The following is a 141,584-nucleotide window of genomic DNA, read 5'->3' as shown; positions in this document are numbered from 1 at the left end:
AAGTATCTGTGTCCAAAACACGAAGAGGCTCCCTCATCATCATCATGGGCAGTCCCTCGGAATCGAGGAAGACTTGCTTCCACTCTTAACATGAGCCCTTAGGTGGCTGAACAGTCCAATACGAGAACCACAGTCCCTGTCACAGGTGGGGCAGATAGTCGTTGAGGGTAAGGGAGGGTGGGACTGGTTTGCCGCACGCTCTTTCCGCTGCCTGCGCTTGATTTCTGCATGCTCTCGGCGATGAGACCCAAAATGACAACTTGTCTGTTCTGTCCACAGTTGCTGCCTGACCTCAGCAACTGGTTCCGGCACTTTCTGCTTTTGCTTCACATTTCCAGCTTTATAATTTTCTTTTATAATCATATTTCTGTAATCAGAGCTCTAGTGTATCTTTGTGCAGAATTTAAAGCAAACAACAATAGTCAGTAAATTCACTGCTGAAATTGCAGCATGAAATATGTAGCAGCTACGAAAAGAGCAGTTTGTCAGGTTAGGGTGAGATTGTGGTTTGTCGAACAAAGCCTTTAATTCAAACTGCTCAACGGTACAGAGATAAATATCTGTCGGACACGGAACATTCTACATTTGATTCCTGGTCTATCTCAGATCTCAGTCAGTGTGGCCAGCACTCGTGGTTTGAGAAAGGGAAAGTTATCCAGGGTTGTTGCTAGATGTGCCAGCAAGTATAAATAACTGGGGTGTGCATCAACAACAATTTGAGGAGACTTTTTTTTTACACAGAAACTTCTGGAATGCACTGCCTGAAAGGATGGTGGACACGGATTCCATTATAACTTTCAAAGAGGAATTGGATAAATACTCGAAGGGGAAAATCTACAGGAGTATGGGGAAAGGTCAGGGGACACTAATTGGATAACTCATTCAAAATGGCAGCATCGGCTGACGGCCTCCTTCTGTGTTGTATGATTCTATGACACCAAGCAAAAGGAATAAAAATAGTGATTGATAGGCTGGGGGACCAAATGTACTGTTAAAGGGAAGGGTTTGAGGAGATTTTTGATTTTGGAGGAATGGCAAAGGAGGCAAGGCACAGAATGCCAACATGATTCCTGCTCCTGATCACCATACACAGACCACTGCTGCAAGCATGCACAGGATTGGGCTTGGCCAGTACTTGCTATCAAGGCTTAAATGAAAACAATGGGTGTGATGCCTCAGGGTGGTCATTATCCTTGGACATGTACCCCAGTGAGGATGTCAACACATTCATATCACACTGCCCACACTGCGATATGTGTGCGCACTAGGCCCGTGCAGCAGAACTGGTCTCCAGTCATCTTGGTTAATCCTTGCCACTGGACCAAGACCGAGCTCTGTCAAGCCCCGTGTGGTGGTTGGTGTGCAACGGCCACCCCACGTTAAAAAAATCCACGCACAGGCATCTTCCACCCTTCAGGATGTAGTTCGGGATCTAGAATATTAAGTCCTTCATTGAAACACCTGTGAACTCATCCCTTTTTGGCGTGGAAGCAAGTCATCCTCGTTTTGAGGGACTGCCTATGATGATATGATGACAACATATTCAAGACAGGAGGGAAGGGGAAACAACTGGAGAGAAAAATAAAGGGAAAAGAACTGGAGAAAAATAGAAAGGAAAAAATCGCAAATCTCTGAATTTAATTTTTGAAAGTTAATTTAATAACCTTTCTGGATGAAAATCATGATGATTCATTAAGACAAAGCATGAGACATTTGATTCCCCATGTTAAAGAAGCAGTGTTCCAGGAGACACCCACTGTCTGGGAGAGACTTCTCGGGCAGATTAAGCATTGTAGAACAGTTTCTTGTTGACATTCGGTGCAATTTTTGGATTCATCCAGAATGTTGCGGTGCATCGCTTCTGTACATGGAGGTTGGGTTTAAGCATTAGCAACTTTTGTGATGCTGCTTTAGTCAGAATCTTAGAGAATACTGACAGCCTGCCCATATCTCTTTGTTAGTGAAGATGGCAGACACTGTCATGGAGAAGGACATCCTTGTCAAATCCATTGGTGGGCATGGCTCTACCCTTTGAGTCTCGGATCAGCAATTGGGTTTCTCTGCAACCTGTTAAACACCTAACCATTACTTCTTGATTTACCTCACCATTTCAACTTAGGTGATATCCTGCACTTTGGGCTTTGTCCCTTCATCCAGGTTCTTGGTTTCTCCAAACAAAATAAGATACCACCTCAGTTGCAAGATGAACTTGGTAGAGCTTACTTGATACATCCCTGGTGTGGCTACATTGTCCTTTATCCAGTCAAACTTCCAAAAGACCAGAACACAGATCCAACACCAAACACAGTCTACACCAAGAATGATGTTATTTGGTTCATACATACAAGTGCTTTGAAAATGCTTCTGTAATTTATGTTGGATCGTCAATGTTCACTGGGGTTGCAAACATCAGCATCAAAGACCAAAGTGAACTTGAACAATTAACATAATCTTCTTTACAAAACCTTACATTGAAGAAAGCCCAGCAACAGATATTCTTTATTTTCTTTTGCTCTCCAACTTTCTTTACCAATTTGTTTTCTCTCCTCTCCAACCCTCCCTTCTTCTCCCCTCCTCAAGATTTTTGGGGTACATAGAAACATAGAAAATAGGTGCAGGAGCAGGCCTTTCGGCCCTTCGAGCCTGCACCACCATTCAATATGATCATGGCTGATCATGCAATCTCAGTACCCCACCCCTGCCTTCTCTCCATACCCCTTGATCCCTTTAGCCGTAAGGGCCACATCTAATTCCCTTTTGACTATGTCCAACAAATTGGCCTCAACAACTTTCTGTGGTAGAGAATTCCACAGGTTCACAATTCTCTGAGTGAAGAAGTTTCTCCTCATCTCAGTCCTAAATGGCTTACCCCTTATCCTTAGACTGTGACCCCTGGTTCTGGACTTCCCCAACATCGGGAACACTCTTCCTGCGTCTAACCTGTCCAGTCCCGTCAGAAAGTTATGTTTCTATGAGATCCCCTCTCATTCTTCTAAATTCCAGTGAGTATAAGCCTATGTACGGTTGCATTCGCACCAGTTTTCCTCTGATAATTCATCCCAGTCTTCATTTTTGAGCCTTGATAATTAATGTTGCTGAGTTATTTGAGTGGATCAGTCATGATCTTATTGAATGGCGGAGCAGGCTTGTGGGGCTAGATGGCCTACTCCTGTTCCTAATTCTTATGTACTTATGATATCACAACCTAGTCTGATTATGTCCTCGCCCAAAATCCACTCACATGCAGTTTCAGTAAACATCTAGAGGGGGAATCCCTGGTCAATTTTCCTTCCATAACACAATGATAAGGCTAATTTTAGCACATCAACAGCTGCCCTGGGCTGCGATCAGATAACTCTGCACATCAAGGATCAAACCTGGCACCTTCCTGGTCTATAAAGGTCGCCTACTCACTGGATAAATTTGCTGAACCATCAGCGGGGGCTCTGTGATAACATTGAATCATAGAATGATACAGAAGGAGGCCATTCCATCCATCACAAGAACATAAGAAATAGGAGCAGGAGTAGGCCATACAACCCCTTGAGCCTGCTCCGCCATTCAATAAGATCATGCCTGATCTGATCATGGACTCAGGTCCATTCCCCTGCCTGCTCCTCCTAACTCGTTATTCCCTTATCAGTTAAGAAACTGTCTATCTCTGTCTTAAATCCATTCAATGTCCCAGCTTCCACAGCTGAGGCAGTGAATTCCACAGATTTACAACCCTCTGAGAGAAGAAATTCCTCCTCATCTCTGTTTTAAATGGGCGTCCCCTTATTCTAAGATCATGCCCTCTAGTTCTAGTCTCCCCCATCAGTGGAAACATCCTCTCTGCATCCACCTTGTCAAGCCCCCTCATAATCTTATACGTTTCAATAAGATCACCTCTCATTCTTCTGAATTCCAATGAGTAGAGGCCCAACCTACTCAACCTTTCCTCATAAGTCAACCCCCTCATCCCCGGAATCAACCTCATGAACCTTCTCTGAACTGCCTCCAATGTCTGTGCCGTAAAGTTCAACATGTTTGCGTTACTGATGCTTTGGAGTTCTGTCATGGATTCGTCCTTATTTAAAAGAATATTGAACTTTCACCCCTTTTCATCCTTCCTCTCCACAAGGTGACAACTTGTGATTGGGTATTCATCCACAACTGCAGCAGTCTTCAAGTACATCATCTGAATGACCGTTCTTTATATATGACATAAGAACATAAGAAATAGGAGCAGGAGTAGGCCATACGGCCCCTCGAGCCTGCCCCGCCATTTAATATGATCATGGCTGATCTGATCATGGACTCAGCTCCACTTCCCCGCCTGCTCCCCATAACCCCTTATCCCCTTATCGCTGAAGAAACTGTCTATTTCTGTCTTAAGTTTATTCAATGTCCCAGCTTCCACAGCTCTCGGAGGCAGCAAATTCCACAGATTTACAACCCTCTGAGAGAAGAAATTCCTCCTCATCTCTGTTTTAAATGGGCGGCGTCTTATTCTAAGATCATGCCCTCTAGTTCTAGTCTCCCCCATCAGTGACTTGGCTGCTGTTCGTGCCTTGTGGTCATTGTAGTTTATTACATCAACTAAAGCATGCTACATCTTTGTAGCACTTTCTCAGGTATCACTGATGGCCCAGATTTTGATATCAAAATATGGGTGAGGCTAATGGTACTGGCCGTTTTTAAGCATCAATGGTACAGCAAAGTCAGGGGAGGGGCAGATGCGCGGTTAAATGCTCATGCCCAAAAGTTGATGTCTGAGTTGCACATCTCCGCTGTTAGCTTTGCAAAAACGGCATCTCGCTGCCTGCCTCACCATTGAACTGCATTGAATGGCGTGAAGTTGCTCGATTTACAAAGTTTTGTCATTACAAGCGCAAGTACCTTTTTAGCTATATGATAACTGTTAATTACTGGCTACCAACCTCGTAGGTACTGAAAATTAACTATTCAAAGTGTGGACTCTCATTCCTTCAGGTTTTAATTGTTGCTGGGGATTTAAAAAATGAAAAATGTAAAATGTAACCATTTTTGTTTACTTTTCCTTTCTTGCTCTTTTCTTCTCTCTCTTAATCCAAGCTTTTCTTCCCTCTCTTTATTTATCTTTCTGAACCTGATTTCACATTGAATTTGCGCACTCTACATTACACTTGCTTCTCCGTTGTTCATCTGTTTATTTCTCAATCCTTCAAACTGATTGTCTAAGGGCTGTTTACTCAGGTCCCTGATGCCCTGTTTCCCCTGTCACAATGTTATCAGCTTGCACTTTCAATAATTTGCCACACAAAAAATTAATAAACCTAAACATGCATGTGCAAGTCTAACCACCACCAGATTCCGTTAAATGCCACCTTACAGCAAAATCTGGGCCATTATCTACGTAACATGGTTGGAAGTTGCAACAGATTTTTAAGATTTCAATACGATGGCTATAATGTGGCTGCTTCAGTCTTCAAACCCACATAGAGCACCATGTACTGAAAAATACCTGCGTTGTGCCATGTATAATGAAAGTCTCTGCACTGTTTAGTAACTTGTAAAGAAATGTAAATATATTCTCATCCATTCCGTGGACTGCTTTCATCTGCATAGTGCTAAATGTAACGTGAATCGTGATCGGTATTGAAATGTATCCTGGAATGTAATATAAACCTGTTCTTACCTGTTCCATGTAATACCCTTATTTACATAGTACTACATGTAACTTGATTTACAGATTGTATTAAACTGTACCTTGAAATGAAATGCATGTTAGTGCATTGTATGGAACTGCTGTCAGCATCCAAATGAATTGTCTGGAATTGCTGACTGCAATGTACTGAGCTATTTCCAATGTATTGTGAAAATTTTACATGAATAAAGTATATTTTTGAAAAAAAACACAGGTCTTTAAAATGTACACTCAGTCTCTTCTGTGCTTTGAGGGGAAGCAGTCCGGATTCTAGCACCTAGCAGAAGAAACACAAAGAACTGAATTATTTACGTATTAAGTGTTCAGCCACAGAGCTGGGTCATGGCATCATATGACTGACTGAGTCAGTGAACAACTCAGCAAATGTCAAAAAAATCCAGAGGGTTGTAAGTTGTTTTGCCGCATTCTGCTTTTTAGTTGTGTTTCAAACTCCTTTCCCCCCAAAAAAATATTGTCATTTCAATGAAACTGGGGCCTTTGTAGTCCTCCACCTCAGTTATTATTTTTCACCACTTCTAATTCAGACCTGCCTGCATTGCACACCATTCTTCTCCAAGCAGCCTGCTCAAGGCCTCTGCCAATGTTATCCTGCAACACGTTTAGTGGAGATACATGTGGCATTGCCACTCGCCTGTTGTTAAACCAACTCATCCAAGATTTCAATAGGCTGCTCGGAAATTTCTAAATTGTAAACTGGACACCAAAGCAGAGAAATTCCAGTTCCAGGGATTGGGGGAATGATGCAACTGTGGCATGATTCTAGCAGGGGCATTGTAATTTGAGGCAGAAACTGGTTCCACCATATTTTCCGTCCCATTGCTGTCCTTCCAAGAAATTGCACTCTGGAGAGATGTGGTTGCTCCTTATGCCTGCCCTTTACCTCACCGTTCCCAGCCTGCCCAATGCACCCTTCTTCGCCAAGTGACACCTACACTTGATGAATGCAGGGCCTTGTGAATGCCCCAACAGTTGAAGGACCGATGTCATGGATCCCAGGGAGATCTATTGCCTTATCTAAAAGGGCCTGCTGTTCACTTTGGGCCTTAATTTACTGCAGACTTAAAGAAGACTGCATGATTTGCAGGCTCAAAAATCCATTAACAACAGAACCTCAATAATCTATTATGATGGAGCCACCCTCAAGGTATGGAAATTGGTAGCTAATCAATTGTTCTTCTATCCTTTATCTAACACAATGAGTTTTTACACTTCTGATACGTCTATCTGGATTATCTGATAAAGTTTCCATAAGATACACATAATAACTACATCTTTCCATTTTAAAACTGACACACATTCCTCTCATCATCGTAGGTGGTCCCTCGAAACGAGGATGACTTGCTTCCACGCCAAAAAAGGATGAGTTCACAGGTGTTTCAATGAAGGACCTAATATTCCAGGTCCTGAACTACATCCTGAAGGGTGGAAGATGCCTGTGCGTGGATTTTTTTAACGTGTGGTGACCGTTGCACACCAGCCACCACACGGGGCTTGACAGAGCTAGGTCTTGGTCCAAGGATTAACCAAGACGACTGGAGACCTGCTCTGCTGCACGGACCTAGTGCACCCACATATCACAGTGTGGGCTGGTCCGTGCTGCCCCTGGGCCCACACCTCTTCTGGCTCCGAACTGGCGCCTCTCCCGGGCTCCGATCACGTCCCTCTATAATCTCTCGCCGCTCCTTCGCCCCGACCTCGCCGCTCCTGCTGTACCTGCCCACGCTCCAATCACTGACCTGGACCTTGATGACGTCCCTCTTCACTGCCCTCACCCTCCTGCACCAGCTCGCGCTGTACCTTGCCGTGGTATGCCGCCACGCTGCCCATGGCCGGCGCTCGCCGCTCCTTTCATGGCCCCGGCCTGCCGCTGATGGTCTCTCGCAGGTTGGAGCCGCCACACTGCACATTTCTCTATAGAAGCACTGGCTGCCTGACTCCTGATGGTCTCCCAGACTCAAAGCTAACCATCAAAATTAGAGAGATAGCATATTCTATCAGGTTCCTGATAGCCAGAGTCTGTGAAAGATCAACTAACAATGCTTAATTACATTTTTGCTGGTGTTTGTAAACTAAGAACTTTCATCAAAAGGAAAATATTAAACCCTGATCCCTGCCCTGCCTCTCTGCCTCGCTACGTACTTGACAAAAGATGATATCCATAGTTACATGAGAGGGGTTCAGCTGTGCCTCACCCAATACCCTCTATATGGAGAAACAGTTTGGTCTTTACTTTACAGCCAAGGCTGAGGTTAGGAACATGACATATGGGTAATTGGAAGCAATAATTTGACTAACTGTTTCATGGTGGGGCACTAATCCGATATAATGTTGTGAATTAAAATACCTTGAATATTAAGTTGGTCCCCAATGGTTTCCTGAGTAATGGCGCCAACCACTGTGGTGCTCAGCCATACAGATCAGAAAGTTAGTTCCCAATTTGCGCTGAGCTAACTAATCGCAACTTGGGCAGCAGTTGATTCACTGCTGCACCCTTGGGTGAGAGAAGAGAAAACAACATAGCTAAAGGTTCTGATTGTTGTGACTGTTGCCCGAAAGTTCGCATGTATGGAAAGAGTGTTTGAAGACCAGGCCCTCAAATCTGCCACCAAGCTCATGGTCTACAGGGCTGTAGTAATACCCGCACTCTTGTATGGCTCAGAGACATGGACCATGTAGAGTAGACAACTCAAGTTGCTGGAGAAATACCACCAACGATGTCTCCGCAAGATCCTACAAATCCCCTGGGAGGACAGACGTACCAACGTTAGCGTCCTCGACCAGGCCAACATCCCCAGCATTGAAGCACTGACCACACTCGATCAGCTCCGCTGGGCAGGCCACATCGTTCAGATGCCAGACACAAGACTCCCAAAGCAAGCGTTCTATTCGGAACTCCTTCACGGCAAACGAGCCAAAGGTGGGCAGAGGAAACGTTACAAGGACACCCTCAAAGCCTCCCTGATAAAGTACAACATCTGGGAGTCCCTGGCCAAAGACCGCCCTAAGTGGAGGAAGTGTATCCGGGAGGGCGCTGAGCACCTCGAGTTTCATCGCCAGGAACATGCAGAAAATAAACGCAGGCAGTGGAAGGAGCGTGCAGCAAACCTGTCCCACCCACCCCTTCCTTCAATGACTATCTGTCGCACCTGTGACAGGGATTGCGGTTCTCATTTTGGACTGTTCAGCCACCTAAGGACTGGAAGAGTGGAAGCAAGTCTTCCTCGATTCCGAGGGACTGACTATGATGACAACTATCCAGACTCATAAATGACTACTTGAATAAGAGATCAGGGGACTGCAGGCACCCATGCAGCCATACTCCAAGAAGGAGTTAGCATTTTCATGAGAGACGGGGAGAATATTAGAAAGAAAAATGAAGAATCTTACCAGAACCAGAATACAAAGTGTAGGCTAGAAAAAAAGCACAGCTTGAGTGGAGCAAAGAGCTACTTCCAGCCTGTTAACAGGATTAAGTATCTGGGCTGTAGTTTAGAATAATTCAGATGACCCATGATGAAGGGATTTGTCTAATCTATTGCACAACTTAGTCGTCATCAGCAAAATACGATCCAAAATAAAAAAGCCCTGAGATTTGGCAAACAACAGTACTGGGGAGGGAGCATGTTTTAGGATCATTTGACCATTTTTCCTCAGAAAGGAGCTGAAAAAAGAGTTTATTTTAAATATTGTTTTATAGCTTAGCATATTTACACAAGTTAAAAAAAGGGCACTGAGACAATGGGAAATATCTTGAAGTCAGTGGAAACAAAATTTGGGTGAGATGTAAAACGGCCTCGTTTTCATCTGTTTTACACAATCGCACAAAGGCAAGATCCACCCCAATAAGTGGTTAAGATGCTAATGAGTTCATTGTTGATATCGTTTCTCCGTAGACTGTAAGCAACAAGCAATTCATTAGTCTATCTTGGAAATCGCGAAACAGCTTGTACCCATTGTGGTAAGAAGTCTTCGGTTCCTTTCTGGCTGTTTACAGAGGGAGATAATTTTAAATAATCACAGACAGAAACAAAGGTTGTCCATCAGGTCCAGCAAAAGATATAAAATCAGTCAAATACTAAGCAGAACGTTTGGGCCGGGCTCAAGAATGCAGGATGTTAGTTAGAAGTAAAACTACCCACTGATGTGGGGAAGTGTAGTGTATTCATTATTTTGTAATATAAAACAAAGACAAGCTGTACTGTTTAAACTAACTGATTCTGATCATACCTGTTTCTCATGTTCACTCAGTGAGAAACAAAACAGCTTAATGATTCGTATCTGGCCTTTGTTCAACAAATGTTTTCTCAGTTTGTCTTCAAAAAGATTGAAAAAGCACATTTGTGAAAGACATGAATATCTGGTTCAGATCACAAGGGGATAGTATTGTGTAATCCCCACAAGGTTATGCTATTGTGCAAAATTAAAGCACATGGTGTTGGGGTAATGTATTGACGTGGATAGAGAACTGGTTGGCAGACAGGAAGCAAAGAGTAGGAATAAATGAGTACTTTTCAGAATGGTAGGCAGTGACTAGTGGGGTACCGCAGGGTTCAGTGCTGGGACCCCAGCAATTTACAATATACATTAATGATTTAGACGAAGAAATTGAATGTAATATCTCCAAGTTTGCAGATGACACTAAGCTGGGTGGCAGTGTGAGCTGTGAGGAGGATGCTAAGAGGCTGCAGGATGACTTGCACAGGTTAGGTGAGTGGGCAAATGCATGGCAGATGCGGTATAATGTAGATAAATGTGAGGTTATCCATTTTGGTGGCAAAAACAGGAAGGTAGAATATTATCTGAATGGTGACAGATTAGGAAAAGGGGAGGTACAACGAGACCTGGGTGTCATGGTACATCAGTCATTAAAAGTTGGCATGCAGGTACAGCAGGCGGTGAAGAAGGCAAATGGCATGTTGGTCTTCATAGTGAGAGGATTTGAGTATAGGAGCAGAGAGGTCTTACTGCAGTTGTACAGGGCCTTGGTGAGGCCACACCTTGAATATTGTGTACAGTTTTGGTCTCCTAATCTGAGGGAGGACATTCTTGCTATTGAGGGAGTGCAGCGAAGGTTCACCAGACTGATTCCCGGGATGGCAGGACTGACATATGAAGAAAGACTAAATCGACTAGGCTTATATTCACTGGAATTTAGAAGAATGAGAGGGGATCTCATAGAAACATATAACATTCTGACAGGATTGGACAGGTCAGATGCAGGAAGAATGTTCCCGATGTTGGGGAAGTCCAGAACCAGGGGTCACAGTCTAAGGATAAGGGCTAAGCCATTTAGGACCGACTTGAGGAGAAACTTCTTCACTCAGAGAATTGTGAACCTGTGGAATTCTCTGCCACAGAAAGTTGTTGAGGCCAGTCCGTTAGATATATTAAAAAGTGAGTTAGATGTGGCCTTTATGGCTAAAGGGATCAAGGGGTATGGAGAGAAAGCAGGAATGGGGTACTGAAGTTGCATGATCAGCCATGATCTTATTGAATGGTGGTGCAGGCTCGAAGGGCTGAATGGCCTACTCCTGCACCTTTTTTCTATATTTCTCTGTTTCTATGTTTCTATTGCATAGTTAGATATTGGGTAGTTCAAAATCACAAGAAGTAAATAAGTAGAAACTGTTCCCAGTGGCGGGAGGGTCGGTAACCACGGGACACAGGTTTCGGGTAATTGGCAGCTGAACCAGAGGGGGAGATGAGGAGAATGTTTTTTTACGCAGCGAGTTGTTGTGATTGGGAACATGCCGACTGAAAGGGCGGTGGGAGCAGATTCAACACTGACTTTCAAACGGGGAATTAGATGAATACTTGAAAGGGAAAACTTTTGCAGGGCTGTGGGGAAAAGAGCAGGGGGGGCAGTGGGACTGATTGGATTGCTCTTTCAAAGAGCAGGCACAGGCACGATGAGCCGAATGGCCTCCTACATCTATGCTGTATCATTCTATGAAGGAGAGAGGAATTGAGGGGTATGGGGAGGGGTGGGGGGAGCGGGGGACAGGATGAGAACAGGTCATCAGAGTGGCAGGAGGCTCGTGTTGGGTATAAGCACTGGTTTGGCCTATAGCATAGCATAGCAACAAGAGGAAGCCATTCAGCCCCTCGAGCCTGTTCTGCCACTCAATTAGATCGTGGCTGATCCTGTATCTTAATTCCATCTACCCGCCTTGGTTCCATAACCCCGAATCCCTTTTCCTAATCAATATCTAATCAATCTCAGTTTTAAAATGACAGCATTTTTGGAGGAGAGTGTTCCTTGTTAAAATCGAAGTCAGTGCAAAGAAGTGTTTCCCATAAATCAGTTCGAGGGGTGTTTCTTTGATGCTTCCAGTGGCATACCACTGCAGGGAGCAGCGCGTGCTGCTGCAGGAGGGCGACAGCGGTGAAGCCAGGTCGCTGATTGCAGTGCGGGCAGGCACAACAGGGGGGGTGAAGGAGCGGCAAGAGTTTGTAGAGGGAAGTGACCGGGGCCCAGGAGAGACGAGGGCCCAGGAGCAGCACGGGCCAGCCCACAGTGTGCGCACTAGGTCCGTGCAGCAGAGCTGGTCTCCAGTCTTCTTGCATAACCCTTGCCACTGGACCAAGACCTAGCTCTGTCAAGCCCGTGTGGTGGCTGGTGTGCAACAGCCACCAAACGTTAAAAAAATCCACGCACAGGCACCTTCAGGATGTAGTTCGGGATCCAGAGTATTAGGTCCTTCATTGAAGCACTTGTGAACTCATCCCTTTTTGGCCTGGAAGCAAGTCATCCTCATTTCGAGGGACTGCCTATGATGATTGGGTAGTACATCATCATCATAGGCAGTCCCTCGGATTTGAGGAAGACTTGCTTCCATTCCTGAAGTGAGTTCTTTGGTGGCTGAACAGTCCAATACGAGAGCCACAGACTCTGTCACAGGTGGGACAGATAGTCGTTGAGGGAAGGGGTGGGTGAGACTGGTTTGCCGCATGCTCTTTCCACTGCCTGCACTTGATTTCTGCATGCTCTCGGCGTTGAGACTCGAGGTGCTCAGCGCCCTCCCAGATGCACTTCCTTCAGTAAGGGTGGTCTTGGGCCAGGGACTCCCAGGTGTCAGTGGGGATGTCGCACTTTATCAGGGAGGCTTTGAGGGTGTCCTCATAGCGCTTCCGCTGCCCACCTTTGGCTCATTTGCCGTGAGGGAGCTACGAGTAGAGCACTTGCTTTGGGAGTCTCTTGTCTGGCATGCAGACTATGTGGCCTGCCCAGCGAGCTGATCGAGTGTAGTCAGTGCTTCAATGCTGGGGATGTTAGCCTGAATGAGGACACTAACGTTGGTGTGCCTGTCCTCCTAGGGGATTTGTAGGATCTTGTGGAGACATCGTTTGTCATGTATGTAACCACAATGTAACACCACTGTATTACTGTATACACTCAACCTAGCTGCACACCTTGACCACAAGGGGTGAACTTGTGGGAGACACTCCTTACCTGATCACACAGATATAAAAAGGGAGGTCCCATGCAGGGTCATCATCTTTGGAGTCCTGTGAATGAAGAGTTAAGGTCACAGAGTGACCTTGTCCCCAGTGTGTGCCTCGTGTGGTTTTATACTGTAGAGTAAGGACTTTACATTGGCGACGAGAAACGGGAATTCACGACCCATGAGAATGGCCACCGATAGCACAGAGGAACGGTACTGTGTTGGGGAAGACTGGGACGATTTTGTCGAGAGGCTTCAGCAAAGCTCTGTTACGAAAGAATGGCTGGGGGATACAACGGCCGACAAGCGAAGGGCTCATTTTTTGACCAGCTGCGGACCAAAGACTTACGGGCTCATGAAGGACTTACTAGCAACCGAAATGCCGGCAGACAAAACCTTTGAAGAACTTAGCAAATTGATCGGGGAGCACCTCAAACCGGCGAGTAGCATACATATAGCCCAACACAGATTCTACACCCACCGACGTCGTGAAGGACAGAGCATACCGGACTTCGGAGCGGACCTCCAGCATTTGGCCAGCCTCTGTAAGTTCACAGATGCCTGCAAGGGGGAGATGCTAAGGGACTTCTTTATCGAGGGCATCGGTCATGCGGAAATTTTCTGCAAATTAATTGAGACCAAGGATTTGACCTTGGAAGCGGTGGCGTTGATAGCTCAAACTTTCATGGCGGGGGAGGAAGAGCCGAAAATAATATACACATGCAATTCTGCTTCTAAACCGGTGATGGATCAGGGAGTCAACATCATCAGTGCGACTCAGAGCCCCGCAGGCAGGCAGGGGCAGTCCGACATTCCCCAGGCAGCAATAGACCCCAGAGTAGGACTTCAACAGAGGCAATGGCAGGCTGAACGGACATTCACGCGATCACAGTGGACAATGCGGCCCGGGATGGGGCCATTGACACCCATTAATAGGGTACTTAAGAGCAGTCAAAGGGACAGTCAGCGCAGAATGCCTGGCCATAGTCCCTTTGTTCCCAACAATGGAATCTTTAACTTATACGAGAGATGTGGGGGAAAACACTCAGCTGGATCTTGCATATTTCAACAGTTTGTCTGAAGGAACTGCAATCTCAGTGGCCACTTAGCTCGAATGTGCAGGAAGTCTGCAACCAGACTAATATATGAGCCGGATGGACCAGAATAGGGTTCTTTGAGGCAGGATGACTTTTGGGGCAAATCGATGGACGCCGAGGTTCAGCGAGTCCTTGCGGCGAATATTCACAGTTCATACACCAAAACGCCACCAATGATGATGAGGGTTTTATTAAACGGTATCTCTGTACGCATAGAGCTTGACACTGAGGCCAGCCAGTCACTCATGGGCGTTCAGCAATTTGAGAAGCTATGGCCACTTTAAGCCAGTAGACCTAAATTAGCACGTATTGAGACACAATTACGACTTACACTAAAGAAATCATTCCGGTGCTAGGCAGTGCAATGTCACACACAATGGGTTAGTGAATCGGCTGCCGCTCTGGATTGTCCCGGGCAATGGTCCCGCACTGTTGGGGAGGAGCTGGTTAGCCGAGATGAACTGGAAATGGGGAATGTTCACGCAATGTCATCCGTGGAGCGAAGTTCGTGCTCACAAGTCCTACAACAATTCGATTCACTATTCCAACCTGGCGTCGGGACTTTCAAAGGCACTAAAGTAGTGATACACATCACCCTGAACGCCAAGCCAGTGCACCACAAAGCCAGAGCGGTACCATATGTGATGCGGGAAAAGATCGAGAGTGAATTGGACCGGCTGTTGAGAGAGGGCATCATCTCGCCTGTTGAATTCAGCGACTGGGCGAGCCCCATTGTTCCCGTCCTAAAGCGGATGGCTGTGTCAGGATCTGTGGCGACTACAAGGCCACCATCAATCAGGTGTCCCTACAAGATCAATACCCACTCCCGAGAGCGAGGACCTCTTCGTCACTTTGGCAGGCGGCAAGCTGTTCACCAAGTTGGATCTCACTTCAGCCTATATGATCCAGGAACTGGCCGACGAATCTAAACTACTGACCACCATCACCACGCACAAGGGACTGTTCGTTTATAACAGGTGCCCATTTGGCATTCGATCAGCGGCCGCGATTTTTCAACGAAACATGGAAAGCCTGCTTAAATCCATTCCTGGAAAGATCGTATTCCAGGACGACATCCTCATCACGGGGCGAGACACCGAGGAACACCTCCACAACCTGGAGGAGGTGCTACGCCAACTGGACTGGGTAGGCCTGCGACTCAGGGTGAAGTCTAAATGTGTGTTCTTAGCTCCTGAGGTTGAGTTTCTTGGCAGGATGGTTGCTGCAGATGGGATTCGGCCCAGCGAATCCAAAACAGAGGCGATTCGACGAGCACCCAGGCCCTGCAACACATCGGAGTTGCGTTCATTGCTGGGACTGTTGAACTATTTCGGGAACTTTCTGCCGAACTTGAGCATGTTGTTCGAGCTGCTACACGTGCTCCTGCGTAAGGGTTGTGATTGGTTTTGGGGGGACTGTCAGGAATGGGCTTTTGATCAGGCGCGTAACCTACTTTGTTCAAACAAATTGTTGACCCTGTACGACTCCTGTAAAAAATTGGTTCTGACATGTGATGCATCGTCCTATGGGGTTGGATGCGTGCTGCAGCAGGGCAATGCTGAGGGTCAACTACAACCTGTGGCTTATGCCTCCAGGTCGCTCTCTCAAGCAGAACGGGGATATGGGATGGTCACGAAGGAAGCGCTTGCATGTGTCTATGGTGTAAAAAAAATGCATCAGTACCTCTTTGGTAGGAAGTTTGAATTAGAGACGGACCACAAGCCATTAACATCCCTGTTGTCAGACAGCAAGGCTATCAATGCCAACGCATCAGCTCGCATACAGCGATGGGCTCTCACGCTGGCTGCCTATGACTACGCCATCCGGCACCGGCCCGGCACTGAAAATTGCGCTGATGCGCTCAGCAGGCTTCCACTGGCCACCACTGAGGGGGCAGCAGAGCAAAGCACCGAGATGGTCTTGGCTGTCGATGCCTTTGACAGCACAGGCTCCCCCATCACAGCCCGCCAGATCAAAATCTGGACAGAGATCCCCTCCTATCCCTGACTGGGAATTAGGCACCCGCACATGGAGCATGCCCTGAGGAGGTCAGACCGTTCCACAGACAGATGGATGAGCTTTCCATCCAAGCCGACTGCCTAATATTGGGCAGCCGGGTAGTTATGCCCCAGAAGGGCAGGGAGGCATTCATCGGGGAACTCCACAGCGAGCACCCAGGCATTGTGCTGATGAAGGCCATTGCCCGGTCACACGTTTGGTGGCCTGGAATTGATTCAGACCTGGAACACTGTGTTCGCAGGTGCACGATGTGTGCCCAGCTGGGTAATGCCCCCAGGGAAACCCCGCTCAGCCCGTGGCCCTGGCCCACGGGGCCATGGTCACACATTCATGTTGAGTACGCGGGCCCGTTCATGGATAAGATGTTCCTTATTGTGGTAGATGCGTACTCGAAATGGATCGAGCGCATCATTTTGAATTCATGCACGTCATCCACCACCGTGGAAAGCTTACATGCGATCTTTGCAACCCATGGCTTGCCGGACATCCTGGTTAGTGATAATGGCCCATGTTTCACAAGCTATGAATTCTGAGAGTTTATGTCGGGCAATCAACCACATCAGCACTGTGCCGTTCAAGCCGGCCTCCAATGGCCAGGTGGAACATACGGTCTAAATCATTAAGCAAGGTATGCTCAGGATTCAAGGACCCTCCCTACAATCCCGCCTATCGCGTCTCCTGCTGGCCTATAGATGTCGACCGCACTCATTCACGGGGGTCCTGCTAATGAAACGGACATTCAAAACTCGGTTGTCCCTCATTCACCCAGTCCTGACCGACATAGTTGTGGGCAAGCGCAAGTCACAAAACGAGTACTATGACCGTAATCCGAGGGGGAGAGGTATAGAAATAAATGATCCTGTATTTGTCCTCAATCATGCCATGGGCCCAAATGGCTTGAGGGCACTGTAATTGACAAAGAGAGGAATAGGGTCATCGTGGTAAAACTCAACAATGGTCAGATATGCCGTAAGCATCTGGACCAAATCAAAAAAGATTTCAGCATCGGCATGGAGGAACCTGAAGAAGACCATGAGATGGAGCTCACAACACCGCCAGTGAACGAGCAACAAGAGCAATCAGAACAATGTACAGTCCCTGTGGTCAGCCCGGACAGGCCGGAATCATCACAGGTGACAGACACTCACGCCAGTGTTCAACAACCAGAGCCCCAACTCCGGGGCTCCACGAGGGAGCATAGACCACCTGAAAGACTAAACCTATGATCCCAATAAGACTGTGGGGGGGGGGGGGGAGGTGATGTCATGTATGTAACCACAATGTAACACCACTGTATTACTGTATACACTCAACCTAGATGCACACCTTGACCACAAGGGGTGAACTTGTGGGAGACACTCCTTACCTGATCACACAGGTATAAAAAGGGAGGTCCCACGCAGGGTCATCGTCTTTTGAGTCCTGTGAATAAAGAGTTAAGGTCACAGAGTGACCTTGTCCCCAGAATGTGCCTCGTGTGGTTTCATATTGTAGAGTAAGGACTTTACATCATTGGTGATATTTCTCCAGCAATTTGAGGTGTCTACTGTACATGGTCCATGCCTCTGAGCCATTCAGGAGAGCAAGTATTACTACAGGACAGTAGACCATGAGCTTGGTGGCAGTTTTGAGGGCCTGGTCTTCAAACACTCTTTTCCTCAGGTGGCCGAAGGCTGCACTGGCAAATTGGAGGCGGTGTTGGATCTCGTCGTTGATAGGAGGCTCCCGATATATGGGAAGTGTTAAGTCCTGACTCTAATGTACTGACTTACACGAGACACATGCTGAAGTCAAGGTCACTCAGGACCTGCACCTTTAATTCCAGCTCTCCAGTGCTGCACTTGCCTGAGACCTCCCTTTATATACCTCAGTGGGACAGGTATGGAGTGTCTCCTGCAAGTGCACCCCTGGTGGTAAGGTATGCTTATTGTTACAGGTCATATCCAGTTATAGTCATGTATAGCATGGTAAGATACAGTTATATACAGTAATGTTAGATACATGACATCACCCTCCCCCAAGGTCTTATTGCCTTTATAGATTCAGTCTCTCAGGTGGTCTGCGCTCTCGCGTGGAGCGTCTTAGTTGTGGTTCAGTTGTTTGCCTTGGTGTCTGTTTTTCATTCGGTGTGATTGCTGGTATCTCGCCTGGGCTGTCTGCTTCGTTCGGTGTGATTGCTGGTATCTCGCCGGGGCTGTCTGTTGAGACTGCCCTTTCCTCAGGTTGTTCCACCTGTCTGTCCACCAGGTGTGGTGTGAGTTCCACATTGTAGTCTGCCTCTGGTTCTTCAGTGTTATCAGTGAATCTACTTTTTACTTGGTCGTCATGCCTCCGTCAGGTTTGGCCATTGTCCATTTGTACAACCAGTAGTATGTTTCTCTCTTTGTCTGTTACTGACCCTGCAAGCCATGTGGGACCCCGGCCATAGTTTAGCACAAACACTTTGTCCCCTATCTCATTCCACCTCCCCCTCGAATTTCGGTCATGGTACTTGGTTAGCTTCTGACGCTTAGCCCCAACACTTTCATGCATGTCTGGGAGGATTAACGAGAGCCTGGTCTTTAAGGTTCATTTCATCAATAGTTGCGCAGGGGGGGAACCCCAGTCAATGAATGCAGACGAGATCTGTATGCCAGCAGCAGTCGCGACAGGCGGCTCTGCAGCATGGGACCTTGGATCTTGAGCATGCCTTGTTTAATGATCTGCACTGCTCGCTCCGCCTGGCCATTGGAGGCCGGCTTGAAAGGTGCCGCCTTAACGTGATTTATACCGTGGTCAACTATAAAATCGTGAAATTCTGCGCTGGTGAAGCACAGACCATTATCACTGACCAATATGTCAGGAATGCCGTGCGTTGCAAACATGGTTCTTAGGCTTTCCACAGTGGTGGAGGTGGTGCTCGAGTTTAAAATGGTGCACTCGATCCATTTTGAAAATGCCTCAACGACTACGAGGAACATTTTGCCCATGAATGGGTCCACATAGTCTACATGCACCCGCGACTACGGTTTGGTGGGCCAGGGCCAGGGGCTTAGGGGGGCCTCCCTGGGGGCATTACTGAGTTGGGCACAAATGGTGCACCGACGGACGCAGAGCTCCAAGTCCGCGTCAATGCCAGGCCACCAGACATGAGATCTGGCTATGGCCTTCAAAAGGACGATCCCCGGGTGCTCGCGATGGAGCTCCCGGACAAACGCCTCCCTGCCTCGTAAGGGCATAACCACTCGGCTGCCTCACATCAGGCAGTCTGCCTGTAGTGAGAGTTCATGCATGCGCCTATGGAAGGGTTTGACCTCCTCGGGGCAGGCATCGCGAGCCTCTGCCCAGTCACCGGTTAAAACGCATCTTTTAACTAGAGATAACATGGGGTCGCTGGTCGTCCAGGCTCTGGTTTGGCGAGCCGTCATGGGCGAACCTGTGGATTCAAAGGCATTGATTGCCATGACCATCTCACAGTCCTGGTCGTCGGACCCTTCTGTGGTCGCCAGGGGTAGCCTGCTAAACGCGTCGGCACAGTTGTCTGTGCCTGGTCTGTGCCTTATCGTGTAGTTGTAAGCCGCCAGCATGAGTGCCCACCGCTGAATGCGCGGTGAGGCATTGGCGTTGATTACCTTGCACTCGGATAGTAGGGATGTGAGGGGTTTGTGGTTGGTTTCTAACGCAAACTTAGCCCCGAAAAGGAATTGGTGCGTCTTTTTGACACCGTACACGCACGCGAGCGCCTCCTTCTCAACCATACCGTACCCGTGCTCCGCCCGCGAAAGTGAGCTGGAGGCATAAGCAACGGGCTGCAATTTACCCGCATCATTAATGTGCTGTAAAACGCACCCGACCCCGTATGCTGACGCATCACACGTAAGGACTAACTTTTTACCTGGGTCAAAAAAGGCTAAAACACTCTTGGAACATAGAAGGTTGCGTGCCTTGTTGAAGGCGCGTTCTTGGGCGTCCCCCCAAAACCAATCGAACCCCTTTCTAAGTAGCACGTGGAGAGGCTCCAGCAGCGTGCTCAAGTTCTGCATAAAGTTCCCAAAGTAATTGAGTAGCCCGAGAAAGGTGAGCAGTTCTGAGACATTCCGGGGCCTGGGTGCCAGGCGAATCGCTTCGGTCTTGGATTCGGTTGGGCGAATTCCATCAGCGGCAATCCTTCTGCCCAAAAATTCAACCTCAGGCGCGAGAAACAGACACTTGGATTTCTTAACTCTGAGGCCTACCCGATCCAATCGACTTAGTACTTCCTCAAGATTGCGGAGATGAGAGTCGGTGTCCCTGCCCGTGATGAGCATGTCATCTTGAAACACAACCGTCCCCGGGATGGACTTGAGCAGACTTTCCATGTTCCGCTGGAATATGGCAGCTGCCGACCTGATGCCGAATGGGAATCGATTGTACACAAAAAGGCCTCGATGTGTGTTGATGGTGGTGAGTAGCTTAGACTCTTCGGTCGGTTCTTGCGTCCTATACGCAGATGTGAGGTCAAGTTTCGAGAAAAGCTTTCCTCCAGCCAACGTGGCAAATAGGTCCTCCGCTCTGGGCAGCGGGTATTGGTCCTGTAGGTAGACTCTGTTTATGGTAGATTTGTAATCCCCACAGATTCGCACGGATCCATCAGGCTTCATGACGGGGATGATGGGGCTTGCCCAGTCGCTGAATTCCACGGGAGAAATTATGCTTTCCCACAGAAGCCGGTCCAGTTCGTTTTCAATCTTTTCCCTCATCACATAAGGCACAGCTCTAGCCTTGTGATGGACCGGTCTGGCATCCTGTGTGATGTAGATTCTAACTTTAGCCCCTTTGAAGGTGCCCACACCTGGCTGAAAGAGATGTTCAAAACGGCTTAGAACTGTTGAGCAGGTGATCCGTTCCTCTGACGACATGGCGTGAACATCATTCCATTTCCAATTAAGTTCTGCTAGCCAGCTTCTCCCCAACAGGGTTGGGAGATCCCCGGGGACAATCCACAAGGAAAGTCAGTGCACCATCCCTTTGTGTGTGACTGAGAGCATGGCGCTGCCAAGGACTGGGACGATTTCTTTAGTATAGGTCCTTAGTTTGGTGTCGATCTTTGTGAGTTTTGGTCTGTTGCTTTTGTGCGGCCACAGCTGTTCAAATTGTTGAACGCTCATGAGGGATTGACTGACCCCCCGTGTCCAGTTCCATGTTGATGGCTATCCCATTGAGTAGAACCCTCATCATAATTGGAGGCGTCTTGGTGTAAGAACAGTGGACATTGATCGTATTAACCCGCTGTACCTCGGCGTCCCGTGCACTGTTCCAACCGTCTTCTGGTCCGCTTTCTGACCCTTCCGAGTCGTATACCAGCCGAGCTGCTGTTTTTCTGCACATGCGAGCCAGATGCCCTGTGTAGTTGCAGTTTCTGCAAATGGCATGCTGAAATCGACACACCCTGGTTGAGTGCCTTCCCCCACATCTCCAACACAGACCGTTTCCATTGTTTCTGAAGGATGAGCTGCGTCTGGCTAATCTCCCTTGAGCTTCTCTCAATCTGTTGTTGATTGCTCGCATTGTGGGTTGATGAGGTGTGATCGGCTGTTCATGTGGCCCTTGATTTTGATGGCTTCTGGCGCCACTGTCTGCTATTAAAGACCTGCTCTCCTGCCTTTGTCTGTGTGTGGTGGTAGCGGTTTGCTTCACAATGTGAACCCCTTGCTCCGATGTCTCGTTGGTTGTCGTGCCGAAGTATAGATCAGCCTGGTTTCTTCTTCGCCTGCCAAGAACATCTGTGCGACCAGTGCTGCTGCCTCTAGAGTCAAGTTCTTAGTCTCTATAAGCTTTCGGAATATGCCTGCGTGGCCTATTCCTTCAATAAAAAAGTCTCTCAGTACTTCTCTCCTTAGTTCATCAGGGAACTCACATGAACTAGCCAGCCTCCGAAGTTCCGCCACGAAGTCGGGTATGCTTTGGCCCACACAGCATCTGTAGTTGTAGAACCTGTGTCTGGCCATGTGTAGGCTGCTCGCTGGCTTCAGGTGGTCTCTCACCAGTGTGCTCAACTCCTCAAACAACTTGCTGTCAAACAAGGTCTTTCATTAAAGCGTATGTTTTCTAGCCACAGCTGGTCAAGAGATGGGCTATTCTCTTGTCTGCCTTATCGTCGCCCAGCCTTGGTCACAAAGCTTTGCTGGAGCTTTTCTATAAAGTCATCCCAATTGTCTCCAGCATTGTATTTCTCATCTGAGCTGTTGGTAGCCATTCTGTGGATTCTGTGATCCCGTAACTCGTCGCCACTGTTAAGTCCTGACTATAATGTACTGACTTACACGAGACACATGCTGAAGTCAGGGTCACTCAGGACCTGCACCTTTAATTCCAGCTCTCCAGTGCTGCACTTGCCTGAGACCTCCCTTTATATACCTCAGTGGGACAGGTATGGAGTGTCTCCTGCAAGTGCACCCCTGATGGTAAGGTATGCTTATTGTTACAGGTCATATCCAGTTACAGTCATGTATAGCATGGTAAGATACAGTTATATACAGTAATGTGAGATACATGACAGGAAGTGGTCCACGGTGTCCAGGGCCGCGCCGTGAACCTTAATGACTGGGGGGCAGTGCTGTGCGGCGACGACAGGCTTTTAGAAACATAGAAAATAGGTGCAGGTGTAGGCCATTCGGCCCTTCGAGCCTGCACCGCCATTCAATGAGTTCATAGCTGAACATGCAACCTCAGTACCCCATTCCTGCTTTCTCGCCATACCCCTTGATCCCCCTAGTAGTAGGGACTATATCTAACTCCTTTTTGAATATATTTAGTGAATTGGCCTCAACAACTTTCTGTGGTAGAGAATTCCACAGGTTCACCACTCTCTGGGTGAAGAAGTTTCTCCTCATCTCGGTCCTAAATGGCTTACCCCTTATCCTTAGACTGTGACCCCTGGTTCTGGACTTTCCCAACATTGGGAAAATTCTTCCTGCATCTAACCTGTCTAAACCCGTCAGAATTTTAAACATTTCTATGAGATCCCCTCTCATTCTTCTGAACTCCAGTGAATACAAGCCCAGTTGATCCAGTCTTTCTTGATATGTCACTCCCGCCATCCCGGGAATCAGTCTGGTGAACCTTCGCTGCACTCCCTCAATAGCAAGAATGTCCTTCCTCAAGTTAGGAGACTAAAACTGTACACAATACTCCAGGTGTGGCCTCACCAAGGCCTTGTACAACTGTAGCAATACCTCCCTGCTTTGGAGGACTTTGTCTTACGGATGTTTAGCGTAAGGCCCATGTTTTCATATGTCTCAGTAAATACGTCGCCTATGTCCTGCTAAATGCTACAGGCATACTGCTAAATGTGAGGCGCTCGGATCACATGGGAATTTGTGACTGTTTTCTTTTGTTCTCACTTCTATATGCTTCTCCAGCCAGGATCTTACCTTCGGGCAAAATGTGTGGTATGAGAACAACATGTCTTGTGATGTAAATGTTTATTTTCTGCTGGCTAAGCTTACACATTTCCCGGCCATAGCCCTGGGAGACTTCATTTAAAATGAAGCCGTTATCCCTGTAATTCAGAAATAATTCAAAATCCTTTTTAAAATGTACCTCTTGATTAATCCGTGCTTTATCTTTTAATGGTCTTTAATAACACGTTTGTACAAGTTGTGGAAATATATTCACTGAAACTACTGGGTGTGAACAAAGTTCAGGAAACACAACAAAGGCTTGGGGTCTGATTGCTGCTGTGTCTCTCACCTGATTTTAAAATGGCTGTCACATTATGGTTTGTCTAAAATGGCACCACTCTCTCTCTCCCAATCTAACAAAGGTTTAGAACTGAACATCGCACAATGTAAGTCTAACTGACAGTGGCAGACCTCAAGCTTTGCTTGTTCCACCTGAACTTTCAACCGGGTCACTTCCCCCACGTCAGATATCCGTATACTGGGGTTAGATCTCTGTGCACGCAACATAGTAAATTAGCTTATAAATAATAGGTTTATGATTTCACTATATCTAGGCTACAAGATTCATGGTCTCCTAATATGCAAGTGGAAGTGCAGCAGGGTGGGATTTCTGCCCACCGACACTAAGGTCACTTTATGTTATATATGCAGACTATAGATATACTATCTGTGTAGTCACTGTATAGTTACCCGATGTACTGTCAATAAGGTTTACACTGTGTATACACTATGCTGGCACCACTAGAGGGTGCAACTGGTGGAGACTGGGGTTTCCTGCTCCTGTGGCAGAGGCTGCCCACCAGAGGGCACTGTGGTGGGAGACCTGAGGGTCACCTGCATCGGTGTGCAGGGCCCAGTATAAAAGGCTGCCCACCATGCTTGTGCCTCACTCTGGACTTACGAATAAAGGACCAAGATCACTGCAGTTTGAGTACAACACATTGCCTCGTGGAGTCATTCATACGTGCATTACAGACATAACACTAAGCCTATCAGAAATCGGGGGTCAGCTGTTTTGCATAATGTTGCTTTCTACAGCACCGAGTGGCTCATAGAAGTTTGAAATATCTCTGACTTTAGGAACTCAGGTGCCATTTAGAAGTGTTAGAATATGGCAGAGAAATTAAATAATACTTTTGTAATAAATAACTAGAATGATTTATGTAATGACTGCTTGGTGTTGTGGAGTGATGGAGATTGGGTTCTGTGCTGATGTTGAGGCTCATGATTTATTATCTGTTGTGAAGAGCAAAGATTTTATTCAGACTATAGAGAGAGGAGACTGATCTTCGATGAGCTAACACCCCATAAAAATATTGGTCCAGGCATCTATGAAGGATCTTATCCATCAAGCAGCTTTAGCCACTGTGCCTGCTGCATGTTCTTCATGGGTTTGGGCTTCAAAATTAGAAGTGCCATCACCAGCCTCTCTGGCATCCTCTGAGTCATCTATTGTCAATCCTTTCCTGATTTTAAAGTTACAAAGCACACAAGATGCTTCAATAATTCATGTGATGGTGCTGGGTACAAACTGCAAAACATCCCCGACACCAAAACCTTCCTTTAAGCATCTCAACGGTTTGTCAACTGCAATTCTTGTCATACTCTGTGCTTTATTGTTGTAATGAATGTAATGACTCACAAGACTTGTTGCTGTAAACTGCCTCAGGTATAAACCTGATCCAATTTTATTCGCGCCCAAAGTAACCTGCGTGACATGGTACTCGCGCTTATATACTAGTGACCGTGCACGAAGACCTCCGACAGTGGTGCCCCCTGGTGTCTAGTGACCCCAAGCAACATCCCCTTTCAAGACCTTAATATCAGTCTTTTTACAAATTAAGACGGTCTGGGACTTTCCGCTCACGAGTTGATCGTCTCAGTTCAACTTCAGTTCTCGGCGAGCGTTCTGAGTCAGTTGTGACTGAAGGATGAGTAACCAATTTGATGGTAATGGTAATGACCACATCAGGGACTGGAGGTTTAGTTTCAATAACCATAAGAAGCTCTGCCAGATGACGACACAATCATGTTTACAGTACTTACCATGGAGCTCCGACTCTTCAATGATATCTGCCCTAAATTATCATCAGTCGTCATGCATGCCTGGGCAGTCACGATGGCCTTGCTCAAATCCAGCTTCTCTTCGGCCAATAACTTCCGAAGAATCACATCATGGTTGAGGCCTATCACGAAGAAATTTCGCAGCATGTCTTCCAACACGTTCTCAAACGTACACGGCTCAGCAAGATGTTGCAGGTCGGCGATGAATCCCGACACATCCTGGCCCTCAGCACGAACATGTGTACAGAAGGGATAGTGTGAGATGATGATCCCCTCTTTTGGCTTAAGATGGTCACAGAAACATAGAAAATAGGTGAAGGTGTAGGCCATTCAGCCCTTTGAGCCTGCAGCACCATTCAATAAGATCATGGCTGATCATTCACCTCAGTACCCCTTTCCTGCTTTCTCTCTATACCCCTTGATCCCTTTAGCCGTAAGGGCCATATCTAAGTCCCTCTTGAATATATCCAACGAACTGGCATCACCAACTCTCTGCGGTAGAGAATTCCACAGGTTAACAACTCTCTGAGTGAAGAAGTTTCTCCTCATCGCAGTCCTAAATGGCTTACCCCTTATCCTTAGACTATGTCCCCTAGCTCTGGACTTCCCCAACATCGGGAACATTCTTCCTGCATCTAACCTGTCCAGTTCCGTCAGAATTTTATATGTTTCTATGAGATCCACTCTCATTCTTCTAAACTCCAGTGAATACAGGCCCAGTCGATCCAGTCTCTCCTCATATGTCAATCCTGCCATCCCGGGAATCAGTCTGGTGAACCTTCGCTGCACTCCCTCAATAGCAGCACTGCACTGTTGGATGGGAAATCCTGAGGGAGTGTTTCACTGCGTGAGTGGCAGTACTGAGGGAATGCCGCACTGTGGGACATTGATTGATTGATGATGATTGGTGCATTGGAATGGTGAAGTATAAAAGCATCATGAGAGCTCCCAGCAGATCAGGAATTCCTAAGCAGGAAGCTGTGGTTGCAAATACCCTATACATTTAGGGAATGAAAGCTTTTGCAGTTGATTTAAATACTGATGGGTTACATTTGGGGCATGCAGTGTCACACAAGTGCAATCTATAGCGACCACAATCCTGGGAAATCTAAACCAATGATTCCAAAAAAGAAATGATTACCCTCTCAGTCATTTGTCTGTGACCACTGTGGAAGAGCATAAACTGAGCTGCACTGGCAAAGAGGGCATTGGTGAGTTGACTTATACAGGAATGTACAACAATTGGCTGATCTGGCAAAAGTCCTCTTTGGCTCCATGGAATGAGGCTATACGTACAAGGTCAGAGGTGTGGTCACTTTCTCTGCCATAGTCAGAGCTGTTTGTGCTGTGCATCTTGTTCGCTGATCTAGCTATAGCAACCAATATAACTCATTCAAGGCTTCATGATTGAAGCACAACATTCTGAGATACAACTCATAAGAAAGATGTTTTCCTGTTCTTCTTCAAATAGTGTCGTGGGATCCTTAACATCCAACTGAACTACTAGTCAGCAGACACAACCTCAGCTGCACCCAAATGATTATAATGCAGTACTACACAGAAGTGTCAGCCTAAATTATGTGCTCAGTTCTTAGAACGGGTTTTGAACTCACAACCTTCGAACTTTGAGGCAGGAGTCCTACCAACTGTACCAAGCTGAGTTAATGCATTTTTTTGAAATGATTGTTGTCTGAAGATAAATTTAGACAAACTATGTATGTCTGTAATGCACTTATGAATGACTCCACGAGGCAATGTGTTGTACTCAAACTGTAGTGACCTTGGTCCTTTATTCGTAACTCCAGAGTGAGGCACAAGCATGGTGAGCAGCCTTTTATACTGGGCCCTGCACACCTATGCAGGTGACCCTCAGGTCTCCCATCGCAGTGCCCTCTGGTGGACAGCCTCTGCCAAAGGGGCAGGAAACCCCGGTCTCCACCAGTTGCACCCTCTAGTGGTGCCAGTATAGTATCAGTGTAAACCTTATTGATAGAAGTACATCGGGGAACAAGTCTCCATCTTATGCAACTATACAGTGACTACACAGAGAGTATATCTATCGTCTGCATATAACAGATCCAATTGCAAACTGAAGCTGTTTTGGAACTAAATACTAAAGTGTCATTTTTATTTCATTTTTTGTTGTGTTTGGACTCACTAATGGTCCACTGCACAGGTGGTGTGGCATTTCTAATTTCTCAATGTGCTCTGCTACAAAATGGTGAACATAAATGTGTACATCTAAGAGATAAGCAGTGGTGTGATTGCTGATGTAGTAACATTATCAAGGCATTGTTCATATCTGTAAAAGTGCAACATCCCCACTGACACCTGGGATACCCTGGCCAAAGACCGCCCGAAGTGGAGGAAGTGCATCCGGGAGGACGCTGAGCACCTCGAGTCTCATCGCCGAGAGCATGCAGAAATCAAGCGCAGGCAGCGGAAGGAGCGTGCGGCAAACCTGTCCCACCCTCCTTTACCCGCAACGATTGTCTGTCCTGTGACGGGGACTGTGGTTCTCGTATTGGACTGTTCAGCCACCTAAGGACTCATGTTAAGAGTGGAAGCAAGTCTTCCTTGATCCCGAGGGACTGCCTATGATGATGATGACTGAACAACAATTATCTTTAGAAGGTTTGTTAAAAGGTTGGCCTTGTCCCAAAATCAGAGCTTGGTTCGCCGTTCTTAACTAGGGCAAGAGTTGTGGTATCAAAATTAGCCTCACTGTCCCGGGCTTGGGAGAAGAGCAGTCAACCAGCAATCCCTTAACTTATGAAACCTGTTTCATCATCACAGCTGAGCTTTTCATCGATGAATTAACGGAGCAATGGAAATAATCTTTGACTTTTTACTCTTTCAAACCATTTCATACTTCATGCCTTAATATTTGGACTAGTGATTGCACCCCCATCTCGCAACATGGCTTAGATTTCTGTCAATGCTGCTTTTTTTTGGGTGGGGGAGTGGGGGGCAGGGGTAGTGTGTGGGCTAAGATTCCTCTATCTTTGGAAGTTATTTTCTATTCTTTTTCCATTGATTAAATTAGGTTATGAACCAACATTCACCACCGAGACTGAAAGGACTAAAACAGAAGATGAGGTATATCATAAAGTACTGATTCTAGTTCCATACAAAATGCAATTCGATAAACACAAAGCTGTGTGAAATCAGAGTAAATCTGAGACTGAATAAGACACTAGCTGAAGTGTAGGAACTAACATCACTCGGTAGAGGAGTGATGAATGGGAAAATAATGTGTGAGGTGTCCCATGTCTCACGCCTGGGATGACTAATTTACAGAAAATGACCTGAACTTAGAAACTCAGTGCAAATTTGTATATAATACCAAATTATGAGGGGCAGTGGGATATCGAGCCCTGGTGAGACCACACCTGGAGTATTGTGTGCAGTTTTGGTGTCCTTACCTCAGGAAGGATATACTTGATTTTAAGGGAGTGCAACAAAGGTTCACCAGACTGATTCCTGAGATGGGGAGGATTGTCATATGAGGAGAGATTACATAAAACATAGGAGCAAGAGTAGGCCATTTGGCCCCTCGAGCCTGCTCCGCCATTGAATAAGATCATGACTGATCTGCTGAGTAACTCGGCCTAGATTCTCTAGTTTAGAAGAATGAGAGGTGATCTCATTGAAACATACAACATTATTACAGGGCTTGACAGGTAGATGCAGGGAGGATGTTTCCTCTGGCTGAGAATTCTAGAACCAGGGGTCACAGTCTTAGAATAAGGGGTTGGCCATTTAGGACTGAGATGAGGAGAAACTTCTTCACTCAGAGGGTTGTGAATCTCTGGAATTCTATATCCTAGCAGACTGTGGAGGCTCAGTCTTTAAGTATATTCAAGGCAGGGATCGATAGATTTTTGGATATTAAGGGAATCAAGGGATATAGGGACAGTGCAGGAAAGTGGAATTGAGGTGAAAGATCGGCCATGATCTCATTGAATGGTGGAGCAGGCTCGAGGGGCCGAATGGCCTACTCCTGCTCCTAATTCTTATGTTATGAATCGGGAAAAGCAGCTTAGAAATTACAGAATGAATTGGATAAAATATGTAAGTGGGCAGAACAATGACAGATGAAATTTAATACAGACAAGTGTAAAATAGAAAGAAAAAAAATAAGTGACACACAAATATCATGAAATGTCGAAATAACCAAGGACAAAGGCAAAAATAACCCTGGAGGCCTTGTAAACTCAATGCTTAACCCATCCAACCAATGCAGAGCAGCAATCAACACTCAATAGAATGTTGAACTAAATAGCCAAAACAGTAGAATACAAATCAGTTGAAGTCGTGATTAAATTGTACAGTGCTCTGGTCAGGCCGCACTTTGAGTACTGCGCCCAGCTCTGGTTGCTCAGAAGCAAGGGTATCAGGCAGTGCAAGCTGATCCTGCAGGTCAAAGGTCGGAGGAAACGGAGACGTGGGCTTTTCTACTGGAAAGGAAATGGCTGAGAGGTGATTTTATAGAGTGTTATACGGTGATGAAAGGTTTGAAAAGGTACATTACTTTAAACTAAATTGTGAGACTAGAACAGGATACCCAGCTTCAAACTAGTAAAGGGCAAATTCAGAGCAAAAACTGATGTCAGGAAATTCAGGATCACAAAAAATGATTAATGTATTGAATATACTCTGATACAGTAGAGGAGGCAAACGCACTGAAATGCTTTAAGAAACAATCGGATGCTAAACCGGGTTGCACTTTAGGATCTTTATGGATGGGTAAATTAAGATGGACCAAATGTTTTTTCCTCATTCATAATTATCTTATGATTTTAGGATTAGGCTATGTTAAGATTGGGTTTGAAAAAGCCTAAGATTGGATTTTAAAAGCCAGATAACCCAATGTCTAGCTGACCTGTTCCAAAGACTCTGTCACTTCTGCTTTGGACCTAAGTGCTAGCAGTTGCTGAGAAATGACTGGCTTTTACTCTGTGCTTTCCCACAATAAGGTGAGAGTGACTCCTTCAGTGTCCTGCAACACAATGCCAAATCAAAGTTAGGCATACAGGTACAGCAGGTGGTGAAGAAGGCAAATGGCATGTTGGCCTTCATAGCGAGAGGATTTGACTATAGGAGCAGGGAGGTCTTACTGCAGTTGTACAGGGCCTTGGTGAGGCCACACCTTGAATATTGTGTACAGTTTTGGTCTCCTAATCTGAGGAAAGACATTCTTGCTATAGAGGGAGTGCAGCGAAGGTTCACCAGACTGACTCCCGGATGGCAGGACTGACATATGAAGAAAGACTGGATCAACTAGGCTTATATTCACTGGAATTTAGAAGAGTGAGAGGGGATCTTATAGAAACATATAAAATTCTGATGGGATTGGACAGGTTAGATGCAGGAAGAATGTTCCCGATGTTGGGGAAGTCCAGAACCAGGGGTCACAGTCTAAGGATGAGGGCTAAGCCATTTAGGACCAAGATGAGGAGAAACTTCTTCACTCAAGAGAGTTGTGAGCATGTGGAATTCTCTACCACAGAAAGTTGTTGAGGCCAGTTTGTTCGATATATTCAAAAGGGAGTTAGATGTGGCCCTTACGGCTAAAGGGATCAAGGGATATGGAGAGAAAGCAGGAATGGGGTACTGAGGGAATGATCAGCCAAGTTCATATTGAATGGTGGTGCAGGCTCGAAGGGATGAATGGCCTGCTCCTGCACCTATTTTCTATGTTTCCATAAGATGGCTGCCTCGGTCAGAAGCTGGCAATTCATCCTCCCATAGCATTATTTCCAAACTTTGCAGAAGTATCAAAAAGCCATTAAGTGTTCAAAGAATTAAAATCACAAGATTTCCTGTGAGAAATTGTAAAACATCGCAGGTGTTGGACCAGGTTACGACGTGTGGATAAGGAGAGAACCGGTTCTGGGCGGAACAAAGGTCACTTCAAATACTTTATTTTTACAACTCAATTATGCTAAATCTCTAAATAGGTATCATTAGTTAGATTTACTCAGCATCAGCTCTGGTTGAGACTGCACGCATGACGAAAAACAGGATTCAGACCAAATTGCAATAATCTGCTCAAGAAATGTGTCGCATTAAACAATGCTGCCATTCTATTGGACCTTGAAATACTTTTAATCCAGACACAGCAGCCACGCAACTCAAATAGTAACTGTGATCTTGTCTTTGTTTCACACAGACAGAAATAAAAAAAAGAGTAATTCATCTTCCCAATCCATGGAACAATTTGTTGGTTCTGTTGCCTAAGGTGAAAATTTCTCCTTTTGGTGTAATGATCGGTGAACGTTAGTGTACCAAATTAATGACTTAGGTTAGCAATAAGTGAAGACCAATAGCCTATAAAGACCACCTCTAATCAGCCCTGAGGGCAGTCATTATAGAAACATTGCATTGAAGCAAATCTGTTTTAATGTACCATGGAAATCAGTATGCAGCTCACAGGTGTAAACATTCCAGCTTTGAATTTCATTAATGGTCAAAGATTACTTGCACGTCAGTAGTTAGGCCACGTCCTTAGATTTACTGAAGACAAAGAAAAACATCGCAGAGCTCTCCCAATGGCCCAGTGGATACAGGCCCTGCCCAGTGTGGTACTGAGCCATGTACTCAAGAAGGTCCCACATTCGATTTTCAGTCTGTGCTATAAACTGATCACAATTGGAGTACTGCAATTAGTCTCAGCTCTTCAGAGTTGGGGGGAGGGGATGGAAATCAGCCAAGAGTCCCGCTCCTGATTTCCATCCCGTTACCAACCCTAGTAAGTATAAGAGTTTGGACAGTATCAGGTTTGTCCGTGATAGAAACATAGAAAATAGGCGCAGGAGTAGGCCATTCGGCCCTTCGGGCCTGCACCACCATTCAATAAGATCATGGCTGATCATTCACCTCAGTAACCCTTTCCTGCTTTCTCTCCATACCTCTTGATCCCTTTAGCCATAAGGGCCACATGTAACTCCCTTTTGAATATATCTAACGAACTGGCCTCTGTAGTCGAGAATGCCACAGGTTAACAATGCCCTGAGTGAAGAAGTTTCTCCTCATCTCGGTCCTAAATGGCTTAGCCCTTATCCTTAGACTGTGACCTCTGGTTCTGGGCTTCCCCAACATTGGGAACATTCTTCCTGCATCTAACCTGTCCAGTCCTGTCAGAATTTTATATGTTTGTATGAGATCCCCTCTCATTCTTCTAAACTCCAGTGAATACAGGCCCAGTTGATCCAGTCTCTCCTCATGTGATGCCCTTTACAATAAAATAGCTTGCTGACACTTGGGGGTAAATTATTTTTCGAGGCAAGGAGCATTGCAGTTAGTATACAGGGGTTGGGAAATCTAAATTCCTAATGAGTGATTTTGATATGCAAAGTGTAGCTGAGCTACCAGCATTCATCGGCCTTATTGAAGGGATTGGGCGGGAAAGTGAAGTTAAGGTAGAAGATCAGCCATGATCTTATTGAATGGCAGAGCAGGCTCCAAGGGCCATATGACCTACCCCTGCAGTCTAAGGATAAGGGGTAAGCCATTTAGGACTGAGATGAGGAGAAACTTCTTCATTCAGAGAAGTGTTAACCTGTGGAATTCTCTACCACAGAAAGTTGTTGAGGCCAGTTCGTTAGATATATTCAAAAGGGAGTTGGATATGGCCCTTACGCCTAAAGGGATCAAGGGGTATGGAGAGAAAGCAGGAATGGGGTACTGAGGTGAATGATCAGCCATGATCTTATTGAATGGTAGTGCAGGCTCGAAGGCCGAATGGCCTGCTCCTGCAACTATTTTCTATATTTCTAATGCTTCTCTTCATTACTCTGAATTCCTGCTGGCACCATATAGAGTGGAGAATTAGAGATATTCCTTTCTAGTTTCCAAATGTTCCAGATATTCCAGATGAGGAAGAGGAGTTCTTGAATGATCACAAAATGCAGGTGCACTGAATCTTGATGCATGTTGTATACACCCACTACCTTCCTGGAATCAGTATTTGTACCCTCACCATGTACCTGGACATGTTCGAGGACAGATGTACCATCTATTGCAGGTTAACCTGCAGACAACATCTGGAACAGGAATAGCTCTACTTACTGAATTAAAGGTTACCACAATATGAAGCTTTTATACTATTTGATACAGCAGGAGCAGCGAGAGACTGTGGAGGGATGTGAGTTCGGGGCGCAGGAGAGGCGTGAGTTCGGGGCCCAGGGGCAGCACGGGCCAGCCCACACTGCGATATGTGTGCACTAGGTCTGTGCAGGCCGTTTTGGATAACCCTTGCCACTGGACCAAGACCTAGCTCTGTCAAGCCCGTATGCAACGGCCACCACACGTTAAAATAAACTCCACGCACAGGCATCTCCCACCCTTCAGGATGTAGTTCGGGATCTGGAATATTAGGTCCTTCATTGAAACATCTGTGAACTCATCCCTTTTTTGGCGTGGAAGCACATCATCCTCGTTTCGAGGGACTGCCTATGATAATGATGACTCCTTCCAATCAACCCAAGCGCATGTATCTTATCAGGCGATCTGCAGTACACACATGCATTAAGCAGTTTACAAGGGGCAATCCCTCTTTCACTTACCCTGGACAGAATGCAGAGCCTCAGGCAAACATCCCTCGAATGCAAGATGTTGCAGATGGAACCTATGTGGCCATCAGAGGTTCTCAAATAAACTCTATGGCACTGCATGCCAAGAAAGGATTGAGTTGGTATTTGGTCACAGAAACATTATTATGTACATCAGCGGCTATTATCCTGGAAGCAAGCACGATGGTACCAGTGAGCAGCAATCCAAAGAGGCAGCATTTTTGGAAGGAAAGGACAGACTGAAGCGATGGCAGGGGAACAAATGATTCTTAGGAGGCCAGAACCAATTTCTGCGTCCTTGGTTACTGGCACGCCTGAGAATACCCGAAAAGAGGAAGGCTTTGGCCTAGAAGCCTGAGCATCTGTGCCATTCAATGTCTGCTACCTCCATCTGCAAGAAATGTGGGGTATCCAACTATGACATAATGAAATAATTATCCGCATGCCAGGCACGAGACTCCCAAAGCAAGCGCTCTACTCGGAACTCCTTCACGGCAAACGAGCCCAAGGTGGGCAGAGGAAACATTTCAAGGACACCCTCAAAGCCTCCCTGATAAAATGCAACATCCCCACCGACACCTGGGAGTCCCTGGCCAAAGACCGCCCTAAGTGGAGGAAGTGTATCCGGGAGAGTGCTGAGCACCTCGAGTCTCATCGCTGAGAGCATGCAGAAATCAAGCGCAGACAGCAGGAAGAGCTTGCGGCAAACCTGTTCCACCCACCCTTTCCCTCAACGACTATCTGTCCCACCTATGACAGAGACTGTGGTTCTTGTATTGGACTGTTCAGCCACCTAAAGACTCATTTTTAGAGTGAAAGCAAGTCTTCCTCGATTCCGAGGGACTGTCTATGAGGTAAGTGAGCCTGTGCACTTAACCCCACTTTTCCTTTCATCAGAAAATCCAGGCTTACATCTGAAGAATGGTCGCTTAGGTGAGCTATTGGAAGGTTGATGAGGATGAGGAAGTCAGAATCCAGCAAGAGTCAGTGCCTTCACGAGGGAGGAGAGAATTGGGAAGAATGTGTGTACAGTGTTAGTACTTGTGCTTTAATACTCACTGGCACAGTGCTTGCTCACTAGTGAGTAGGGCAGGTGGTACCCACGTTTTCATACAGATTTTATCAGCAGTAGCCCAGTTAAAATGAATGGGTACAGCTTATGTTAAAACAACACCCATCAGAAAATCTAAGCAAGCGAGGTCCTCTTCACTCCCGAATGTATTAACTCCTGTCTTGAGTACAGTCCCAATCAGCACCCTCACACAGTGATTTCTTGGCAAAGAAGCAGTTGTGTAAAACAACTTGTTTTTATATGGTGCCTTTAATTTAGATAAACGTCCAAATACTTCCAAGGCATAAAGAAAACAGTGGAAGCTGAGCCAAAGAGGAGATTTTAAGAGGGCTGACCAATGGCATGGTCAAAGAGGAGGAGGGCAAAGAAGGAGGGAGGTGGAAAGCTCCAAAGACTTCTAGGGAAATTCTAGGGCATGAGGCCTAGGCTGCTAAAGGTATAGCCGCTAATGATGAAGAGAAGGGTGAGGGATGCACTAGAGCCTAGAGTCAGAGGAATGGAGAGTGTGGGGCGGGGGAGTTCTAGAGCTGCAGGAGATGACAGAGGCAAGGCGGGGTGAGGACATCGAGAGATCTAAACACAAGGATGAACATTTCACATTTGGGGCGTTGAGTCAATGTAGGTCAATGAAGAGGTGATATGTGAGCAGAACGTGGTGAGCGGTATAGATTTGAACGAACTGCTAGACAGAGGCTAGATGCAGGAAGCTAGGCAGGAGAGTATTTGATAGGCGAGTTTGGAGATGACAAAGTGTTTGTGATGCAGAGAAAATTGGGTCGGTAGCTCAGCAAAAACAAGTTATTCATTTTACATTCGCTTCACTCCGACAGTGTCGGCTTATTCCAGGTAAGCAGTGCCCGGTGCACTCGCAAAACAAAAACATAGATATCTGCTGTTTATTGTGGCTAAGTCTATGTGTTCAAAGTCTCCACACTAGCACTGTATATACAGACCCACAGTGAGGTGGAGATGATTAGAGGCTTGAACGAGCACAGAGACAAGAACATTTTGCAAAACCTGTTGGGTTTATTGTGGATGTTGACAGCACGCACCAATTCATTCTTTGTATAGTACAGAATAAATAGCAATCTAGGCCCTTAAGTCATTTCCTAATTGTTATACATAATATCATCAAAGAAAGCTAATTATTACAAATTGGAATATAACTGAACTGTTCTCAAATCTAGAAGCAACTTGATGAAACCAGTTGGTCTTTTCCTGCCCATCAGTTTCGGATATATGTATGCATAATTACAAGAACTACATTTTTTGAATTAGGAATTATATTGCTTACAGAATTTGTTCATAATGACATCTTAATATTGAACAGTATTGCACAATTTGATTTAATTACAGCTTAATCTGAACTCCATTTTGCATGGAACCCAATCCTTGAGAATCTTAACCTTGGTCTATATCAATGGTCTGTCAGCTCTTTCATTGGCAAGAATTGAAACCTAAATCCCAGTAGCGTTGGCTTGAAAGACATGACGTGGGCTACAATATTTAAAAGGATGAAAGTCCAGTTGTATACTGCAAAAATAATCCCCACTTCATCCCTCTTTTTTTTGCGAACCAAAATACAGGCTGTGCTGTTTCCCCTAACGTGCATACAGGGCGTGCTACTCTTCAATCATTATAAATACAGGAGAGTAGAAATTCTGGCAGTGCATCACTGGAACTGCGAACCGTGCAGAACTTCATCCACTGTTCTGTCCCAAATCCTGGAGATAGAGTTATTAATACACTGGGCCGGTTGCTCAAGCCCATAGTGGCACTTAAAGGGATGGCCACTCACCTGAAGTGATAGGATGTTGGTGCAGCCCCTCACTGCTCCTCTGTGGAAGGACCGAGGATTTTAAAAGACTTTCTGAGTTTCTGAGGCCTCGTGGTAGGCCCGAGAATCAAACCGTAATCAATCCCTCTGGGATCAACTGTTTTCAACATTTCGTCTCAGTGAGGCCTGCGGGACATGAACACGGTTTCCTGCAGGCATATATGCCACTGGCTGTGCTGTTGGAGCTATCTGGCGGGATCCCTGGTGCAATTTAGAAAAGACCCCTCTCGCCAAACATGCCTCCAACTGATGCCAGGATGGAGTGGACAATACTGAGTGTGCTAATACCCTACAAGGTCTCTATTCCCCATATTACAAGAAGTATACTTAGCAAGATTGATAGTTGCAGTATAACCACGGCCTTATTAAATATTCAGCCCGAGATTGTGGAGCTAACTGCTGAATTCTCCTGCTAATCTAAATATAGATTATACAGATTAGCAGACACTTAGGCTTTGCTCTTGCAGTTTATGACATCATGTAATCTATTGTATGCTATGTCTTGTAAGACTGTCTCAGATATTGCAAGGCTATATTACAGACTGCATTTTTATACCATTTTGCTCAAACCTAAAAAGTCCATTAGTGACAGGATTCAGCAAGCTATAGTTTTAAGAGTGCAGTGATACCTAGCCATACGGACTAGAACTCCCTGGTTCAATGTCCAGCCTGTGGGGAGAAAGTTGGAACATTACCAAAATTAAATAAAAAAAATGTTTAATTGCATTTCTATTTTCCACTCATCATCATCTTTAGTTCGAAGACAGGGAGATATGGTGTGGCCTATGGACAAATCCCCCCTCAATTCCTCAACAACAGAAGGTGCCTTTCCGTAGTGACGGACTGGTCGGTACAGCTTTTTCATCGCTCCACCCCCACCACAAGAATCGAGGATTATAGTCCCATTAGCAGCAGCTGGCATAAGCAAGAACAAAACATTTTACACGCCAAGAACTTGCAAGGTACTTGTAAGACTCATGCTATCTTCACCTGATGTCCACACACATGCACTCACTGCAGGGGTCACTAGTGATCGGGCAGGGAGGGGGAACCCAAGGCAATGCACTCCTCCCTAATCTAGGGGTGCTGTGGCAAACTGTAGAATCCCTACTCCTCCCCTAGTTGAGATCAGCTAATTCAACACAAAACAGGGATCAAACATGGGACTTTCCTGGTCTACTGCTCTCCCATTCTTTGTACAATCTCACTGAGCAATTAAACGGCAACAATCTATAAATATGTACAATAGGATATCTTAAAAAAAACAAATATAAGCTGAGTAAATCTGATTTCATATTCAAATATATATTTTTATGAAGCCATCATACTGTTGGAATGTAAGTAGCTTGGGGCTGAGTACATTGGATATATTTGGTCTCCTGTCTCATTTCTTAGACGCAATAGTTCAGCTGCAGTTTCAACTGCTAAGCCGATTTGTGTTTCGCCACAAACCTTAAAGATTATTCTCAAAGGCCTCTAACTCCCCTCCCTAAATTACATAAATAGTTTGTCAGCATCCCAATGTACTGAAAAGGAATACAATCGAAAGAAAACACATGGGCGCCGAAATTCAGTGCCGCTGGAAAGTTGCTGCTCCCCCACCTTTTTGGGACCATTAGCGCCGACATTTCTTCGTGGCTGGGCCACCCCATGTTCAGCTCCAAAAGTGAACAAGTGGGTTCCAGCGCTAATGAACCCTTCCAAAGTAGATTTTTCAGCGGTGTGGTTGTCTTCATTTGAGTGTTATCACCGCTGAGAAATTCAACATGCAGGTAAGGGTTTCTAATGAGTCAGCTGCCTCCTGGCCTTCTTAAAGGGCAGCGTTTGCAGCAAGGCCCTGAGGGGGGGGGGGGGGGGGGGGGGGAGGAGGTTGGAAGGACGGCTGGTGTAAGAGGTGCAAGGAGAGCCAACAGGTTCACTGATCTGGAGCTGGAGACACTGATGGACGGTGTGGAGGACAGAAGAATATTGTTTTTGGTTCCTGACGTGGGGAGACCTGGCAGGCAGGCAGTACATAATGCACGGAGGGAGATTGCAGGGGAGGTGTCGGGCACCTCCATATATGTGAGGAGGGTGCTGGCCAATCTGCACCCGGCCCATCCAGGGTGGCGATGGGTCGACACCTCCTGGCTCTGGGGCGACGGGGATCCTCCTCCTCCTCCTCGGGTGTTACTGCTGACTCGACCTCCAGCGGCTGTCCCCTCATGATGGCCAGGTTGTGCAGCATGCAGCAGACCACGACAATGATGGAGACCCGTTGAGGAGAGTACTGCAAGGTGCCACCAGAGCGGTCCAGGCACCGGAACCTCAACTTAAGGATGTCTATACGCTGCTTGACGATGCACCTGGTGGCACAATGAGCGTCATTGTAGGCATGCTCTGGCGCTGTCCTGGGGTTCCGCAGTGGAGTGAGCAGCCAAGTGGACAGGGGATATCCCTTGTCCCCAAGCAGCCAACCACAATCCTGATTCGGGCCGGTGAAGACGCAGAATGAACGAGTCATGGCTGCTGTCTCCCTTGCCCGCTGCCTGTCTGCACGGTGCTGACGGCGATGCCTTCTCCTGCGTGCCGCCCTGCGTCTGACCAGGTGTACCAGGTGTCGCCCTCCCAACACTCCTCCCATCCTCAGGGTGAACCCTGCCAGGCAGGTCTCTGCAGCCCACAGGCCTCCACTAAAGAGTCAGACCTGAAAGTTGTACAAAAGTACCGGGGTAGGTGCAAACCTCTGAGCAGCACTCAGCAGGTTTAATGGAGCCAAAACAATTAATACAATTGTATCAAAAGCTAAATACTGCGGACCATGGAAAATGAAATAAAAACACTAATAATGAATAAAACTATCAAAAGATAAATACTGCGCATGCATGCTGGAAAATGAAATAAAAACACTAATAAGTAATAAACGATTTACCTACCAAAAGGCCCGAGCGGTGTTGTGTTCGAGCGCCGCATCGGAAACCTCGCTGGGGCACTGCCGGGAAAAGTCCGACCTTTCCCTCGGTGAATGTCGCTGTGGTAGTCCCTTTCCAGCGGCACCGCACGCGGCAGAGCTCACCGCTGGAAACCTTCCTGTACAGCGGCTTCACCGCGCCGTTTCCGGCGGAAGTGAACACCGCTGAAATCCTCCCCGAGCTGAATATGGCTCGGGGAGCGAAAATCACCCGATCACAGCGGCCCATCGATTTTTTCGATCGAGCGCCCTAACTGTGCGGTAGCCGTCCCTTTGGGGACGGTGAATTTCAGGCCCATGATGTTTAAATCCCTCAACCAAAAGAACGCCTCAGAACTCCCAAAATGATACCAGATTGAAGTATTCCAACACATTATTACTCCAGAAGCCATCAAGAACACTTATAGGAGCACTAAGTGGCTGTTCCATGTATTCTTCAAGCTTAATACTTGGATCTGGATGGACCCTGGACAGTTCTCTGTTTTGTCTTACAGTGAACTTTTGACAATATTCCCCATTGCAGGACCCCTGCACACCCTGTGTTCCAGCGGTGCAACAGTGAATCGCACACAATGGAATGATGTAAATCAAGGCCTGAGTTCCTTCCTGGAGCATGGACACCTTCTAATGCTTGTATTAGTCTAGCTGAAAACCGACAAAGAGTTTCACATGGAGTGCTGCTCACCAGATTCTCCAGCTTTAGTGTTTATTGGCAAATTGGAGGATATACACGGCTCCGCAGAGGAGGAACTATTCTATGTATGAGCAACTGACAGTCTCTATATAAAAAAAACCTCCACATTTCCACCAGAGGATTCTCTTTCCTTTGTGCAGGGGCCACTTATAATTTCTGGCTGTAACCGACTCTCGGGAGGAGGGTATAGAGTTGGCCGTCAAACTTCCCGCCTGAGTGTCTCCGTGGGAGGCCCAGCCGATTTTAACGTCCTATTGGCCAGCTGCCTGCCTGAAACGGGTGCAGAGAGGCAGCTGGTCAGGTTCGGGAGAATTGTTGGCCACCTGAGCCCCACAGAGAAACGTATTTTACGTATCTTTCGGGGCCTCCGCTGGGTGTCGGGCAGATTTCATTGGGCGGAGTGACGATGGAAGTCGCTCTGGCCAGTGTGCCGTTAAAATTGCCTCGTGGCCCTGTCTTAGTGGTAGGACCCTGATTAGCATATAATAATGAGGCAGACGCCTCAACCAGCCCGGCATTAAAATGGCTTGTGGGGTGGTATCTAAGCGGGAAAAAGAGCCACTCGATTTGAACTCCCGTCCTGCCCTGGTGGAGGGCATTACAATGCCCCTAATGTACTTTTACATTTTTTATTGCCCTGTCAATTTGACAGCCAAAGATCTCTCAAAATTGTAGAATTTACAAACAGCACTTCTATTTTAGCTCGGCAATCAAGAAATTGACACCAAGCTTGCGAGCGCTGCCAAAGTCCAAGGAGAGCTTGAGGCACATGAATGGAATTCCAGAAAACATTAAAAAAGTGCGAGTAAGAGCCAAAAAAGATACCTGCACCACCACCAAAACAAAGTTCATGAAACATGTTGAGAATCAGCATCTTCAACTTGTCAAAACCTCTGCTTTATTTCTACCAACAGCACACCCGGCACAGGCAGGCAATGATTCTCTGACAGAAGCACTAGTGATTCGATCTTTTAAAAATAATTGTTTTTGTGAATATTAATGATCATAAGGTGAAAGATGTTAGTGCTGGCAATGGCAGTAAGGGTAAAAAAAAAACATAACATTTTACAAGTGTTCTTTGGCAGGTGAAATTAATTTGTACGGCCAGCATTGGGAAGGAAGGCTACAAATAGACAAGGGTTAAATTTTGCAACTATGCACTGCTGGTGTGCGGCCTCGCCTGTTAGAAGTACCTATTAGTAAATCGTACATTTGCAGCCCATAGTAAATCGTACATTTGCAGCCCATGGATGGAAAATCACAACCTGTGTCGGAAATTTCCCGCAATATGCCCCTGGCTGGTGAGGCTGTGCCCCGAGCGTGAGCAGTCAGAAAATTAACCCTTATAATGCTAGCCTACAACACTGCCACTGCAACCCGTGCGGGTGAAGTGCCATCTCAAAACTACTCGCAGTAAGTTGGCACAAGGGCAGCCGGAGTTCCAACTGCACGCGCTCCACTGATGTTAATCGCATTATCGTCAAAGAAAATGTGAGGTTGGATGTAGGATAAAATTGGGCCTTTCGGAGCCCCTGCCATAAAGAAAGCTTCGTCTATCTTGAGTCCCCACTCACGCAGAGTTTTAATAGCCCGTATACCCAGGTCGTTGCCACTTCTTGCTGTCACCAGGTACGTGCAAATTGGATCATCCTCCTGGCTAAACTTCTTCTTCATCTCTCCAAGAATCATGGCAAATATCTTGAATGGGCCCTGTCAACAGAACAATTAAATTACCAATAGGGTAACAATGAGCTTTAAAAAAAGCTTTTAACAGATATATTAAAGATATACATGTTGGGGGTTTATGCAAAATTAAATGAGTGGCACTAGCCACACACTGTAACTGATAATCCCATGCTTAAACGTCTGTGGCATGAGTGTATTTAATTTTTCTCCGGTGCTATTCTGAAGATGTTGACTCACTCTTGGGTACAGCTCACAGGCTCGATCTAGTACCTTGGGCTGTAACTGTGAGGCTGGACAGTGAATGTCAGCAGGCTATCAAATTGGTGGGGGGGGGGTGGGGAAGAGGACACTCCACAACCAACTCTGATTGTCTCGTGAGCCAAAGTCGATATACAGGTTGAGCGTCTGAAATCCGGAGACCTCGGGACCGAGGCCGTTCCGGATTCCGGGTATTTCCGGATTTTGGAACGTCTTTGCCTGGGCCGAGGTAGGTGGGGTCGGGCAGCCGAGGTAAGGGGGCGAGGTCGGCCCACTGAGGTAAGGGGGGGGGGGAGGGAGCCGGGGCCATGGCGAAGTCAGGATGGGCGAAGTCGCGGCGAAGTCAGGCCGCCGAGGGCCGGGGCGCCAAGGCGGGGGGTATAGTCCGGATTTCAGAACATTTTCCGGTTTCCGGACAACCTCGCCACGGATCAGCCTGGTGTCTGGATTTCAGAACATTCCGGATTCCGGAACTCCGGATTTTGGACGCTGCACCTGTAGGAAGGTTCACTAAGGTGATTCTGGGGATGAGTGGGTTGAATTTTGAGGAAAGGTTAAGGAGGTTGGGCCTATACTCATTGGAATTCAGAAGAATGAGAGGCGATCTTATCGAAACGTGTAACATTATGAGGAGGTTTGACAAGGTGGATGCGGAGAGGATGGCCTATCGAATGCACCTAGTAGTGTAACGACACCTCTATTGTTTTTCAACTCTAATCAAATAGATTCTGTTCTTGACCCCTCCAGGACATCCTCTCTCTCCAGCAATGTAATATTCTCCTTAATCAATACTGCCACCCCCACCTCCTTTCCTTCCTTCCCTGTCTTTCTTCAATGCCAAAATTGCCCCTTTTTATCGCCCCATTAGCACCTCCGGGGGACAAGACAGTGTTCGGCTAGGGAAGGGGAGGCGCTACCGCCTCCCGGGAAATGACCCTGGAGGTTTGAGAGGCGCTGTAAGGCAACGCCATGCAGCACCCTGCGGTTAGGGCTCCGGGCCTACCCCTTAACGGTCGATGCGGGTGCATGTCAACGCCTGCGTCGTGGGTCGCAAAGCTGGTAGACATCCCTGTTTAAAGGGGAGGCACGCAGCACCCCGGGAACGCCTTCTTTCTTTGTCGTCTGACTCTTGGGTCGGCCTGACCATGGCGAACCCTAACGTGGTCCGGGCCGAGATCGTGCAGCCCAGCACTCTGTCTTGGGTGCCGGGGCTGCTGGACCTATCTCACGGTAGCCCTTGTGGCCACCAAAGAGCCGTGCCGAGTACGCTTGCGGCCCTCCCCTTTAATGGAAGAGGAGGGGGGTTGTGGCGCATAACGATGGACGCAGCACCACACTACCGCCCCGGGATCCGCCCGCCCCCAAAGGAAGCGGAGTGCCGGAGACAGCGCTCCGCTTTGTTTGAGGGGGCGGTACGTCCAATTCCGCGTCGGGGGGGGCGGGACTTCCGAGCCGAGCGATAAAAGTGCCGGCCTCGGAAGGTGACCGCCCCCGATCGAGACGCGGGCAATTTCGACTCCTTTAGTAGTCAATCCTGCCCTTTTGTGAGCCAGGTCTCCGTTATTGCCACAACGCCATATTCCCATGTGTCTATTTGCGTCTGCAGCTCACAAAACTTATTTACCATACTTCGTGCATTCACACACATGCACTGTAAACCTGTCTGTGCTATCCGTCTCTCCCAATACTGTGTGCACATCGTTTCTCCTTTTTAATGCTACATTCTGGTACCCATCCCCCTGCCAAATTAGTTTAAACCCTCCAAAACAGCACTAGCAAACCCCCACCCCTGCGAGGACATTAGTCCCAGCTCTGGCGAGATGCAACCCGTCCGGCCTGTACAAGTTCCACCTCCCCCAGAACCGGTCCCAATATCCCAGGAATCTAAAGCCCTCCCTCCTGCACCATCCCTCCAGCCACGCAATTCATCTGCTCTGTCCTCCTATTTCTATACGCATTAGCTGGGAGAGGTGGATATTATGCAGGTAAGTGTAAAGTATCACAAAGTACAATGGGTGATGTATATACTCTACGAATGGGTAAGTGTGTGCCAAGGTTTTCAGACACTGCATTAGAGGTCATGGTGGAAGAGATGGAATGGAAGAAAGATATCCTGTATCCAGTGGGGCAGGAGGCAGTGGGAAGAGATTGCGGCAGAGGTCAATGCCAGGATTATAGCTGTAAAAACATGGATGCAGTGCAGGAAAGAGTTTAATGATCACACAAGAGTTGTCAAGGTCAGTGAGTTTATCTTCAAATGTCATACCCTTCCAACTCCACTAGCCTCATCCACTGCTCAATTCACTACACCCCCATTATCCATCTACCAACGATTTCTATCAATCAGGACTCAGCCATACCATTCATATGATTTAGCTCACCCTCACACGCTTAGCACTGTTGCAAACCTCACACCCACTTCTCACAGCTCACACACACTGGCAGCTATTCAACCGTGATAGCGGCACCACCCAAACATACTGCAGGACACTCACTGACACACTTCCCTCTTTCTTTCAGGAGAAAGTGGCGAACAACAGCAGGCAGCAGGAATTTAGTGGAGGGGGAGAGGCGAGCCTGCATGTTTAAGCGCCATGGTGGAGACAGTGCTCGCCATCATCGGAAAGGGCATCACAAAGGCCATCGCCACCGGCAGAGCTGAAGTGATTGATGATGGAGGTATCAGCAAATGCTCTACTCGGAACTCCTTCACGGCAAACGAGCCAAAGGTGGGCAGAGGAAACGTTACAAGGACACCCTCAAAGCCTCCCCTGATAAAGTGCAACATCCGCACTGACACCTGAGAGTCCCTGGCCAAAGACTGCCCTAAGTGGAGGAAGTGCATCCGGGAGGGCGCTGAGCACCTCGAGTCTCATCGCCGAGAGCGTGCAGAAATCAAGCGCAGGCAGCGGAAAAAGCGTGCGACAAACCAGTCCCTTACCCTCAACGACTATCTGTCCAACCTGTGACAGGGACTGTGGTTCTCGTATTGGACTGTTCAGCCACCTAAGGACCCATTTTAAGAGTGGAAGCAAGTCTTCCTCGATTCCGAGGGACTACCCATGATAATGATGATCAGCATACTTAAATCTCCTTCTCCCATCCCACTTCTCCCTCATCCCTCAATCTCTTCTGACTAAGAAGCTGCAGGGGTGTAAGCACACACTTCTTACTTCCTCCTCTCCCCTCACCTTGTCCCTTTATCATTTCAGATACTCAAGAGCTGGAACCTGCCCGGGAAATGGAGGAAGAGGTAGAAATAAGTGAAGCTGAAAAGACATTGTCACTCAATGTCACAGTCGCAGCCACCAGCTCAGAGACTGACACGGCACGTATTTTAGATAGGATAGAGGAGGGATGTGCATGTGGGTGAGACACCGGGCACAAGTGTGCAGGAGTCAGGGCGGGGTGGGGGGGAAGCTTAGTTCAGGTGCTATCTCACCGGAGGGCGAGGTCGCACACTAGTTCTGCTGCAGCGCTCTCAGATGAGAACATTGATGGTCCAGGCTACAGAAGAACCCACCCAAATGCTTGATGCACTGGAAAGCTTGCCAGAAAGCCTGCACTCAATGTCAAGGATTAGGGAGACGTCAAGCACCAACTTGGCACATCGAGCTTGGAGCCCATCCTTTCCGAGATGGAGCAGGTGGTCACCTCCATCAGCACACCCGTGGAACCAACCATGCTGCAGCAACTGATGGCTGATGTTTCAGCTTCCATCGCAGTACAGGCAGCTTTCACCAAACGTCGTGAGTGCTGCAATGGAATCCCAGATTGCTGCCATGGTGGGCCGCCCCAACCTGTGTGGGAACACCATCGCAGGTCGGGGCTATGGATAGAGCTGGAGCGCCAGGCCCTGGAACTTCATGGGCTGCCCCAACCTGTGTGGGAACACCACCGCAGGTCGGGGCTATGGATTAGGCTGGAGCGCCGGGCCCTGGAACAACATGGGCGAAGGTGCGGCAAATGAGGGTACGGGGCCCAGAAGAGGCGAGGACCCAGAGGCAGCTCGGACCTGCCCACACTGCGATATGTGTGCGCACTTGGTCCGTGCAGCAGAGCAGGTCTCCAGTCGTCCTGCAACTGGATAAAGGCTTAACTCTGTCGAGCCCGTGTGGTGGCTGATGTGCAACGGTCACCACACGTTAAACAAATCCACGCACAGGCATCTTCCACCCCCTCAGTTGGAGTTCAGGACTGGAACATCGGGTTCTTCATTGAAACATCTGTGAACTCTTGTGGAAGCAAGTCCTCCTCGCTCGAGGGACCGTCTATGGATACTTGTGTTTAAATGGGTTTCCAGGGAATCACAGCACTCCAGCAATATGTTCGCCAACAGATTACTGGGAGAGTGGCAGTGGCTCCCTGGAATACGGACCTGCTCAACCTCAGGATGACTGCTTTTGTGCTCCCACTCGTGCCACTACGTCAGTGCTCTTGCGGTTGTCTGTCAACCAGCCAGTCCAGACAGATGGTGCAGTCTGAAGCCAGTCCTTCAAGGTCCAGAGCTGCTCGAGGTCGCTCTCCAAGGCCATCTGCAGTCTTTTCAACGGAAGGTCAGCAGCCTTCCACCAGCCATGCTGTAGCCACTGGGGAAGCACCTCGTAGAAGCACTAGGAGAGACAAAGGCAGATGGAAGAGGCAATAAGGGAATGCACAACGGCGATTAGTTTATTTTGTATGCGTTATGAAGATTTCATGTATAAATTTGCATTGGAATGTTTATTTTGTGTTGGGTTTTATGTCTGCATTGTGGGAAAAGGATGATGTGATGGTCAGTAACAGAGCAAAGGTAAGGAGTGTGGGGCTGTTGGTGAATGTGGAGTTGCGGTTGAGGTTACTAGTATCGTTCATTAATTATTTGATCACGTAGAGTCAAGGCAGAAAGATGGTCTACGTTACAGCCTCCCTTCCTGTACCTCCTCTTCCCATTCCTCCTGCTCCTCCTCCACTTCCTTCTCCTCATGTTTCTCCTCTTCCTTCTCCTTCACTTCCTGCTCCTCAGCTTCTCGCCCGATAGGCACTGCTCCCTCAAAATGGCAAGGTTCCGCAGCATGCCACCTCAAATCTTGAGACCCGCTCAGCCAAGTACAGGGCTCCTCCAGAGCGGTCCAGGCAGCAGAAGCGTTGCTTCAGGAAGCTGATGGTGTGCTCTACAATATTCCTTGTGGCAGCAGGGCTCTCATTGAATGCCTGCCGTGCAGCTGTGCATAGGTTCCGGACCGGAGCCATGAGCCATGACAAGAGTGGATAACCCTTGTTGCCTGGTAGCCACCCTTGGCTTTGTCGTGGCGGCTCAAAACTGCCACAGAATGAACGAGTCATGACGACTGCTCGGGTAACGGGCATACACTTGCATGAGGCGCTGCCTGTGGTCACATACCATCATCATCATAGGTGATCCCTCGAAACGAGGATGACTTGTTTCCACGCCAAAAAAGGATGAGTTCACAGGTGTTTCAATGAAGGACCTAATATTCCAGGTCCTGAACTACTTCCTGAAGGGTGGAAGATGCCTGTGCGTGGAGTTTTTTAACGTGGGGTGGCCATTGCACACCAGCCACCACACGGGCCTGACAGAGCTAGGTCTTGGTCCAGTGGCAAGGATTACCCAAGACCAACTGGAGACCTGCTCTGCTGCACGGACCTAGTGCGCACACATATCGCAGTGTGGGCTGGGCCCGTGCTGCCCCTGGGCCCCTGGCCCCGAACTCACGCCTCCCCTGGGCCCCGATCACATCCCTCCGCAGTCTCTCGCCGCTCCTGCTGTATCTGCCCACGCTCCAATCACCGACCTGGATCTTGATGACATCACTTTTCACTGCCGCCGCCCTCCTGCACCAGCTCGCGCTGCTCCATGAAGTGGTCTCCACGCTGCTCCCGGGGCCGCCGCACCTTTTGTAGCCCCACAGCGGCAGGTCGAGGCCATAAAAAGTGCGGCGGCCTGGGAGCAGCGTGGAGGCCCCGACCTGTGTGAGAACACTAGTGGCGGGTCACATACCAGCCGCACATTGAGGGAGCGGAATCCCGTTCGGTTCAGGAAAATGGCAGAGTTAACATGAGGCACACGTTGACAGCCACAGGCCCTCCTCCAAGACTGGAGTTGTGGTTGCAGCTGTTGGCAGGTTTCAGTCACAACCTCTTTAGTGAAGCGCAGACGTCTCATGTACTGGTCATCGCTGAAGTTCAGGCAAGAAAATTTCTTCCTAAACACACTCTGTGGATATCATCATCATAGGCAGTCCCTCGGAATCGAGGAAGACTTGCTTCCGCTCTTAAAATGAGTCCTTAGGTGGCTGAACAGTCCAATACGAGAACCACAGTCCCTGTCACAGGTGGGACAGATAGTTGTTGTGGGAAAGGGAGGGTGGTACTGGTTTGGCGCACGCTCTTTCCGCTGCCTGTGCTTGATTTCTGCATGCTCTCGGCGATGAGGTTCGAGGTGCTCAGAACCCTCCCGGATGCACTTCCTCCATTCAGGGCGGTCTATGGCCAGAGACTCCCAGGTGTCAGTGGGGATGTTGCACTTTATCAGGGAGGCTTTGAGGGTGTCCCTGTAACGTTTCCTCTGCCCACCTTTGGCTCGTTTGCCTTGAAGGAGTTCCAAGTAGAGCGCTTGCTTTGGGAGTCTCATGTCTGGCATGCGAACAATATGGCCTGCCCAGCGGAGCTGATCAAGTGTGGTCAGTGCTTCAATGCTGGGGATGTTGGCCTGGTCGAGGGTGCTAATGTTGGTGCGTCTGTCCTCCCAGGAGATTTGTAGGATCTTGCGGAGGCATCGTTGGTGGTATTTCTCCAGCGACTTGAGGTGTCTACTGCACATGGTCCATGTCTCTGAGCCATGTCTGTGGATAGGGCCTCCTGCTAACAGCCCTTCACTCCCTCCTCCTCCTCCTCCTCCTGCTCCTCCCTCTTCTACCAGCTTGACCTGCTCTGTGTGGCCTCTTTTCGTTCTCCCAATCATACTCAATTCCAAGAAGGCGGCCGACTAGGCCACCCGTGTCTGAAAGCACCCGGCTTCAGTACAAGCACCAAAAAAGTACTTCAGCACCAGCCGAACCACTCCCTGCAGAATTTGAAACTTTAAGCAAGAATGGAAAAGCTCATCAAAACATGTAGTATTGCACGAATAGCCAGAAGAAATAATCCAGCAACTAACCTGCAAGTAGTTTGTGATCCCTTTAAATAGCGCTGGTGGGGGGCTGGGTGGGCGGAGGGAAGTGTCCTTTGTGCCGTTTAATCTCATATTCAGTTGTGCGAGGTTAAGAAAGGGCGCAGGCTACTGCGTAGAGCTGTAAAATGGCAGCGCTGGCGTCAAATCACTGATTGACGTCATGAACTGCCTACTCTGCATGCTGCTGGCTGTCGTTCAGTGCATGCGCACAAACCCCTTTACAAATATGGCGCCCGCCGCACTTCCCTTCGGAAGTGTGCGCGCGCATCGCGGGTGCCATTTTCGAACTTTACAAGGGCCTCGCAGCATCTAAAAAACGCAATCAATTTCTTGTTACTGTTGCCCCGACCTGCACTCAGCCTGCCTTGGGTGAGATAGGCTGAGGTTCAGCAAAAATATGAAATATGGATCGAGGGGCTGACCGACAATAATTGCACACTGTCCCTTTTAAGACAGAAGCATCTCAATTCACAATATTTTCTTGCGTGCACGTCAGTGAATCTGTAAATGCAAAAAAAGACATTTACAGATTTGTTAAAACTAACAGAGAAAAGAAAATATTAGGGGGTGAGTACATATTGGACACACCAAGCTATTAATACAAGTTGGGAGTCATTTACATCCCATTCCGGCTTTCTCTGCATGTGACCCTTGGCAAATCCGCTGCTCCATTCACTGCCTGTCTGACCGTCATCATCTCATCATCATAGGCGGTCCCTCGTATCGAGGATAAAAGGGATGAGTTCACAGGTGTTTCAATGAAGGACCTAATATTCCAGGTCCAGAACTACATCCTGAAGGGTGGAAGATGCCTGTGTGTGGATTTTTTTTAACGTGTGGTGGCCGTTACACACCAGCCACCACACGGGCTTGACAGAGCTTGGTTTTGGTCCTGTGGCAAGGGTTAACCAAGACGACTGGAGACCTGCTCTGCTGCACGGACCTAGTGCGCGCACATATCGCAGTGTGGGCTGGCCCGTGCTGCCCCTGGGCCCTCGCCTCTTCTGGGCCCTGAACTCACACCTCTTCTGGGCCCCGAGCACATCCCTCTACAATCTTGGAAGTGGTATGCTCCTTTAAAGGCCCCGATGTTGATCAAAGCTGGGATGAATCATTGTTCCTTCTCCTCGCCAGTGAAACAATGAAAGAAAATACTTTTTGGAGGCAGGGCTATTCCTAAAGAGCGTCGAGCAAGTGAAAGGAGTGCAGTTGTAATTTGAATGAAATGATCTGTCCAATTCGTTTTCTCCCTCAACTCCTTGTGAGGAAGCCCACACCCTCCCCTCAGAAACTGCCCAGATAGCAAGTCTGAAATTAGATCCCAGCACAATACACAAAAGAGCTCCAAGATAAAGTGTGAACCTCACGCGGAAAGATCATGAAACCCCTGTGCCAGTTGCTGCTGCTGAGGTAATAGGCAAATCTCCCAATTGCCCTTCTCCATTAACCTGCCTGGAGAGCTGCAGTTGCTGGGTTTGCCTGCAACAGCGGGTGTTGGGGAGTCGGCAAAGCTGCATCAGGATGAAGGCTTGTGTGAGAAGAACGCTCATCTGTAGCCTGTCTGAAGAAGTAGCCTCGGGGGAGGGGCAATAGAGCAGTTGGAATTCAAGCAGATTGAATTAAGTTTGAATTCAAACAGGAAGATGCATCAAACAGGAAGAGGCATGTTGAAGGACATTCGTGTTGGCCATTCAGCGAATGGTCAGTTCATCTCTGGCCAAACTGAACTGGACATTTGGCTGTTAACTGGGATCAGTTTTGTTTGAGAAGTATAAGAACTTTGAACAAAGGAATTTTACATAAGAACATAAGAAATAGGAGCAGGAGTAGGCCATACAGCCCCTCGAACCTGCTCCACCATTTAATACAATCATGGCTGATCCGATCATGGACTCAGGTCCACTTCCCTGCCCGCTCCCCATAACCCCCTAATCCCTTATCGGTTAAAAAGCTGTCTATCTCTGTCTTAAATTTATTCAATGATCCAGCTTCCACAGCTCTCTGAGGCAGCGAATTCCACAGATTTAAAACCCTCTGAGAGAAGAAATTCCTCCTCATCTCTGTTTTAAATGGGCGGCTCTTATTCTGAGATTATGCCCCTAGTTCTGGTCTCCCCTATCAGTGGAAACATCCTCTCTGCATCCCTCATAATCTTATACGTTTCGATAAGATCACCTCTCATTCTTCTGAATTCCAATGAGCAGAGGCCCAAACTACTCAACCTTTCCTCATAAGTCAACCCCTCATCTCCGGAATCAACCTTGTGAACCTTCTCTGAACTGCCTCCAAAGCAAGTATATCTTTTTGTAAATACGGAAACCAAAACTGCACGCAGTATTCCAGGTGTGGCCTCACCAATACCCTGTACAACTGTAGCAAGACTTCCCTGCTTTTATACTCCATCCCCTTTGCAATAAAGGCCAAGATACCATTGGCCTTCCTGATCTACCTGATTACTAACTTTTTGTGTTTCATGCACAAGTACCCCCAGGTCCCGCTGTACTGCGGCACTTTGCAATCTTCATTTAAATAATAATTTGCTCTTTGATTTTTGCTGCCAAAGTGCATGACCTCACAATTTCCAACATTATACTCCATCTGCCAAATTTTTGCCCATTCACTTAGCCTGTCTTTGTCCTTTTGCAGATTTTTTGTGTCCTCCTCACACATTGCTTTTTCTCCCATCTTTGTATTGTCAGCAAACTTGGCTACGCTACACTCGGTCCCTTCTTCCAAGTCATTAATATATTCTTTCTCTCGAGCTTGGAACAGGAACAGCAGAAGCAGGTGTTGGAAGACGGCCGTTGAACACGTGGAAGGGAACACGTGGAAGGTATATATTCGGATGGACTGATCACCCATTGGATTATACGGAGCTATGTTTTAGCATAGTTACTGCTAAGAGGCATGACCAGTTAACGTAGGAGTAATGGTACGTAATTCGGGAAATAGGATAACTGTAAACAGTTGGATATATACATTGCGAGAGAATTGTGCAGAACCAATTAACGTCGCAGGATATACGTTGCAAAGTTTAAGGTTGTTTAAATCGTAAGCAACTGGGAGAATTGGTCATGTGAATCTAAAATCGGTAAGCTAGATTTGGGGTTTTGGTTTTTGATTTTAAATCTGTATGCGGTAGTGTTGAACTCAGAACTTAGAGTCATTTTTAATCTTTTTAAAAAACGTCCATTGTATTGGAAAATCTCAGTGTTCTTATAAGTCTTGATGTTCAAAATCCATAGGAAGAAATCCTGCATGGATGATATGCAAGGTTTAAATCTGGATTACAGAGGAGCTGGCTAATAAATTCTGAAAATCATGCAACAATTTCTGACTAGGTATCATAAACCTTACTTCTCCCATAGGAACATTCTCCAGGTCCTTCTCATGCTGGATGACCCCATCCAGACCCTTCTCTCTGTATACAAGATCAGTCTCATCCGAGAACAACACCGAGTCCCCATCGAATGCCACCTTCAGTTGTTCATTTGCTGTGAGACAATGTTGCTGCATCATTAGAGCTGCAGGAATACCTGTGGGGGAAAAAAACTTTTATTTTAATTCATATATGAGTTGCATGATTCATCATAAGCAGCCCCTAGGAATCAAGGAAGACTTGCTTCCACTCTTAAAATGAGTCCTTACGTGGCTGAACAGTCCAATACGAGAACCACATTCCCTGTCACAGGTGGGACAGATAATGGTTGAGGGAAGGGGTGGGTGGGACTGGTTTTCCGCACGCTCTTTCCGCTGCCTGCACTTGGTTTCTGCACGCTCTCGGCGATGAGACTCGAGGTGCTCAGCGCCCTCCCGGATGCACTTCCTCCACTTAGGGCGGTCTTTGGCCAGGGATTCCCAGGTGTCAGTGGGAATGTTGCACTTTATCAGGGAGGCTTTGAGGGTGTCCTTGTAACGTTTCCTCTGTCCACCTTTGGTTCGCTTGCCGTGAAGCAGTTTCGAGTAGAGTGCTTGCTTTGGGAGTCTCGTGTCTGGCATGCGAACAATGTGGCCTGCCCAGCGGAGCTGATCAAGTGTGGTCAGTGCTTCAATGCTGGGGATGTTGGCCTGGTCAAGGACGCTAATGTTGGTGCGTCTGTCCTCCCAGGAGATTTGTAGGATCTTGCGGAGACATCGTTGGTGATATTTCTCCAGCGACTTGAGGTGTCTACTGCACACGGTTCATGATTATATTTATGAGGTTAGCGGATATCAGCTGTGTGGTTATAATTGGGCTTTATGCCCCTGAGCTCGGGTGAAGAAATTGAAGTTGGCCAGGTATCCCTCGTTCCCCCAGGAAGAGTTGTTCAGGGGAGTGACACGTACCCCAGGAGAGTCTGTGTGGGAAATGAGGGTACTCATGCATTTCCCCTCAGGTACACTTCATTCCTGTCTGCAATAATGGTTCTGGGTACCGCTAACAATCCCCATGCAATTCCCTCAACGGTATCCCAAATTCTTCTATGCAATTCCTCCTCTAGATACCTCATTCCAAAAAATCCCCTTTAGAATACCCTTCAACTCCCACCCAATTCCTTGGCTGAAATTTCGGGTACAATACCCCAAAGGAGCCCTTCTTTCTCTGCAGAAGTATTATGCAGAAGTTCTACAAATCAAGACACGTTACCTTTTTTCTGTGCATTGCAAACAGAAGATTCACATGCTGAAAGGAACAGCTTCACTTCATGTGAGTGTAGGTACTTTGAAGGATCGTTTCCATGTAGAAAGCAAAATTTGCTAATCTCCAAACCTAGAAGAGAAATACAAATTGCAAGATGATGTCAGCAATCTGGACCAATAGGAGCTGCACTTCCAGGGTGGGACACTGTTATTGTCTGCTAAATCTTCTACCCATTCCTCATCAACACCATAGGCAGTCCCTTGGAATCGAGGAAGACTTGCTTCCACTCTTAAAATGAGTCCTTAGGCAGCTGAACAGTCTAATACGAGAACCACAGTCCCTGGAACAGATAGTCATTGAGGGTAAGGGTGGGTGGGACTGGTTTGCCGCATGCTCTTTCCGCTGTCTGCGCTTGATTTCTGCACGCTCTCGGCGATGAGACTCGAGGTGCTCAGCACCCTCCCGGATGCACTTCCACCACTTAGGTCGGTCTTTGGCCAGGGACTCCCAGGTGTCGGTGGGGATGGAGTACAAAAGCAGGGAGGTCCTGCTGCAACTGTATAGGGTATTGGTAAGGCCGCACCTGGAGTACTGTGTGCAGTTTTGGTCACCTTACTTAAGGAAGGATATACTGGCTTTGGAGGGGGTACAGAGACGATTCACTAGGCTGATTCCGGGGATGAGGGGGTTATCTTATGATGATAGATTGAGTAGACTGGGTCTTTACTTATTGGAGTTCAGAAGGATGAGGGGTGATCTTATAGAAGCATTTAAAATAATGAAAGGGATAGACAAGATAGAGGCGGAGAGGTTGTTTCCACTGGTCGGGGAGACTAGAACTAGGGGGCACAGCCTCAAAATACGGGGGAGCCAATTTAAAACCGAGTTGAGAAGGAATTTCTTCTCCCAGAGGGTTGTGAATCTGTGGAATTCTCTGCCAAAGGAAGCAGTTGAGGCTAGCTCATTGAATGTATTCAAATCACAGATAGATAGCTTTTTATCCAATAAGGGAATTAAGGGTTATGGGGAGAGGGCGGGTAAGTGGAGCTGAGTCCACGGCCAGATCAGCCATGATCTTACTGAATGGCGGAGCAGGCTCGAGGGGCTAGATGGCCTACTCCTGTTCCTAATTCTTATGTTTTTATGTTCTGCTGGGCTATAAAGGGAAGAAGGATCGCCGGCCAACGTACTCTTGATCACTATTCAGCGATTCCCAGCTGAAAAGTAAACAACTTGTGAACAGGGTCAAGCTCGGATGTGATACCCTCCAGAGTTGAATAGCTTGCCAACACTTGTGGCCTATGCTTGCACATGAAGAATGGTACTGGAGGGTACCCATGCATGGGCATTGCCTCTGAAGAGGAGGGGGCAAGAGAAAAGTAGAGGGAGAAAAACACAAAAAAATGTCTGATCTCACTTGCTATGAAGGTTGGAAATATTGAAGGGGGTGGGGGTGGGGGATGGGATGGATCCCTTGACTAATACCATCCCAGGGTGTCTGCTCCAGTCTTTTCAAACTAAAATAGATAAAGAGTAGTAAATTTGAAAAAGTATTTAAAAGTAATAGTGAAGTGAATGAAGGAATAAATAATCGATGGGAGAATACTTTTCATGTCCCAATGTACAATGTCCCAAATCCGGAATTCCGAAAACTGGAATTGTCCGAAAACCGAACATTTTTTACAAAAGCGCATTTCAGATCGAGTAGTTCGGCGTGCGATTGGTCTGAGCCTTGTCAAATGACCCTCGACCCGACCAGACCTGACCCACATACGACCCGACCTGACTCGTGCTGTTTTAATGTCTGACCCAAATGCTGGAAAAATACGAAATCCGGCACGGCTACGGCCCGGTGATTTGGGACGTTGGATTTTCTCCTCCGAAATCTGGAAAAATACGAAAACCGGCATGGCTTCGGTCCCGAGATTGCCGGATTTGGGACGTTGCACTTGTATAGGACTTACTTTCTCCTTTCCAACATGCGACAGTAGAGATGAGTGTAGGATAAACTGCTGTAAGGCAAGCAAGAGTGAATACAGGTGTGAGCTGTCACGAACACCCCAGTTGTGTAACTCACCATAATGATTTACGCTATTAATGATCCTCACTCCACCTTCAGCGCTGTGAGTTGACAAAAGGATAACTTCAAAGAGCTGCTTTTCTTCAGGATTTCTCTCCAACAACCTTTTATTTACCATCTGAACCGCCTGAAAGAGACAATAAGGGAAATGAGGCTTCACTCAGAGGACTGAGGAGGCAAGAAGTGATCATTCATCTATAAACTGCTGTTGCCATTAAACACTCAGAAGCATAAAAATAAAATGAGTATCTATAAATGGTTTATCACATTAATGTGTCTTAAAGTGTTTCACAAAATGAATTAGTCTAAAATGCAATTCTTGTTGTTATGTAGGAAAACGTGACTGCCATTTTGCATGAGCAACAATGAGATGAATTTTCCGTTATTCGGTTTTCCTTTTGGTGGTACTAGTTAAGAGAATTCCCTGCTGTTCTTCAAATATTGCCAAGGGATCTTGAACCCAAACCACTGGAACAGGCAGACGGGAACCCCTGTTTAACAGTTCATCTGAAGGTCGACTCCTCTGAGAATACAACACTCCCACAGCGCTGCACTGGTGCATCCACCTGGAGTATGAGCTTTAGGCCTAGTATAGGGCTCGAATCCAACCTGACCGTTGGTCGCATTCTTGGCTCAAAGGTGCTTGCTTTAACAATCACAACCTTTTTCTTCACAAATATCATCAGGGTCAGCCATCTGCAGCACTAATTTTACCAAGCTGATTTGAGGGTTTATATTCTGCTTCCAGGCCACATACCAGCTGCAGGAAAGCGGACAACTGTTGGCAGCAGGAGTTAAGCAACAGCCAATGGCTATGTCATCTTGCAGTCTGTCATCACTTTTAATCAGCAACTGTTGCTAATCAGTGATAAAAAAAAAGCCTTTCTCCCCGAGGAAGTCAATTCCTTGTTTCAAAACTGAGGGTTTTGCAGACATCATAAGGGAGGTTATTAAAAACATAGAAACATAGAAAATAGGTGCAGGAGCAGGCCATTCGGCCCTTCGAGCTGGCACCACCATTCAATATGATCATGGCTGATCAGGCAACTTCGGTACCCCTGTAAAGTCCTGTCCCCTCAGTACAGATTCACACGAGGCATGTAGTGAAGTCAAGGTCACTCTGGACCTGCACCTTTTATTTCACAGCTCTGGAATGCTGCACGTGCCTGAGACCTGTCCTTATATACCTGTCTCTTGCAAATGCACCCCTGGTGGTAAGGTATGCTGGTGGTTACAGGTCATATCTTATTACAGTCATGTACAGCACGTTGGGATACAGTTATATATAATAATGTAAGATACATGACATCACCCTCCCTCAAGGTCTTATTGTCTTTATAAGTTCAGTCTCTCAGGTGGTCTACGCTCTCGCGTGGAGCGTCTGAGTTGTGGTTCAGTTGTTTGCCTTGGTGTCTGTTTTTCTTTGGGTGTGGATGCTGGTATCTCGCCTGGGCTGTCTGTTTTGATTGGTGTGATTGTTGTTGACTCGCCTGGGCTGTCTGTTGGGATTGCTCTTTCCTCAGGTTGTTCCCTCTGTCTGTCCACCAGGTGTGGTGCGAGTTCCACATTGTAATCTGCCTCTGGTTCCGCAGTGCTGTTGGTAAATCTGCTTTTGACTTGGTCTACATGCCTCCGGCAGGTTTTGCCATTGACCATTTGTACTACCAGTAGCCTGTTTCCTTCCTTGCCCGTTACTGTCCCTGCAAGCCATTTGGGACCCCTGCCATAGTTAAGTACAAACACTTTGTCCCCTATCTCATTCCATCTCCCCCTCGAATTTCTGTCATCAGTCAGCTTACGGCGCTTTGCCTCAACGATTTCGTGCATGTCTGGGAGGATTAATGAGAGCCTTGTTTTTAAAGTCCTTTTCATCAACAGTTGCGCGGGGGGGATCCCAGTCAGTGAGTGCGGACAAGATCTGTATGCCAACAGCAGTTGCGACAGGTGACCCTGCAGTGTGAGACCTTGGATTTTAAGCATGCCTTGTTTAATGATTTGCACTGCTCTCTCCGCCTGGCCGTTGGAGGCTGGCTTGAACGGTGCCGTCTTGACGTGATTTATGCCGTGGTCAATTATAAAGTCTTGGAATTCTGCGCTGGTGAAGCACGGACCACTGTCACTGACGAATATGTCAGGGATTACGTGCGTTGCAAAGATGGTTGCGAGGCTCTCCACAGTGGTGGAGGTTGTGCTCGAGTTTAAAATGGTGCATTCGATCCACTTTGAAAATGCATCTACAACTAAGAGGAACATTTTGCCCATGAATGGGCCCGCATAGTCTACGTGCACCCGCGACCACGGTTTGGTAGGCCAGGACCAGGGGCTCAGTGGAGCCTCCCTGGGGGCATTGCTGAGTTGGGCACAAATGGTGCACCTTCGGACGCAGAGCTCCAAGTCCGCGTCAATACCAGGCCACCAGACGTGGGATCTGGCTATGGTCTTCATGAGAACGATCCCCGGGTGCTCGCGGTGGAGCTCCCGGACAAATGCCTCTCTGCCTCGCAGAGGCATGACTACTCGGCTGCCCCTCATCAGGCAGTCTGCTTGTAGTGATAGCTCATGCATGCGTCTGTGAAAGGGTTTTAATTCCTCGGGGCAGGCATCGCGAGCCTCTGCCCAGTCACCGGTTAGGACACATTTTTTTTACTAAGGATAACGTGGGGTCGCTGGCCGTCCAGGCTCTGATTTGACGAGCCGTCATGGGCGAACCTATGGACTTAAAGGCATTGATTGCCATGACTATCTCACAGTCCTGTTCGTCAAACCCTTCCGTGGTCGCCAGGGGTAGCCTGCTGAGCGCGTCGGCACAGTTGTCTGTGCCTGGTCTGTGCCTTATGGTATAGTCGTAGGACGCCAGCATGAGTGCCCACCGTTGAATTCGCGCCAAGGCGTTGCCGTTTATTGCCTTGCTCTCGGATAGGAGGGACGTGAGGGGCTTGTGGTCAGTTTCTAATGCGAACTTGGCCCCGAAAAGGTATTGGTGCATCTTTTTGACACCGTTCAAGCACGCAAGCGCCTCCTTCTCTACCATTCCGTACCCGCGCTCCGCCCGCGAAAATGACCTGGAGTCAAAAGCTATTGGTTGTAATTTACCCGCACAATTGACATGTTGCAAAACGCACCCGACCCCATACGCTGACGCATCACATGTGAGAACTAGCTTTTTACCTGGGTCAAAGAAAGTCAAAACACTGTTGGAACACAGAAGGTTGCGTGCTTTATTGAAGGCGCGATCCTGGGCGTCCCCCCAAAACCAATCGCACCCCTTCCTGAGTAGCACGTGGAGAGGCTCCAGCAGCGTGCTTAAATTCTGCATAAAGTTCCCAAAGTAATTGAGTAGCCCGATAAAGGCGCGCAGTTCTGAAACATTCCGGGGCCTGGGTGCCAGGCGAATTGCTTCTGTTTTGGACTCTGTTGGGCGGATTCCATCAGCGGCAATGCTTCTGCCCAAAAATTCAACCTCGGGTGCGAGAAACAAGCACTTGGATTTCTTGACTCGTAGGCCTACCCGATCCAACCGCTTTAGTACTTCCTCCAAATTACGGAGATGGGAGCCAGTGTCCCTGCCCATGAAAAGTATGTTGTCTTGAAATACAACCGTCCCCGGGATGGACTTGAGCAGACTCTCCATGTTGCACTGGAATATGGCAGCTGCTGACCTGATGCCGAATGGGCATTGATTGTACATGAAAAGGCCTCGATGTGTGTTGATGGTGGTGAGTAGCTTGGATTCCTCGGTCAATTCTTGCGTCATATACGCAGATGTGAGGTCTAATTTTGAGAAAAGTTTACCTCCAGCCAATGTGGCAAATAAGTCCTCCGCTCTGGGCAGCGGGTACTGGTCCTGTACGGAGACTCTGTTTATGGTAGATTTGTAGTCCCCACAGATTCATACGGATCCATCAGGCTTCATGACTGGGATGATGGGACTTGCCCAGTCGCTAAATTCCACAGGTGATATAATGCCTTCCCATAGAAGCCTGTCTAGTTCGTGTTCAATCTTTTCCCTCATCACATAGGGTACAGCTCTGGCCTTGTGATGGACCGGTCTAGCATCCTGTGTAAAGTAGATTTTGACTTTGGCCCCTTTGAAAGTGCCCATGCCTGGCTGAAAGAGATGTTCAAATCGCTTTATAACTGTTGAGCAGAAGGTCCGTTCCACTAATGACATGGCATGGACATCATCCAATTTCCAGTTTAGTTTTGCCAGCCAGCTTCTCCCCAGCAGTGCTGGGGGGTCTCCGGGGACAATCCACAGAGGAAGTCGGTTCACTGTCCCTTTGTGTGTGACAGAGAGCATGGCGCTGCCCAGGACTAGTACGATTTCTTTGGTATCGGTCCTTAGTTTGGTGTCGACCCTTGTGAGTTTTGGTCTGTTTCTTTTTTACGGCCACAGTTGTTCAAATTGTTGAGCGCCCATGAGAGATTGACTCGCTCCTGTATCCAGCTCCATGTTGACAGATATCCCGTTGAGTCGGACCCTCATCATTATAGGAGGCGTCCTGTCGTAGGAGCAGCGGCCATTGATCGTGTTGACCCGCTGTACATTGGTGTCCCGGGTACTATCCCCACCGTCTTCTGGTCCGCTTTCCGGCCCATCTGATTCGTATACCAGCCGAGCTGCCGTTTTTTTGCACATGCGAGCCAAATGCCCTGTATATTCACAGTTCCTGCAAACAGCCTGCTGAAATCGATATTCCCTTGACGAGTGCCCACTCCCACAGCTCCAGCACAGACTGCTTGCAAAGAATGAGCTGCGTCTGGCTGATCTCTCTTGAGCTTCTCTCAGTTTGTAGTTGATTGCTCTCATTGTGGGTTGATGCGGTGTGAACGGCCATTCCTGTGGCCCTTGATGGCTTCTGTTGCCACTCCTTGCTGTCGAGAGCCTGTTCTGCCGGTTTTGTCTGTGTGTGGGGATAGCAGCTTTTCTAATGCTGTGAATTCCTTGTTCCATTATTTCATTAGTTGTCGTACCTGCATTGTAAATTAACTTTGTTTCTTCTTCCCCTACCAAGAATGTCTGTGCAACCAGTGCTGCTGCCTCTAAGGTCAATTTCTTGGTCTCTATGAGCTTTCGGAATATGCCTGTGTGGCCTATTCCTTCAATGAAAAAGTCTGTCAGCATTTCTCTCCTCAGTTCATCGGAGAACTCATATAAACTAGCCAACCTCTGAAGTGCCGCCACGAAGTCGGGTATGCTCTGGCCCACACAGTGTCTGTAGTTGTAGAACCTGTGTCTGGCCATGTGTAGGCTGCTCGCTGGCTTCAGGTGGTCTCTTACCAGTGTGCTCAATTCTTCAAACGACTTGCTTGCTGGTTTCGCAGGTGCCAACAGATCCTTCATTAAAGCGTATGTTTTCGAGCCACAGCTGGTCAAGAGATGGGCTCTTCTCTTGTCTGCTGTATCGTCGCCTAACCAGTCTTTGGTTACAAAGCTTTGCTTGAGCCTTTGTATAAAGTCCTCCCAATTGTCTCCCGCATTGTACTTTTCATCTGATCCGTTGTTCGCCATTCTGTGGATTCTGTAATCCCATAACCCGTCGCCACTGTAAAGTCCTGTCCCCTCAGTACAGATTCACACGAGGCATGTAGTGAAGTAAAGGTCACTCTGGACCTGTACCTTTTATTTCACAGCTCTGGAATGCTGCACTTGCCTGAGACCTGTGCTTATATACCTGTCTCTTGCAAGTGCACCCCTGGTGGTAAGGTATGCTGGTGGTTACAGGTCATATCTTATTACAGTCATGTATAGCATGTTAGGATACAGTTATATATAATAATGTAAGATACATGACAACCCCATTCCTGCTTTCTCTCCATACCCCTTGATCCCTTTAGCCGACAGGGCCACATCTAATTTCCTTTTGAATATATCTAACGAATTGGCCTCAATAACTTTCTGTGGTATAGAATTCCACAGGTTCACAATTCTCTGAGTGAAGAAGTTTCTCCTCATCTCGATCCAAAATGGCCTACCTCTTATCCTTAGACTGTGACCCCTGGTTCTGGACTTTCACAACATCGGGAACATTCTTCCTGCATCCAACCTGTCCAGTCCCTTATGCACTTTTGCAAATTGAAATTGAAAACTCAAAGCCATTTGTTCTACCTGTCCCCATTGGCCATGCAATTCCTCTGGAGGTCTTCGGAGATTTTTTACGGAAGTACCTGGTGGTCTCGGAGGCGCCCAGGATTCCGGTGGGGAGGCCTTCTCCTCCCGCGCTGCGAAGCGCGCTCCCGTCCAGAAGGTTCCCACGCAGAAGCTACAGTCATGTGTGACTGCTCAGCCAATCAGGTAGGTACTTCACAGGTTCCCATTAATAGCACTCAGACTCGCGTATCTACCAGTTCCCAGTACTATTAATGGGGAAAAAAACAAACACACTAATAAAAAATAAAAAACAGACCTCACATAATTAAAATTAATTGAAATTAAAGTTAATAAATGTCTTAGAAAAAAACAATATATTTCCGATTTTTAAAAAGTTTTGTAATTCGGGTTAAAAATAAATTTACCTTAGTGGGCAGAGTTTTTAACAATACAATGTGTTTATTTAATTTAATTTTATTGTGTTTATGTATGTTTTTAAACACTTAGGCCTGTAACAGTTGGCTATACGCCTGCTTTTTCAGGCGCAAGAGTTTGCTGGGCAAGATATGCGTAAATCCTGCAATCTTGCCCGTACAAATGTCCTCACTCCCGGTATGTCATCCCCGCTCCAGAGATGTCTTTGATCGGAAAGAACGGCTTTTACGATGCCTTGCCGGGTCCGTAGAAACTTTGTACGGACCCGGGACATCAGAATTTTTGGGCCATTGTGTTCCAGTCCAGATAATTGAACATTTGTAGCTATTACTATTTTTGCTCCGTTCACACTTGTACAATGCTTCGTGCCCAAATTCTATTCATAAACTGCAACAGTCTGTACATAAAGGCAGCTCCCCGGATGGCTCAGTAATTAAGTGCAGTGCCCGTTCAATACAGATCAGAAAGGACCCAGGGTTGATCTTTAGTCTATGTGCAGCTGATTGATCGCAATTGCAGCAGCAGTCGGGCGTTACAATTGATCTCAACACTCGGCTAGCAAGAGGAAAAATCAGCAAGAGCTCCCAACCTGATTGCTAAACAGTGGCCCATGCTGGAGAATGAGTGTGCATGGAATGTCCCAGACTCCTCCTTCACCATCCTTGGGTATGTCCTGACCCATCCAAGGTGGCGGCACAGTGGTATACAGTCAGGAGGGTGTGGCCCTGGGTATCCTCAACATTGACTCTGGACCCCATGAAGTATCATAGCTTAGCCAAGCATGGGCAAGGAAACCTCCTGCTGATTGCCACCTACTGTCCTCCCTCAGCTTATGAATCAGTACTTCTCCTTGTTGAATACCACTTGGAAGAAGCACTGAGGGTATAGCAAGGGCACAGAATGTACTCTGGGTGTGGGACTTCCAATGTCCATCACCAAGACTGACTCGGTAGCACCACTACTGACCGAGCTGGTCGAGTCCTGAAGGACATAACTGCCAGACTGGGCCTGTGACAGGTGGTGAGAGAACCAACACGAGGGATAAACCTGCTGACCTTGTCCTCACCAATCTACCTGTCGCAGATGCATCTGTCCATGACAACATTGGTAACAGTGATCACTGCACAGCCTTTGTGGAGGCGAAGTCCCGTCTTCACATTGAAGACACACTCCATCGTGTTGTGTGGCACTAACACCTTACTAAATGGGATAGATTCACAACAGATCTAGCAGCTCAAATTTGGGCATCCCATGAGGCGCTGTGGGCCATCAGCAGCAGCAGAATTAGATTCCATCACAATCTGTAACCTCATGGCCCGGCATATCCCTCACTCTACCATTACCATCAAGCCAGGGGACCAACCTGGTTCAATGAGGAGTGCAGAAGAGCATGCCAGGAGCAGCACCAGGCATATCTAAAAATGAGGTGCTAACTTGGGGAAGCTATAACACAGAACTACATGCATGCTAAACAGCAGAAGCAGCATGCTATTGACAGAGCTCTGCAGTCCTGTCACATCTAGACGTGAATGGTGGTGGACAATTAAACAACTAACGGGAGGGGGAGGCAGCATGAATATCCCCATCCTCAATGATGGCGGAGCCCAGCTGAAGTATTTGCAACCATCGTCAGCCAGAAGTGCCGAGTGGATGATCCATATCAGCCTCCTCCTGAGGTCCTCACCATCACAGAAGCCAATCTTCAGCCAATTCGATTCACTCCATGTGATATCAGGAAGTGGCTGAGCGCACTGGATACAGCAAAGGCTATGGGCCCAGACAACATCCTGGCTGTTGTGTTGAAGACTTGTGCTCCAGAACTAGCTGCTCCTCTGGCCAAGCCATTCCAGTACAGCAGCAACACTGGCATCTACCCGACAATGTGGAAAACTGCCCAGGTATATCCTGTCCACAAAAAGCAGAACAAATCCAATCTGGCCAATTACCGCCCCATCAGTGTACTCTCAATCATCAGCAAAGTGATGAAAGGTTTCGTCGACAGTGCTATCAAGTGGCAATTACTCACCAATAACCTGCTCAATGATGTTTAATTTGGGTTCCACCAGGACCACTCGGCTCCAGACCTCTTTACAGTCTTGGTCCAAACATGGACAAAAGAGCTGAATTCTAGAGGTGAGGTGAGAGTGACTGCCCTTGACATCAAGTCACCATTTGACCGAGTGTGGCATCAAGGGACCCTAATAAAACTGAAGTCAATGGGAATCAGGGGGAAAACTCTCCACTAGCTGGAGTCATACCTAGCACAAAGGAAGATGGTTGTGGTTGTTGTAGACCAATCATCTCAGCCCCAGGACATCACTGCAGGGATTCCTCAGGGCAGTGTCCTAGGCCCAACCATCTTCAGCTGTTTCATCAATGACCTTCCCTCCATCATAAGGTCAGAAGTGGGGATGTTCGCTGATGACTGCACAGTGTTCAGTTCCATTCGCAACTCCTCAGATAATGGCACAGTCCATGCCCGCATGCAACAAGACCTGGATGAAATTCAGACTTGTGCTGATAAATGGCAAGTAACATTTGGCCACACAAGTGCCAGGCAATGATCATCTCCAACAAGCGAGAGTCTAACCACTTCCACCTGATATTCAATGGTATTACCATCATCGAATCCCCCACCACCAACATCCTAGGGACCACCATTAACCAGAAACTCAATTGGACCAGCCACATAAATACTGTGGCAGCAAGAGCAGATCAGAGGCTGGGTATTCTGCAGCGAGTGTCTCACCTCCTGACTCCCCAAAGCCTTTCCACCATCTACAAGGCTCAAGTCAGGAGTGTGATGGAATACTCTCCACTTGCCTGGATGAGTGCAGCTCCAACAACACTCAAGAAGCTCGACATCATCCAGGGCAAAGCAAGCCAGGAGGAAAATCACTGGGGAAATAGAAAAATGTTTTTCTTTAAATTTCTTTGAACATTTTTGCTTATTAGTTATAAAAATATCGGACATGGGGAAAAAGGCTGTTTGTCCGACAGACAGGAAGGAAGAGTATATTTGTTTTCCAATCAGCGTGGGAAGGCAGTGCGCGGCAGGTAGGGGCATGTCAGGTGACCAATGGCAGGAGTGTGGGAGCTGGGTGGTTGGAGGCAGAAGGTCATGTGATGTCACCTCCAGGTATATATCTGACCTTATCATGGAACCATACCACAACTGTACCATGGAACTATACCCCAACATGAGTCAAGTCAACTGTAGCCTAAAGGTTATGATGAAAGGTCATCGACCTGAAACATTGGCGTGGAAATTCCGACGTCCCGGGCCCGTACAAAGTTTCTACGAACCCGGGAAGGCATCGGAAAAGCCGGTTTTCAGCGCACAATACGCATGCGCTAAAAACCGTCTTTTCCGATCTGTCAAGCTGGAGCTGGAGATACAAATCTCCTATTACTATAAGAAAATACTTACCTATAATTGTGTGTCCAGGCCCACGTGACTCCTGCAGACGTCCCAACGTGAACGCGCTGCGACGCGCAGTCATAAGAACATAAGAATTAGGAACAGGAGTAGGCCATCTAGCCCCTCGAGCCTGCTCCGCCATTCAATAAGATCATGGCTGATCTGGCTGTGGACTCAGCTCCACTTACACGCCCTCTCCCCGTTGCCCTTAATTCCCTTATTGCTTAAAAATCTATCTCTCTGTGACTTGAATACATTCAATGAGCTAGCCTCAACTGCTTCCTTGGGCAGAGAATTCCACAGATTCACAACCCTCTGGGAGAAGAAATTCTTTCTCAACTCGGTTTTAAATTGGCTCCCCCGTATTTTGTGCCCCCTAGTTCTAGTCTCCCCCACCAATGGAAACAACCTCTCTGCCTCTATCTTGTCTATCCCTTTCATTATTTTAAATGTTTCTATAAGATCACCCCTCATCCTTCTGAACTCCAACGAGTAAAGACCCAGTCTACTCAATCTATCATCATAAGGTAACCCCCTCATTTCTGGAATCAGCCTAGTGAATCGTCTCTGTACCCCTTCCAAAGCTAGTATATCCTTCCTTAAGTAAGGTGACCAAAACTGTACGCAGTACTCCAGGTGCGGCCTTACCAATACCTTATACGGTTGCAGCAACACCTCCCTGCTTTTGTACTCCATCCCTTTCGCAATGAAGGCCAACATTCCATTCGCCTTCCTGATTACCTGCTGCACCTGCAAACTAACCTTTGGGATTCAAGGACCCCCAGGTCCCTCTGCACCGCAGCATATTGTAATTTCTCCCCATTCAAATAATATTCCCTTTTACTGTTTTTTTTTCCCAAGGTGGATGACCTCACACTTTCCGACATTGTATTCCATCTTCCAAACCTTAGCCCATTCGCTTAACCTATCCAAATCTCCTTGCAGCCTCTCTGTGTCCTCTACACAACCCGCTTTCCCACTAATCACCAGTCACGAGAGACCTCTGGATCGGGATCTCAAGCGGGAGCAGCAGCTTAAGATAAGTGCGCATTTTATTTCTATTCTACAGTGCATTGCCCGCGGGAAGTCCTCGAGAGGAACTTCTGGGCCCTTAACTCTGCTCCTCTCTTACAGATACTGCCTGACTTGCTGAGTATTTCCAGCATTTTCTGTTTTTATTTCAGATTTCCGGCATCCCCAGTATTTTGCTTTTGTTTGAGTCAAGGCAGATTGGGGGAGGGGGTGGGAGGGGACCAAGCTAGGAAAATAGTAATAGCTCTCGAAGACACTTCAAACTACTTCCACTATGAGTTATGTGGTAAGAATAATGGTGAAGCTATCAGTGCTCACTGTCATTTAGGAATAAATTGAACAGCAACTTCTGGCGTCCACATATGCGGAGTTCAATGCGGAAATCAGGAAGTTGCTGTCTGATTTTCCCTACTCCTCCACAAGCTTTCAAAACACATGAAACATAGAAACATAGAAAGTAGGTGCAGGAGTAGCCATTCGGCCCTTCGAGCCTGCACCACCATTCAGTAAGATCATGGCTGATCATGCAACTTCAGTACCCCATTCCTGCTTTCTCTCCATACCCCTCGATCCCTTTAGCCGTAAGGACCACATCTAACTCCCTTTTGAATATATCTAACGAACTGGCCTCAACAACTTTCTGTGGTAGAGAATTCCACAGGTTCACAATTCTCTGAGTGAAGAAGTTTCTCCTCATCTCGGTCCTAAATGGCTTACCCCTTATCCTTAGACTGTGACCCCTGGTTCTGGACTTCCCCAACATTGGGAACATTCTTCCTGCATCTAACCTGTTCAATTCCGTCAGAATTTTATATGTTTCTATGAGATCCCCACTCATTCTTCTAAATTCCAGTGAATATAAGCCTAGTCGATCCAGTCTTTCTTCATATGTCAGTCCTGCCATCCTGGGAATCATTCTGAACCTTCGCTGCACTCCCTCAATAGCAAGAATGTCCTTCCTCAGATTAGGAGACCAAAACTGCACACAATACTCAAGGTGTGGTCTCACCAAGGCCCTGTCCAACTGCAGTAAGACCTCCCTGCTCCTATACATAAATCCCCTCGCTATGAAGGCCAGCATGAAGTTACGGTACTGACCCACTAAACATGCCTGAAAAAGTTAGGTCTTGTCCATTCAAGAACAAGTGAATTTTTAATGGCATAAGTCTAAATTAATGCCAAACAACCTCTCTGGCAATGAAAATTTACTTTCACAAATGTGCAGTCTCATTCTTTCAAATCTTAACTGTTGGGCATTTAAAAAAAAATTTAAATGAGATTTGTTTTAAACCTTTTCTTTCTGTCTCTTTTATTTCTCCCTTAATCTCATCTTTCGTTCCTTCTCTTTATTTCACTTTCTGTACATGATTTTATATTAAAATAAAGATTCTAACTTACATGTCCTGGTTTAGATTCTGTGCTGCTCATTAAAGACTGTTCAATCTGATTGGTTGAAAAGACACGCTGTTCCTTGGCCTGATCACACAGGTCCCAGATCCTTTGTCGAGTTCGCCGCGCCTTATCAGACTCCCGATGACCACACGTTGCCAGTCAATCCCATGAAAAGTCTGTGAGCAGCGGTAAGGGTAGGGAACGTCATTCGTTCGCCACTGACCACAAAATCCGGGTCATTAACATCAAGAATTACACTTGCACCTATCATCATCATAGTCAGTCCCTTGGAATCGAGGAAGACTTGCTTCCACTCTTAAAATGAGTCCTTAGGTGGCTGAACAGTCCAATACGAGAACCACAGTCCCTGTCACAAGTGGGACAGATAGTCGTTGAGGGAAGGGGTGGGTGGGTCAGGTTTGCCGCACGCTCTTTCCGCTGCCTGCGCTTGGTTTCTGCATGCTCTCGGCGATGAGACTCGAGGTGCTCAGCGCCCTCCCGGATGCACTTCCTCCACTTAGGGCGGTCTTTGGCCAGGGACTCCCAGGTGTCAGTGGGGATGTTGCACTTTATCAGGGAGGCTTTGAGGGTGTCCTTGTAACGTTTCCTCTGCCCACCTTTGGCTCGTTTGCCGTGAAGGAGTTCTGAGTAGAGCACTTGCTTTGGGAATCTCGTGTCTTGCATGCGAGCAATGTGGCCTGCCCAGCGGAACTGATCAAGTGTGGACAATGCTTCAATGCTGGGGATGTTGGCCTGGTCGAGGACGCTAACGTTGGTGCGTCTGTCCTCCCAGGGTATTTGTAGGATCTTGCGGAGACATCGTTGGTGGTATTTCTCCAGCGACTTGTGGTGTCTACTGTACATGGTCCATGTTTCTGAGCCATACAGGAGGGCGGGTATTACTGCAGCTCTGTAGACCATGAGCTTGGTGACAGTTTTGAGGGCTTGATATAGTGCCTTTAACATACATCCCAAGATGCCTCACTAAGGGAAAAAAGGAGCTGCAGACAACAAGCAGACCAGAAGAGAAGGGGAGGAGAGCAAAATAATGGTCAAAGCGATAGGTTCTCAGGAGGATTTTGAAATTGAGAGAAAAGAGGCAAAAGAGCTTAGAGTGAGAGTTCTAGACTGAAGGGCCAAGGCAGTTGAAGGTTCTGCCTGCAATTGTAGACAAATAAGAAAGCTGAGCCTTTGTTTATAAATGATGTCACCAAAGGAATTGCATGTTGACAAGAAGCAGTTCAAGGACTAAACCCTTGGGACACTCATATTGGGCTCAATTTTCCCCAATGAATTGCGCTGTTTTTTTTAGCGCGCCGTTTTTTTTGGTCTAAATTTGAAAAATCCATGTTTCCCCAAAGAGTGTGCACCAGTGTAACTCAGTTAGTTACGATTTTTTGCAGGTTAGTTTTTTTTTGCATCATAGCGGACATAACCTGATGTCTGCGCCAGTTTTTCACAATTATGCAAGTTTGACCAATTTACAATTCTCTTAGGACGGTGTATGTGACCACTCCCAAAAAACCTTCTGGGCACTTAAGAAAAGTCAGCGCACATTACAAAATCGGCACAGAAAGACGCCATTGTTTTTCGGCAAAATTTTGAGGGAGTCAAGAACACATAAATATGCATTATCAAGCTTAAATTTTTTCAACTGAAAATGCAGAAAATAGAAGTTTCATGCAATTCTTTAACTTTGGATTTCTTTTTAAAGTGCCACACCACCACCGAACGTCTCCAAACCCGGCTCAAGGGTCGGCGCGTCAGCCGGCAGAATCGGTCCCTCATCTGGACACGGGCTTGGGGCTCGGCTTGAGAAGAAGCCCGGGGGGCTGGGGGGCTGGGGGGCTGGAAGCCGAAGTGAAGGCATGAGAAGCCTTACACTATGCCACTATGCGGCAAGCAGCATCAAATAAAGCCTGGAGGGAGGGGGGAAGGTGTTTCCCGACCGAAGCAAGCCCATTGTGCATGCTCAGACCTGGGTGTGGTCCAAACTCGGGCGTCGACCTTGGGGAGGAGAGACAACAGAGAAGCTTGTCCTGCCTGCTGTTTTGGGCTTCTTGCAAAAGAGGACTGCTTTGTCAGTTGAAGTGAAGGTTACAGCATTCTATGCATCTGGATCATTCCAGGCCACAACTGGGGATATGTGTGCAATTTCTCAACACGCAACACATATCTGCATTCGGCAGGTGATTGCTGCACTATATGCCCGGAGGAATGACTACATAAAGTTCCCCATGACCGCCCAGGCAATGCGTGAAAGGGCTGTGGGCTTCTCCAGGATTGCTGGCTTCCCAAAGGTACAGGACTGCACTGATTGTACCCACATCACTTTCTGAGCACCTTTGGAGATTCCAAGATGTACAGGAACAGAAAAGGCTTCCATTCCGTTAATGTGTAACTCGTGTGTGACAACATGCATTGCATCATGTCAGTTGATCCAAGATACCCTGGGAGCACCCATGATGCGTTCATCCTACGCAAGATCGTTATATCTGCCATGTTTCAGCAGCAGCCAGAAGGGCAGAGCTGGCTACTGAGAGACAAAGGGTACGGCCTCACCATCTGGCTCATGGCGCCCTTGGGCATAACCCGGATGGAAGCTGACTGTGAATACAACATGTCGCACATTGCAACTCGTAGTTTAATAGAGAGGATCACTGGCATCTTGAAGCAGTTTTTCCGATGCCTGGACCATTCTGGAGGCTGAGCTTGTTGGTCAGTTCACTGTTGTATGCTGCATGCAGCATAACTTAGCCATCATGAGCAGCAGCTGGTAGTAGAAGACCCACCTGAGGTGAGAGTGGCTGATGATGAGGAGGAAGATGCAGATGATGAGGAGGACAAGGACGAGGAAGCCATGCAACTACCCGAACCCAGAGCACGACGGCGGAGGAGGGCAGGCCGACGTGCCCCTTTAACGATTGCTCGAGCCTTGCGCCAGCAGCTCATCAGTGAACACTTTGCTGCCTGAAGGCTCAGTGGCAACTATTCTGAATGGACCATGTTTACTGTTTGGACCTGTTCCGTAATGTTGTGATAATGGACAAATAATGGAAATGATTCAGTTATAATTTAAAATATATTTTATTCAAAAGTTTATCAAACATTTGTTTATACTTAAATTAACTTTAATAAAAATATTCTTGTATCAAACTTTAAAGTTTTCAGTTAAGATCACTTACAAACTTTAACATCATTTAAAAACTTTTAAACTTGTAAAATTTACATAACTTAGAAATTTTTTTTAATTTGAGAACAGTTACAACAATAATAATAACAACAGCAGCAGCAAAGAAAGGCTGCACCCATCTCTCCTCCACCTTATTCTAAGACCGCCCGCTGCGTTTGGCCTTGTTGACTCTACCCCTGCCCGCAGGCGGTGGCACAATGTTTCTCAGGTTGGTACCAAGCTTATTCTTTCTAATATCTCGGGTAATGCGCACTTCTTGATAGGGGGCGTGGGCAGGTGGTAATGTGGAAGGCCCGGTTTGGGCCTCTTCAGAGGCTGGTCTGGGGATTAGAATGGGAGTGACTGTTGATTGTCAATGGGCGCGGGGTCTGGGCATGTTCCCTCATTGCAGCAGCTAACTCCGACATTCTCTCCCTCATGTGCCCTCACAGTGTCTCAGCTACCTGCGACATTCCCTCCCTCATGTTGAGCAACAGTGTGTCAACTACGTGCAACATTCCCTCCCTCGTGTTCCCGGACAGTGTTCCCATTTCTCGTGAGAGTGTTGTTAATTCTTCCAACAGTCCCGATACCTCATCACCCACCCCACTGATGGTGTCCAGGAGTGTTCGCGTAAGGTCAATGCTCTCCGCACTCATTGCCATCATCTGAACCACATCTGTTAGATCCTGCACCTCAGGAGAGCGCTGTCGAGCTCTCCTTCCCCTCCTCACCCTGGGTGTGGCTCACTGCATCCCACTGGGACCTGCAGCCTCGGACTGTGGGAAACCATGGATGTCCCAACACTCGTACCACTCAGGAAAGGGGCCGGCACCTCAATGGGCGGCACCTGCACCTCCTCCAAAGTGAGTATAACAGTGGGGGCTTCATCCATCACTTCCCCCTCCCCCTCACCCCCATGCTCTTGGTCTGGAAGGTGGGATTGGAAGATGGCCTCTCCTCTTCAGGCTCGTCCGCATCTGAATCTTCTTCTGCATCGTCAGGGTTGGCCTCAAGTTCTGCAAAATGTAACAGAAGAGACAAATGGTTAGCAGCAGAGGAGGGGCCAGGGCGGGTGGCATGAGTAGGCTCACACAGCGCAGGCAGCAGGCTGATTTGAAGGACCACGATGAATGATAGCACATTGCATCAACCGAAGCGTAGCTGACGGAGACATCCCCGTGAACCGAAGCATGGCTAGCCTACGCAGTACTTAACATTTAGCAAAGCCAGACTCTGGAATTTGCAGGACTTACTCTCTCCCTCGTGTATGGGCCCAGCTTGTGCAGTGGTGGTTGCTTTTCTCCAGGCAAGACCCATTAAAGCAGCGACCCTCTCTTCTAAGGGTGTCAGTGGCTGCAGATTTGCCGGGCCTCCTCCGGGTTCGAGTTCTTTCCCTTTTGTTGTGTGCCATCTTCCTCTGCAAAGATGAAAATATAACTTTTTAGAGAGGGTGTCTTTCTGCCGGGTGGGACTATACAGATGGTCACATTTACAATTGCAATTCCATTGAATAAATGAAAATATTACTTGCACTAACTACTTGACCAAGGTCCTGCCACTTCTTTTTGCACTGACCTCCAGACCTCGGGGTGGTCACCATTGCACAGTAATTTTCTGCAAGTTGGTTCCAGTGTTTCTTCATTTCTTTTGGTGAAACTTTTATGTGACCTCTGCTGGTGTCCAGCTCATGCCATCTGGCCTCAATCACAGTAACTAGTGCCTCCACTTCATCCTGTAAGAAATTCTTGGTCCTTGAGCCGCGTTGCATCTTGTATTGCAGCTCTGATTTTTCCAATGACAGTTAAAGTTCTCACACACAACTGGCTCTTTAAAAATGGCCGAATGCAGACCGGGAGCTGCACTGGGCATGCACGCCCAGAACAATCACATCAAAAAGTCCTTTTTTTGTCGCATATGTGCAGAAAGGACAGCATCGTTTTTTCGGCGCAGACATTAGGCTCCAGCCCCGGAACCTACATGACAGGCTGCGCAGAGCCAATTTCAAAAAACAGAACGGGGAAACTCGGTACTTATTTTTTTTTTGGAGTAGTCGGGGCCAGAAAAAACGGGCGGAACTCTGGCAATACGCCAAAAAACGGCATTGGGGAAAATTGAGCCCAATAACTGTGGATAAGGGGGAAGAAACCATTGCAAGAGATGCATTGGTTAAATTGGGACAGATCGGAAAGAAATCACGTGAGGGTACTATCATGGAAGCTAAACCTGAATGGCAATGATGTGTTCAAGGATCTTAAAGAGGTAAGGGATTTCAAACAAATTTCACATCTGAAATGGTGCAACAGTAAACCGCTGCCAGTATGAAAAGTTTGTGGTAGATTGGTAGTTCAAAGAATGGTGAGAGGCTAGCCCATGCAGTGTGCGAAAACTTACCCTGATGAATGGTAAAATGATGCCTTCCTTCATAGGTGTGTCTTCGTTGCTGATCTGGTGGTCAATATACTTTTCAACTCCTTCCATCAAGAACAACTCATGCTCTTCTTCCATATCAAAAAGAGCTCGTGCTGAGATGGCAATCGTTACAGCCTCTGTTGGGTCTTTCTGCAGCAGAAATGTGGGAAAAGGAGAGAATGACTGTTAGTATAACAAAAAAAATGTACCCCTCATTCAGACCTCCGCACAGCTCCATAACCCGATACAAGAAAGGATTCAGATTACGAACTGTTAAATCCTGATTACATTGCAAGGAATCATCATCATCATCATAGGCAGTCCCTCGGAATCGAGGGAGACTTGCTTCCACTCTTAAAATGAGTCCTTAGGTGGCTGAACAGTCCAATACGAGAGCCACAGACCCTGTCACAGGTGGGACAGATAGTCGTTGAGGGAAGGGGTGGGTGGGACTGGTTTGCCACACGCTTTTTCCGCTGCCTGCGCTTGATTTCTGCACGCTCTCGGCGATGAGACTCGAGGTGCTCAGCGTCCTGCACTGGAATTGGGGTGCTTGATGTCATGTATCTTACATTATTATATATAACTGTATCCCAACATGCTAGACATGACTGTAATAAGATATGACCTGTAACCACCAGCATACCTTACCACTGGGGGTGCGCTTGCAAGAGACAGATATATAAACACAGGTCTCAGGCAAGTGCAGCATTCCAGAGCTGTGAAATAAAGGTGCAGGTCCAGAGTGACCTTGACTTCACTACATGCCTCGTGTGAATCTGTACTGAGGGGACAGGACTTTACAGTGGCGACGGGTTACGGGATTACAGAATCTACACAATGGCGAACAACGGATCAGATGAAAAGTAAATGTGGGAGACAATTGGGAGGACGTTATACAAAGGCTCCAGCAAAGCTTTGTAACCAAAGACTGGTTAGGCGATGACACGGCAGACAAGAGAAGAGCCCATCTCTTGACCAGCTGTGGCTCGAAAACATACGCTTTAATGAAGGATCTGTTGGCACCTGAGAAACCAGCAAGCAAGTCGTTTGAAGAATTGACCACACAGGTAAGAGACCACCTGAAGCCAGCGAGCAGCCTACACATGGCCAGACACAGGTTCTACAACTACAGACGCTGTGTGGGCCAGAGCATACCCGACTTCGTGGCGGAACTTCGGAGGTTGGCTAGTTTATGTGAGTTCTCCGATGAACTGAGGAGAGAAATGCTGAGAGACTTTTTCATTGAAGGAATAGGCCACGCAGGCATATTCCGAAAGCTCATAGAGACCAAGAACCTGACCTTAGAGGCAGCAGCACTGGTTGCACAGACATTCTTGGGAGGGGAAGAAGAAACGAGGTTAATTTACAATGCAGGTATGACAACTAATGAAATAATGGAACAAGGAGTTCACAGCATTAGAAAAGCTGCTACCCCCACACACAGACATAACCAGCAGAACAGGCTTTCGACAGCAAGCAGTGGCAACAGAGAGCCATCAAGGGCCACAGGAACGGGCGTTCACACCTCATCAACCCACAATGCAAGCAATCAACTACAAACTGAGAGAAGCTCATGAGAGATCAGCCAGACGCAGCTCATTCTTTGCAAGCAGTCTGTGCTGGAGGTGTGGGAGTGGGCACTCGTCAAGGGAATGTCGATTTCAGCAGGCTGTTTGCAGGAATTGTGAATATACAGGGCATTTGGCCCGCATGTTCAAAAAAACGGCTGGTATACGAATCGGATGGGTCGGAAAGCGGACCAGAAGACGGTGGGGACAGTACCCAGGACACCGATGTACATCGGGTCAACACAATCAATGGCCGCTGCTCCTACGACAGGATGCCTCCTATAATGATGAGTATCCTACTCAATGGGATACCTGTCAACATGGAACTGGATACGGGAGCGAGTCAATCTCTCATGGGCGCTCAACAGTTTGAACAACTGTGGCCGCATAAAAGAGACAGATCAAAACTCACAAGGATCGACACCAAACTAAGGACCAATACCAAAGAAATCGTACCACTCCTCGGCAGCGCCATGCTCTCTGTCACACACAAAGGGACAGTGAACCGACTTCCCCTGTGGATTGTCCCTGGAGACCCCACTGCTGGGGAGAAGCTGGCTGGCAAAACTAAACTGGAAATGGGATGATGTCCATGCCATGTCATTAGAGGAACGGATCTCCTGCTCAACATTTCTAAGTCAATTTGAACATCTCTTCAAGCCAGGTGTGGGCACTTTCAAAGGGGCCAAAGTCAAAATCTACGTCACACAGGATGCTAGACCGGTCCATCACAAGGCCAGAGCTGTACCCTATGTGATGAGGGAAAAGATTGAACACGAACTAGACAGGCTTCTGCGGGAAGGCATTATATCACCTGTGGAATTTAGCGACTGGGCACGAAGCCTAATGGATCCGTACGAATCTGTGGGGACTACAAATCTACCATAAACAGGGTCTCCCTACAGGAACAGTACCCGCTGCCCAGAGCGGAGGACTTATTTGCCACATTGGCTGGAGGTAAACCTTTCTCAAAATTAGATCTCACATCTGCGTATATGACGCAAGAATTGACCGAGGAATCCAAGCTACTCACCACCATCAACACACATCGAGGCCTTTTCATGTACAATTGATGTCCATTCGACATCAGGTCGGCAGCTGCCATATTCCAGCGCAACATGGAGAGTCTGCTCAAGTCCATCCCGGGGACGGTTGTATTTCAAGACGACATACTTATCATGGTCAGGGACACCGACTCCCATCTCTGTAATTTGGAGGAAGTACTAAAGCAGTTGGATCAGGTTGGCCTACGAGTCAAGAAATCCAAGTGCCTGTTTCTCGCACCCGAGGTTGAATTTTTGGGCAGAAGGATTGCCGCTGATGGAATCCACCCAACAGAGTCCAAAAGAGATACAATTCGCCTGGCACCCAGGTCCCGGAATGTCTCAGAACTGCGCGCCTTTCTCGGGCTACTCAATTACTTTGGGAACTTTATGCAGAACTTAAGCACGCTGCTGGAGCCTCTCCATGTGCTACTCAGGAAGGGGTGCGATTGGTTTTGGGGGGACGCCCAGGAACGCACCTTCAATAAGGCATGCAACCTTCTGTGTTCCAACAGTGTTTTGACTTTCTTTGACCCAGGTAAAAAGCTAGTTCTCACATGCGATGCGTCAGCGTATGGGGTCGGGTGCGTTTTGCAACATGTCAATAGTGCGGGCAAATTACAACCCATAGCTTATGCCTCCAGGTCACTTTCGCGGGCGGAGCGCGGGTACGGAATGGTAGAGAAGGAGGCGCTCGCAGGCGTGTTCGGTGTCAAAAAGATGCACCAATACCGTGTCGGGCCCAAGTTAGCATTAGAAACTGACAACAAGCCTCTCACGTCCCTCCTATCCGAGAGCAAGGCAATAAACGCCAATGCCTCGGCGCGAATTCAACGGTGGGCACTCATGCTGGCGTCCTACAACTATACCATAAGGCACAGACCAGGCACAGACAACTGTGCCGACGCGCTCAGCAGGCTACCCCTGGCAACCACGGCAGGGTCTGACGAACAGGGCTGTGAGATAGTCATGGCAATCAATGCCTTTGAGTCCACAGGTTCGCCCATGACGGCTCGCCAAATCAGAGCCTGGACGGCCAGCGACCCCACGTTATCCTTAGTAAAAAGATGCGTCCTAACCGGTGGCTGGGCAGAGGCTCGCGATGCCTGCCCCGAGGAATTAAAACCCTTTCACAGGCGCATGCATGAGCTATCACTACAAGCAGACTGCCTGATGTGGGGCAGCCGAGTAATCATGCCTCAGCGAGGCAGAGAGGCATTTGTCCGGGAGCTCCACTGCGAGCACCCGGGGATCGTTCTCATGAAGGCCATAGCCAGATCCCACGTCTGGTGGCCTGGTACTGACGCGGACTTGGAGCTCTGCGTCCAAAGGTGCAACATTTGTGCCCAACTCAGCAATGTCCCCAGGGAGGCTCAACTGAGCCCCTGACCCTGGCCTACCAAACCGTGGGTGGGGGTGCACGTAGACTATGCGGGCCCATTCATGCGCAAAATGTTCCTCGTAGTTGTAGATGCATTTTCAAAGTGGATCGAATGCACCATTTTAAACTCGAGCACAACTTCCACCACTGTGGAGAGCCTCGCAACCATGTTTGCAACGCACGGAATCCCTGACATATTAGTCAGTGACAATGGTCCGTGCTTCACCAGCGAATTCCAAGACTTTATAATTGACCACGACATAAATCACGTCAAGATGGCATCGTTCAAGCCGGCCTCCAACGGCCAGGCGGAGAGAGCAGTGCAGATCATTAAACAAGGCATGCTTAAAATCCAAGGTCCCACGCTGCAGGGTCGCCTGTTGTGACTGCTGTTGGCATACAGATCTTGTCCGCACTCACTGACTGGGATCCCCCCCACGCAACTGTTGATGAAAAGGACTTTAAAAACAAGGCTCTCATTAATCCTCCCAGACATGCATGAAATTGTTGAGGCAAAGCGCCGTAAGCTGACTGAGTACCATGACAGAAATTCGAGGGGGAGATGGAATGAGATAGGGGACAAAGTGTTTGTACTAAACTATGGCAGGGGTCCCAAATGGCTTGCAGGGACAGTAACGGGCAAGGAAGGAAACAGGCTACTGGTAGCACAAATGGACAATGGCAAAACCTGCCGGAGGCATGTAGACCAAGTCAAAAGCAGATTTACCAACAGCACTGTGGAACCAGAGGCAGACTACAATGTGGAACTCGCACCACACCTGGTGGACAGACAGAGGGACCAACCTGAGGAAAGGGCAATCCCAACAGACAGCCCAGGCGAGTCAACAACAATCACACCAATCGAAACAGACAGCCCAGGCGAGATACCAGCAACCACACCCAAAGAAAAACAGACACCAAGGCAAACAACTGAACCACAACTCAGACGTTCCATGCGAGAGCGTAGACCACCTGAGAGACTGAACTTATAAAGACAATAAGACCTTGGGGGAGGGTGATGTCATGTATCTTACATTATTATATATAACTGCATCCCAACATGCTATACATGACTGTAATAAGATATGACCTGTAACCACCAGCATATCTTACCCCCGGGGGTGCACTTGCAAGAGACAGGTATATAAGCACAGGTCTCAGACAAGTGCAGCATTCCAGAGCTGTGAAATAAAGGTGCAGGTCCAGAGTGACCTTGACTTCACTACATGCCTCGTGTGAATCTGTACTGAGGAGACAGGACTTTACACTTGATACAAAGGAATTGGGGCTGGATTTTGAACTGGCTATACAATAGCATTGGGACATTCTATATAATGGGATTGGTATCTTTTATCACATTTGTTTTGGCACACTGACTTTTTTTGTTCAATGGTAAAATCCCAAACTCCAACAGGCTATGATAGATGCTGGTGTGCACATGGAATTCCTCATAAGATGAGCAGAGTGGAGGCCAGGCACTTCCACCAGGGTAATGTGGAGGAAAAAAAAGACATGATAGAAGCCAATAATGCTATCAAAACTGCAGGTTCAAAAGTGTTACTTACCCTACGGATTCCGGGACAGCCCTACCTCCTAATGGCAGTTCTTTGCTTTATCTTGGTGGCCAAAGAGAGTAAAGGAAATATCACTGCATCCCAATTCTAATACCACCCAACACCTGGGTAAGCCACAAATGGAGGCTCAGAGGAATGCAATGCAACAGCTCTGCCGAGATTCACGGCAAGAGAAAGGATGGACTGAAGGTGGTCACCGGCCTGTATTATGAATAACACTTGGTCTAACAATAGGAGTGAATGAAGCTGGCACACTGCAATACTGGAATCAGAATAGTGGCATCGTGTTCCAGTCCCTGGTACTGTTGTCCCTCACTGTAAGGAGAGTGAAATGATGCCATAAATTACCTAAATTAATATAGTTCTTCTAAACCGAGTCCAATACATTTAAATTTAGCGAAGGGCCAGAGCTAGTGGGAATGTGACTGATCTGATTGACTGGTGAACATATTCCAAGCCAATAGGCTCCCTGCACTGTGCTCCCAACACTAAACTTATTGTTTAAATTAACCATCTTCAATACTGTCCATTTAAGGTACAGGCATTGATTTTGTTTCCATCAGGTTGTGGTCAGTAATCTTTAACTACACACCAATTTCTGTCAGGCACCTTCCCTTGAGCCTGGGAGTTCTACAACCTACATTTTGAGGCCTCCAATACAACTATCCCAATGAGACTCCCAAAGCAAGCGCCCTACTCGGAACTCCTTCACGGCAAATGAGTCAAAGGTGGACAGAGGAAACGTTACAAGGACACCCTCAAAGCCTCCCTGATAAAGTGCAACATCCCCACTGACACCTGGGAGTCCCTGGCCAAAGACCGCCCTAAGTGGAAGAAGTGCATCCGGGAGGGTGCTGAGCACCTTGAGTCTCATCGCCGAGAGCATGCAGAAATCAAGCGCAGGCAGCGGAAAGAGCGTGCGGCAAACCTGTCCCACCCTCCCTTACCCTCAACCACTGTCTGTCCCACCTGTGACAGGGACTGTGGTTCTCGTATTGGACTGTTCAGCCACCTAAGAACTCATTCTAAGAGTGGAAGCAAGTCTTCTTCGATTCCGAAGGACTGCCTATGATGATGATGATGTAGGCACAATGAAAACAAGTTACATATCACTAGTGATAGTTGAGGGCTTTAAAGCCTGAATCAGGCTTCGGGGGTTCACTGATACACATACAGACACACGCAGGTCTGTTCTTATACACACATGCACATACAATAAAACTGTTTTAATACATACTTCTATTCTGCTGTGCTCACACAGAGGTATGTTATTATATCCAGATTTGTTCTTGCACTCCTGCACACACATCAAACATAGGTTGTGTTTTTTTTTTACACACACAAAACAGATTATCTGCTCTGCTCCTCACATGAAACCCCCCACAAAATCATGATATTCAGTTTAAGAGGTAACTATGAGATGTCTTCTTCTTCTTAGTCGAGGATGACTTGCTTCCACATTAAAATGAGTTCTAAGGTGACTGATGAGACCAATGCGGGCCTGATGTTCCAGGTACCAAACTTCATTTTAGAAGGTGGAAGATGCCCGTGCATGAATTCTTTTAACGTGTGGTGATCGTTGCACACCAGCCACCACACGGGCTTGACAGAGCTAGGTCTTGGTTCAGTGGCAAGGAAATCCGAGACGACTGGAGATCAGGATTTGTCATTCCACGAGCTTTGAATATTTCCTATTTATAATATATCATGAGCATGAACCTCAAACTGCCACCCCATTACAATATTTTTCTTTTCTGAACACTTAATATTCAAATTCAAGTTTTGAGCTGGATTAGTTTTGATTAGATCTCTCCTCTCTTTTGGGGAAGATTTAAATTGAGTTAGATGTAGTACTTTTGCACGAGTGTGTGCACGTACATGGGTGAGAAATGGGGAAGAAACAACATTTTAGTATTGATCAATTCTGACACTGATCACAATCCACAAGTCAGAGGAAATTGCAGTTTCAGATAGATTGGAGCAAATGTGACACATTAGACTCAGAGGTAGCTACGATTGTGAAATTATTTCTCCATTATATCTTCAAGAAATGTGATGTACTAATGATAAGTCTTCAGCATGTGAGCTCTAATATTTTATTAGAGCTTGAAGTCTTGTGTGCAGGATTATGGCACATGATAATTAATCTCATCATCCTGGTCAGGGTTTGCAAGACCAGGATTTCCAAGGTTAGAATACACTGAAACTTTTTTGTGAGAAACTGCCGCAGATTGCAAATTGATTACAGTGAACAGAGATGTGGTGTGGTTTTGAGTTTTAAACTGATACACCCAAAAAGTGTTTATAACAAAAATGGCTAGCTGAAAATAGGTGTGATTTGACAGGACCATACAACCCACAGCTTTATGTGTGACCATTTCCATTTTGTGTTTGCTAACAGTCGAGTAAAACCACTGTTCATTATATTGCAAACTACTGATCCTTTACAGCTGCATCATAACTCCATGAATGCTACACTGCAATTGTTATATTCAGCAATGGATCACTGATGATGTGCTTATAGAATCATTGAAACATACAACACAGAAGGCTGCCTTTGGGCCCATCGTGCCTGCCTCTTTGAAAGAGCTATCCAGTTAGTCCCATTCCCCTGCTCTTTCCCCATAGCTCTACAAATGTTTCCTTTGCATGCTTGGAGGGACTTTAAGGTTGAAGAAAATCAGCACGAATTCCCAAATCTGAATCTTACCAGCAAGTGCCCATGTGTAAATAGTAGGCCAGGACAGAATTGAACATGGCTCTGATATCCCCACAGTTAAGTGACTGTTTATACTACGCGCACACCAAGAATGGCTACTTTAGTGAGGCAATGAGGGCCAGCCTCAACTGTGAAATTGTACTTCAGCAAGTGTCAGGAATAGGGAAAGGGTGGAAGGAAAGTTGATATTACATTTTCATATTCATGCTAGTTGTCATGTATCTCACACTACTGTGCATAACTGTATCTTACCATGCTATACATGACTGTAACTAGATATGACCTGTAACCACAAGCATACCTTACCACCAGGGGTGCACTTGCAGGAGACACTGTATACCTGTTCCACACAGGTATAGAAAGGCAGGTCTCAGGCAAGTGCGGCATTCAAGAGCTGTGTAATAAAGGTGCAGGTCCCGAGTGATCTTGACTTCAGCATGTGCCTCGTGTGAGTCTGTATTGAAGGGACAGGACTTTAAAATAGCGGCGAGTTACGGGATCACAGAATCAACAGAATGGCGACCAACGGCTCAGATGAAAAATACAATGCTGGAGATAATTGGGAGGATCTTATAGAAAGGCTCCAGCAAAGCTTTGGAACCAAAGACTGGTTAGGCGACAATAAGGTAGATAAGAGAAGAGCCCATCTCTTGACCAGCTGTGACTCGAAAACATATGCTTCAATGAAGGACCTGCTGGCACCCGAGAAACCAGCAAGCAAGTCGTTTGAAGAGCTGAGCACACTGGTAAGAGACCACCTGAAGCCAGCGAGCAGCCTACACATAGCCAGACACAGATTCTACAAATACAGACGATGTGTGGGCCAGAGCATACCCGACTTCGTGGCGGAACTTCGGAGGTTGGCTAGCTTATGTGTGTTCACCGATGAACTAAGGAGAGAAGTACTGAGACTTTTTTATTGAAGGAATAGGCCACGCAGGCATATTCCGAAAGCTCATAGAGATCAAGAACTTGACCCTAGAGGCAGCAGCACTGGTTGCACAGACATTCTTGGCAGGAGAAGAAGAAACGAGGTTGATCTACACTGCGGGTACGACAACTAACGAAACATCGGAACAAGGTGTTCACAGCGTGAAACAAGCCGCTACCCCCACACACAGACAAAGGCAGGAGAGCAGGCCCTCAACAGCAGGCAGTGGCGCCAGAAGCCATCAAGGGCCACATGAATGGCTGTTCATACATCATCAACCCACAATGCGAGCAATCAACTACAAACTGAGAGAAGCTCAAGAGAGATCAGCCAGACGCAGCTCATCCTTCGGAAACAATGGAAGCGGTCTGTGCTGGAGAAGTGGGGGAAGGCACTCATCAAGGGGGTGTCGATTTCAGCATGCTGTTTTCAGAAACTGCAACTATACAGGGCATCTGACCCGCATGTGCAGAAAAACAGCAGCTCGGCTGGTATACGAATCGGAAGGGTCGGAAAGTGGACCAGAAGACAGTGGGGACAGGACTCGGAACACCGAGGTACAGCGAGTCAACACGATCAATGGCCACTGTTCTTACAACAATACACCTCCAGTAATGATGAGGGTTCTACTCAACGGGATACCCGTCAACATGGAGCTGGATACGGGAGCGAGTCAATCTCTCATGAGCGTTCAACAATTTGAACAGCTGTGGCCGCACAAAAGCAACAGACCAAAACTCACAAAGGTTGACACCAAACTAAGGACCTATACCAAAGAAATCGTCCAAGTCCTTGGCAGCGCCATGCTCTCTGTCACACACAAAGGGACAGTGAACCAACTTCCCCTGTGGATTATCCCCGGAGATCTCCCACTAGACTGGAAATGGGATGATGTTCATGCCATGTCGTCAGAGGAACGGACCTCCTGCTCAACAGTTCTAAGTCGATTTGAACATCTCTTTCAGCCAGGTGTGGGCACTTTCAAAGGGGCTAAAGTCAAAATCTATATCACACAGGATGCTAGACCGGTCCATCACAAGGCTAGAGCTGTGCCCTGTGTGATGAGGGAAAAGATTGAACATGAACTGGACAGGCGTCTGCGGGAAGGCATTATCTCACCTGTGGAATTTAGTGACTGGGCAAGTCCCATCGTCCCAGTCATGAAGCCTGATGGATCCATACGAATCTGTGGGGATTACAAATCTACCATAAACAGAGTCTCCCGACAGGACCAATACGCGCTGCCCAGAGCGGAGGACCTATTTGCCACATTGGCTGGAGGAAAACTTTTCTCGAAATTGATCTCACATATGCGTATATGACGCAAGAACTGACCGAAGAGTCTAAGCTACTCACCACCATCAACACACATCGAGGCCATATCAAACAGGAAATTAGGGCTGCATGCAATAAAGGTGCAGCAGTTATAATGGGTGACTTTAATATGCACATAGATTGGGCGAGCCAAACTGGAAGCAATATGGTGGAGGAGGATTTCCTGGAGTGCATAAGGGATGGTTTTCTAGACCAATATGTCGAGGAACCAACTAGGGGGGAGGCCATCTTAGACTGGGTGTTGTGTAATGAGAGAGGATTAATTAGCAATCTCATTGTGCGAGGCCCCTTGGGGGAGAGTGACCATAATATGGTGGAATTCTATATTAGGATGGAGAATGAAAGTTAATTCAGAGACCATGGTCCAGAACTTAAAGAAGGGTAACTTTGAAGGTATGAGGCGTGAATTGGCTACGATAGATTGGCGAATGATACTTAAGGGGTTGACTGTGGATGGGCAATGGCAGACATTTAGAGACCGCATGGATGAACTACAACAATTGTACATTCCTGTCTGGCGTAAAAATAAAAAGGGAAGGTGGCTCAACCGTGGCTATCAAGGGAAATCAGGGATAGTATTAAAGCCAAGGAAGTGGCATACAAATTGGCCAGAAATAGCAGCGAACCCGGGGACTGGGAGAAATTTAGAACTCAGCAGAGGAGGACAAAGGGTTTGATTAGGGCAGGAAAAATGGAGTACGAGAAGAAGCTTGCAGGGAACATTAAGGCGGATTGCAAAAGTTTCTATAGGTATGTAAAGAGAAAAAGGTTAGTGAAGACAAACGTAGGTCCCCTGCAGTCAGAATCAGGGGAAGTCATAACGGGGAACAAAGAAATGGCAGACCAATTGAACAAGTACTTTGGTTCGGTATTCACTAAGGAGGACACCAACAACCTTCCGGATATAAAAGGGGTCAGAGGGTCTAGTAAGGAGGAGGAACTGAGGGAAATCTTTATTAGTCGGGAAATTGTGTTGGGGAAATTGATGGGATTGAAGGCCGATAAATCCCCAGGGCCTGATGGACTGCATCCCAGAGTACTTAAGGAGGTGGCCTTGGAAATAGTGGATGCATTGACAGTCATTTTCCAACATTCCATTGACTCTGGATCAGTTACTATCGAGTGGAGGGTAGCCAATGTAATCCCACTTTTTAAAAAAGGAGGGAAGAGAGAAAACAGGGAATTATAGACCGGTCAGCCTGACCTCAGTAGTGGGTAAAATGATGGAATCAATTATTAAGGATGTCATAGCAGTGTATTTGAAAAATGGTGACATGATAGGTCCAAGTCAGCATGGATTTGTGAAAGGGAAATCATGCTTGACAAACCTTCTGGAATTTTTTGAGGATGTTTCCAGGAAAGTGGACAAGGGAGAACCAGTTGATGTGGTATATTTGGACTTTCAGAAGGCTTTCGACAAGGTCCCACACAAGAGATTAATGTGCAAAGTTAAAGCACATGGGATTGGGGGTAGTGTGCTGACGTGGATTGAGAACTGGTCGTCAGACAGGAAGCAAAGAGTAGGAGTAAATGGGTACTTTTCAGAATGGCAGGCAGTGACTAGTGGGGTACCGCAAGGTTCTGTACTGGGGCCCCAGCTGTTTACATTATACATTAATGATTTAGACGATGGGATTAAATGTAGTATCTCCAAATTTGCGGATGACACTAAGTTGGGTGGCAGTGTGAGCTGCGAGGAGGATGCTATGAGGCTGCAGAGTGACTTGGATAGGTTAGGTAAGTGGGCAAATGCATGGCAGATGAAGTATAATGTGGATAAATGTGAGGTTATCCACTTTGGTGGTAAAAACAGAGAGACAGACTATTATCTGAATGGTGACAGATTAGGAAAAGGGGAGGTGCAACGAGACCTGGGTGTCATGGTACATCAGTCATTGAAGGTTGGCATGCAGGTACAGCAGGCGGTTAAGAAAGCAAATGGAATGTTGGCCTTCATAGCGAGGGGATTTGAGTACAGGGGCAGGGAGGTGTTGCTACAGTTGTACAGGGCCTTGGTGAGGCCACACCTGGAGTATTGTGTACAGTTTTGGTCTCCTAACTTGAGGAAGGACATTCTTGCTATTGAGGGAGTGCAGCGAAGATTCACCAGACTGATTCCCGGGATGGTGGGACTGACCTATCAAGAAAGACTGGATCAACTGGGCTTGTATTCACTGGAGTTCAGAAGAATGAGAGGGGACCTCATAGAAACGTTTAAAATTCTGACGGGTTTAGACAGGTTAGATGCAGGAAGAATGTTCCCAATGTTGCGGAAGTCCAGAACCAGGGGTCACAGTCTAAGGATAAGGGGTAAGCCATTTAGGACCGAGATGAGGAGAAACTTCTTCACCCAGAGAGTGGTGAACCTGTGGAATTCTCTGCCACAGAAAGTAGTTGAGGCCAATTCACTAAATATATTCAAAAGGGAGTTAGATGAAGTCCTTACTACTCGGGGGATCAAGGGGTATGGCGAGAAAGCAGGAAGGGGGTACTGAAGTTGCATGTTCAGCCATGAACTCATTGAATGGCGGTGCAGGCTAGAAGGGCTGAATGGCCTACTCCTGCACCTATTTTCTATGTTTCTATGTATAATCGATGCCCATTCGGCATCAGGTCGGCAGCTGCCATATTCCAGCGCAACATAGAGAGTCTGCTCAAGTCCATCCCGGTGACGGTTGTATTTCAAGACGACATACTTATCAAGGTCAGGGACACCGACTCCCATCTCCGTAATTTGGAGGAAGTACTAAAGCGGTTGGATCGGGTAGGCCTAAGAGTTAAGAAATCCAAGTGTCTGTTTCTCGCGCCTGAGGTTGAATTTTTTTGCAGAAGGATTGCCGCTGATGGAATCCGCCCAACAGAGTCCAAAACCGAAGTAATTTGTCTGGCACCCAGGCCCCGGAATGTCTCGGGACTGCGCGCCTTTCTCGGGCTACTCAATTACTTTGGGAACTTTATGCAGAACTTGAGCACGCTGCTGGAGCCTCTCCACGTGCTACTCAGAAAGGGGTGCGATTGGTTTTGGGGGGACGCCCAGGAACGCGCCTTCAATAAGGCACGCACCCTTCGGTGTTCCAACAGTGTTTTGACTTTCTTTGATCCAGGTAAAAAGCTGGTTCTCACATGTGATGCGTCAGCGTATGGGGTCAGGTGCGTTTTACAACATGTCAATAGTGCGGGCAAATTACAACCTATAGCTTATGCCTCCAGGTCATTTTCGCGGGCGGAACGCGGGTCACGGTATGGTAGAGAAGGAGGCGCTCGCGTGCATGTACGGTGTCAAAAAGATGCACCAATACCTTTTCGGGGCCAAGTTCGCGTTAGAAACTGACCACAAGCCCCTCACGTTCCTGCTATCCGAGAGCAAGGCAATAAACGCCAACGCCTCGGCGCGAATTCAACGGTGGGCACTCATGCTGGCGTCCTACGACGATACCATAAGGCATAGACCAGGCACAGACAACTGTGCCAACGCTCTTAGCAGGCGACCACGGAAGGGTCTGACGAACAGGACTGTGAGATAGTCATGACAATGCCTTTGAGTCCACAGTTCGCCCATGACGGCTTGCAAAATCAGAGCCTGGATGACCAGTGACCCCACGTTATCCTTTGTAAAAAGATGTGTTGTCATGTATCTTACATTATCATATATAACTGTATCCTAACATGCTATACATGACTGTAATAAGATATGACCTGTAACCACCAGCATTCCTTACCACCAGGGGTGCACTTGCAAGTGATAGGTATATAAACACAGGTCTCAGGCAAGTGCATCATTCCAGAGCTGTGAAATAAAGGTGCAGGTCCAGAGTGATCTTGACTTCACTACATGCCTCGTGTGAATCTGTACTGAGGGGACAGGACTTCACAGTGGCGACGGGTTACGGGATTACAGAATCCACAGAATGACGAACAACGGGTCAAATGAAAAGTACAATGCGGGAGACAATTGGAAGGACTTTATAGAAAGGCTCCAGCAAAGCTTTGTAACCAAAGACTGGTTGGGCGACTATAAGGCAGACAAGAGAAGAGCCCATCTCTTGACCAGCTGTGGCTCGAAAACATACGCTTTAATGAAGGATCTGTTGGCACCCGAGAAACCAGCAAGCAAGTCGTTTGAAGAATTGAGCACACTGGTAAGAGACCACCTGAAGCCAGCGAGCAGCCTACACATGACCAGACACAGGTTCTACAACTACAGACGCTGTGTGGGCCAGAGCATACCCGACTTCGTGGCGGAACTTCGGAGGTTGGCTAGTTTATGTGAGTTCCTCGATGAACTGAGGAGAGAAATGCTGAGAGACTTTTTCAGTGGAGGAATAGATCACACAGGCATATTCCGAAAGCTCATAGAGACCAAAAACCTGACCTTAGAGGCAGCAGCACTGGTTGCACAGACATTCTTGGTAGGGGAAGAAACAACAAGGTTGATTTACAATGCAGGTACGACAACTAATGAAATAATGGAACAAGGATTTCACAGCATTAGACAAGCTGCTATCCCCACACACAGACAAAACCGGCAACAGAAGCCATCAAGGGCCACAGGAACGGCCGTTCACACCTCATCAACCCACAATGCGAGCAATCAACTACAAACTGTGAGAAGCTCAAGAGAGATCAGACAGACGCAGCTCATTCTTTACAAGCAGTCTGTGCTGGAGGTGTGGGGATGGGCACTCGTCAAGGAGATGTCGATTTCAGCAGGCTGTTTGCAGGAACTGTGAACATATACAGGCCATTTGGCCCGCATGTGCAAAAAAACGGCAGCTCGGCTGGTATACGAATCGGATAGGTCGGAAAGCGGACCAGAAGATGGTGGGGACAGTACCCGGGACACCGGTGTACAGCGGGTCAACACGATCAATGGCCGCTGCTCCTACGACAGGACGCCTCCTATAATGATGAGGGTCCTACTCAACGGGATATCTGTCAACATGGAGCTGGATACGGGAGCGAGTCAATCTCTCATGGGCACTCAACAGTTTGAACAACTGTGGCCGCATAAAAGAGACAGACCAAAACTCACAAGGGTCGACACCACACTAAGGACCTATACCAAAGAAATCGTACCAGTTCTCGGCAGCGCCATGCTCTCTGTCACACACAAAGGGACAGTGAACCGACTTCCCCTGTGGATTGTCCCCAGAGACCCCCCCAGCACTGCTGGGAAGAAGCTGGCTGACAAAACTAAACTGGAAATGGGATGATGTCCATGCCATGTCATTAGAGGAACAGACCTCCTGCTCAACAGTTATAAAGCGATTTGAACATCTCTTTCAGCCAGGCATGGGCACGTTCAAAGGGGCTAAAGTCAAAATCTACATCACACAGGATGCTAGACCGGTCCATCACAATGCCAGAGCTGTACCCTATGTGATGAGGGAACAGATTGAACACGAACTAGACAGGCTTCTGCAGGAAGGCATTATATCACCTGTGGAATTTAGCGACTGGGCAAGTCCCATCGTCCCAGTCATGAAGCCTGATGGATCCGTACGAATCTGTGGGGACGACAAATCTACCATAAAGAGAGTCTCCCTACAGGACCAGTACCTGCTGCCCAGAGCGGAGGATTTATTTGCCACATTGGCTGGAGGTAAATTTTTCTCAAAATTAGCCCTCACATCTGCGTATATGACGCAAGAATTGACCGAGGAATCCAACCTACTCACCACCATCAACACACATCGAGGCCTTTTCATATACAATCGATGCCCATTCGGCATCAGGTCGGCAGCTGCTATATTCCAGCGCAACATGGAGAGTCTGCTCAAGTCCATCCCGGGGACGGTTGTATTTCAAGACGACATACTTATCACGGGCAGGGACACTGACTCCCATCTCCATAATTTGGAGGCAGTACTAAGGCGGTTGGATCGGGTAGGCCAACGAATCAAGAAATCCAAGTGCCTGCTTCTCGCACCCGAGGTTGAATTTTTGGGCAGTAGGATTGCCGCTGATGGAATCCGTGCAACAGAGTCCAAAACAGAAGCAATTCGCCTGGCACCCAGGCCCCGAATGTCTCAGAACTGCGCGCCTTTCTCGGGCTACTCAATTACTTTGGGAACTTTATGCAGAACTTAAGCACGCTGCTGGAACCTCTCCACGTGCTACTCAGGAAGGGGTGCGATTGGTCTTGGGGGGACGCCCAGGAACGCGCCTTCAATAAGGCACGCAACCTTCTGTGTTCCAACAGTGTTTTGACTTTCTTTGATCCAGGTAAAAAGCTAGTTCTCACATGCGATGCGTCAGCGTATGGGGTCGGGTGCGTTTTGCAACATGTCAATAGTGCGGGCAAATTACAACCCATAGCTTATGCCTCCAGGTCGGGTACTGAATGGTAGAGAAGGAGGCGCTCGCGTGCGTGTACGGTGTCAACAAGATGCACCAATACCTTTTTGGGGCCAAGTTGGCATTAGAAACCGACCACAAGCCCCTCACGTCCCTCCTATCCGAGAGCAAGGCAATAAATGCCAACGCCTCGGCGCGAATTCAACGGTGGGTACTCATGCTGGCGTCCTACGACTATACCATAAGGCATAGACCAGGCACAGACAACTGTGCCGACGCGCTCAGCAGGCTACCCCTGGCGACCACGGAAGGGTCTGACGAACAGAACTGTGAGATAGTCATGGCAATCAATGCCTTTGAGTCCACAGGTTCGCCCATGACGGCTCGCCAAATCAGAGCCTGGACGGCCAGCGACCCCATGTTATCCTTATTAAAAAGATGTGTCCTAACCGGTGACTGGGCAGAGGCTCGCGATGCCTGCCCCGAGGAATTAAAACCCTTTCACAGACGCATGCATGAGCTATCACTACAAGCAGACTGCCTGATGTGGGGCAGCTGCGTAGTCATGCCTCTGCGAAGCAGAGAGGCATTTGTCCGGGAGCTCCACCGCGAGCACCCGGGGATCATTCTCATGAAGACCATAGCCAGATCCCACGTCTGGTGGCCTGGTATTGACGCGGACTTGGAGCTCTGCATCCGAAGGTGCACCATTTGTGCCCAACTCACAATGCCCCCAGGGAGGTTCCATTGAGCCCCTGACCCTGGCCAACCAAACCATGGTCGCGGGTGCACGTAGACTATGCGGGCCCATTCATGGGCAAAATGTTCATCGTAGTTGTAGATGCATTTTCAAAGTGGATCGAATGCACCATTTTAAACTCGAGCACAACCTCCACCAATGTGGAGAGCCTCGCAACCATGTTTGCAACGCACGGAATCCCTGACTTATTAGTCAGTGACAATGGTCCGTGCTTCACCAGCGCAGAATTCCAAGACTTTATAATTGATCACGGCATAAATCACGTCAAGACGGCACCGGTGAAGCCAGCCTCCAACGGCCAGGCGGAGAGAGCAGTGCAAATCATTAAACAAGGCATGCTTAAAATCCAAGGTCCCACGCTGCAGGGTCGCCTGTCGCGACTGCTGCTGGCATACAGATCTCGTCCGCACTCATTGACTGGGATCCCCCCTGCGCAACTGTTGATGAAAAGGACTTTAAAAACAAGGCTCTCATTAATCCTCCCAGACATGCACAAAATTGTTGAGGCAAAGCGCCGTAAGCTGACTGAGTACCATGACAGAAATTCGAGGGGGAGATGGAATGAGATAAGGGACAAAGTGTTTGTACTAAACTATGGCAGGGGTCCCAAATGGCTTGCAGGGACAATAACGGGCAAGGAAGGAAACAGGCTACTGGTAGTACAAATGGACAATGGCAAAACCTGCCAGAGGCATGTAGACCAAGTCAAAAGCAGATTTACCAACAACACTGCGGAACCAGAGGCAGACTACAATGTGGAACTCGCACCACATCTGGTGGACAGACAGAGGGAACAACCTGAGGAAAGGGCAATTCCAACAGACAGCCCAGGCGAGTCAACAACAATCACACCAATCGAAACAGACAGCCCAGGCGAGATACCAGTAACCACACCCAAAGAAAAACAGACACCATGGTAAACAACTGAACCACAACTCAGACGCTCCGCGTGAGAGCGCAGACCACCTGAGAGACTGAACCTATAAAGACAATAAGACCTTGGGGGAGGGTGATGTCATGTATCTTACATTATCATATATAACTGTATCCTAACATGCTATACATGACTGTAATAAGATATGACCTGTAACCACAAGTAGACCTCACCACCAGGGGTGCGCTTGCAAGAGACAGGCATATAAACACAGGTCTCAGGCAAGTGCAGCATTCCAGAGCTGTGAAATAAAGGTGCAGGTCCAGAGTGACCTTGACTTCACTACATGCCTCGTGTGAATCTGTACTGAGGGGACAGGACTTTACATGTGTCTTAACTGGTGACTGGGCAGAGGCTCGCGATGCCTGCCCCGAGGAGATCAAACCTTTCCATAGGCGCATGCAAGAGCTGTCACTATAAGCAGACTGCCTGATGTGGGGCAGCCGAGTAGTTATGCCTCTGCGAGGCAGAGAGGCATTTGTCCGGCAGCTCCACCGCGAGCACCCAGAGATCGTTCTCATAAAGGCCATGGCCAGATCTCACGTCTGGTGGCCTGGCATTGACGTGGACTTGGAGCTCTGCGTCCGTCGGTGCACCATTTGTGGCCAACTCAGTAATGCCCCCAGGGAGGCCCCCCCAAGCCCCTGGCCCTGGTCCACCAAACCGTGGTCGTGGGTGCATGTAGACTATGGGGGCCCATTCATGGGCAAAATGTTCCTCGTAGTCGTTGATGCATTTTCAAAATGGATCGATTGCACCATTTTAAACTCGAGCACCACCTCCACCACTGTGGAGAGCCTGAGAACCATGTTTGCAACGCACGGCATTCCTGACATATTGGTCAGTGATAATGGTCCGTGCTTCACCAGCGCAGAATTCCAAGATTTTATAATTGACCACGGCATAAATCACGTTAAGACGGCACCGTTCAAGCCGGGCTCCAATGGCCAGGCGGAGAGAGCAGTGCAAATCACTAAACAAGGCATGCTTAAAATCCAAGGTCCCATGCTGCAAGGCCGCCTGTCACGACTGCTGCTGGCATAAAGATCTCGTCCGCATTCATTGACTGGGGTTCCCCCCACGCAACTGTTGATGACACGGACTTTAAAGACAAGGCTCTCATTAATCCTCCCAGTCATGCATGAAATTGTTGAGGCAAAGCGCCGTAAGCTAACTGAGTACCATGACCGAAATTCAAGGGGTAGGTGGAATGAGATAAGGGACAAAGTGTTTGTACTAAACTATGGCAGGGGTCCCAAATGGCTTCCAGGGACAGTAACAGGCAAGGAAGGAAACAGGCTACTGGTGGTACAAATAGACAATGGCCAAATCTGCCGGAGGCATGTAGACCAAGTCAAAAGCAGATTCACCAACAACACTGCAAAACCAGAGGCAGACTACAATGTGGAACTCGCACCACACCTGGTGGACAGAGGGAACAACCTGAGGAAAGGGCAATCTCAACAGACAGCCCAGGCGAGACACCAACAATCATACTGAATGAAACAGACAGCCCAGGCGAGATACCAGCAATCACATCGAAAGAAAAACAGGCACCAAGGCAAACAACTGAACCACAACTAAGACGCTCCATGCGAGAGCGTAGACCACCTGAGAGATTGAACCTATAAAGACAATAAGACCTTGGGGGAGGGTGATGTCATGTATCTCACACTACTGTACATAACTGTATCTTACCATGCTTTCCATTACTGTAACTAGATATGACCTGTAACCACAAGCATACCTTACCACCAGGGGTGCACTTGCAGGAGACACTGCATACCTGTTCCACACAGGTATATAAAGACAGGTCTCAGGCAAGTGTGCCATTCGAGAGCTGTGTAATAAAGGTGCAGGTCCTGAGTGACCTTGACTTCAGCATGTGCCTCGTGTGAGTCTGTACTGCAGGGACAGGACTTTACACTACTCATACATTTGTTTGGTGGCAGGCGGGGTGCTTCTTAGTGTTTTGTGTAAAAAGTTTACACACACTCTCAGGGCATGGTTTGTCATACTGTGCATGCTATAACACAGATTACATTAATTTACAGATACAAAAATAAGGTTTATTGATATATTGGAGTGCGGATGTTCAGCGAATGGCCATTCTTAGCTGAGTGCTTGAGGGAGGCTGAGGGATTGGGCGGGGGGTGATGGTGCTTGAGATAAAAGATTCAGCAACATGGCCCTGTGTCAGCAGTAGGTGTTGGGTTTGACACCTCTGCAGTCAGCCTGATTCTGTGGCTTGGCGGGGCGAAATGCTGGGCTGCAGGAACAGCCCTGTATCCTCTGGTGCTATCCCAACTCTATGCTCAGATCGTCAAATATCCACTTTCGTGGCAAAGACAGGAAGGCAGATTATTATCTGAATGGCAAATGGCATGCGGGCCTTCATAGCGAGAGGATTTGAGTATAGGAGCAGGGAGGTCTTACTGCAGTTGTACAGGGCCTTGGTGAGACCACACCTTGAGCATTGTGTGCAGTTTTGGTCTCCTAATCTGAGGAAGGACATTCTTGCTATTGAGGGAGTGCAGCAAAGGTTCACCAGACTGATTCCTGGGATGGTAGGACTGACATATGAAGAAAGACTGGATCGACTAGGCTTATATTCACTGGAATTTAGAAGAATGAGAGAGGATCTCATAGAAACATATAAAATTTTGACGGGATTGGACAGGTTAGATGCAAGAAGAATGTTCCCGATATTGGGGAAGTCCAGAACCAGGGGACACAGTCTAAGGATAAGGGGTCGGCCATTTAGGACTGAGATGAGGAAAAACTTCTTCACTCAGAGAATTGTGAACCTGTGGAATTCTCTACCGCAGAAAGTTATTGAGGCCAGTTCGTTGTATGTATTCAAAAGGGAGTTAGATGTGGCCCTTATGGCTAAAGGGATCAGGGGGTATGGAGAGAAAGCAGGAATAGGGTACTGAAGTTGCATGATCAGACATGATCATATTGAATGGTGGTGCAGGCTCGAAGGGCCGAATGGCCTACTCCTGCACCTATTTTCTATGTGTCTATGTGTTTTGACCATGTTTGTTATGTCTGCAGGGTTGCGCTACAGAAAGGGACTACATTTTCTTACGTGTGCGCCTGAGCGTGATGGAAGTTTCTTGTCCTGCCAGGAAGCGGGCCGAGTAGGCCGGGGGGGTGGGTGTGGGAGCTGAGTCAGTCACAGCTTGTGTTAATTCACACACCACCTTCCTTAAAAGGATGAAGGATGGAGCAAGACCTAGCATGTGATACAGAAGTGTGCTCCCGTGGCCAAAGCTCTGTCAGCATTCATCTGCCTGGATCAAGTGGACTTTTCAACTGTGTGTGCGTGTGTGTGTGTGTGGAGAATTTCAAGTTTACTCGCTCTCATTCTGCTGTGCGGGTGTTTGTTGAAAACAGTAACAAACTTTTAGGTGGATATATTAAATAAATGTCAATTCATGTATCTGTAGTAACATATTTAGAGCTGTTTATTATTTTTAAACTCTGCAAACCAAGAAAGGAAAATGTTATTTTTAAAACGTTAGAACTGTTTCCTCCAATATCCTATTGCAATTCCGGTCTTGTGGCTGTTTCTACCTTGTGCAGGGCTGGGATTTTACTGAGGTGGTGGCGGGTAGCATGCTGCGGGATGGAGTCCAGGACACTCGAGTCAAAGGCAGAGTCTCGGTTGAGGAGATCTTCGAAGTGCTCCTTCCAGCGGGCCCTGACTGCCTCAGTGTCCTTGTTGACACAATTCCGGTGCACTGGCAACAAAGTGTCCCAGAAACATATTTAAACAAATTCATGAATAGATCTTCAGTGGTGCGATTGGTTATGTTATAAAATAAAATAGCGCTTCGTTGGACCTAGTGCACAGTAAGTCATCTTGCCCCTTGTATCTGCTGAAATTCAAATTTGTACAACATAAAGACCACAAGACACTCCAAAAGTATTCTGCCATCAATCATCACTTGAGTCATGTCATTCACAATGCATGTTATCTCTACTTGGAAACAGGCCTACACAACCTCGAGACAAGTTAGGTGAACTGCTCCCTACCCTCTGCCAATGACCCTTAGCTCCGCTACAAGGAGCGATGAGTTACTACCCAAGCAGGATATTCCTGGTCTGATTTCCCCCCACCCTTACCACCATTAGTGCAGGGATGTAATCTTCGCCCAACGTCTCCATAGTAGCCTCAACTCGGCAGAAGCCAAATGGAGCGGGGGTGGGGGTAGATGTGCCTTCATTCTCTCCTCTTCCCCAATTCCACGGCACTGAACATTAATGGTCAAATGCTCAATGCTCCCATATTTTAAAAGAAACAGGAAACTCCCTTCTTCCCAGACTCTATTCCATTCAGGAGCTCGCACCAGTCTGTGCACTGGAATTCTCCATATCTGTTCCATACATGCAGGTACAGCAAGCAATAAGAAAGCAAATGGCATGTCAGCCTTTATTACAAGAGGATTTGAGTATAAGAGTAAAGATGTCTTACTGCAATTATATAGGGCCCTGGTGAGACCACACCTGAGTATTGTGTACAGTTTTGGTCTCCTTACCTCAGGAAGGATATATTTGCCATAGAGGGAGTGCAACAAAGGTTCACCAGGCTGATTCCTGGGATGGGGGGATTGTCCTATGAGGAGAGATTGAGTAGATAATGCCTATATTCTCCAGAGTTTAGAAGAATGAGAGGTGATCCCATTGAAACATACAAAATTCTTACAGGGCTTGACAGGGTAGATGCAGAGAGGATGTTTCCCCTGGATGCCAGTCTAGAACCAGGGATCACAGTCTCAAAATACGGGGTCAGCCATTTAGGACTGAGATGAGGAGAAATGTCTTGACTCAGAGGGTGGTGAATCTTTGGAATTCTCTCCCCCAGAGGGCTGTGGAAGCTCAGTCTTTGAGTGTATTCAAGACAGAGAGCAATAGATTTTTGAATATTAAGGGAATCAAGGCATACGGGGGTTGAGCAGGAAATTGGAGTTGAGGTAGAAGATCAGCCATGATCTCATTGAATGGCGGAGCAGGCTCAAGGCTCCTGCTCCTAATTCTTACGCTTTCATGTCCCATGTTTTGTGGCAGATGCAATCAGACAGGTGACAGGCACAGGAAAGAAACATACTTGTGAGCTAGGAGCATGCAGCTGAGCAGATAGTGCAATGAATAGCATGCCTAACGTCTTTATCTCAACATCCATCTTTATCCTATTATGCCTCTGCAAAGCACCTTGTGATGGTTTGCTGCATTAAAAACACTATATAATATTATATTTTGAAAATGAGAATGTATTGCATCTTTTATTCACGATGGTCTGGTCATAATTCGTCATGATTACCTTTAACAGCACTTGACCTACCAACGGAATGAGCTGAATAGGTCACTTTCTAACCTCTGCCACCACCCCGCACCCCACTGTTGGACACCCACAACAACAGGGTACTTCATCCACCTGGTTGAGAACCAAAGACCAGATTATGCTGCAAGGAGTTTCACCTCATTCAAAATTCACAAAATTGGCTACCTCACCCTCAGAGGCAACGGAAATGACAGATAAGCTTGGTGGTCAAAGCTGCGTTCTGTGTAACTGAGGAGATGGTGCTGGGAGGGTTATCAGCACCTTTAGGGGTTCTTAAACTTAATATCAGCTGCCTGTGTCAACAAACATTTGTCAGCATATCACCGTGACAGAGGCCTGACCAATACTGATGACAGCTTCTCCATACTACTTGCTCATCACTTATAGTAGTGTTACAACATAACTGCAGTCTTCAGATGACTGGCAAAACGCTGACTATGCCTTTTATTCTCTTGCCACACAGCTGACAGCCTTCTCATACTGCAGGAACAATTGTGTAAATTAGAGACACATGTGACCCTAAATAATGAAGACAGCAAAGATGTACTCAGTGGTCACATTTTCCTCGTGGTAAAAGAGGATGTGAAAGATTTAGTTCAGACGGCGCTGAAAATTTCAGTTTGAAAGTGGTGATGAAATTCCTACCTCTCTCAGCTTAACATGCAATGCTTCTGGGGCAAAAAAAGAGTGGGAGGGAGAAATAGGGGCGAAGGAGAAGCAAGAGCGAAAATGAAGAGAGAGATAAAGGATACAGATAGAGAAAGAACGCACAATAGAAAGTGAGAGCAAAAAGTGAGAGTGGAAAAAGGAGAGAAAAAAAAGTGTGTGAGGCAATGAAGAAGGGAAAGGACTAACATGGCGAAGACAGTTAGGCTTAATCCATAGTCTCCTTCAAAACACACGAGACTACTGTATTCCAGCCACCAGATGGTGCCCAGATCACTGTTCCACATTCTGCAGATCCCCAGCTAGCTTGCGGACTTTGAATTTCAGGCACGTATATTTATTTATAACACCTTTGCTCTAGTTGTTCTTTGGGATGGTATCACCATCTTCCTCGCTGCCATGCTCGACCTCACAGTCGACAAGCTCCCCACTGGAGTGGAACTAAACTACAGAACCAGTGGGAAGCTGTTCAACCTTCGCCGTCTCCAGGTCAGGTCCAAGACCACCCCAACCTCTGTCGTCGAGCTACAGTACGCGGACAACGCCTGCGTCTGCGCACACAGAGGCTGAACTCCAGGACATAGTTGGCGTAGTTACCGAAGCGGATTAAAGTATGGGCCTTACGCTAAACATCAGCAAGACAAAGCTCCTCCACCAGCCTGTCCTTATCGCAGAGCACTGCCCAACAGTCATCAGGATCCACGGCGCGGCCCTGGATAATGTGGACCACTTCCCATATCTCGGGAGCCTCCTATCAACAAGAGCAGGCATTTACGACGAGATCGAACACCGTCTCCAGTGCGCCAGTGCAGCCTTCAGCCGCCTGAGGAAAAGAGTGTTTGAAGACCTCAAAACTGCCGCCAAGCTCATGGTCTACAGGGCTGTAGTAATAGCTGCCCTCCTGTATGGTTCAGAAACATGGACCATGTACAGTAGATATTTCAAGTCACTGGAGAAATACCACCAAAGATGGCTGCGTAAGATCCTACAAATCCCCTGGGAGGATAGATGAACCAACATTGGCGTCCTCGACCAGGCCAACATCCCCAGCATCGAAGCACTGACCACACTTGATCAGCTCCGCTGGGCAGGCCACATAGTTTGCATGCCAGACATGAGACTCCCAAAGCAAGCGCTCTACTCGGAACTCTTTCACGGCAAACGAGCCAAAGGTGGGCAGAGGAAACATTACAAGGACACCCTCAAAGCCTCCCTGATAAAGTGCAACATCCCTACTGACACCTGGGAGACACTGGTCAAAGACCACCGTAAGTGGAGGAAGTGCATCCGGGAGGGCGCTGAGCACCTTGAGTCTCATCGCCGAGAGCATGCAGAAATCAAGCGCAGGCAGCAGAAAGAGCGTGCGGCAAACCTGAGCCACCCACCCTTACCCTCAACGACTATCTGTCCCACCTGTGACAGGGACTGTGGTTCTCGTATTGGACTGTTCAGCCACCTAAGAACTCATGTTAAGAGTGGAAGCAAATCTTCCTCGATTCCGAGGGACTGCCTATGATGATGACGATGATGATTCCCAGGCCTGCCTGGCTCCCCCTTATACCCAAAACTGTTATATCAACCAACAACAATCTTAACACTGAGGATGAACATTCACAGAGTGTATATAGAAGATTGGCAGCCATTATTCCTGCTTTAATGTTCAATGCTGACTGCAATCGTGTTCCTGCAGTTGACCCTTCAACACAAACAATTTGCCTCTTGAACCAATTTACTGGTTGGGGTATCTGAGGGGAAGCTCATGTTGTATCATTTAAAAAATCCTCAAACTGAAACAAGAAATGTAACTTTTTAAAATCCGTTTTAATGGATATCTCAAAGTGATGGGTTTGGTTTCAGTTCTGGTAACTCTTTTCTTAATTTCCTCTGTTGTCGGTAGCTTCATGCATAAGCTTTCTAATTGGTTCAATATAGGCTCCTGCTCCTCCTTTCCAACTGTTTTTTAAAAATTATTTTCCACAGTACAAACAGTGGACCAACTAACCAGATAATACAAAACAAGCAAAAGGTCACCCACCTGAAACATTAACTCTGTTTCTCACGCCACAGATGCAGGCTGCCCTGCTGAGTATTTCCAGCATTTTCTGTTTTATTTATTTATTTTTGATTGGTTGTTTTTTCCACAGCAGAAACAGTGAACCAGACAGATACCAGAGGGAATTAATTTGCCCTTCCTTTCAATTGCCAGGACATTAAATAAATTTAAGACAGAAATAGACAGCTTCTTAAACGATAAGGGGATAAAGGGTTATGGGGAGCGGGCAGGGAAGTGGAGCTGAGTCCATGATCGGATCAACCATGATTTTATTGAATGGTGGAGCAGGCTCAAGGGGCCATATGGCCTACTCCTGCTCCTATTTCTCATGTTCTTATGAATGGCAGAACAGGCTTGAGGGGCTGAATGGCCTACTCCTGCTCCCATGTTCCTAAAATGCTAATTTACCTCCACACATGACCTGCGGGCCCCTTCGCTTTCAGTCCCTCTGCCTTTCCAACTGAAGACTCCCATTGGGAAGCTTCCTTGTTCTGCCTTTCAGTTCCAGGTTCCTGATTCGCTGTGATGGGCATGGCTCTTGCCTGTCACTCTCTCCCTGCCCCACTTTGCCCTAAAATCTCTCTTACTTGCTGGTTTTATTCTGCCCTCGCCCCTCACCCAGCAATCCTGCTTGCTCCCAGGACTGCTCTGCTCAGCATGCCCCTCAACTTTCTGAGAGATGTGCTGTAGAATCATAGAATTTGACAGCATGGAAGGAGGCCATTTCATCGAAACATAGAAAATAGGTGCAGGAGTAGGCCATTCGGCCCTTCGAGCCTGCACCACCATTCAATAAGATCATGGCTGATTATTCCCTCAGTACCCCTTTCCTGCTTTCTCTCCATACCCCTTGATCCCTTTGGCCGTAAGGGCCATATCTAACTCCCTCTTGAATACATCCAATGAACTGGCATCAACAACTCTCTGCGGTAGGGAATTCCATAGGTTAACAACTCTCTAAGCGAAGAAGTTTCTCCTCATCTCAGTCCTAAATGGCTTACCCCTTATCCTAAGACTGTGTCCCCTGGTTCTGGACTTCCCCAACATCGGGAACATTCTTCCCGCATCTAACCTATCCAGTCCTGTCAGAATCTTATATGTTTCTATGAGATCCCCTCTCATCCTTCTAAACTTCACTGTATAAAGGCTCAGTTGATCCAGTCTCTCCTCATATGTCAGTCCAGCCATCCCGGGAATTAGTCTGGTGAACCTTCGCTGCACTTCCTCAATAGCAAGAACGTCCTTCCTCAGATTAGGAGACCAAAACTGAACACAATATTCCAGGTGAGACCTCACCAAGGCTCTATATAACTGCAGTAAGACCTCCCTGCTCCTATACTCAATTCCCCTATGAAGGCCAACATACCATTTGCCTTCTTCACTGACTGCTGTACCTGCATGCCAACTTTCAATGACTGATAAACCATGACACCCAGGTCTCGTTGCACCTCCCCTTTTCCAAATCTGCCGCCATTCAGATAATATTCTGCCTTCGTGTTTTTGCCAACGAAGTGGATAACCTCACATTTATCCACATTATACTGCATCTGCCATGCATTTGCCCACTCACCTAACTTGTCCAAGTCAACCTGCAGCCTCTTAGCGACCTCCTCACAGCTCACATCGCCACCCAATTTAGTGTCATCTGCAAACTTGGAGATATTACACTCAATTCCTTCATCTAAATCATTAACGTATATTGTAAAGAGCTAGGGTCCCAGTACTGAGCTCTGCGGCACCCCACTAGTCACTGCCTGGCATTATGAAAAGGACCCATTTATCCCGACTCTCTGCTTCCTATCTGCCAACCAGTTCTCTATTCACGTCAGTGCATTACCCCCAATACCATGTGCTTTGATTTTGCACACCTATTGTGTCCATGCTGGCCAACAAGAGGCTATCCAACCTAATCCCACTTTCCAGCTCTAGGTCTGTAACCCTGCAGGTTACGGCATTTCAGGTGCACATCCAAGTACTGTTTAAATGTGATGAGGATTTCTGCCTCTACCACCCTTTCAGGCAGTGAGTTCCAGACCCCCACAACCCTCTGCATGAATAAATTTCCTCTCAAATCCTCTTTAAACCTTCTACCAATTACTTTAAATGTATGCCACCTGGTTGTTGACCTCTCCGCTAAGGGAAATAGGACCTATCTATCCACTTTATCTGGGCCCCTCATAATTTTATACACCTTAATGAGGTTTTCCCTCAGCCTCCTCTGTTCCAAGGAAAACAAACCCAGCCTATCCATTCTGTCCCCATAGCTAAAATTCTCCACTCCCGGCAACATCCTCGTAAATCTCCTCTGTACCCCTCTCCAGTGCAATCAAGTCCTTCCTGTAATGCGGTGAGCAGAACTGCATGAAGTATTCCAGCTGTAGCCTAACTAGTATTTTATACAGTTCAAGCATAACCCACCTGCTCTTGTATTCTATTCCTGGCTAATAAAGCCAAGCATTCTGTATGCGATCTTAACCAACTTATCTACCTGGCCTACTACCTTGAGGGATCTGTGGACATGCACTCCAAGATCCCTTTGTTCCTCTATACTTCTCAGTGTCCTATCATTTAATGTGTATTCCCTTTCCTTGTTAGCCCTCCCCAAATGCATTACCTCACACTTCTCCGGATTAAATTCCATTTGCCACTGTTCTGCCCACCTGATCAGTCCATTGATATCTTCCTGCAGTCCGCAGCTTTCTTCTTCATTATCTACCACACAGCCGATTTTAGTATCATCTGCAAACTTCTTAATCATACCCCCTATATTCAAGTCGAGATCATTGATCTTTACCACAAAAAGCAAGAGACCCAGTACTGAGCCCTGCAGAACCCACTGGAAACATCCTTTCAGTTGCAAAAACACCCATCAACCATTATCCTTTGCTTCCTGCCTCTGAGCCAATTTTGGATCCAATTTGCCACTTTGCCCTGGATCCCATGGGCTTTTACTTTCGTGACCAGTCTGCCATATGGGACCTTATCTAAAGCATTGCTAAAATCCATCTCCTCGAAAATTTCAATCAAGTTAGTCAGACATGACCTTCCCTTAACAAATCCGTGCTGATTGTCCCTAATTAATCCATGTCTTTCTAAATGTGGATTTATCCTGTCCTTCAGGATTTTTTTCCAATAATTTTCCCACCACTGAGGCTAGGCTGACTGGCCTGTAATTACTCAGTCTATCCCTTTCTCTCTTCTTAAACAAAGGTACCACATTTCTCTGTGATCTCCAGTCCTGTGGCACCACACCTGAAGCCAGAGTGGATTGGAAAATGATGGTCCAAGCCTCTGCTATTTCCGCTTTTGCTTCACTTAACAGCCTGGGATACATTTCATCCGGGCCTGGGAACTTATCCACTTTCAAAGCTGCTAAACCCCTTAATACCTACTCTCAGAATTTTTATGAAATTAATTAATTAATGAAATTTGTTTCACCTAATATTTCACACTCCTTCTCCTCGATAGCAGTGTCTGCAGTGCCCCTCACTTTTGTGAAAATAGACGCAAAGTATTCATTAAGAACCATACTCACATCTTCCATCTCCACACAGATTACCCTCACTGTCTCTAATGGGCCCTACCCTTTCTTTAGTTACCTTCTTGCTCATAATATATTTATAAAACATCTTTGGGTTTTTCTTGATTTTACTTGCCAAGAATTTTTCATGCTCTCTCTTTGCTTTCCTAATATCTCTTTTAATTTCACCCTTGAACTTTCTATACTCCTCTAGAGATTCTGCAGTATTTAGCCCTCGGTATCTGTCATAAGCTTCCCCTTTTTTCTTTATCCTACCCTGTATGTCGTTAGACATCCAAGGGGCTCTAGCTTTGTTAGTCCCACCCTTTTTCTTTAAGGGCACATGTTTGGCCTGAACCCTCTGGATCTCCTCCTTGAATGCCCCCCACTGCTCTGACACTGATTTACCTTCAAATAGCTGTTTCCAGTCCACTATGGCTAAAACACCTCTCAGCTTAGCAAAGTTGGCTTTTCCCCAATTAAGAACTTTTATTCCTGATCTATCCTTGTCCTTTTCCATAACTGCATTATGATCACTAGCACCTAAATGCTCTCCCACTGATACCCCTTCCACCTGCCCAGCTTCCTTCCCTAAAACTAAATCCAGTACCATCCCCTCCCATGTTGGGCTTGCTACATACTGGCTAAAAAAGTTGTCTTGTATGCATTTTAGGAATTCCGCACTCTCTATAACCTTCACACTAATATTGTCCCAGTTCATATTAGGATAGTTGAAATCCCCTACTCTTACTGCCCTATAGTTTTTGCACTTCTCAGAAATTTGCCTAGATATTTGCTCTTCTATCTCCCTCTCACTGTTTGGGGGTCTATAGTACACGCCCAGCAGTGTGATCGCTATGTAACACAAAATAAATGAAGCCATGAATCAAACTATGAATGGTATCGAAGTGCAATTGCAGTTTTCCTATCAAATGATGGCAGCATATACCAACCTACTGGTGCATGCTCTCCAGCTGAAAAGGGAATTTTAAATCCCTCATTATGATACAGAATTGCTTCAAATGGAAGTGGTTCAATTTGACTTGACTGCCTGCGTTTTGAACTTTGTCCTGCACAGTTGGAGGCATTCTTACCAGCATAGGCAGTAAATGACTGCAATGGGCTTGTGTGTGTACAGTTGTTTAAAAATTCCTATTTTAACATTCAATTTCTGGCTCCTGGACATCCACTGATTTGGGGGGAGTGGGTTCTGTACAGGGCAGGAATTAATAAACCACATCACATGTTTATGCAGCCTGGCTAAGTGTTCAGCAAACGCATGGGCAGAAAAGGTGGTGACTGCTAGAACATGTGGTGTCTCAAACTGTAGTTCTTCAGGTGGTATTCCAAGTTGTAGGAATGAGTGGTCTGCCCGGTTACACTGCAGCACTGCTACCCAAGTCAGGGCTGCCAACAGTGGCAGTGCAATACCATAAATACAGCATTAGAGACAAATATTTAAATAGATCATCAGCGTGGAGTTCAGCAAGGCTTAATTCAGATTTCCAGCATGCCCATCAATGCAAGGAATGTACTTCTACATTATGACTAACATAAGCCTGCTTAACAGAGAGCTCCCCCTGTTGGCTCAGTTGATAAGAACGTAAGAACAAAAGAAATAGGAACAGGAGAAGGCCATACGGCCCCTCGAGACTGCTCTACCATTCAATAAGGTCATGGCTGATCTGTTCATGGACTCAGCTCCACTTCCCTGCCCGCTCCCCATAACCCCTTATCGTTTAAGAAACTGTCTATTTCTGTCTTAAATTTATTCAATGTCCCAGCTTCTACAGCTCTCTGAGGCAGCAAATTCCACAGATTCACAACCCTCTGAGAGAAGAAATTTCTCCTCATCTCTGTTTTAAATGGGCGGCCCCTTATTCTAAGATCATGCCCTCTAGTTCTAGTCTCCCCCATCAGTGGATACATCCTCTCTGCATCCACCTTGTCAAGCCCCCTCATAATATTATACCTTTCAATAAGACCACCTCTCATTCTTCTGAACTCCAATGAGTAGAGGCCTAACCTACTCAACCTTACCTCATAAGTCAACCCTCTCATCTCCAGAATCAACCTAGTGAACCTTCTCTGAACTGTCTCCAAAGCAAGTATATCCTTTCGTAAATATGGAAACCAAAACTGCACGCAGTATTCCAGGTGTGGCCTCACCAATACCCTGTATAACTGTAGTAAGACTTCCCTGCTTTTATACTCCATCCCCTTTGCAATAAAGGCCAAGATACCATTGGACTTCCTGATCACTTGCTGTACCTGCATACTATCCTTTTGTGTTTCATGCACAAGTACCCCCAGGTCCCGCTGTACTGCGGCACTTTGCAATCTTTCCCCATTTAAATAATAACTTGCTCTTTGATTTTTTTCTGCCAACGTGGATGACCTCACACTTTCTAACATTATACTCCATCTGCCAAATTTTTGCCCACTCACTTAGCCCACTCACTGCATCATCATCATAGGCAGTCCCTCGGAATCGAGGAAGACTTGCTTGCAGGTCAAAAAGTTCACAGGTGTTTCAATTAAGGACCTAAAATTCCAGGTCCTGATCTAAATCTGTGCGTGGATTTTTTTAACGTGTGGTGACCGTTGTACACGAGAACCACAGTCCCTGTCACAGGTGGGACAGATAGTCGTTGAATGGGTGGGACTGGTTTGCCACACGCTCTTTCCGCTGCCTGCGCTTGATTTTTGCATGCTCTCGGCGATGAGACTCGAGGTGCTCAGCGCCCTCTCGGATGCACTTCCTCCACTTAGGCCGGTCTTTGGCCAGGGACTCCCAGCTGTCAGTGGGGCTGTTGCACTTTATCAGAGAGGCTTTGAGGGTGTCCCTGTAACGTTTCCTCCGTCCACCTTTGGTTCGTTTGCCATGAAGGAGTTCCGAGTAGAGCGCTTGCTTTGGGAGTCTCGTGTCTGGCATGCGGACAATGTGGCCTGACCAGTGGAGCTGATCGAGTGTGGTCAGTGCTTCAATGCTGGGGATGTTGGCCTGGTCGAGGACGCTAACGTTGGTGCGTCTGTCCTCCCAGGGGATTTGTAGGATCTTACGGAGACATCGTTGGTGATATTTCTCCAGTGACTTGAGGTGTCTACTGTACATGATCCATGTCTCTGAGCCATACAGGAGGGCGGGTATTACTACAGCCCTGTAGACCATGAGCTTGGTGACGGTTTTGAGGGCCTGGTGGCAGATTTGGGGATAACTGCAGTGTGTAACTGAGATGCAGAAAAGAGAGTTTCAGTTTGGATCGCTGCTCATTACTAAGTTTGCTTTTATCAACTGGGCAGCCAGGGCACAATAATTTACCTCAGCACCTGTGGGCTGGGGAGGAAAGCTAGTCAGATTCTCAGCTTTTAATCCCTGTTGGAAAGGACATATTTGTGGACACTGAGAACAGGAAACGGCTGGGCCGTGATAAACTCCATGATTAAATCGCCTACCAATGGCTGACCAGGCCCACCAGGAATTTTACCTCAGCTGCATCAACAACGCCAATACATTTAGTCTGGCAATTTCGTGCTGCCTGCACAGAGGGAATTTTCCGAGGCTTTGCACTGTGCCTTCATTTGAATGCAGCTGGTGTGTTTTCTGAATGCTTTTTGCGCCATGCACTGGGAACATAGAGGTCCAGAGTTCTTGGGACAGGAGCAGAAACATGTAGACAGCTTCTTAAAGTGGCAATGGGCCTCCTATTGCGGCAAAGTTTGAAACCAGGCATTTTCTACTGTATTCTATACTGAGATGAGACATGAGTGTGCCAACGCCCAGAGCTGGTCTCCAGTCATCTTGATTAATCTTTACCGCTGGACCAAGACCTAGCTCTGTCAAGCCCGTGTGGCGGCTGGTGTACAACGGCCAGCCCACGTTAAAAAAATCCACGCACAGGCATCTTCCACCCTTCAGGATGTAGTTTGGGATCTGGAATATTAGGTCCTTCATTGAAACACCTGCGAACTCATCCCTTTTTGGTGTGGAAGCAAGTCATCCTTTCGAGGGACTGTCTGATGATGATGATGGTCGGAAGAATAGCTTATGTTCGGGAAAATGTTTTTAATTATAGTGGCCAGCTTGAAAGTTGAAATAAAATGAAAAGAAGCAAATAACCGGAAGAAACAAGCATTAATGCAAATCCCCCAAAACAGGACTCATCACAGACCGAACAGATTTAAAGCTACTTCTGCTTGCTGTGTGCATGTAGGAGCGTGCTTTGCTCCAATTTTTAAAGGTACACAGTGCAAGTCTGGGACCAAGGGCAGAATGCATTTTAATTCCCAGGGTAGTAAAAGCACGTTCCCAATATATCCAACTGAAAGCTGTAATGAGACTAGTGCCATGAATCAGTGCACACTTCCTTCACCACCCACTGTACGCCCATCAAAAAAAACCCAGGGGCAAGCACAAATCAGCACACAGACGTCAATCCCAGTATTGCGCTACCTCTGTGCCTGGCATGAAAGTCATCACCCGCGCACGGGAGGGGAATTTCAGCACCTTGAGGGAAGTTAACTTGGAGGAGGAACACACGAGAGAAGCCAGCACCTGTGGAATGGCACTCCAGCGAGAGTCTGTATCTTCAGAAAGGGAAGGGAGAAAAGAAGTTTAAAAAAATAATTGTGTCAGAGGTTGTGAACCTTTCTGTCTTCACCCAGATCCCCCCCTGGGTGATCCTCTGCAATGTGGCTGTGATAATTGCCTGACAGCCTGCTTTCAGGCCTCGATTAATATCACACTGAGCCAACCAACAGGAGGCAGACGGCAGTGAACTGTTAATAAGGCACTCTCGAACCCTCTCTCACTTCCCTGTGGGGCAGATTCCTTTTTTTACACTCTGTGTCACCCTCCCATAGCAACAATTGCTGAAATGTCTCAAAGCATCTCGCACTACAAATTATTATTGAAGTACAGTGACTTTAATGTAGGGAAATGAACAGGGTAGGGAGAAATCTAATCTATGTGCTGCCGCTCCCATCACATGAATGCTTTAAAAACATAAATGTGTTTATTTTCCCCCCCGGATCCACAGATTCAGTTTCTGTCACATTCTTCTTCCAGAAGTATCTCCTCACCTTATGTCCAATCTGTTAAAAAGCCCTTGGTTAAAATCAGACAAACACACACACCTCCCAGCATGCACATTCTTGAAAGCAGCCCAGGTAGTGGATGCTCTATGTTAATTCTGCGACTACCATTGGGTACATTCAAAATGAGAAGAAGACTCGGCCTCTCAAGCCTGCTCCGCCATTCAATAAAATCATGGTTGATCTTCTACCTCAATTCCACCTTTTCGCACTATCCCCATATCCCTTGATTCCCTCAATATTTTACCATGGCGCTCTGCTAAATGGTAGATTTAATATAAATTCTTTTTTTTGCTGCTTTCAACAATGTTCTCTCTGTTTTTAGATACAGGGGCTAACTTTGAGTGGGCAGCACAGCTGGACTCAATGATATTATCTGTGGTGCTGGCTTCATTTGGATGAGGTATCTCTTCTGATTAAAGCACAGCTCCCCTTTGTAGTGAGGTTGTGGTTAAAGGACCGTATGCTGAACTCTGTTTCTAAAGGTTGACTGCATTTTAATGCAATCTGCATCTTGCATCAATGTGCAAACACCAGGCTCTCAATACTTAAATGACAGAGATTGTAACCTTTCAAAGCTGCGACATACAAGAGGTAGCTAAAGTCAAACACTACACAAGCAGATCATTGGCATCCGAAGCAAGGGATGGTTGAAGAATCTAGGATTGTTTAATGTGGAGAAGCGAAGGCTCGGGGAAGATGTCGGGGCAGAAATCCCGGCCTCTCCTGGTCCGTACGAAGGGTGTACGGAGTGTGTACGGACCCAGGAAGGCATCGGAAAAGCCGGTTTTCAGTGCACAATGCACATGCGCTGAAAACCGGCTTTCCCGATCCTGGAGCTTGACAGATCCTCCGTATCACCACATCCAGGACATTCGCATGGGAAAGATCGCGGAATTTACCCATATCTTGCCCAGCGCATGTCCTGAAAACATAGCCTACTTTTATAGGCATAAGAGTTTTAAAACATACAAAAACATAAAATAAAATTTAACAAACACGTTTTATTGTTGAAAACCCTCCCCACTACGGTAAGTTTATTTAAAACCATAATTAAAAATTTTTTTAAATCGGATAAATATTTTCTTTTATAAGACATTAATAACGTTAATGTAAATTAATCTTAAATATGTAGTGTATATTTTCTATTTTTTATTAGTGTTTTGGTGCTTGGGGGCTGTTTCTCAATCATAATAATGGGAACTCCTATTTACGGAGTTCTCATTATTATGAATGAGAAAATACTGTAGCTTGATTGGCTACCCAGAGCCATGTGACTCCAACTCCGTCCTACGGACGTCCCGCAGTGCACGCACTGCGACGCGCAGGGAGTGGAGGCCTCAGGACCGGGATCTCGAGTGGGCGCAGCAGGAACAGGTAAGTGCGCATTTTTTTTTTCCCCTTTTTCAGTCGTTTGCCTGCGGGAAGACCTCGGCCGGGATTTCGAGGCCATCATTTATGTATTCAAAATCATTAAGGGAATAGATAAATTGAACTCTCATTTGTTTGAGATTGTCACAAACGCATGGGCATGGGTACAAGCTTAGAAGGGGGATGATCGCGGAGAGTTTAGAATTAACAACCTTATGTAGGGAGTGGTAAATGTGTGGAACAGACTGCTCAGGGAGGCAGAGACTGTTGAAAAATGCAAGGTAGAATTGAATAGATATTTGAGGACAGAGGAAATTTAGGGATATCATTTTTGGAATCTGTGCTTTCTTCTATTTCCTACGGTAAGGAATAACAATAGACCATTATCACTTATGCTAAGGAGTGTAGTTAACGACTGCAGCCATATTGACTTGTGCATTGTGTATACTTTAGCATAGGCATATAGAGATATTTGATCCAAGTTAAAAAGCATTAACATTAAGCTACTATTATTTAAATACATGTGCCCCTCCGTGACTGTGAGCACGTCTTCACCCCACGTGACACATGCAGTACAAGAGCACAGGCCTGTTTGTTGTTCTGTTGTGAGTGTAGTGTTGCTATATATTTACCTGCTTCACTTCAGTATTTACGATAACCTGAACCATGTCCTCCATCTTCAATACACAGTCAAACCTGGAACAAGAAGATCCCTGCTATTAGAATGAAAAGCTCCATTATTTCACCTTCTGTATCACAGCTGTCACTTCCCATACAATATGCTGAAATAGAGCTTATACGTCCCTGGTGAATGGGCGAGTCATGCAGACCAGAAAGGTCGCAGATTTGATTGCTGGTTTGTACTGTTAGTTGATCTCAGCCTGAGTCGCGGGCATGTTAGAGTTGGCCTCAGCACCCCGAGGTCAGGAAGAGTCTTGATCCTCCTCACCATCCAGTGTCTCCCTGCTGGTAGTCACGAGGACAGGATTGGGCTGGGCTGTGATTTCTGTTCACAGTCAAATGACTTGCCATCGCTCACGGTCAAGGCTCACACATGAAGAATGGCCACTTAGTTGAAGAACCAGCACTGTGGAACTGTACTCCTGCATGGAGTTAATGCCTTCGGGAGAAGGAAAAACTGGCAATAAAGAAACTAAATTGTTGAAGCAACTTGAAATTACACTGAGGGCAAGAGCAAGTCTAGTGTCACAAATAGAGTTGACAAATTGGTTTGAAATCCCAAATATAAATTTTTTAATTGTACTGAACAACAATCATCATCATAGGCAGTCCCTCGGAATCGAGGAAGACTTGCTTCCACTCTAAAAATGAGTCCTTAGGCGCCGAGATAAAATGAGATGGACAACAATAAAACACAAATGGCTCAATTTTCACCAATTATCTGCGCCGTTTTTTTGCCATGCATGTTTTTTTGGAGTAAATAAAAATCTCCAAGTTTCCCCAAAGTTTCTGCACCAGCGTAATTCACTTGGGTATGATTTTTTCAGGCTACGATTTTTTTGCGTCATGGGGGGTGTAACCTGATGTCTGCACCAGTTTGTGACATTTAAGCAAACTTGGCCAACTTACATTTTTTCTGCGATGGCGTGTGTGACCACTCCCAAAAAATCCTCAGCACACATTACAGCAACAAAGACGCCATTGTTTTTAGCCGAAGGTTTGGAGGAAATGATGAAGGCAGAGAATATGCATTATAAATCTTAATTTTTTGAAAGTCAAAAGGGAGAAATTGGAAGTGTAATGCAATTCTTGATTTTTTCTTTTTTTCAAAGTATCACCCCACCACCGAACCTCTCCTCACCGGGCTCGAGGGTCAAAGCGTCAGCTGACAGAATCACTCCCTCGCCTGGACACGGGCTCAGGGCTTGGCTTCAAAAGAAGCCCGAGGGAGGGGGGGGTGGTACTTGGAAAAAAATCAAAAATTCAAGAAATGCTTTACACTTTGTGGCTCCAAATGTCTTCATTGAATAGAAACATAGAAACATAGAAAATAGGTGCAGGAGTAGGCCATTCGGCCCTTCGAGCCTGCACCGCCATTCAATAAGTTCATGGCTGAACATGCAACTTCAGTACCCCATTCCTGCTTTCTCGCCATACCCCTTGTTCCCCCTAGTAATAAGGACTACATCTAACTCCTTTGGCTGAGGGCAATGGAGGCCATCGCCCATCCCTTCGGAACGGCGTTCGCCTAGCTTCCTGTTGTAAGCAAGCCTATTGCGCATGCGCAGACCAGGGTGTGGTCTTGGAGAGAGGGAAGAAGAGGTGTGAGTGCGTTGACCTAGTGTTTTGAGCTTGTTGCAAAGCTACAATTTAATAATGGGGGCAATATTGACAATGCCATACCTCGTGCAAGCCTTCTGCATGATGGTGTTGCAGAGGAGAAGATTGATTAGACAGCATCACCTGAGAAACCACGTAGGATGATGGGCAGAAGGCCTTACCCACATTGGGTATATCGAGACTGTAAAGTCCTGTCCCCTCAGTACAGATTCACACGAGGCATGTAGTGAAGTCAAGCTCACTCTGGACCTGCACCTTTATTTCACAGCTCTGGAATGCTGCACTTGCCTGAGACCTGTCCTTATATACCTGTCTCTTGCAAGTGCACCCCTGGTGGTAAGGTATGCTGGTGGTTACAAGTCATATCTTATTACAGTCATGTATAGCATGTTAGAATACAGTTATATATAATAATGTAAGATACATGACATCACCCTCCCCCAAGGTCTTATTGTCTTTATAAGTTCAGTCTCTCAGGTGGTCTACGCTCTCGCGTAGTTGTGGTTCAGTTGTTTGCCTTGGTGTCTGTTTTTCTTTGGGTGTGGATGCTGGTATCTCGCCTGGGCTGTCTGTTTCGATTGGTAGGATTGTTGTTTACTCGCCTGGGCTGTCTGTTGGGATTGCCCTTTCCTCAGGTTGTTCCCTTTGTCTGTCCACCAGGTGTGGTGCAAGTTCCACATTGTAGTCTGCCTCTGGTTCCGCAGTGCTGTTGGTAAATCTGCTTTTGACTTGGTCTACATGCCTCCGGCAGGTTTTGCCATTGTCCATTTGTACTACCAGCAGCCTGTGACCTTCCTTTCCCGTTACTGTCCCTGCAAGCCATTTGGGACCCCTGCCATAGTTTAGTACAAACACTTTGTCCCCTATCTCATTGCATCTCCCCCTCGAATTTCTGTCATGGTACTCAGTCAGCTTACGGCGCTTTGCCTCAACGATTTTGTGCGTGTCTGGGAGGATTAATAAGAGCCTTGTTTTTAAAGTCCTTTTCATCAACAGTTGCGCGGGGGGATCCCAGTCAGTGAGTGCGGACGAGATATGTATGCCAGCAGCAGTCGCGACAGGTGACCCTGCAGCGTGGGACCTTGGATTTTAAGCATGCCTTTTTTAATGATTTGCACTGCTCTCTCCACCTGGCCATTGAAGGCCGGCTTGAACAGTGCCGTCTTGATGTTATTTATGCCGTGGTCAATTATAAAGTCTTGGAATTCTGCGCTGGTGAAGCACGGACCATTGTCACTGACCAATGTGTCAGGGATTCCGTGCATTGCAAACATGGTTGCGAGGCTCTCCACAGTGGTGGAGGTTGTGCTCGAGTTTAAAATGGTGCATTCGATCCACTTTCAAAATGCATCTACAACTACGAGGAACATTTTGCCCATGAATGGGCCCGCATAGTCTACGTGCACCTGCGACCACGGTTTGGTAGGTCAGGGGCTCAGTGGAGCCTCCCTGGGGACATTGCTGAGTTGGGCACAAATGGTGCACCTTCGGACGCAGAGCTCCAAGTCTGCGTCAATACCAGGCCACCAGACGTGGAATCTGGCTATGGCCTTTATGAGAACGATCCCCGGGTGCTCGCGGTAGAGCTCCCGGACAAATGCCGCTCTGCCTCGCAGAGGAATGACTACTCGGCTGCCCCACATCAGGCAGTCTGCTTGTATTGATAGCTCATGCATGCGCCTGTGAAAAGGTTTTAATTCCTCGGGGCAGGCATCGCGAGCCTCTGCCCAGTCAGCGGTTAGGACACATCTTTTTACTAAGGATAACGTGGGGTCGCTGGCCGTCCAGGCTCTGATTTGGCGAGCCGTCATGGGCGAACCTGTGGACTCAAAGGCATTGATTGCCATGACTATCTCACAGTCCTGTTCGTCAGACCTTTCCGTGGTTGCCAGGGGTAGCCTGCTGAGCGCGTCGGCAGAGTTGTCTGTGCCTAATGGTATAGTCGAAGGACGCCAGCATGAGTGCCCACCGTTGAATTTGCGCCGAGGCGTTGCCGTTTATTGCTTTGCTCTCAGATAGGAGGGACGTGGGGAGCTTGTGGTCGGTTTCTAACGTGAACTTGGCCCCGAAAAGGTATTGGTGCATCTTTTTGACAACGTACACGCACGCGAGCGCCTCCTTCTCTACCATTCCGTACCCGCGCTCCGCCCGCGAAAGTGACCTGGAGGCATAAGCTATCGGTTGTAATTTGCCCGCACTATTGACATGTAGCAAAATGCACCCGACCCCATACGCTGACGCATCGCATGTGAGAACTAGCTTTTTACCTGGGTCAAAGAAAGTCAAAACACTGTTGGAACACAGAAGGTTGCATGCCTTATTGAAGGCGCGTTCCTGGGCGTTCCCCAAAACCAATCGCACCCCTTCCTGAGTAGCACGTGGAGAGGCTCCAGCAGCGTGCGTAAGTTCTGCATAAAGTTCCCAAAGTAATTGAGTATACCGAGAGAGGCGCGCAGTTCTGAGACATTCCGGGGCCTGGGTGCCAGGCGAATTGCTTGTGTTTTGGACTCTGTTGGGCGGATTCCATCAGCGGCAATCCTTCTGCCCAAAAATTCAACCTCAGGCGTGAGAAACAAGCACTTGGATTTCTTAACTCTTACGCCTACCCGATCCAACCGCTTTAGTACTTCCTCCAAATTACGGAGATGGGAGTCGATGTCCCTGCCCGTGATAAGTATGTCGTCTTGAAATACAACCGTCCCCGGGATAGACTTGAGCAGACTCTCCATGTTGCGCGGGAATATGGCAGCTGCCGACCTGATACCGAATGGGCATCGACTGTACATGAAAAGGCCTCGATGTGTGTTGATGGTGGTGAGTAGCTTGGATTCCTCGGTCAATTCTTGAGTCATATATGCAGACGTGAGGTCTAATTTTGAGAAAAGTTTACCTCCAGCCAATGTGGCAAATAAGTCCTCCGCTCTGGGCAGCGGGTACTGGTCCTGTAGGGAGACTCTGTTTATGGTAGAATTGTAGTCCCCTCAGATTCGTACGGATCCATCAGGCTTCATGACTGGGACGATGGGACTTGCCCAGTCGCTAAATTCCACAGGTGATATAATGCCTTCCCGCAGAAGCCTGTCTAGTTCGTGTTCAATCTTTTCCCTCATCACATAGGGTACAGCTCTGGCATTGTGATGGACCGGTCTAGCATCCTGTGTGATGTAGATTTTGACTTTGGCCCCTTTGAAAGTGCCCACACCTGGCTGAAAGAGATGTTCAAATCGACTTAGAACTGTTGAGCAGGAGGTCCGTTCCTCTAATGACATGGCATGGACATCATCCCATTTTCAGTTTAGTTTTGCCAGCCAGCTTCTCCCCAGCAGTGCTGAGGGGTCTCCGGGGACAATCCACAGGGGAAGTTAGTTCACTGTCCCTTTGTGTGTGACAAAGAGCATGGCGCTGCCGAGAACTGGTACGATTTCTTTGGTATAGGTCCTTAGTTTGGTGTCGACCCTTGTGTGTTTTGGGCTGTCTCTTTTATACGGCCACAGTTGTTCAAATTGTTGAGCGCCCATGAGAGATTGACTCGCTCCCGTGTCCAGCTCCATGTTGACAGATATCTTGTTGAGTAGGACCCTCATCATTATAGGAGGCGTCCTGTCGTAGGAGCAGCGGCCATTGATCGTGTTGATCCGCTGTACATCGATGTCCCGGGTACTGTCCCCACCGTCTTCTGGTCCGCTTTCCGACCCATCCGATTCGTACACCAGCCCAGCTGCAGTTTTTTTGCACATGCGGGCCAAATGCCCTGTATATTCACAGTTCCTGCAAACAGCCTGCTGAAATCGACATCCCCTTGATGAGTGCCCACCCCCACACCTCCAGCACAGACTGCTTCCTCCACAGAGCTGCGTCTGGCTGATCTCTCTTGAGCTTCTCAGTTTGTAGTTGATTGCTCGCATTGTGGGTTGATGAGGTGTGAACGGCCATTCCTGTGGCCCTTGATGGCTTCTGGTGCCACTGCCTGCTGTCGAGAGCCTGTTCTCCCGGTTTTGTCTGTGTGGGGGTAGCACCTTGTTTAATGCTGTGAACTTCTTGTTCCAATATTTCGTTGGTTGTTGTACCTGCATTGTAAATCAACCTCGTTTCTTCTTCCCCTACCAAGAATGTCTGTGCAACCAGTGCTGCTGCCTCTAAGGTCAATTTCTTGGTCTCTATGAGCTTTCGGAATAGGCCTGCGTGGCCTATTCCTTCAATGAAAAAGTCTCTCAGCATTTCTCTCCTCAGTTCACCGGAGAACTCACATAAACTAGCCAACCTCCAAAGTTCCGCCACGAAGTCGGGTATGCTCTGGCCCACACAGCGTCTGTAGTTGTAGAACCTGTGTCTGGCCATGTGTAGGCTGCTCGCTGGCTTCAGGTGGTCTCTTACCAGTGTGCTCAATTCTTCAAACGACTTGCTTGCTGGTTTCTCGGTTGCCAGCAGATCTTTCATTAAGGCCTATGTTTTCGAGCCACAGCTGGTCAAGAGATGGGTTCTTCTCTTGTCTGCTTTGTCGTCTCCTAACCAGTCTTTGGTTACAAAGCTTTGCTGGAGCCTTTCTATAAAGTCCTCCCAATTGTCTCCAGCATTGTACTTTATATCTGATCCGTTGTTCGCCATTCTGTGGATTCTGTAATCCCATCCTCGTCGCCACTGTAAAGTCCTGTCCCCTCAGTACAGATTCACACGAGGCATGTAGTGAAGTCAAGGTCACTCTGGACCTGCACCTTTATTTCACAGCTCTGGAATGCTGCACTTGCCTGAGACCTGTCCTTATCTACCTGTCTCTTGCAAGTGCACCCCTGGTGGTAAGGTATGCTGGTGGTTACAGGAAATATCTTATTACAGTCATGTATAGCATGTTAGGATACAGTTATATATAATAATGTAAGATACATGACAGAGACAGGCATTCATACCTGTACCTAAGTGAAGCAGACTGTGTGAGAAGGCTGCGTTTCCGCAAAGAAGTTGTAACTGAGATCTGTGAGCAACCTAGAAGTATCAGGAGGACTGCTTTGTCAGTTGAAGTGAAGGTTACAGCAGCACTTTCATTTTATGCATCTGGATCATTCCAGGCCACAACTGGGGATGTGTGTGCCATTTCTCAACATGCAACACATCTGTATTCGGCAGGTGACTGCTGCACTATATGTCCGGAGGAATGACTATATAAAGTTCCCCTTGACTGCCCAGACAATGCATGAAAGGGCTGTGGGCTTCTCCAGGATTGCTGGCTTCCCCAAGGTACAGGGCTGCATTGATTGCCCCATCGTCTTGCGAGCACCTCTGAAGGATTCGGAGATGTACAGGAATAGAAAAAGCTTCCACTCGATCAACGTGCAGCTCGTCTGTGACGATATGCATTGCATCATGGCAGTTGATGCAAGATACCCTAGGAGCACCCGTGACGCTTTCGTCCTGCACAAGAGCGCTATATCTGCCATGTTTCAGCAGAGCTGGCTGCTGGGGGACAAAGGATATGGCCTCGCCACCTGGCTCATGACGCCCCTTTGCGTAACCCGGACGGAAGCTGAGCGGGAATACAACATGTCGCACATTGCGACACGCAGCATAATAGAGAGGCCCATTGGCATCTGGAAGAAGAGTTTCCGATGCCTGGACCATTGCGGAGGTTACTTGCAATACTCCACTGAGATTGTGGGGCAGTTCATGGTTGTGTGCTGCATGCTGCATAACTTAGTCATCATGAGGCAACATCAGCTGGTAGTAGAAGATCAACCTGAGGTGAGAGTGGCTGATGATGAGGATGAGGAGGAGGAAGTCATATGCAACTACCTGAACTCGGAGCATGACGCCCCTTTAACGATTGCTCGAACCTTGCGCCAGCAGCTCATCCGTGAACACTTTGCTGACTATTCAAAATGGACCTTGTTTACTGTTTGGACCTGTTCCGTAATGTCGTGTTGTGTTAATAATGGAACAAATAATGTCAATGATTCAGTTATAATTTAAAATATATATTTTATTCAAAATGTTAACACATGTTTGTACTTAACTTTAATAAAAATATTCTTGTATCAAACTTTAAATATTCAGTTAAGATCACTTACAAACTTTAAGATCACTTACAAACATTTAAGCTTGTAAATTTACATCACTTACAAAAATGTTTTAATTTGAGAACAGTTACATAACAGTAACAACAATAACAACAACAGCAAAGAAAGGCTGCACCCATCTCTCCTCCACCTTATTCTAAGACCGCCCGCCGCGCTCGGTCTTGGTGACTCCACCCCTGCCTGCAGGCGGTGGCGCAGTGCTTCTCGGTTCAGTACCAAGCTTATTCTTTTGAGCATTTCAGGTAATGCGCACTTCTTGATGGGGGGTGTGGGCAGGTGGTAATGTGGAAGGTCTGACTTGGGCCTCTTCAGAGGTTGGTCTGGGGATTGGAGTGGGAGTGGCAGTTGATTCTGCCAATGGGCGCAGGGTCTGGGCATGTTCCCTTATTGCAGCAGCTGCATCCGACATTCCCTCCCTCATGTTCCGCGACATTGGGTGTGTGCATCACAAAATCCTTTTTTTATATACAGCATAGAAACATAAAAATTTACAGCGCAGAAGGAGGCCATTTCGGCCCATCGTGTCCGTGCCGGCCGACAAAGAGCCGCACGGCCCTTGGTCAGCAGCCCTAGAGGTTACACAGAAACATAGAAAGTAGGTGCAGGAGTAGGCCATTCGGCCCTTCGAGCCTGCACCACCATTCAATATGATCACGGCTGATCAGGCAACTTCAGTACCCCATACTCACAACCTCGGCATTTCACGGGCCTGTACTGCCATATAAGTACCATATAAAGCTATGAACAATGACGGAAAGGCGAAGAGCACCCAGCCCAACCTGTCCGCCTCACACAACTGTGACACCCCTTATACTGAAACGTTCTGTACTCCACTGCAACCGGAGCTATGTGATCTCCTGGGAGAAGCAAAAACCAGATAAAAACCCAGGCCAACTTATGATTGGGATCGTTCTACAGAGTAAAGTTAGTGGGTTCCAATTGACGTGTGGCTACAGCATGATTAGCGGACTCTTGGCATCTACTGCTGATGCCTCCCTTTAATGAGGGCCTGAAACAGGTCCAATGCTTTGTCATCGTACTTCCCCATATGCATTTTAAAGTCATTGATGGTTTTTCAATTTAAAAAAATGAGCATTTGGTTTCCCAATTAATTTTTATGAAATCGTAAAATACATTATGGGCCATAATTTGCGGTAGCAGGGCATCTAACCGCATCAGCCATTAGTTGACTTGCCCTTGCTCTGCAAGATCCTACAAATCCCCTGGGAGGACAGATGCACCAACATTAGCGTCCTCGACTAGGCCAACATCCCCAGCCTTGAAGCACTGGCCACACTTGATCAGCTCCGCTGGGCAGGCCACATTGTTCGCATGCCAGACACGAGACTCCCAAAGCAAGCGCTCTACTCGGAACTCCTTCACGGCAAACGAGCCAAAGGTGGGCAGAGGAAATGTTACAAGGACACCCTCAAAGCCTCCCTGATAAAGTGCAACATCCCCACTGACATCTGGAAGTCCTTGACCAAAGACTGCCCTAAGTGGAGGAAGTGCATCCGGGAGGGCGCTGAGCACCTCGAGTCTCATCGCCGACAGCATGCAGAAATCAAGCACAGGCAGCGGAAAGTGCGTGCGGCAAACCTGTCCCACCCTCTCTTACCCTCAACGATTATCTGTCCCACCTGGGACAGGGGCTGTGGTTCTCGTATTGGACTGTTCAGCCATCTAAGGACTCAGTTCCGAGGGACTGCCTAGGATGATGATGATGAACTTGCCTTTGCACATTTAGGTATTTAAGTTTTTTGCATCGCAAGTAGCTGAAAGTGCGAGCTGGTTACATCACAGTGAGGGAAACTGGACATCTGGGACCTGCGTGAACAGGGAAAGTAACTGTGTATCTCCTTAACCAATCAGATTGAAGGTTTGTGAAATTAACAGCGCAAAGACTGAAAAAAAAGTGTAAATGTGAGTGGGTAAATTCGATGCCATATTAAATGGAGAAAGAGAAATAGAGAGGGAAAGATTGCATTGAGAAAGAAAAAGAGACACAGGAAAAGTAAAAAGATATATATTTTAAATTTTACATTTTAAAAGTCTCCAACAATTAAAACCTGAAGGAATTGAGGTTATAGTTAACTAGTAATTAACTAGTAATAGTTAATTTTCAGTGCCAGAGAGCTTGATTGCCAGTAATTAACAATTACCATTATTTTGACAACAAAATCGGAACCAATATATCAGCTGCTTTGGCCTATGCAAAAAAGTTGATGAAATTAAAGAATACAGTTTGCTGTAAAATGAAGAGGTTCTTTCCTCCACTTAATAAATAACTTGCTGAGTACAAATGGCATTAGCTGCTAATACGCTCAAGTATCAAATCTTGCACCCCCCCCCCCGCCCCCCCCACTTCCCCTCAAGGAAGTGCTATGAAACAGAATAAAAATGTTAAATCTATCCTGAGGTACTTACAGAGTTTCAAACAGGATAGAGTTGAAGAGTTGGTTCCACAGTGCAGCACTGAAGCTTTTCAATCTATAACCAAATCAATCCACTGTACAGAAACTGCAGGATAACTCGTTTAATGCAACACGCGAGGTTTATATACAGTACGTGGTTGGTCCGAAGGAACAACCAACATCAAGAACACGACCCCTCACTGTACTAAATTACAAGACTGAAACCACATAAACACACAGGTTCATGGCTTGCCTTGCTTTAAATATAAGCATTCCAATTCAAACCAACTAAATCAATAATTGCTTCCAGGGCATGTGAACTTAAAATAAATGCCTGATTGCAGCTTTAGAAAAGAAACTTTAAATTAACAAGAGATCAAATAGTTATAAATGGTTGGTTCTTAGCCTTACTTGAATAGTACACACTCAGAATTTTCCGATCTTCACTGCTCAATCCTTTCATATAAAAACTCTCTCTCCTCCCCCCTCCCTCCCTCACAAGTTATCGAAAGATATTGGTGCGACAGTTGTCTACAGGCCAGGAGGGTCCCATGTTCGATCTCCAGTCAATGTTGAGTCAGATAATCTCAGCCAGGAGGTTCTTGGGGGGGGGGGGGGTTACAATTGACTGCAGTGCCCCTAGGCTGGAAAGGGAAAAAAATAGCCAGCATTCCTGCTTCTGATCACTATCCAGTGACTCCTGTTGGAGAGCGTGAATGGACTGTACTGGTGTGGAAGCCAGGATGCAAGATTGAGGCTGGTTGAAGCACTAACACTCTGTCCTCACACATGAAGAATGATTTGAGTGAGGTAGTAGAGGACAGCTGACGCCAGTGCCCCAAGCAAGGAGTCTGCACCTTTAGAAAAGAGAAAATTAGGGAATAAAGCTAACTGTACAAAAATAATTTCCTTCAAAATAACCAGAGGTAGAAAAGCACTTAAAAATTGTACTGAAAGTGAAAATAGCTGTTCTGCAACAGCCTAACTGCCCCTTTATGCTCAGTATAGAACTAAACTCTTGGCTCAGAGGAATCAAAGTTTGAAGTTTATTTTTATTTTATTTGAATTCCTGATAAATACAAGTCTAGTCTGCCAGGAAACATTCTGTGGGATTGGGGTGAAAATATACAATTTGTGAATCCTTCTACTAGCAAAAAAAAATGCTTCACTCATTCATTCGGTCAAAATCTAAAGCTAAATTAAAATGAATATAGAGTGTTGGATGTCCGGGAGCGAGAGGACACAGAACATGACAAACCACAAGAAAGGAGCTCAGATTGTCGTCTGGGCTCCAAGACTAAATTACAGCCTTTTCTTTATCCTGCCCTACCCACTTCTACTGTTTAGAATATATTTCATGGATGGAGGAGAGGGTTCAGCAAAATGGAAACCACGGAAATGATGGTTTATTGTAGTGTCAATTTACACTGAAGACTGAAATGCAATTGGAACAGCAGTAGGAAAAGGGAAAACTATCACGCAATTCATATCAAGCCACCATTTTTTTTAATGGGAGGTGGGGGGGAATAAGAATATTAGCACCAGATGGTATTATGACAGATACTTTCTCAAGGTGATTATGATCCTGATTTTAACTCCAGGTGGATACCCCGCTCAGGCCTGAGTTAAAATTACAGTCGGGTCTCAATGAAGTCATTGGGCTGCGACATGCATATGTAAAGATCACCATCATCATCATTATCATAGGCAGTCCCTCGGAATCGAGGAAGACTTGCTTCCATTCCTGAAGTGAGTCCTTAGGTGGCTGAACAGTCCAATACGAGAGCCACAGACTCTGTCACAGGTGGGAAAGGGTGGGTGGGACTGGTTTGCCGCATGCTCTTTCTGCTGCCGTCGCTTGATTTCTGCATGCTTTCGGTGTAAAGAAGGACCCTGTTGGCTCCAGTCGTGTGTCCTTGCTGCCTGCTCATGAGAGCAGGTTAAAATTGCAGATGTTGCAATCATGGCAGCTTTCGGACAGGTAAGAGCCAGGGCGATTTTAACTGCCCACCCACCCACCAGGTTTCTGCTGAGCGAGTAGGGTTAAAATTACCCCCAGTATGTCAGAAATGAGCTCTTGTCTGTGTGTGACATTTTCCAGTCCAATGTCGAGACTTAATGTGCTGATCATTTGCAAACCAGGTACAGTGCTTTTCTGTTGCAATCAGATTGTATGGAAGGTTGCAGATGTCACCAGGTATGTCTCAGACTGGTACCTGTAGAGTGTGACTTTCAGTGAAGCTGAATTATCCCAAGAAGGGTTTATGGACCCATGTGCAGAGCTCAATTCCCCAGACAGCCAAATTTTGATGTCATGAGAGTGCCTACATTCTCATAATATTAAAAGAGTCATGAGTCAGATTAACTTCATGAAGTTCCCAGGAGGTCCGCTTGCCAAGTGACATCACACCATCTGGAATTATATTGCACTTGGTGCAAAGTCAAGGCAGTATGAGATAACCGATTAAAGTTGGTCTCATAGCTTATGACTCCTGTAAGTTTGGGAGTCAAATGATCGACCTGGCTCTCAAGCTATAGTGCCAATTCCAAGGTCCACCTCCCTTTTTAAATCCCTTCAGTCTGATTTCCACTCTGCCCACAGAATCGAGACTGTCCTGGTCAAAGTTATAAAATATTTAGTGTAACAGCAATTGCAGTGCATTTCCCCGCTTGTCCTCCGAAACCTTTCCGAGGCTTTTGATAGGGATGACCGCACCATCCTTTCCTTAAAATGGAGTTTTAGCACGCAAACTGACCACACAAAATAAAAGTTCACCTGTTGAACTGAATGCTAGAAAAAGGCTTTTAGTGAACACAAGCGAAGCCAATTCAAGCCGGGTATGGTTGTGTAGTGGTTACGTTGCTGGACTAGTTATCCACAGACTTGGACTAAATATCGAGAGTCCAAATCACACCGTGGCAGTTTTAAAATTTGAATTTGGTTTAAAAAATCTGGAAATAAAGAGCTGGAAATAAACTGACCGTGAAGCTGTTGGATTGTGATAAAAATTCAACTGCTTCACTATTATCCTTTAGGGAAGGAAACCTCCCATCCTTACCCAGTCTGGCCCATGCTCATCCAGTCTGGCCTACATGTGACTCCAATCCCACACCAACGTGGTTGACTCTTAACTGTTCTCTGCGAGCCGTTCATTTGTAACAAACCACCACAAGCGGTTCAAGGTGGCAGTCCACCATCGCCATCTAAAGTCAACTACGGATGCCAACCTTGCCAGCAATGCCAACACCCTGAGAATGGGGGAAAAAAATCACCTTGGCTTTTGGCTGTGGAAGATCCCAGATAATTAGGCTTCGAAGCTAAAGGCCATGAAGAAATTAAAGCCATAAAAGCTTATAAGTGATGACCACAGAAAGGACTGTGGTCATGCTAGACATTCTTTATTAATATGACGGCCCATTAAACCTTGCTCAGACCATCTCTCCATTTGTGTGAGAAAAAAACCATCAGAAATGCAAGATGGATAGAGAAAAGACCATAAAACCCTGACACAAAATCTGTCTTGCTGGGCGGGCGGGGGGAGGGGGGGGGGGAGCATGCCCCAGTGACTCAATAATATTTGCAGGACTCTACATTTATTAAGTTTTATTGACAGATGTGGGCCAGGGGTGGCGAGAGCTTTTGGCACAGATGTCACCCTGATTATATAAAAGACAGGGTGCTGCACCCCTCCAACGGTAGACAGTCAGTAGTAGATGGTCTTTAGTAATCTTTCCCAGAGAGAGCAAGTGGTCTCTCTCTCTTTGTCTCTGTAGAAGTAGCAGTCTCTCTGCTAGGTCACTTGAGTTCCTTTGTTCTGTAAGAAATTTAGCTAGCAGATGTAGAAAGGTGCCTTATAAGAACATAAGAACATAAGAAATAGGAGCAGGAGTAGGCCATACGGCCCCTCGAGTCTGCTCCGCCATTCAATAAGATCATGGCTGATCCGATCATGGACTCAGCTCCACTTCCCCGCCTGCTCCCCATAACTCCTTATCCCCTTATCGTTTAAGAAACTGTCTATTTCTGTCTTAAATTTATTCAATGTCCCAGCTTCCACAGCTCTCTGAGGCAGCGAATTTCACAGATTTACAACCCTCTGAGAAGAAATTTCTCCTCATCTCTGTTTTAAATGGGCGGCTCCTTATTCTAAGATCATGCCCTCTAGTTCTAGTCTCCCCTATCAGTGAAAACATCCTCTCTGCATCCACCTTGTCAAGCCCCCTCATAGTCTTATACGTTTCAATAAGATTACCTCTCATTCTTCTGAGTTCCAATGAGTAGAGGCCCATCCTACTCAACCTTTCCTCATAAGTCAACCCCCTCATCCTCGGAATCAACCTAGTGAACCTTCTCTGAATTGCCTCCAAAGCAAGTATATCCTTTCATAAATATGGAAACCAAAACTGCACGTAGATTTCCAGGTGTGGCCTCACCAATACCTTATATAGCTGTAGTAAGACTTCCCTGCTTTTATATTCCATCCCCTTTGCAATAAAGCCCAAGATACCATTAGCCTTCCTGATCACTTGCTGTACCTGCATACTAACCGTTTGTGTTTCATGCACAAGTACCTCCAGGTCCCGCTGTACTGCAGCACTTTGCAATATTTCTCCATTTAAATAATAACTTGCTCTTTGATTTTTGCTGCCAAAGTGCATGACCTCACACTTTCCAACATTATACTCCACCTGCCAAATTTTTGCCCACTCACTTAGCCTGTCTATGTCCTTTTGCAGATTTTTTGTGTCCTCCTCACACATTGCTTTTCCACCCATCGTCAGCAAACTTGGCTACACTACACTTAGTCCTTTCTTCCAAGTCGTTAATATAGATTGCAAATAGGTGGGATCCCAGCACTGATCCCTGCGGCATCCCACTAGTTACTGGTTGCCAACCAGAGAATGAATCATTTATCCCGACTCTCTGTTCTCTGTTAGTTAGCCAATCCTCTATCCATGCTAATATATTACCCCCAACCCCATGAACTTTTATCTTGTGCAGTAACCTTTTATGTGGCACCTTGTCAAATGACTTCTGGAAGTCCAAATACACCACATCCACTGGTTCCCCTTTATCCACTCTGTTCGTTACATCCTCAAAAAACTCCAGCAAATTTGTCAAACATGACTTCCCCTTCATAAATCAATGCTGACTCTGCCTGACTGAATTTTGCTTTTCCAAAAGAAATTTATCTAGCAGATGTAGAAAGGTGTCTTTGTAGGTATAATGTATTAGTACAGGGAGTAAGATATCGAGTAAGCTTGTGAGTCTGTATTAGCCAGTTGCAGGCAAAGAAAAGAGCCACTTAACTTTCTGAGCATCCATGGTGGGAATGGTGGTATAGTGGTTATGTTACTGGACTAGTAATCCAGAGGCCTGGACTAATGATCCAAAGACGCAAGTTCAAATCCCACCACCGCAGTTGGGGAATTTAAATTCACTTAATTCAAATAAATCTGGAATTTAAAAAAAGCTAGAAGTATGAAACTACCGGATTGTCATAAAAACTCATCTGGTTCACTAATGTCCTTTACGGAGCGAAATCTACCGTCCTCACCTGATCTGGATATGTGACTCTCGACCCACAGCAATGTGGTTGACTCTTAACTGCCCTCTAAATGGCCAAGCAAGCCACTCCGTTGTCAAGAAGGCGGCTCACCATTAGGGATGGGCAATATATGCCGGCTTTGCCAGCGACACCCACATCCCGTGCATGAATTTTTTTGAAAGGTAAGTGAAGCCAGCTCACATATCATTGCTCGTGCGTAAGGTGAGTATGTTCCAAGCAGAGGGGAAATCCCCACTGTCAAAAGGGGGGCTCATCGACTCGACACTCCAGAAGCTAACGGCTGCATTGCAGAGAAAGGAGATTAACTCAACCACGCCACTCAAAGACGAGGTCAGGTAAGCACTGAAGCATTTGCCTCGATTTTTACAGGGGGCGCTGAGAAGGTGCGAGGGAGTCGGTGATGAACCCAGCAGGTTTGGGGACGAGGATGCCCAGCTGGTCCCAACGGCTGTGCCTCATTTGAATCAGTATTTGCAGAGCCTCGCCCAACGCCTGGCCAGATTGACTGACTCTGGTAGCAGGTGCCTGCAGCCGGGGAACCATGGGAAAGGTTCCCATCAGGCAGTGGGTGGAGTGGATTCCGTGGCATCGTGGTGGGAGGCGCAAGTTTGGGGCCCAGAAGAGGCGAGGGCCCAGGGGCAGCACGGGCCAGCCCACACTGCGATATATGTGCGCTCTAGGCCCATGCAGCAGAGCTGGTCCCCAATCATCCTGGTCAATCCTTGCAACTGGATAAAGGCCTCGCTCTGTCAAGCCCATGTGGTGGCTGGTGTGCAATGGTCACCACACGTTAAAAAAATCCACGCACAGGCGTCTTCCACCGTTCAAGATTTAGTTCGGGCCCTGGAATATTAGGTCCTTCATTGAAGCACCTGTGAAGTTTTTGACGTGGAAACAAGTCATCCTCGACTCGAAGGACTGCCTATGGTGATGATGGTGGGAGGAGCAGGCCAGGGATTCCTCTTCATAAGAGATGTGGAGATTCCTGAAAAATGAGGGATGTCGGGATTGGGGATTCCCAAAGATTGGGGGAATTTCAGGGATGGGGAGCCCCAAGGACTTCTTGATGGGCCTGGGGGGTGTGGGGGAGCACTCCTGCACCACAAGGAGTTCAAAGAGAGGGAAAGTTTGAAAACTTACTTGGGTCTCTTCTGGCCAGTCGACATCTTCTGCCTTGTTGCTGCTGCCAGGCAGCAGAAAGCATGGGAACCCCCACCCGCAAGGACCTTAAAATTACATAATTGGGCCACGACTTTTGAATCGTAAGCAGGCCCTGCTTTTTAGAGGGAGCCTCGTCCAGGGCCTGAACCTCTGCTATAAGCACAGCGGCTTGGAGACATGATCGCGATTTTTAGGATTTTAACCCCTCGCCGAGCTTTTGCTGCTTGTCGGGGGGCTGACATCTTCCTTGTTGATTCAGAAAGAAGATGGTAATTCACTCGGTAGCTTGTAGGTATCCTAATCAAGGGTTGAACTAAAACTTAGCTTTAATACGAACTGGTTAGTGCTTCAGGACTGTCGCCAAGTCTACCCTGGCACCAGTCATTCCTAGGTCTAAACTGAGGTAAACCCCAAGATGGTTCCTCGTAACAGTACAACAATAGTAAACATAGTAAAATTCCCCAAGGCACTTCACAAGAGCGTTATTGAACAAAATTTAACTGAGCCACAGAAGGAGATATTAGGGCAGAACATCAGTCATTGAAAGTTGGCATGCAGGTACAGCAGGCGGTGAAGGCGGCAAATGGCATGTTGGCCTTCATAGCTAAGGGATTTGAGTATAGAAGCAGGGAGGTCTTACTGCAGTTGTACAGGACCTTGGTGAGGCCTCACCTGGAACATTGTGTTCAGTTTTGGTCTCCTAATCTGAGGAAGGACGTTCTTGCTATTGAGGGAGTGCAGCAAAGGTTCACCAGACTGATGCCCGGGATGGCAGGACTGACATATGAGGAGAGACTGGATCGACTGGGCCTGTATTCACTGGAGTTGAGAAGAATGAGAGGGGATCTCATAGAAACATATAAAATTCTGACGGGACGAGACAGGTTAGATGCAGGAAGAATGTTCCCGATGTTGGGGAAGTCCAGAACCAGGGGTCACAGTCTAAGCATAAGGGGTAAGCCATTTAGGACCGAGATGATGAGAAACTTCTTCACTCAGAGAGTTGTTAACCCGTGGAATTCTCTACCGCAGAGAGTTGTTGATGCCAGTTCGTTGGATATATTCAAGAGGGAGTTAGATATGGCCCTTACGGCTAAAGGGATCAAGGGGCATGGAGAGAAAGCAGGAAAGGGGTACTGAGGTGAATGATCAGCCATGATCTTATTGAATGGTGGTGCAGGATCGAAGGGCCGAATGGTCTACCCCTGCACCTATTTTCTATGTTTCTATGACCAAAAGCTTCGTCAAAGAGCTAGATTTTAAGGAGTGACTTAAAGGAGGAAAGAAAAGCAGAGGGCTTTCGGGAGGGAAGTCCACACCTTAGGGCCGCGGCAGTTGAAGGCACGGCCGCCCAATGGTGGAGCAATTAAAATCGGGGATGCACAAGAGGCCAGAATTGGAGGAGCGCAGAGATGTCGAAGGGTTGTAGGGCTGGAGGAGGTTACAGAAAGGGGGAGGAGCGAAGCCATGGACGGATTTCCCTGACTCCTCCATCGCCATCCCTGGGTATGTCCTATCCCACCAGCAAGACAGACCCAACAGAGGTGCCAGCACAGCAATATACAGTCGGGAAGAAGTGGACCTGGGAAGTCCTCAACATTGACTCCGGACCCCATGAAGTCTCACGGCTTCAGGTCAAGCATGGGCAAGGAAACCTTCTGCTGACTACCACCTACCGCTCTCCCTCAGCTGATAAATCAGTACTCCTCCATGTTGAACACTATTTGGAAGAAGCACAGAGTGTAAAAAGGGCACAGAATGTACTCTGGTGGAGGATTTCAATGTCCATCACTAACAGTGGCTCGGTAGCACCATTACCCTGACCGAACTGGCCGAGTCCTGAAGAACACGGCTGCCAGACTGGGCCTGCGACAGGTGGTGAGAGAACCACCGTGTGCGAAAACCCGACTTGAATTCGTCTTCACCAATTTACCTGTTGCAGATGAATCTGTCCATGACAGTATTGGCAGGAGTGCCCACCTAGTCCTTCCGGAGACGAAGTCACGTCTTCACACCGAGAACATCCTGCATTGTGTTGTGTGGCACGACTACTAAATGGGATAGATTCAGAACAGGTCTAGCAGCTCAAATTGGGCATCCATGGCTTCTTCGGCAGCACCTCCCAAACAAACAACCTCTACCACCTAAAAAGGACATGGGCAGCAGGCGCATGGGTGCACCATCACCTGCAAGTTCCCCTTAAAGTTACATATTATCCTGACTTGAAAGTATATCAACATTCCTTCATCGTCGCTGGGTCAAAATCCTGGAACTCCCTCCGTAACAGCACTGAGAGTACCGTCAACACACGGACTGTAGTGGTTGAAGGCGGCGGCTCACCACCGCCTTCTCAAGGGCAATTAGGGACGGGCAATAAATGCTGGTCTTACCAGCGACACCCACATTCACTGGAAACCTGATTGGAGGGATTCAAAAATGGAGTTCTGGGAAAGATGGGTATGGATTTGGGAGGCGACAGCACGTTCAAGGACTCCGGAGAGGAAAGGGAGGTTTAAGATGGGGTGGTAGCTTGCAAGAAAAGGGGTCAAGGATTGTTTTTTGAAAAGAGGAGTGATGATGGCAGATTTGAATGGGTTGGGGACAGTATCTGAGGAGAGCGAACTAGTAACAAAATCAGCTAACATGAGGGCTAGGAAGGGAAGTTGGGTGGTCAGCAGTTTAGTGGGAATAGGGTCGAGGCAGCTGGAGGTGGGTCTCATGGCTAAGATGAGCTCGGAGAGGTCATGAGGGGAGATAGGAGAGAAACTAGTGAAATATATGAGTTCACAGCTATGGCAAGGGGGAACCTTGGAAGAAGTTTGGCTCGGTGGGCTAGGGGAAAGGTGGGAAGCGACAGATACATGAATGGATGGTCTCAATCTTAGTGACAAAGAAGTCCATGAACTCCTCGCAATTGTTGGAGGTGAGCGTGGATTAGGCTAGGGAAAGGGGTTTAACAAGATGGTTTTCAGGAGATGGTTTCTAGTAGAGAGAAGCTTTGCATACCAGGATGATCCTGAAATTGTAAGCAGTTTTGGCAGAGGACAGGACCTGACAGTGCTTTGTGGTCCAGCCAGATCTGGCGATGAATGGCTAAACCAGTTGTCTGCCATATATGTTCAAGGCTGCGTCCCTTGGAATTAAGGACGTGGAGATGAGGGCTGTACCAGGGGGATTAACTAAGATGCAAGAGAATAATGGTTTTATTGGGGACTAGGGCATCAAAAGTGGAGACAGTGTGAATGAGCAGATCGGTGGCTGCAGAACTGTTGTGTTGAATGGAGGGCCAAAGTGCAATTGTAAGCGAATTGTGAAAGAGTTTTGTCCAGGGGAGGATACAGAAGTAGGGTTGGGAGGGGGAACGAGGGATTGACAGCGATAATAGGAAGTATCATTGATGCATTATCTGTGATTGACATGATGGGAGTAGCGAGATCACGTGAGATGACAAGGTCTTAAACTGTAAGTCTTTAATTACCTGTTGATGGCCACCTTCAGGATGTTTATTAATGAAGGGAAATAACTTATATTTATGCAGCACCTTTCATGATTTCAACAAGTCCAAAACCGCCTCACAGCCAAAGAAGTTAATTTAGTTGTCACGATTGTAATGCAGGGAAACTCCCCTGCTCTTCTTCGAAAACTGCCATTGGATCTTTAACATCCAGCTGAGAGAAAAGACAGGACCTCAGATTAATATCTCATCTGAAAGACAATGGGGCCGAAATTCAGGTGCACCAGCTGGTACTCACCGCTGGAACTCTTGGTACGGTAAGTAGATCCATTTTAAGGACTTTGAATTTTTTTCAAAGTCATTCAGGAAATGGATCATAATGGGGGCGGGCCTTAGACTCAAAGCCAGGCTGACTGGCTGAAAATGGATCGGTGGGACCATCCGCCGCTGTCAATCAACATGGTGATGTCACAGCGCGTGTGTGTCACCACGCTCTCTCCCCTCCGTTAAAGGGGAGAGTTTCTATCATTTTTTACATTTTGGCCACTGGGCCACCAGGGAGGGTTTTGGCTGGGCCAAAGAGGGAGTGCCAGGCTGCCCGTTGGCAGGTACCGGCCGAATCCAGGGGCAGTATTTTGCCGGCCGATCGGCAAGTCGGCCAGTAAAAATGTTTGCATTGCAGCCACGGCAGTGGGCCCTCCTTTTTAAGGGTGGCTATGCTGCTGGCTGCAGTCTTCAGACGGTGCACCGGCAGAAAAACCTGTCGGGGGCACCGCATGGTGGGGGATTGACAGATCAAGCTGAAAATGGATAGGTAAGTATTTATTTTATTTTAATTTGGTGGTGCATCTACTTGGACGGTATGGGGTCCAGGCCGAAAAATCCCCGACCTGAATTTAGATCGGGTTGGCCTATTGAACCCAGAGCGGCGCCCATTCGAATTTAAGGAATGGCCGCCGGAAACGGGCATTAACGGGTCTCTTTGAGACCCTGAATTTAGGCCCCAACATCTCCAACAATGCAGCATTCTCTGAGTGCTGCACTGAAGTTTCAAGCCTCTGAATCGGGGTTCGAGATGGAGCCGAGAGTGCGACCATCGAGCCAAGGCTAACACAAATACCCTCGGAAGGAATTAATGCCCTCAGGAGAGGTGGAGAGGGGGGAAAACTGTTGAGAAAATAATTGACTGTAACTCACTCTCAGATATTCATGAGTATTGGTGGTCATGCTTTCAGCCGTCTAGGCCTTAAGCTCTGGAACTCCCTCATCAAGCCTCTCCAACTCTGTCTCCTCTTTGAAGATGCTGCTTTAAAACCTACCTCTTTGACCAAGTGTTTCATCCCCTGTCCTTATGTCCCCCTTCTTTAGCTCGGTGTCAATATTTGTTCATCGTGCTCCTGTTAAAAGCGCCTCGGTATGTGTTACTACGTTAAAGGTGCTAAAAAAAAATGCAACTAATTGTTGTATCTGATTAAAAAATTATTTGAGCCCTTTGACTAGATTCCAACCTGCAACTCACTCTCAGCACCTATTTGCCTCTACATTATATACACACAGTCTGTCATTTTAAGGCCAAGAACTGGACTGACATATGAGGAGAGACTGGATCAACTGGGCCTTTATTCACTGGAGTTTAGAAGGATGAGAGGGGATCTCATAGAAACATATAAGATTCTGACAGGACTGGACAGGTTAGATGAGGGAAGAATGTTCCCGATGGTGGGGAAGTCCAGAACCAGGGGACATAGTCTTAGGATAAGGGCTAAGCCATTTAGGACTGAGATGAGGAGAAACTTCTTCATTCAGAGAGTGATTAATCTGTGGAATTCCCTGCCACAGAGAGTTGTTGATGCCAGTTCATTGGATATATTCAAGAGGGAGTTGGATATGGCCCTTACGGTTAAGGGGATCATGGGGTATGGAGAGAAAGCAGGAAAGGAGTACTGAAGGATGATCAGCCATGATCTTATTGAATGGCGGTGCAGGCTCGAAGGGCCGAATGGCCTACTCCTGCACCTATTTTCTATGTTTCTTTGTTTCTGTTTATCATTGCTGTAAGGCACTTGCTGTCAAGCCTTCTATCTTGGTCTTTATTGTAGGCAGGGAGATCTCAGCCTGTACAGGTCTACCCCAGCGTGTGCAAGAGTGAAGTTACTCTCAAACAATCAAAGTTGTGCTGACATGAATAAAAGGACAGTGAGACATTACAAGACCATTGATATTGACTGTTGACTGTTGTTCCACAACCTAACATGACACTGACCAGCCCTCAAGACCCCTGGTATTCCTTACATCATATGCAACGTTTATCAGAGACCAGCTCCTTTCAACATAACTTCAGACAAAAAAGGGTCACGTTCCCAGACCTGTCAACGATCACATTTTATTTTGATGTACTTTGCTCTTTAAAAAAAAACTTCATTTTTTCCAACATGTTTGCAATCAGAAGGCTGATCCATCCTCTGACTCCTCACCACTACAAGGCACAAGTCAGGAGTATAATAGAATACTCTCCACTTGCCTGGGTTGGTGCAGCTGCAACAACTCAAGAAGCTTGACACCATCCAGGACAAAGTAGTCAGCTTGATCAGCAACCCAACCCTCCACCAGCAGCACATTGTGGTTGCAGTGTCTATTATCTGCAGGATGGACTGCAGCAACTCACTAAAGAAAAGAAAGACTTGCATTTATATAGCACCTTTCACGACCAGGGAACCAATGCTCCCTCTTATTTTCTTTTGGGTGCACGGCCCATTCAAATTTCCGTGCGGGTTTTCCATTCAAATGCTGGTGACCGCGCCTGTGCCGGACCTCCAGACCAATGGGAACATTGCTCAGGACAATAAAGTACTTTTGAAATGTAGTCATTGTTGTAATGTAGAAAATGCAGCAGCCAATTTGTGCACAGTAAGCTCTCACAAACAGCAATGCGATAATGACCAAATAATCTGTGATGTTAATTGAGGGCTAAATATTGGCCAGGGCACCGGGGCTAACTGCCAAGCTCTTCTTCGAAAATAGTGCCATGGGATCTTTGTCGTCCACCTGAGAGAGCAGCCTGGGTTTAATGTCTCATCCGAAACATGGCACCTCTGACAGGGCAGCACTCCCTCAGCCGAGATTGTTGCGCTTAAGTCTCTGGAGTGGGAGTTGAACCTGTCACCTTCTGACTCAAGAGACAAGAGTGCTACCAACTGAGCCATGGCTGACACCGTTGACAAATCTGTGGCCTGTGACCTCCACCACAGAGCAGCAGGTGCATGGGAGCACCATCACCTGCAAGCTACCTTCCAAGTCATACACCATCCCAACTTGGGACACAAATCGCCTTCCCTCATCGTCGCTAGGTCAAAATCCTGAAACTCCATACCTAACAGCATTACAGGAGCAGCTTCAGCACAAAACGGTAGCGGTTCAAGAAGGCGGCTCATCCGCATCTTCTCGAGGGCAGCTAGGAGTGGCAATAAATGCCGGCCTTGCTAGCGATATCCACAATTTTTTTTTTAAGTCGAATTCTTTTGGATTATAATTTTCATGCCGAACATTTCCTTGATGTTCACAATACAAGTATGGAACCATACCTCACTCAGAAAGCCCCCAAACCATCTGGCTGTTTCTTAACAAATTTTACCTCCACCTAAATTGGAAGTCCATTCCCTGTCTCGATTACATGTACAGTGCACACCTCAAGTCGCTGGAGAAATACCACCAATGATGTCTTCGCAAGATCCTACAAATTTCCTGGGAGGACAGACGCACCAACATTAGCGTCCTCGACCAGGCCAACATCCCCAGCATTGAAGCACTGACCACACTCGATCAGCTCCGCTGGGCAGGCCACGTTGTCCGCATGCCAGACACGAGACTCCCAAAGCAAGCACTCTACTCGGAACTCCTTCACGGCAAACGAGCCAAAGGTGGGAAGAGGAAACGTTACAAGGTCACCCTCAAAGCCTCCCTGATAAAGTGCAACATCCCCACTAACACCTGGGAGTCCCTGGCCAAAGACCGTCCTAAGTGGAGGAAGTGCACCCGGGAGGGCACTGAGCACCTCAAGTCTCATCGACGAGAGCGTGCAGAAAACAAGCGCAGGCAGTGGAAAGAGCATGCGGCAAACCTGTCCCACCCAACCCTTCCCTCAATGACTATTTGTCCCACCTGTGACAGAGACTCTGGTTCTCGTATTGGACTGTCATCATCATCATTATAGGCAGTCCCTTGAAATCGAGGAAGACTTGCTTCCACACTTAAAATGAGTCCTTAGGTGGCTGAACAATCGAGCGCATTGGTACTGTAGAGCCGCTTGAGCAACTCATGATAAAGAGTGGAAGCAAGTCTTCCTCGATTCCGAGGGACTGCCTATGATGATGATGTTATCAAACCTCGCAGATGATAAAACTGAAAGAATAATGTAATACATTTACAGCAGGAGTGGGGGGGGGGGGGGGGAGGAAGTGGGGCGTGCAGTATCTGAAGCAATAGTACAAAACAACTACTTACATCTGTACAGCCTTTTTAACCACAGAAAAAAAAACATGCCCAAAAGGCGAGAGGCAACAGGAAGTTTTTTCTGAAGAAAAGAACGAAGAAGTTGCCACCTTTATGTAGATTTTTTTTTAATTCGTTGCCAATCTTTCCAATTCTTTGTCAAATCACAAACGCCAGAGGTCACCTTGCACACATCAAGGATCACTCTGCGCCAATGCTCTTAGCCAAAAGGCCGAGAGCCACTGCACCGTTCCTGGAAGTACTGCAATACCAGGTTCGTGCAAATTTTTTTTTTTTTTTTTTTGAAATTCGTGGCCAATCGTTCCAATTCTTTGTCAAATCACAAACGCCAGAGGTCACCTTGCACACGCCAAGGATCACTCTGCGCCAATGCTCTTAGCCAAAAGGCCTAGATAGAGCCACTGCACCGTTCCTGGAAGTACTGCAATACCAGGTTCGTGCCATGGAGGTGGATGGGTCAAGCCACCCCACACACCTCCGTGGAGGTGGATGGGTCAAGCCACCCCACACACCTCCGTGGAGGTGGATGGGTCAAGCCACCCCACCCACCAGGTTCGTGCAAATAGGAGGTGGATGGATCAGGTCCCCCACACACCTCCTATTTCCAAAAAAGCAAACATATACCTTCCTGATCCAGGGAGAACCACCTCGGGGTTATGGTGGTTACTCTCCCCTGTCAGGTCAGTTACGCATGATCTTAGCCAAAAGGCCGAGAAGCGACCTTTATGTAGATGTGTCAAATTGACAGTCCTTCATGCAAACATGACATCCCAATCCTGAACACCATGTAATCTGATTGATATAAAGCAGGTTAGTGAATGTGGCAACCACAGGCCAAGAAACTCTACAGCCATTCATGTCCATGGAGAGCAAGGGAATGCATGATCAGAGACTATGAAGATTAGGAGAGCATTCAAAAACAACAATCAGGAAGGCAGAGCAACTATGAAACGAAATGATCAAAGAACATCAAACAGAACAGCACCAGCCCCCTCAGCTGCTGCTGCTGCAGGCCCCACAGGGCACAGGGCCCCAGTCACCCGGTTGCTAGGCAACCCCCCGCACGCCGCCCCCCCCCCCCCCCCCAGTCCCCGGGCACTCACCCCGCGAGCGCCGCACGCCCTCAGTGCGCAGGCGCCGGCCGCACGGGCCGCCGGGAAACCACCCAGCTTTCCGCCAATCACGACGCACGCCGCTCCCGAAACAAACTACAACTCCCCAGAGAGCAGCGCGCGGGCGGCCCGGGGAGGGCGGGGAGCACAGCCAGCAGGGGCGCCAGAGAGCAGGCAATGCACAACATTGGATAGGTCAGTGTGGGGGTTAATATTAGTGCAATTATATTGGATAGGTCGGTGTGGGGGTTAATATTAGTGCAATTATATTGGATAGGTTAGTGTGGGGGTTAATATTAGTGCAATTATATTGGATAGGTCAGTGTGGGGGTTAATATTAGTGCAATTATATTGGATAGGTCAGTGTGGGGGTTAATATTAGTACAATTATATTGGATAGGTCAGTGTGGGCGTTAATATTAGTGCAATTATATTGGATAGGTTAGTGTGGGGGTTAATATTAGTACAATTATATTGGATAGGTTGGTGTGGGGGTTAATATTAGTGCAATTATATTGGATAGGCTAGTGTGGGGGTTAATATTAGTACAATTATATTGGATAGGTCAGTGTGGGCGTTAATATTAGTGCAATTATATTGGATAGGTCAGTGTGGGGGTTAATATTAGTGCAATTATATTGGATAGGTCAGTGTGGGGGTTAATATTAGTGCAATTATATTGGATAGGTTAGTGTGGGCGTTAATATTAGTGCAATTATATTGGATAGGTCAGTGTGGGGGTTAATATTAGTGCAATTATATTGGATAGGTCAGTGTGGGGGTTAATATTAGTGCAATTATATTGGATAGGTCAGTGTGGGGGTTAATATTAGTGCAATTATATTGGATAGGTCAGTGTGGGGGTTAATATTAGTGCAATTATCTTGGATAGGTCAGTGTGGGGGTTAATATTAGTGCAATTATATTGGATAGGTTAGTGTGGGGGTTAATATTAGTACAATTATATTGGATAGGTTGGTGTGGGGGTTAATATTAGTGCAATTATATTGGATAGGTTGGTGTGGGCGTTAATATTAGTGCAATTATATTGGATAGGTCAGTGTGGGGGTTAATATTAGTGCAATTATATTGGATAGGTTAGTGTGGGGGTTAATATTAGTACAATTATATTGGATAGGTTGGTGTGGGGGTTAATATTAGTGCAATTATATTGGATAGGTTAGTGTGGGCGTTAATATTAGTGCAATTATATTGGATAGGTCAGTGTGGGGGTTAATATTAGTGCAATTATATTGGATAGGTCAGTGTGGGGGTTAATATTAGTGCAATTATATTGGATAGGTCAGTGTGAGGGTTAATATTAGTGCAATTATATTGGATAGGTCAGTGTGGGGGTTAATATTAGTGCAATTATATTGGATAGGTTAGTGTGGGGGTTAATATTAGTACAATTATATTGGATAGGTTGGTGTGGGGGTTAATATTAGTGCAATTATATTGGATAGGTCGGTGTGGGCGTTAATATTAGTGCAATTATATTGGATAGGTCAGTGTGGGGGTTAATATTAGTGCAATTATATTGGATAGGTCAGTGTGGGGGTTAATATTAGTGCAATTATATTGGATAGGTCAGTGTGGGGGTTAATATTAGTGCAATTATATTGGATAGGTTAGTGTGGGGGTTAATATTAGTGCAATTATATTGGATAGGTTAGTGTGGGGGTTAATATTAGTGCAATTATATTGGATAGGTTAGTGTGGGGGTTAATATTAGTGCAATTATATTGGATAGGTTAGTGTGGGGTTTAATATTAGTGCAATTATATTGGATAGGTTAGTGTGGGGGTTAATATTAGTGCAATTATATTGGATAGGTTAGTGTGGGGCTTCATATTAGTGCAATTATATTGGATAGGTTAGTATGGGGTTTAATATTAGTGCAATTATATTGGATAGGTTAGTGTGGGGTTTAATAGGAGTACAATAGTGTGGGACAGGTTAGTGTGGGGTTTACATAAGAACATGAGAAATAGGAGCAGGAGTAGGCCATCTGGCCCCTCGAGCCTGCTCCGCCATTCAATAAGTAAAGGGTTTATTGGGAGCGGGCAGGGAAGTGGAGCTGAGACCATGATCAGATCAGCCATGATCTTATTGACTGGCGGAGCAGGCTTGAGGGGACAAATGGCCTACTCCTGCTCCTATTTCTTATGTTCTTCAAGCATCCTCTGCTCTGCTCCGACAATTTACGCCAGTTCCAACTTCAAAAGAAATTCCAATTGCACCAATTAGATTCGGCAATGTAGAAACATAGAAATATAGAAAATAGGTGCAGGAGTAGGCCATTCGGCCCTTCGAGCCTGCACCACCATTCAATAAGATCATGGCTGATCATTCAACTCCTTTCCTGCTCTGATCATGGACTCAGCTCCACTTCCCTGTCTGCTCCCCTAACCTTTTATTCCATTATCGGTCAAAAGTCTGTCGATCTCCGCCTTAAATATATTCAATGACCCAGCCGCCACAGCTCTCTGGGGCAGAGCATTCCACAGATTTACAACCCTCTGAGAGAAGAAATTCCTCCTCATCTCAGTTTTAAATGGGAAGCCCCTTATTTCAAGACTATGTCCCCTGGTTTTAGTTTCCCCTATGAGTGGATATATCTTCTCTGCATCCACCTTGTCGAGCCCCCTCATTATCTTATATGTTTCGATACGATCACCTCTCATTCTTCTGAACTCCAATGAATATAGGCCCAACTTACTCAACCTATCTTCATAAGTCAACTCCCTCATCTCCGGAATCAATCGAGTGAACTTTCTCGGAACAGCCTCCAATGCAAGTATATCCTTCCTTAAATACAGAGACCAAAACTGTACGCAGTACTCCAGGTGTGGCCTTACCAATACCCCGTACAGTTGTAGCAGGACTTCTCTGCTTTTATACTCTATCCCCCTTTGCAATAAAGGCCAACATTCCATTTGCCTTCCTGATTACTTGCTGTACCTGCATACTAACTTTTTGTGTTTCATGCACAAGGACCCCCAGGTCCCTCTGTACTACAGCACTTTGCAATTTTTCTCCATTTAAATTATAATTTGCTTTTCTATTTTTTTCTGCCAAAGTGGATAACCTCACATTTTCCCATATTATACTCCATCTGCCAGAGTTTTGCCCACTCACTTAGCCTGTCTATATCCCTCTGCAGACTTTTTGTGTCCTCCTCACAGCTTACCTCGCCCAAGCCCTCGGCATCTCAACCTCGCCCCGGCCCGATCTGACCCCGGTCTTTAGCGGCCCGACCTCACCCTTTACCTCGGCAGCCCGACCCTGCCTCCCCTCCCCCCCCCCCCCCCCCCACTCCCTGACCCCACCTCAGCCCAGGCAAAGACGTTCCGAAATCCGGAAATACTCGGAATCCGGAATGGCCTCGGTCCCGAGATTTCCGGATTTCAGACTTCCCACTGTAGTATATTCCCCCAACCCCATGAGCCATTATCTTACATAACAGTCATTTAAGCGGCACCTTATCGAATGCCTTTTGGAAATCCAAATATACTACATTTATTTGTTCCCCTTTATCTACTGTGCTAGGTGCATCCTCAAAAAACTCTAATAAGTTTGTTAAACACAATTTGCCTTTCATAATATGATTAGGCAGAGTCAACGTGCTTTTATGATTTTCTAAATGCCCTGTTACCATTTCCTTAATAACGGATTCCAACAAAATATACAATTGTAAACGAATCCAGTTCAGGTAACACAAGCAGAATCCAATTTGCTACATTGGAGATATCAAGTCT

The 141,584-nt window shown here is 47.1% G+C and overlaps 1 protein-coding gene across 3 annotated transcripts; it reads right to left on the bottom strand.

The window, feature by feature from the left end:
• Window positions 1-41,739: 41,739 nt before the first annotated feature.
• Window positions 41,740-137,875, bottom strand: LOC139280239 (cytosolic 5'-nucleotidase 1A). Of its 3 annotated transcripts, none has more exons than XM_070899867.1 (7): window positions 137,815-137,875; window positions 111,867-111,930; window positions 74,621-74,788; window positions 56,681-56,810; window positions 54,610-54,732; window positions 53,340-53,518; window positions 41,740-42,574 (listed from the first exon to the last, which is right to left on the bottom strand). In XM_070899867.1, exons 2-7 carry the CDS (start codon window positions 111,909-111,911, stop codon window positions 42,269-42,271), a joined length of 951 nt encoding a protein of 316 aa, XP_070755968.1. In that variant the 5' UTR covers window positions 111,912-111,930; window positions 137,815-137,875; the 3' UTR covers window positions 41,740-42,268. The 3 variants fall into 3 exon arrangements, with proteins under 3 accessions (XP_070755968.1, XP_070755969.1, XP_070755970.1); XM_070899868.1 differs by lacking the exon at window positions 137,815-137,875 and adding an exon at window positions 121,222-121,245; XM_070899869.1 differs by lacking the exons at window positions 74,621-74,788; window positions 111,867-111,930; window positions 137,815-137,875 and adding an exon at window positions 57,250-57,419.
• Between the last annotated feature and the right edge of the window lie 3,709 nt (window positions 137,876-141,584).

The sequence above is a fragment of the Pristiophorus japonicus genome, chromosome 14 (genome assembly GCF_044704955.1).
Source record: "Pristiophorus japonicus isolate sPriJap1 chromosome 14, sPriJap1.hap1, whole genome shotgun sequence".
Classification (NCBI taxonomy): domain Eukaryota; kingdom Metazoa; phylum Chordata; class Chondrichthyes; family Pristiophoridae; genus Pristiophorus; species Pristiophorus japonicus.
Note: the sequence above shows the minus strand (reverse complement) of the source record. Positions and strands in the feature narration are given on the sequence as shown.

Bases quoted from the DNA above. Each gene is read 5' to 3' on its own strand.
- LOC139280239 (XM_070899867.1), bottom strand. From the start codon at position 111,911: ATGGAGGACATGGTTCAGGTTATCGTAAATACTGAAGTGAAGCAG. The intron at 74,789-111,866 runs GTAAATATATAG...TTTCTGCTGCAG, and splicing joins TAAATACTGAAGTGAAGCAG to AAAGACCCAACAGAGGCTGT. The intron at 53,519-54,609 runs GTAACGTGTCTT...TTTCCCCCACAG, and splicing joins TTGCAATGCACAGAAAAAAG to GTATTCCTGCAGCTCTAATG.